This window comes from Podarcis pityusensis, assembly GCF_964106645.2.
Source record: "Podarcis pityusensis genome assembly, chromosome: 2".
NCBI classification, from domain to species: Eukaryota; Metazoa; Chordata; class Lepidosauria; order Squamata; family Lacertidae; genus Podarcis; species Podarcis pityusensis.
Window position 1 is genome coordinate 5,218,132 of NC_138029.1, and position 144,179 is coordinate 5,362,310.

The window sequence follows — 144,179 nt, forward strand, 5'->3', positions numbered from 1 at the left end:
CAGGTTGTTGTGGTTGTTTTGCACCCCCTGGGCTCAGTGCCCTGTGCAGGAGAGCTGCTTGTACTGCCTTAAATTCAGTGTTGCAAGGAAAAGAAAAGGTTTAAGACTGCAGTGCTAGATGGTGTAGGGTGAAGGAAAGTAGCGGCACTTTGTCCATGGGTGAGTGTGGGTCATTTCTCTGTGGTAGCTTATCTTAAAGTTTTTAAGTGCCTATGCGCATTTATAAATTTTTAATTTACTGTTGTACGTTGTTTTAAATGTTTGTTTTCCTTCTGGGATTGTACCCCCAAGTGTGTTTTATAAGCTGGTCTCCGACCGTAATAAATTATCTATTTTGTGGCACTTTGCAAGAGGTTTGAAAAGTGGGGAAGAAGGGGGACCAGCAGAATCCTTGGTGGGCTGCCTGCAACAGGCTGTAACAAAGGGATAGGCTGCATGGCTGCATCCTCTGTTTGCAGACCTAAGCCTGCTGCTCCCAAGAGAGGAGCAAAGGATCATCTTGAGATGTGATTGCTGGAAATCCCTCCACTCTAGACGCAGGTTATACATATGTGTAACTAAACCATACATCATGAAGACACCACGGTCTTTGCTGTGCCTCATTTCCAAAGGAAACACAAACCCTGGATGAGCACCAAGACTGCTGGAATCCTGCACCATTCAGAGATTGGAGTGTCATGTAAAAATACTTTGCCCTTGTGCCAGGATGCATCTGTAGTGCAGTACAATGGCTCAAGATATAAAGATCTTAAAACACAAAGAAGTAACACCTGAATGCTTGCAACTCCATTGTTTTGGGTGTGGAGTGAGATGCTTTAATGTGGTCTGTTTGTTGGGAATCTTCTTACACTGACAGGAGACAACCACAGAGTAGCTGAAATTCAGGGAACGCCTGCATGAGGTTTTGTTGGGGCTCAGATGGGCTGATTCAAGAAAGCTGATAGAGCATCGTGGTTAAGAGCAGGTGCTGTGAAAGGCAACTCTGCCATGAACTCACTGATTATCCTTTGGCGAGGCGCTTGTTCTCATCTTAAGCTACTCGCCGCCCTGTATTATGGGCGTAATAAATACTGCGGCCACTTAAACATTGCCAAAAGGAAAGAGGACAGAGTTTTTCCACAAAACTGGCATATAGAAATGCAATGTATCTATCCATAATGGAGAAAGCTTTGACCAGGTGACCTATGTGTGCTTGCTCAGGTACATCTTTTGAATTTGGCCAACTAACAGGAACCCTTCCAGGGGAGCAGGAAAAGTAAGCCCCCTATAATATGCAGAAACAGTAGGGTTGCACATCTTTTTATCCGTGCCTATAACAGTCACGTGACAGACAGAAATTGAACAGGTGCAGCCTTCCCCTGCATGCCGATGCGAGTGGCAGAACCTGTATCGACTGAATTTCTAACTCTTAAAGCGACGGAAGCTCGGACAGGGACAATATATCTGTGCACGAGCAGCTGTATAATCCTACATGTGGCAAGGCAGACTGTGTACGTATTAAATTCAGTTGCGGTGCTAACAGGCAATATATAGTTCTGAAACTGAGCCCAGCAGCAACCCCCCTTGTTTACAGAACTGCAAATTTCTCTGACACGTTACTGATGCGTATACTTTCCCTTTTTTGCGAGAGGAGAGTGGGATCTTCTGTCCGTTCCGCGGGTTCAAATGCGAGATAAGTACGAGCTGCTACGCGCAGCCTGCAGGGCGATCCGCCAGTTCAGGAACGACGCTCGGCTGACTTCAAACAAAAGCGAGAGAGGGAAAGGGAGAACTACATTTCCCATGATACCTTTTGAACCCGGTAGTAACTGGCAGTGGCGGAGGGAGAACCACGTGTTTCCCTTTCTCCAGCCCCCCGTCCTCCTTTCAGATCTTGGAGACTCACTTAGCGTGAGCAACAACTAGCAAAACACTTTGGGGTTTTTGCACTTTCTGCTCCTTAGGCTGCTATGCTGCCTTTTCCCTTTAGACACTTTGCTAAGGTAAGGCGTGGGATGCGAATGGCAGGAGGTGGGGAGGAGGTTGGATCTGCTGGGATCTCCTAAGTTGAGTGTAGTGAAGAGATGCAAAAGGAGAGTGGGGGGGGGAGGGGTTTCCTTAGTCCCACGCGCAACTTCACCGAAGTGCTCTGCAGGTCAGTGGCTGTGGATGTTTGGAGCACCTGGGCGAGTGCGCGTGGCTTGACTTGTGGAACTGTGGAGCTGACCTGAGCGACACCTCCATCGTGCCCCCTCTCTCCTCCCTCCCCATATGCGGGGCGCCAGGAGGCCTTTCCCTAGACAGTTCAGTTCTGGAGTGTCTGGGGAAGTAGTTTTTTTGCTCCTCGAGTGAGTGAAGATCTGTCCTCACTGATGGCATTCTCTCCCCCCCCCCCAAATGGGACTGTTAAGTCGTGCAAGTTTGGAGAGGCAAGCTTCTTGGGTAAGGAGTTTATATACCCGCCTGAGGGTTCAAAGCCAGGGATCTGATAGCAGCACCGATCTGTGCGCCATTCTGCAGCTCAATTATTATTTAATTCTGGCTTAATGGCTCTTGGATGCGGCACCGAGCGAGGCGAAGAGTTATCTTGACGTTCCCAAGACTGCTGGGAGAGGTTTCAGCTGATAATAGTCTCGGTCACGCTTTGCTGACTTTTATAGGCTAATTTTTGTAGCATCTCTTTCCCTTTCTCACTGTCCTATCTGACATTGCAGCTTCGAGGGAAAGAAAGGGAAATTGGCAGAAAGAGGCCCAGGTTCGGAGTGGGGGAAAGTGGAGTGGGAGGAACAGGTAGAAATGCAACTTGGGCACCTGCTTTATCACCTTACCAAAGTCTCTTTGGCAGAGGCTTCTCTCTGGCACCAGCTGCTATTTGATCTCTTGAACCCGGTCAATAAAATGACATACCCCCTGAAAACGGCTTCCTGATTCGCAGGCTAAAGATATCTGCATTGGGTAACATGATTACAACTCAAAATTAAAAGGAAAGAGTTTCTACAGCCAGTGAACTGTAAATATTTTGTAACCCTTCTATCCAGCAGTCAGAAACAAGTTTGTGCCTGCGCTTTACAAGAAAAAACAAACAACCCCTGCAGTTTGTAGAATCACTTTTTGCTTAGAAAACGATGATGGTTTTAAAATGATGCAGGGAGTGTTTCATTCATAGGCCAAGATGCATTATTGAGTTTTCCCTCCTTGCTGATGCAACCGAGATGAGCCGGTTACATCATCTGCAGAGGTGATTATGAGTTTTAGATGTTTTTTCAAAGTACAGCCTTTTTTTATTAAAAAGAAAAACTGCCTCCTTTTAAATGCTGTTGGCTGGCATTTGTGTTGCCTTTCTTTGAAACATGTGGGAAAGAAGTAGGAAAGAAAAAGCAAACTCTGCGTGTGCACATGCAACTCCCCCCCCCCAAGCTGGACTTGCCAACTCAGCATTCAGCAGCAGCAGAAGTTGTTGTGTCTGCTGTTCTGCACAAATGAAGCTCACTTGACCATCTGCAACGTAACACCAAAACAAAGCCAGCTCTGTTTCAGCAGCCCTTGAAGCAGCTCCTCCTGCCACCTCACCACTCCAGCTTTTTCTTTCAAGAATTCTCACTGTGTTGCTTTTTCAGTGACGGAAGTGGCAAGAAATTACTCCTTTCCCCAAACTCTACATGTTAATGCAAGCAAATGCTATTCTGTAGGTCCATTGGGGCAACGTGGAAAGAGGCTGATAAACTTCAACTATTTGCTGCTTTCTAGACTTCTTTTTTATATATGTTAGTTGGTTGGATGATTTATCTGCCTGCCACCCCCCAAACTTCATAATCTCCCACTGGGCTCAACAGCTGCCTTAGATTACAGAAGGCTGTAATATAAATTCCTCAGCACCCATCTGGTTTGCATGATAATAACCTAGTTCTGAAATGGACATAACTGCTAGTAGGGAAGGGGGACGGTGAGGAAGCCCCAGTTGGCAGCTCCAAGATCTAACATGGCATAGTGGATGGAGTCTTGCAGCTGGGCTGGGATGTGAAATCCCTGCTCAGTCACGAAGCTTGCTTAGTGATTTTCGGCTGGTATCCATAGCCCTATTCAGGCATTATTCTCTGTGTCAGCCTTCCTGAACCTGGTGCCCTCCAGATGTTTTGGAACTACAGTTCCCATTAACCAGAGCCAGTGTGGAAGGCATGTAGCAGGGGCAGAGGGAATGTGTAGCTCTCCAGATATGGTTGGACTACAAGCCCCATCATTCCTGAAAACTGCCCATACTGGCTGGAACTGATGGGAGTTGGAGTCCTAGCAACACCTGGAGGGCCACAGGTTCAGGAAGGCTAACATGGAGGTTCCTGTCTGGATATGGAATATTGTTGCAGTGAGCTTTTTGCAGTCAAGAGACCATCAGATGCTCCAAGACTTGTGGTTCTTTTTGTGAACCTCTATTGGTTTGTTTTTTTGAATGGTAGGGAAGCCGGTGAATGCCAGTAAACTCTCTGTACTACTTATGGTGGGACTTAATCCCAAATCCAAGATGGCTGTCTGCCTCTAGAATGAGGAGGCTTATATTGCACAGGCGTACTTTCTGCATGTGGGATGAGACGCAGCGAGAGAAAGAGAGGCTGGTTGGAACACACATACACGATGGCAGGTCACCTATTTTGCAACATGTCACCTATTGGCTATAGACCTGATTTAATGGCAACCTTTCATAAGAAAAAGGCTCCTACTACTGGTGTCAAGCAGGTCTCATGGGATACGCAGTCAGGGTCTCCAAGAAATCCAACAGGTTTGATGTATTCTCTGCTCCGGTAGAGCAGGTGCCTGGATTGCAACATGTGCAGCTGAACTTCCAAGATGGAGGATTGTGCCCCTTGTTCATTCTAATGTGTGGATAGAATGCTGCTTGAATCCTCAAAATACTTTAGGATGGCCAGGCTAATTTAACCCTTCCTTCCTTCCTTCCTTCCTTCCTTCCTTCCTTCCTTCCCTTTTGCCAGCCCTTGCGGAGATGCTGCCAGGCTGCGGGGAGTTTGCGGGCCCAACACAGCAAAGCAGCTGCTGCATCGGCCAAGGAGACGCCAGGCTGGACCGGGCAGGAGAGCTTGGCCGAGAGTGACCCTGAGATGTGGGCGCTGGTGCAGCAAGAGAAGGATCGCCAGTGCCGGGGTCTGGAGCTCATTGCCTCAGAGGTGGGTGTCTCCTTCCTTAGCCCCGGAGGGCAGCCCAAAAGGGTCTTATCCTTTGGCTGGCCAGTGCTTTCTCCTTCCTGGTAAGAGATCTCTCTTGGTCATACAGGCTTTGGGTCTGATCCAGCAGCTCTCTTACACACTTGAGAGTGCCGTAAGAGTGTATTCAGCCCCAGCCCCCTAGGCCACGTTAGGCCCTTGTGTCTTCAGGCTGAATGCTTGACTACAGCTATGGCCTTTTCCAAGGGATGCGATTGAGCGTTCTTTCTTAGTAAATTACAGGAGGAGAGGCTTCCTTTAACCTCATTTGAAGTATGCAGTTTGAGAAATAAATAGTTCATGAGGACTAGCTGCTGTGTTTTTAAACCGGGTTTTGGTTTTAATTCTTCCCTTATAATTTAGTTGCTATTTAATGAATGATGTTTTATATCCTTCTTTTTATTGTGTTTGATTAAGTTTTGGTGTTGGCTGCTTTTGAGCTCATTAGTTTTAAAGTGCCATAATAATTTGAGAAATAATAAAACATTTGTAATGCACAGTTTAAATGCAAAATGTTTAAAGTCAGGACTGTTAAAAAGTATTTCAGAATCTTAGGTTTCAAGAATGAGGTCTTTTTAACAGGGCTGGAAAAGTGTCCAAAGGAAAAGAAAAAACGCTTTGGGATTTTCTACCCCCCTGCCCCAACCCCTCTGCTTTTATAATCTTTATAATCTTTACCTGGATGTATGGGTGATGAATCCAAAGGAAAGGTAGTTAATCTGGGTTCATGAATGCAGACTGCATAGGGGTTGGATCCAGATTAGGTCATGCTTAAAGCTAGACCCACTGACATCAATGGAGCTTGACTCCCATTCATTTCATTGGTTCTGCTCTAAGCATGACTAAATCTGGATCCAGCTCACAGGTATGGTCTTGCATGGTATATGACATGCATAGCTGGCCCAAGGCATTTTGCTGCCAGAAGCCAAGGGCAAGAGGCTTCCCTCCCCTACTCTACATACAAAAGCTGATTGACTGGCAGCTCAATCTTACTTCAGTGCTGGCAATGGGACAGCCTTCTGCACCACAACTTTAGGCATCAGGCTAATTCCAGGAGCACAGGGCTGGCAGTGTAGTGCACACACAGCTCTGTCCTCAAACAGAGTACCAGGAGAGATCAGAAGGAATGGCCAGAGAGGCTGTTGCTGCCCCCTGCCCAAAGCGCCTCACTCTGGCTAATGCTAGGGCCGGCCCTACTAGCTTTAGAAATGACTGGAGTGATAAAATAGCGTAAGCTAATGAAAGGAAGACACAGAACTAGTCTGAGTTTTTCATTTTTGAATCCAGATCCTGGTGTATGGGCAGGAGGAGATGTCTGACATTTCTCTGCATGTCTTCCTACCCACTGTTCAGATCATCACACCCCCAGCTGCTACTTGGCCCCAAAGTTGCACCTCACCGTGGTCCCAGCCTGGATCAGTCTCTCTCATCTATTTGGCCTTCCCCTTCGGATGCAATTCCTATTTCTCTCTTCAAAATGACAAGCTTGGATAGACTGCTGCAGAGCAAGACTCAGTACCTTGTCTGGGTCTTAGTTATATCTTATTCCAAGGTGCAAAAGTTACTCCATTTTTATTCACCTGGAAAGAGAAGCATGCAGTCTGAGGAACATGGCATAAGAGGGATGGAATGTTTCTAGCTCTCTATCTATTGCTTGTGTGTGATTCCCTTCTCTCTCTTTTCTCTCTTTACCCCTCCATCTTTTCTTTTCAAAATACTGCTTATTAATTTTGCACAAATTTTAGAAAACAATAAAATACAGTAGAAGAGAAATGGCAAATCACATTTTGATAAACAGTAGATATGAGTAATATTGATGACTAGTGTATCTTATACTTCACAGTAGGAATACAGACATAGGAAATGAGCTAAAAAGAAAGAAAAAAGGGGGTGAAAAAATATCAGTACAACTCTACAAAAATCATACTATTTTAGCACATTCCATATATCAAGGAGTATGGGGAGCTCTTACCTTTTGAAACTCTTTCTCCCAAATTCCAGAATTTCTGCAGCCGAGCTGCGCTCGAGGCTCTTGGATCCTGCCTCAACAACAAGTATTCAGAGGGCTACCCTGGCAAGAGGTAATGCCATTGTTTAATAGCGAGACAGTCTGGGTAAAATAAATCAGTAATGGGTTGGGATGGAGGGTCCTGAAAGTGGATGAGCAGAGACCAGTTTTGATGGCCTGCTGGCCTGCAGACTCTTGCAGTGGATAGAAATGATGCAAAGATGTTAAAAACTTCTCACGTAGATATCACTGGGGCTTGAGTTGCAGAGATGTTAGGCCCGGTGCCGTCAGGTTTTTTTGGGCTGCGGATAAAACATGAGGGCAAGAATGCAGGAAAAGCACCCTGAGCGTCAGGGTGGCATCGTGGTTAGTGCTGGGCTAAGACCTGAGAGACCAGGGTTCAAATCCCCACTCAGTCATGAAGCTCACTGAATGACCTTGAGCCAGTCACACTCTCTCAGTGCAACTTACCTCACCAGGCTCTTGTGAGGATAGCAGTGGAGAGTGGGGGAGAACCACAAACATCGCAGAAAAGAAGTGCCATTAAAGAAGAACAGCAAGGGGCAAAATAGTGGTTCCCATTCGATGGGGGAGTGGTGGCCCTCCAGATCTTGTTGGGATTCACAGCCCCAACCAGCATCTCTGTGGGCCTTTAAATGTCAAAGTCGTGTCACAGGATGAACCTAGGGATGAGCAGCTCACACTGTAATGTCTGAGGGCACCAAGGAAGAGGGATGGAAGGAGGTGAAAGGGGGAATAAGCCAAAGGAAGATGTAGCATTAGTGGGAAGAAGCTATGGCTGGGCAGGGGAGAAGGTGTACCAACTGTGTATGAAGAAAAGTCCTCTTTTCTCTTCTTCCTGAGACTGCCATGGATAGCTTGGGGCCTGTTTCTTACAGTGAAGAGACAGAATGCAACCGCCACTGAATTGTCCTGGTGCACCTGGTGTTTGCTTGATGCATGGAATGGTCCTCCCTTGGAAGAGGCCTGAGTGAAAGAGACTTGGGCAGGGTGCATCGTGGGTCTGAGCTGTTGCCTCTTTGAGTGGTTATCACCCACAGAAGCATGTTAGGATGAAATATTAGGCGTGACAAGAGGCGGGGGAAGGGGCATTTTGTCATCTGGGAAAAGAATATGGTAATGAAGAGGCGGGCGCATGAAAAATCAGTTGCAGAGCACTGGGCTGGCAGCAGGAGGCTTTGCTAGGGGATGGTGGTCTTGGCAACTTCCTTTATACATTGTGGCATGAAGAGGAGAGAGAAGGGTCTCTCTTTGTTTCTCAATGTCTTCTTCTCTGGTTCAGAGATAATGGTGCCACCAGGGCAACGGATGTGTGGGCTGTTGATGTTTTAATTGTGCCTTCCCCTTTGCATCCTGGCACAGGTATTATGGTGGCGCTGAGGTGGTCGACCGCATTGAGCTGCTGTGTGAACGCCGGGCCCTGGAGGCCTTTGACCTGGACCCCGAGTGCTGGGGAGTGAATGTCCAACCATACTCTGGATCTCCTGCCAACTTTGCTGCCTACACAGCTTTGCTGCAGCCCCACGAGCGACTCATGGGCCTGGACCTGCCTGATGGAGGCCAGTACGTTCGAAGTGGGGTGTGGAACTGGGAACTGGCATGGCTAATAAAGGCGCAAGTGAGGAAGGTGTAACTGAAGGAACCGGGATGGGGAGGTAGAAGGAGAAGGACTGCAATGCTGACACAGTGGGTCTTTGTGTGGGGTTCAGGGCATTGTGGTTTTTCTTGACACTGGTGATAAAATCCTCCACAGGATAATGGTCCCCTGACAAAGCGAAATTTGCTGGTCCTTAGCCAGTTTAATATAGCAATTGGTTTTTCACCTTTGTGTCTGTAGAAGCTTCTGGTTCCTTTCTCCCTCTGGTTTGTGGAGATTTTGAACTCGTATTTTTGGGGACATACTTTGCCTCGTGTAGTTACTCTGCCACATAGAAAATCCCTCTTGGAAGTGACTGTCCTACTTGAGGATGAATAACTAGTTAATCTGTGGGTCCATTTGGGTGGGAAGGTTCTTACTTGGTCCCATGGTCAGAGTTCTGCTTTGGGGGCTTAGATTATCTCCTGACAATATGTCTTCCCTATTCTTGCAGCCTAACGCATGGGTATATGTCTGACATCAAACGTATCTCGGCCACGTCCATCTTCTTCGAATCCATGCCCTACAAACTGAATGTGAGTGAACAGAAATGTGTCCCATCCTTCCTTATTCCAAAATACCCCCAAAGCAGCTTATATTCATAAATGAAACATAAAACTGAAACTTCTTGTTCCAATAAAATTCAGTCCAATCATTAAAACATCAGTTTAGCAGGATTTCACAGACAATCATGGTGCTCATAAAAACAATTTTAAAGCATTTTAGAAGAAACAGTTTTACAACCAGTCATGGTATGAGTGGTTAAGTAATCAAAATTTAGCTTAACCTTCCAACTGAAAAGTAGCTGCAGGAGGGATTTACACAAATATAGGGCCACCACCAAGTAGACCTTGCTTGTAGTACTTGCCAATCTAATTGATTTCAGCGTGGGGAGGCTGATGATGATGATAATAATGATTTGCCTTCGTGTATACAAAATGTACGCCGTTGTGTGTGAAGTGTTAGCTGTGGTTTTCTTAAAAAATAGTTTTTATTAAGATTTTTCTGTGTTGCAAAACAGATAAACAGGGAATCACCTCCACTTTCAATTCATAGTCTTTTTCACAGTTCATTTACATTTAGTGAGTGTCACTTTTGTCATAGACATCTTGCTGCTGGGGGGAGAAAGGGGGCAAGGGAGATGGGGGGCATTGTACTTTTGTTCTGTTGACTAGTGTTAGTGTGGGGGTTTGTGTCAGCATCATGTTGGTAGGTAGGGGGTTTGGCACCTTTCCCCCTCCCCACCACCCCACCCATTTCCTCTGTGCTGAGAGTCTGTGTAGGATCCTGCCTGCAGTTCTACAGCCCTTCTACATACCATCAGCTGCCTCTACCCTGTAGTCAGCTACCTTGCCTGGAGAGGGAGACACCGTTGTGTGGTGTGTCTCTTCTCCCCTCCCCCCCCCTTTGTATCGGCAGATGAGAACTGGATCTGTCCAGTGGCCCAGATTGTTGTCTCTCCCACCCTCCATGGAGCACGGTTGACAGGTGTGTGGAGACACCCACCTGCCAATCACTTTACATCATAAAGATGTCAGGTGACCCATTTTTGCCCACATGGTTTGAAATCAAACAATGCAGTCAAAGGTACAGCCTGAACGGAGCATTTTGCAACACCCTTGGGTAGCAATCGACAAGCTTGACTATCAGGTGATTGCTGGGCCTTCTAAAGCCCAGTGTAGGGCTGGGCAATGTTAGGTTTTCAACACTGCGATGCATCACCAGCCAAACATTGTGATCTGGTGATACACCGTGAAGTTGAAACAAGCTGCATTGGCCCCAACCCACAAGGCATGGGGTGAAACTGCCACAGTGCTCAGCGCTGGAGCTGAGGCACTTTCACCCAAGGGCTCCGTGGGCTGGGATGATGCAGCTTGTTTGCACTGCTCAGCTGGGGGGCGAGAAGGCTCCCGCCCCCAGCTGAGCAAGCCCAGTCTCTCCATTGAGGGGCAGGCAGCTGTGCGCCCCATAACAGATAATTTTAAAGGAGCCACCACCCCGCCTCTGGCTCCCTCCTCAGGGCTCCCTCCGCCTTTGGGTTTGTGGGGGGCGAGCGAGCTAGCTGCCTCTTCCTCTTAGCAGAAAGAGTCAGCCCACTCGCTCCCCACTTGCTTGAAGATGGTGAGAGCCCTGCCGATGTCGGGGTGAGGGGCAGGTGAGCTCCCTCTTTCTCCTCGGAGAGGGAAGCAGCCTGCTCGCTCTCCACTCACTTGTAAACGGAGGGAGCCCGATGGGCTCCGTTCTCAAGGCTCCCTCCAGTGTAATGGCACCTCCAGCTTGCGCAAGCCAGAGGCGGCTTGAGGGCACCGTTACACTTCCCCACTGAGGGACGGGCAGCCAGGCAACCCCAAAACGGAGAAGTTTAAAGGAGCCACCTGCCCAAGCGGGCAGCCAAGGGAGGAACAAGCTACATCGGCCCCTCAACCGTATGAGGGCCAGAGTGCAATGGCTGCTTCACCCAGCAGTATATTTCACCTGAAACTGCTGCTGCTCCTGAGTCCCTCTGCTGCCAGCGGCCGGCAGCAGCTTATTTCTCCCTTGCGTGCTGAGCACGGGTGGCAGAGGGACTCAGCAGTGGCAGTTTCACCCGCAATATACTTCCGGGTGAAGCAGCCATTGCAGTCCAGTCCTGGGTGATATATCAGTACACCATGGGTCAGCTGATTGTTGGGCATCGTACCCGGGGCTTTGCAGTCCAGCTGATTGACTGTTCCTGCAAAATCTCTTTCTGCTCAGCCATGACCTTACCTGCCCCACATCTGATGGAGTTTATGATGTCAGGTATGGGGCAGGTGGGCATGACTTGGCTGAAATGGCCTGGCAGCCAAAGGGGAGGGGCCTGTTGAGCCTCTTTTAAATGATGCATTTACTATTGCTGTAAGCTGTCCTGGGACCTTCGGGTGAAGGGTGGATGATAGTGATGATGATGATCTAGGTGCCCTCATAGTCTTCTCCCCTAGCTAGTTTTTTTGCAAACAAGGGCCAAGCTCTTTTAACCACATATAGATAATGCTTGGAAGTAATCCTTTCAGGAATCTGAGAAGAGGTCTTCCATAGCCTGTGTAGCTTCTTGTTCCTCTTCATAACTATCCAAATTAGAATACATTTTGCACAGTGCTAAAGAATGCAGATTAAATCATGTAAAGAAAAGAGTTGAAATTTGGCAGATGTGCTCAGTTTGCGACGCATGTATGGATTTGGATTTCTTGGGCACCTGTTGTTTTAATACTGGCAAGATGGCTCTGTGCTATTCCTTCAGCCTCTTTTATCTTTAACCTCTCACTTCTTGAGTGCACTTTGCCCACTGATTATCCCTTGCACAAGATTACGGGTGAAGGAGATAATTTCACAGTTCACTCACATCCACTTTTCCTGAGTGGCTCTGAAGTGTAGTTGCTGTTTTTCCCCAAGGCAATGTAGAGAATCCTCTCCTCTTTTCTACTCCCCAAGAAGCGTCAGTTCTCTGTGTGCTCGACCACTTGGCCTGCCTCTGCCAGCTACACAAAGATGCCTGAGGTTGAGAAAACATTCTCGCAACAATGCTTCCTTGTTCTGGGAAGGAGAGGAGGCGGCAGCAGCAGCAGCAGCGTCTTTATAGTTCTGCATTCTCAGTCAGTATTGGCAGCCAATAAAACTGGTCGTGGAGAGGCTACCTGGTGGCAAAAAAAGAAAAGATCTCTGTTCTGATTTATTTATTTTGAAAATTACCACAAATAAAATGTAACAGCATGCAGAATTCAAAACTAAGAGTCTAAGTCCAGGGTAAGCTTGGGTAAACGTAAGGCTTAAAGAGCCTTAAAAAAAAAAAAAAGCTTTTCTGTTTTATCATATCATCAATGCATACTGTGTTACAGTCAAGCACAAGGTAATAAGAATAAAAATAACTTAAATATTTTAGCTCTGGATCGTAGCATTTTTCAAATTGTGATGGTTTTTATGCAAATCCCAATTTCTTATCTATCTTAAATTTTGAATTGATTTGATGATAATTTAACCGATACAAATTCTTTAATCTCTTCTATTTTTCTCATATTTGGCTCTCCTTCTGAAAAGTCTAACAATTCATTATAGGTACCCAGTTATCACTCATATTAATTTTTTATTTGCTTCATCTTCTGTTGGGGATAACCACCTTGGTGTTTTGTTTTCTAATAAATTTAGACAGGCATTTAAAGGTGGTTGCTATTATTTATTTCATTTCATTTATGAGTCTCTTCCCATGAAGCATCTGAAAGTGATTTCACATTACAGTAGAAAGATCTGTTAGAAATTTCATATTGTATTCTGGTCTCTGCCTCACAAGAGACCCAAGGGAGGTTATTCCAGAGGGTGAGCCCTCTGGTGGAGAAGGGCTTTCATCCATGTTGCCACCAAATGACAATCTGCTTGTCATGGACTCCTCAAAAGATCTCAAATATCAGCTGGTCTGAACCAGAGAAGGCAGCCTGCTAGGCATCCTAGTCTTTTAGCTAAAAGAATCCCAACTTGACTCACTGCAGCCCTTTCTGGGGTTTCATAGCCTGGGTGTTCCTGCAGCCTTCTCTGTCTTAGAAAGGCAGGACATCAGACTGTCTGCAGCTTCAGCCAGCTACAAGCATCTTAACAAGACACTAGGCAAGGGGGCAGTTGAGTCGTAAGATAACTCGTCCTCATATGTGGGCTGGATTTGGTGTGAAGGCAGCCCATTGCCAACCCCTGCTTTATGGGATGTTTCTCTCCTGTGTGTGCATTTATGGGTGAAGGGAGAAATATTGGCTTAATCCCCATGCGTTAACTTCCCTCCCTGCCCCCCTCCCTGCAGCCAACAACAGGATTGATTGATTATGATCAGCTAGAAGTAACGGCCCGACTCTTCCGCCCGCGTCTCGTCATAGCTGGGACCAGTGCCTACGCCCGCCTTATTGACTACGCCCGCATCAAGAAGGTAGCCCCTGGGTGCAGTGGGAGGGCAGGCAGTTGTAGGGCTTTGAAATGCATCCTTGTTTCTTTGTTGTAAGCCACTTGGAGCATGTTTTTGGGGGGTTTGTGGCGAAAGCAGCATACAAATAAAATGACTGAATGAATGATGTGTATTCTCCCTACCCCATAGTAAAATTCAGTGGAAACGTGAGTGTTAGGGCTCAACTGGAACCTGTTTGCTTCTAATAGTTTTGGATCTGCAAGTAGCTGGCTTTGGGCTGGAGTGCAAGGGTGCTTGTTCCTTTTGCTTGCGAGGCGTGTGGCAAGGAGCGTGTGAGCAGGAGACTGACCTGTTCTTCTCCGTCAGGTGTGTGAAGAGGTGAAGGCCTACATGCTGGCTGACATGGCCCATATCAGTGGTCTGGTGGCAGCCAAAGTCATCCCTTCTCCCTTTGATTATGCTGACCTGGTCACTAGCACGACTCACAAGACACTGCGTGGAGCCAGGTGAGCATGACAAGGACGGGGTGGGGAAGCATCAGTCCTCATCATTTGGGGGTGGGAACCTGATGGCCTCCAGGTGGACTCCCATCAGCTCCAGCCAGCACAGCCAATGAGCAGGGATGTTGGGAGTTTCAGCTCAACAACATCCAGAGGGCGTCAGGTTCCCCCACCCCTGCTCTTTGTGAACTCAGCGGAAGAGTGTGGGCTTTGCCCGCAAGGTGTTCCCCACCGCAGGAGGAGAGGGCCAGAGGTTCCTCACTCATTTTTCATCTCTTTGGCGGTTGTGAAGACCCTCTGTGTTGCCTCAATAATGGTACTTAATCTGCTCGGGAACTGTGAACATGGCTAGTATGGTCCAGTTGTGAAATCTCTCTTGCTTCACCTGCAATCTTGTGCCTAGGGTAATTAGAGGGCAAAGTGCTCTCTGAGCGAGAGGTCAAAAATACTGGAGTTAGGACTTTTGGCAAAAGGTGTTGGGGAATAGAAATGGAATTCTTTGCATAATTTTTAGTTTTGCTGGTTATGGGAAAGGCAAGGACTGTCTCCAGCTATTGGAAACTCTGTTCAGATTCCTCTCTGGTTTCTGAAGCTTCAGTGAGCGTTGCCCTAACCCTAACCAAAAAGCCTTGTATGGTTGGAGCCCTAGTGATAGATGTACTTTCGTGTTTACACTTCCACACTCTTGTCACATGCAGGTCTGGACTGATCTTCTACCGCAAAGGTGCCCGTTCCATAGACAAGAAGACTGGCAAGGAGATTCCCTACAATCTGGAAGAGAAGATCAACTTTGCTGTCTTCCCTTCTTTGCAGGGAGGGCCCCATAACCATGCCATTGCAGCTGTCGCTGTGGCACTGAAACAGGTGGGAAAGGGGAATAAGAGCCCTGCGTACCCTTTTGGACAGGATTTTCGACGTTAACTTGTATCACCACTTCGGCTCCCTCCATGGCCTGAAATGAGCAACATTCACTCTTGGTTTCCCAGCAGCCCCTGCAAAAGAAAGCTGTTGATTGGCTAATCAAGTGCATTGCTCAGTGCAAATGATCTGTACCCCATAGTAAGCTCTTCTGTCTCCTTTTGAAACCCGCCATGCCTTCACGTTTTCACGTTTGTTGTGTGCTCAGGTCTTGTCTCTCTTGTCCTGCCTGTTTGCCTTGGTGGTCTGGACCAAGCCCTGTGTTTATCCTGCCCTGGACCTCAATCCTTCTTTCCATGGTCCTGATTCTGAAAATTCAGCTCATGAACCAGTGAGCCTGATATATATATGCTGTTCCATCAAGTTCTCTTATCCCTGAGAGGAGCTACCTTTTAATCAAAAATGTTGCCTCACAGGAGCAGTAAGGGCCCTTTGCTCCCCTGTCCTGCTGGAGTTGGGGCACAAACTCCCCATTTAGGGGTAGGCACCCCCTGTCCCGCTGCTCTCCTAGCAAGCTTCTGTCCTCCATATGGTCCAGTACGTTGGCTCTCTTAATTCTGCTAGAAGAGGCTAGATTCCTGCATCTTTTAGAAGATTAGCTTTGATTTCTTTTTATTTCATGTTTTGGTATACTGCCCTTCCTATCCAAGGGTAGTTCCCTCTAAGCATTTACAATGCTAGACAATGACATAAATATAATGCTACCCAAAAAAAGCAATTGAAAGAGATGTACTTTACAAATTCACCACAACTTCAGAACCAATTTGAAAAGCAGAATGGGCAACTCATTGTTTAAAACATCATTTTCTTTCTTCTTGGTTTCATTTAAAGTGCTTGAGAGAATAAAAATGCCATAGCAGAGGGGATTCCACAGCTGGGTTGCCACTGATGAAAAAGCCCTCTCTCTTGTTTCCAAGAGCGTAGCTATCTCTGTTAAAGTTCTAATAACTAGTATTAGTTTGCCAACATTGTGCCAGCTGACTGACTGCCCTCCTTTTGACCAGTTAAGTGCCAGTGTTGGAGAGTGTTCCCTAGAGCAGGACAGGGGAATATCAGGCTCAGGAGCCAAATGTGGGTGTCTAAACCCTTCTACCTGACCTTTGGGACACTCAAGCCATGCCCCCACCCCCAGTCCAAACACCCCTCTCCCCATTCCACAACCCTCACCAGCCCTGAGCCGTGCCCTCCTTGTTCAGCTTTGCCTGTCTGGAATATGTCTGCATACCTGAAGGAGCATCTCTGCTCCCATCGATCAGCCTGGGCACTGAGGTCCAGCACCGAGGGCCTTCTGGTGGTTCCCTCCCTGCGAGAAGTGAAGTTATAGGGAACCAGGCAGAGGGCCTTCTCGGTAGTGGCACCTGCCCTATGGAACGCCCTCCTGTTAGATATCAAAGTGCTAAACAATTAAACAACCTTCCGCAGAAATTTGAAGGCAGCCCTGTATTGGGAAGCTTTTAATGTCTGATATATTGTGTGTTCTTTTATATTTTTTGGGAAGCTGCTCAGAGTGGCTGGGGCAACCCAGTCAGATGGGCGGGGTACAAGAAATAAATGGTGATGATGCCCTTGAAATGTGATAATGCCTCTTGCTTGTGTGGATGGAGGAAGACGTGTGTAGAAACATGTGGCTTTTTTGCATGGCTGTATAGAGGCCAAAGTAATGTGCGTTGCTCCGCCCACTTTTACTTCTGGTCCCGGCACTCAGTCTTGGCTTGTGGCCCAAGGATGTTTGTCCGTCTGGCCCTTGTACTGAAAAAGGTTCACCCTCCCAGCCCTGGAGTTCTGGGCTGGGAAGAATCTGAGAGAGTGTTGCCCCTGCTTCCCTGTGGAGTGACAAAATGCTGCAAGCCGTGCTGCTTAAAGGAGAAGTGCTGATTCTGGCCCACTTTGCATCCCTTTTTCCGTTGTAGGCCAGCTCACCTATGTTCCGGGAGTATTGCCAGCAGGTACTGAAGAATGCCAAGGCCATGGCAGAGGCATTGCTGCAGCGAGGATACACTCTGGTTTCAGGTATAGTGAGGACCCTCCGTTTGCTTCTGAGCAGAAGCACACAACCAGAGGAGTCACATGGCGGAAGCTTTTACTGGGCTGTACCATTTCAGATTGCAGGTAGATGGCACATTTTAGGCATTATATTATTATATATTTAATATATATATTATATAGTAAAAGCTCCCAGCGTATACAGAAATTGGTATGTAGGGGAGAAGAATTCTAGGCTTAGTTATATCTCTGATATTCTAGTTTAATGGTGGGCACAGGGAATTTTTAATATGGGATGGGATTCAAACATGTGCTTCCCCACCTGTGGTCTGAAATGGCACATCCCAGCCAACACCGTGCCATCTGACTCTTCTGCTTGTGTGATTTAGCTCTGAGTCTTGACTTTATTTTGGTGCAGTGGGAAGGGAAGTGTTGGGGTAGGTTAGCCAGTGAGTAGCACATATGGAGATGTGAAAGCCTGTAGCTGTTTGCAGAAGCATGCTATTTGGAATGGGTGGAATAAGAAGGGCTGTGGGAAAGTTTTAAAGGCATTTTGATCAGTGACTGGAGTGCTGGTTCAAATCCCTCCTCTGCCAAGCACCATATAGTAGTCTCAATCAAGAGGATATTTTCACCTTGGAGATGTGAAAAAGGTGCTTGTATAGGACACTTTTTTGAAATTGCTGGTGTTCAGTTCCATGAATCGACCTCTAAAGCAGGGGTGCCTTGCCTCTAGCCCTCCAGATGTTGCTGGACTCCCTCTCCCATCAGCCCCAGACGACATGGCCAATGGCATCTCACAACATCTGGAGAGGCCACAGGTTAAGCATCCCTGCTCTAAACACAGTACTACTGCTTCTACAACCAAGCAGTATATAAATTTTATGAAATAAATTTAAAAAAATACATAGGATAGTCTATGAATTCAATGTCACAGTTTTTCTGGGAGGTGGGGTGGGTGGGAAAAGGTGGTCACTAGGATGATTAGATAAATTCATGGTGGATGGCTCCATCAACATGTCCGCCATAATGAACAGGCTGTGTCGGCAAGCAACTATGAAGGTCTTTAACCTAGCAGGGTAATTCTAATGATCATCATAATTGTTATGAGCTGGACCTATTATTTGAGTGTTGAGAATGGATGTGAGTTAGGAAGGTTATACTCTGTCTATGTCTATCTCTCTGGTTAGGTGGCACTGATAACCACCTGGTACTTGTGGACCTGAGACCAAAAGGCATTGACGGGGCCCGGGCTGAGCGAGTGCTAGAGCTGGTGTCCATAACAGCTAACAAGAACACCTGTCCTGGGGACAAGAGTGCCTTGACACCTGGTGGCTTGCGGCTTGGTAAGAACAATGACTTAAATAAAAAAGTCAGGAGTGTGGCTGTTTCTAATGTTCAGAGCTGCATATAATTACGCTGAAGTAATCCAGATTCTGCCACAAGAAAAGCTAAATTCTGCTTTGAGACGCCTTCTTTTTAAATAATGTCAATTATTTTTGCTCAGGACTGCTAGGGAGAAAAACAGTGGGAAGGGTATGGAAATTTGGGGATAGGTGCACTACTCACATTCCATGGATGCATCTTGTGAGTGCTGAAATCAGTACTGGGCCCAGAGTTCAGCAAGCTCAGAATCTTACTCATGTAATAAAAAAACAACTTTCTAGCCCTTAAGACTGCAAAAATAGGCTTGAAAGTATCCCAGAAATTAGAGTGAGGAAAGAAAGTTCCAGTATCTTGTAAATTTTTGCCCTTAATTAGTATAATAAATTAAGCAGAGTAAGCAAATCGCTATAAATCACCTCATTTCCAGGTTCTTGTTTTCTTGGTCCAAATTACTTCATTCATTCATTCACTTTTAGTGCAGATTATTTATACTAATGGGGAAGGAAGGCTGAACTGGGATAGGACACTACAATCCATGAGGACTCTTCTCTTCTCACCCCCTCCCCCGCGGTGTCCTCCCCAACACACACCTGGAATACCAATTGCAGAAAACGGTATCAGTAGGTATTGGTGACGTTTTTGTAGGCAATCCGTCAATATGATTAAGAAAGAGAGTAAGGAGCATGGAGGTCTTTGAACTCCTTGTCAGGTCTGTGTGTGTGTCCTTCTCCTGCTTATGAGCTTTCGCACTGTCCAGGGTGTTTATTCTTTCAAAGAGAAGAGCTGTTCTCTTCCAATCCCTCACAGGGGCACCTGCACTTACCTCCCGACAATTCCGAGAAGGCGATTTCCAGAAGGTGGTGGAGTTCATGGATGAAGGAATTCAGATTGGGCTGGATGTCAAAAAGAAAACCTGTAAGTTGTTGGTGTGTTTTTGGAAAAGCTAGCAGGTTGAATTGGGATGGGTTGTTTGCATGTTGCAATTACTAGTACATGTTGACTATCACTAACTCGAGACTTTGACTTCTTTAGTGGGACATCCGGGTGGTCTGTTTGATAGACTCATTATATTCAGGGCTCCTCCCCCCCCCCCAGCACAGGAGCTCAGCTCTGGCACCTCTCAGATGGGTGCCATTGCCATTCTGAGAGAACAAGGGAGAAGTTTACGGTGAGCTCCGGCACCTCTTTTTCTAGAAAAACAGCACTAATTACATTTGCTGTTTCTGAATGATGGATTTCCTTGATTCAGCTGAGACCCAAGAGGTCATAGAACATCCTCTGAAGGTCAGGTCCCCCCCCCAACTGCTTTATTGGCCCTGCTCTGTGCCTTTTAACGCAGAGAAGTTGAGCAAGTCAAGATTTTTCCACCATGTGTCTCTATGTAACCAAAAGTTGGTTAAAGTGGTAAAATGGGGGTTCCTGATTTCTCAGGCTTGGCCCCAGATTTAGGAGTGAGTAAAGAGTACATTCTTAGATAATTGAAACTCCTCCTTCTGTGCCTCAGTCTCCCTGTGTTTTTGCAACTCCTGGTTTACTTATATTCCTGCTCTCCTTCTTTTCCCACAGCCAAGCTCCAGGACTTCAAAACCTTCTTGCTGGCTGACCCAGAGACAAAGCAGCGCCTGTCTGACCTTAGGCAGCGAGTTGAGACCTTCGCCCGTGCCTTCCCCATGCCTGGCTTTGATGAACGTTGATGTTATGCCCAACCAGAGACTGTCTGATTACCCCCAGATGGGCGGGGCTTGCCAGAGGCCAGGTGCTTGGGGTCCCTGTAGTCCTACCTCTGAGAGCCAGCCAGCAGGTGCCCTTTTCTGGAAGGGTGATTGCCTTGGCCACCTTTTCTCCTTCTCCCAATGCCCATTTTATAGTGACTCAAAAACAACTGACCTCCTTTCCGTTTTATAGCAGGACTAGTCTCTGATCCATGGTACCTGTGTAATATTTTCGCCTGCCCACTATGCAAGATGGGTTGTAAGAATTAAACATCTTCATCTCTCTCCCTTGACTAAACCAAAACAGCATTTTTGAAACTACCTTCTAATGTCATGCCCTTTGCCATCCATGTTTGAGAGTGTTTATGTATACATGTGTACATGCTCACAGTACCTTCTCTGCCCAGAAGCACACGGCCAGCCATATTAACATGCACGCTTGTGGGCTTCTAAGTACCATGCAGACAGAATTATGCTTTGTGAGATTGTAAGAAGAGCCTTGCTGGATCAGGCCAAAGCATACTTTGCTCCTAGTGGCCAGCCAAGTGCCTCTGGGAGGCCCAAAGCAGGACCTGAGAGCAGTCACTCTCTCCTGCTGCTCAGAGGCCTGTGCCTTCCATCCTGGGGTCGGCTCAGATGACTTTAAAAGGAGATTGGACAAGTTCATGGAGGACAAGGCTCTCGGTGGCTTCTGGTCATGATGGCTGTATGCCACCTCCCGATTCAGGGTCTGTGTGCTTGACTATGTAAAGAGAGCACTTTTTCTGTTAATTATAGAGCTTTAACGTTAGCTTGTCCAATGAGAGCACAGAGAGGCGTCATTTCCTTTGACATGGTGAAGGCAACATGACTTGCTTGTTCCCTGAAATTCTGCTATGGGGAAATGGTTCTGTCAATGCTCCCTACAGGAGCCAGAGATGCAGCCTCTGCATCCAAGTGGTTCTTGCAAATTTTCCAGTATGTTGTCTCCTTGTTAGGGCATATATAAGGCTGCTTTCACAATGTCAATATTGCACAAAATATCTACTTGCTGTAGGTTTATTGTGTGAAAAATGGATTCATGGACTGGCCTGTTTTATTAAACAGGAGCACATCCAGCCCCACCCCCCTCAATGTGACTGTAGGTAACTTTACTACTTGGTAAGCTGGTCTTCTCCTAAATCACTGTCTGTTCATTTCTGGTTGGGTGAAGAAGTGTGGTTTAGGTATTTGTTCTGACCAAGTGGCTTAATGACAGGATTCTACATGGTAAATGGACCCCACTCTTCCCATCCACTACTTGTTAGCAGTCCACTACAGACAGGAAAGGAATTGAGAACACACTCGTAGAGGAGAACTGCAGAATATTCTCACATGCCAACGCATGCAACCTTTTAAAAGCTGCAAACATAACTCCCAACTCCTGCATATTTTCTGTTTCTCAGAATTAGGCTCGTTGCTTACTTCTGCATGCTGACTCTGCCTTCTGTAGAGGGATGTTTCTTGTGGAGAGCACTCACTACATGAATCTACTAAACTAGATTTTATTTGGATGAAGGATGGTGAACACAAGCTTCTCTAAGTCTGGCAGTGGTGTCTCTGTGAACAACCCAGAAGATGAATGGGGAAGCTTGCAGCAGCCCTTCAGGTGTTATTGAACTGCAGCTCCCAACATCCCTCGCCAGCTTGGGATGATGGGAATTGCAGTCCATCAACATCTGGAGGGCCTGCGCTAGAAGGAAGGGCAGTTGCTGCTGCTTGCCTCCCTGGGGAAGTAGCAATCTCTGGCCATCTATTGTCCTTGGGGCACAGTTTGTGTGCGCATGCAAGTCCACAAATGCAGTAGTAATGACATGTGGTGAGAGGGAGAGATTCTTTTCTATAGTGTTCTAGAAAAGCATGTTTCTGGGCTGAGGCTTGCTGCATTCCTGAACTTGACTCTTTCCTGGTCCTGCGCACTGGGATCTTTGGTGGCATAAGGTTACCAGTAGGGACCATGAATGTGTGTGTGTTTTGCAACCCAAAAGTAAACAGTTTTCAAAAGAATTAATCTCAAGCCACAGCTTCCAGCATCTGTGTCTTGCTCTCTCTCTCTCTCTCTCTCTCTCTCTCTCTCTCTCTCTCTCTGTGTGTGTGTGTGTGTGTGAGAGAGAGAGAGAGAGAGAGAGAGAGAGAAACTTTTGCCCTTTTTGGGGGGGAGGAGGAATCTGCATATAAAATTTGGAATACAACACAAATCGCATGACTGGGAGCATCTCTCGGCAGCATTGTTCTCGTTCCCTGCCCACTCCCCCAATTTTCTCCTCATCTTTTAGATTAATGGTCAAAACGGCAAATAATCCCCTTGAGACAGTCTTCTCTCCCTTTCTTTCTCCTACATGCTTGGGAATTCCTTCTGCTTATTACTAAATCAACCTACTACATTTGTTTCTAGTTTTATGGAGGGAGTCTATAATTCACCAGAAGGCTTCAAGTTAAGGGGAACTATTCTCTCTTCGCTTCCTCCAGCCAATGGCAGCTTGTCTTGATGATTAATTGCTCTCACTGGTGACAATTGGTGCCTTATTTCTCATTTGAATGGATCCTGCTTTAACTTCAATTTGTTCTTGTTCAGTTTCCCTCTGCCACTGCTTGCTTTTGATCACATAGTTTGGTTTTAAGCTTATTTTTGTGTGGTTCTTCCCAACATACAGTGCTGCACACATGTAAACACAGGAGAATAGTGGATGTACTATGGTTAGCTGTAGTGACATTCCTGGTAGGTGGAAGCATGTTACAGTAGATAAACACATTCACTGTCTTTCACGTGGGGAGGAGCACACTGTACCAGCAAAATTAAGCAGACATGCAAATTTTCCCTAAGATAAGAGGCCCTCAAGAATCAGGTCTAGAGGGGTGTGTGTGTGTGTGTGTGTGTGTGTGTTTGTGTTTGAAATCCAACATCCGACAAATGTGTGTATCTTATGCAAAAGAGCAACATGCACCCATTACACTGCCAAATTCATTCTACCTACAGAATTTCCTAATGTTCAATTCCCGTGAGGACCCCAGGACTGCAAAAGGGGCCAGTTGCAGGGCCTCCACCACCCCTGGCTATTCCTAGACTCACGGTGCTACACTTCCCAGATGGGCACAGGATGCAGAACCCTCATCGACTCAGGTTCCTCGGCAGATTTTCTAGATGTAGAGTTTCCTGGGCAGAAATTCAACAGTTTAAGCCTTACATGGAAATATAATTATGGGGAAATGTTCACTGCGATTGGGATTTCTCTAATTTTGCATTTCGCCACACACCCATGAGAGCCATTTTGTGACTGCTGCCCCCACGACACTCTCAAACAGTGCCAGATTACCAAAAAGGCAGATTAGGCACCAGCCTATGAGCCCCCTGCCTTTTAGGGGCTCCATGACAACGGATCAAGTCAAGCTTTCTTCGTTCAATGTCATCCCACTAGAGCGAGAGCATGAGAAACCTCCAGGTACAAAGCTTTCTGTGAGTTAGTGTGTCATGTGTTCCCACTGACTCCAGATCCTAGTAGAATATTCATGAGTATTAGGAGAGAATTTGCAAGGGCTTCTCTCTCCCCATCCCCCCGCCCCCCAGCGATTTCAACTGACTAGGGACCTCCACAGGGTTTAATCTGGCACTGCTCTCAAAATGTGCATCTTGGTCCAAAAAGGTTGGTGGCTTCTGCAATGAAGAGATAAAGGGCAATTGCATGAAGGTGCTTAACACTGCCACATTTTATGTCTTGAGGTGGTATGTTTATGCTGCTGGCACTGTTAATCTTAAGATCAAACATTGATTTTTCATGTAACCTGTTGCAGAGGCTTGTCAAATGCACACCTGATGCTCAAGCACTGCAAGGAGCTGAGGTTATTATGGAGATGCCAAAATATTACAAGGGGCTCTGCTTTGACATAATATCTCATGGCTTCGAAAAGCTTGTTCTTAAATCAGGTTGCAGAGATGGTAAAGTTTTTGCAGTATTGATCCAGGAAATGTAGCCTTTAATGATGTTTATCTTAATTGGCAATATAACATTGTTTAGGAGGCAGACCCCAGCAAACAAATGTACATATTCTGCCCCTTGAGTGAAATCGACTGCATGAAAAATGAACAGGGAGGCAAGATTTCAGATTCAAATGAAGAGGTAGAACAGCATGGACATCTACAGCAATAATGTAGAATTGTGGCTTGTAAGGTTGCTAGGTTGCAACCTGGAGAACAGACTTCTTTTTTTAATGGTCTTGGAGAAAGAGGATTCAGCTGCAGCTTCTTGCTTCGCTGACTGACCTCTTTGCCTTCCTTTCTCACCCATGTGCTTTGGGGAACAGCCTTCTTAAATCAGTCAGGACTAGAGAATCTTGAGACTGAGCCCCATTTTGCTGCTGTTAAAGCATCTTTTCTCAGACTTCTAAGAGGCATGCTGAGGCACACTGTTCTCTTGGAATTAAAACAGAAGGTACACTTAAACCAGGACTGGTGGGACTGGCAGCATACTATTGCAGTGTGAAGTGCTTCTGTTTAGGTTGCCAGCCAGGCATACCATCTTTCAGGATACTCCATTCCATTTCCCTTCCCCAAACACCAGTTCCACGACCACTAATATGCTCAATCCTCATTGGACGGTTTTTCAGGTCCCCACCTTTAGGTATTAACTTGAGAGTTTTTGTACTTCTGCAAGCTTACAAATACCTTCCTCTTATGTGTGTGGATGGGGCTACTTTCACTACGTAAGGATCAGCATTCTGAGGAGTTCTTCCTCCAAAGAATCCCAGGAACTGTGCTTCACCCTTCACTGGCTATAATTCTCAGCACCCTTAACACACTGTAGTTCTTAACGATTATTTGGGGGAAGCCATGTGCCTTAAATGTGCAGTTTCCTCTGAGGGCAGATGCTTTTGCTGCCTCTCTGCATTTAGTGCAATTAGCTCACTCCAGATGTGAAAGCACAGCAGAATGAGTCCTAATAGTAACAGCTGCCTTATACAAATATAAGCCATAAGTTCATCAAGCTCAGTACTGTCTGCACTGACTGGCAGCAGCACCCCAGGATTTCAGTCAGGAGCCTCTCTCAGTCCTACCTGGGGATGCCAGGGATTGACCCTGATACCTTCTGGATGCAAAGCAGATGCTCTGCCACTGAGCTGTGGCCCTTTCCCTGTTAAAGGTGGTCTGTCCATTTGACCTCTGTATGTGAAGTGGGGAGGGGTTCCATCCTGTCTTTGGTCTCAGGCAGCAAAATGTCTAGGATCCTCACTGTCCTTAGGGCTCTCCACACTTGCATGAAATTAGGCCAAGGGGGTTTTTGAGATGCAGGTGCTCCACAAATCCAAATTAATGGTGTAACATTGGAAAATGTTGATCATTTTTCCTACCTAGGCAGTTATCTTTCCACAAGGACCGACATTGATGCCGAAATCCAGCATCGCCTGAGCTCTGTGAGTGCAGCTTTCTCCTGCATGAAGAGCAGAGTGGTTGTGGACCGGGACATTTGCAGGGAAACCAAAATGCTTGTTTACAAAGCTATTATACTACCAAGCTTACTGTATGCTTGTGAAACATGGACCACTTATAAATGCCATCTCCAACTCCTTGAAAGATTCCATCAACTGTTTCTTAAAACAAAAATTACATTATCACTTGGGAAGACAGGCAGACTAATGTCAGTGTACTGGAAGAAGCAAAAATCACCAGTGTCAACGTAATGATTCTTCAACATCAGCTTAATTGGACTGGTCATGTTGTTCAGATACAGTATCTGATTATCGTATTCCAAAGCAACTACTCTATTCCGAATTTAAAAATGGATAGCATAATGCCGGTGGACAACAAAAGAGGTTTAAAAACGCTCTCAAGGCAAATGTACTATAAACACCGGCATCTGGGAAACACTGGCCTGCGAGCGCTCCAATTAGAGAATAGCCTCTACCAAAGGCGTCATGGACTTTGAGGAAGCACAGACTCAGGACAAAGGGGAGAAATGAGCTAAGAGGAAGACACATTTGGCAAACCCTTACAGTGAACAACTCCTGCCCGGAAACCTATGTCCCCACGGTGGAAGGATGTGTGGATCCAGAATTGGCCTCCACAGTCACCTACGGTCGGACACACTGTTAAGACCATATTCATGGGAGATAAACTTACACCGAAGAAGAAAGAAGCAGCAGCCCACTTCTGGGCTACATTGAGTCAGCATAATCTGCTCAGCATCATGGTCCTATCATCTGAGTGGCAGATCTGAAATGGAAACCTGAAGTGCAGACTATGTGACACCCTTGTCTTCCACCACCCAGCCCTCCATCGCTATGGTTGCCTCAGCCATACCTGGAACTGTTAGGGAGGTGCAATCAAACAATTCTCTAGGAAAAAAATTGTGCCCCTTTGGCGGGGAAGGGGAAGGGGAGAGACAAAGCTAGGCTTGGCCAGGCCAGTGTGTGGGGATGGTTAAGTTTCCTACTCGCTCCCTTCTTTCTCTGCTTGGCCTGAAGCCTGGATGCTTTTCAGAGCGTTTCTGACGCTGCCATCGCTTAAACCAGCAACAAACTCTATTAGCTGCTACTGCAAATTGGATTTGTTCAATGCGATTGGATTTTGCCTCAGGCCTATGTGGCTTTGTTTGGGTGCGGGGAGTGGTGGAGAGTGGGGAGGAGAGGAGAGGAGGGTGGAGGGCGGCGGCAGCCACTAATAATAGTGACTGTTGCATTTGTCTCCACAGTTCAAGCAGAACAGTAATCTGCTCCTAGAGGGCTGGATGAAACAATAGATTTGGGGAGCAGGAGGAAACCACAGGTGACTGCAGAGGCATTAGACAGTGATGTTTCCTACTCTCTTCCCGAGCATCCTTTTTAGAGCTTTCACAATGTGGAGCATGGATGAAAGCAACTGGTATGGTTTTTAATAAAAAGAACCTGGTAATGCTTATCAATTCTGCTGAGGACCAAAACAGAAATGATGCAGAAGATCTGTGGTTGCATCGCCTGACATTCTCGCTCCCTGCCCCCACTTTAAAACAGCTGGAGTGGTGGTGGAGCCCTTTCCCCTCTGCAATGTTTTCCTGGTAAAAATTACCCTTTCCCAAAATGTTTTAGGCTCCCTCAAGCTCCTGCTCTGACTAAAAGCAGAGCCCCACTTCCCCCAACTGCTTTAAAGGAAGAGCAAACTGTGGTCACATCCACACCATGCATCTGAAGCATTTTAATCCCACTTTAACATTCATTGTCTCCCCCCCCCCCCAAATTCTGGAAAGTATAGTTTGTGGGATAATCAGCATCATATAACCAATATGCTTAAGTCTAATTAATGCACAAAAGGGTTAAGACCATTGAGTAAGCTGTCGTGCCAGGCTTAGCTCACCTTGGGAGGGATTAGGTAATCAAGCGTTTGATCTCTCCCAATCTACCTGAGGAGCTCAGTGTACGAGGTCTGAGCTGCTTGCTCCAAGCCCAGCCCACATGGCCCTAACAAGCCACTATTCAGTTCCTTTATCAATAATTTAGGAACTATCTCCACTGTATAACTAAGCCAAGTTTTACTGCCTGTGGATGGATTTGATCTTTGTAGAGTTTGTAAGTGAACCATTTTTAACATACCAAACAAGAATGCTTGGGTAAGAGGAAAGTTTTGGAACTCATACCGACATATTTTAAAGGTCTAACAGCCTATATTTCCATTCTTTGCTTTGCTGCATATTTTGTGATCTTAAATCTCTCCTGGGGTTCTCTCACCAAAGAGTACTTGTCTCAAACCTGTATCCTGGCATCCAGGAATTCTCCTTTCTATATAATATTTTTTTTCCTGCACCAACAGTTTGTTAATGGTGCTGAGAGTTGTTAGGGGACCCCTCACATAGATGCAATTCCCCGCACCTTTAAAAAACTACAGTTCTGATTATTCTTTGGGGTAAGCCATGATTGTTAATGGTGGCATAACAGTACTTTAAATGTATGGTGGGTGTGGACCTGTGAGAGAACTCATCATGGCTTTCCTGTGCCATGTCTGTTTTGGCTCCTTAGCTACAGGTGGCATCTGTTACGTGTCTTCAAAAAGCCCCATTAGCATCTGCAGTGCTTCCAGTAGCTGCCTGCACAGTAGCACGTCCTGTTCTCAGATCTGGTCTCTATTTGTTTGTTTTTTTCTTGGAGCCAAACCAAAGAACACAGAAGGGAGGCAGGCAGCACTTTTTGCAGAGAGTTAAACAGCTGCTTGAAAAAAGAGGATTTCTGCTTTTGGTCTGTATGCTCACATTCCACTTTGGTAAGCAGGTTGTGCAGGTTCTTATATTTGTTTCAAAAATCCAGAACCCCAGTTTAACTGGAGGTGTCAGTGGCCCAAAGCAAATATGTATGTGTATGTGATGTGTCTGTGTCTGTGTTTGTGGTGAACATATACCACAGAAAAGTAAGGTAGCTTGCAGATGTCCTGTTTACCAATCATTTGAATTGTTTGCAGGGAAAGTACAGATGGCATCAGCTATTTATTGAGCCTTCATTCCAATTTCTTTGTGGGGAAGTTGTTGATGGTGTTGCCCCAAGTGACATTCCACACCTCCCAGTGCATTTGACTGACACTTTGCTTGTTGCAAAAAGTCCAGTCTTTGGGGGCAATTGGTTTGTTGTGCAAAGACTTCCAACTCAGCCTTAATTTCATAACCTGAATTTTCTGCTATGTGACTGAATCCCATTTTAAAATAGCAACAGTCTGTAAGTGCCCTAAGCTGCTCTCTGGGCTTCTTTGAATGAGGGTGGTCTACAAATAAATAAGCTTTCTTTGACTTTCTGGATTTTGGCTGGAGAGGCAGCATCTGCCAAAAATAATACTCACCCATCATTGCACAAATTATTATCGCTCAAAAGCTTAATTCTTACACATGCATACATAAGCAACCTCCAAAGGCATCTACTTACCATTCAGGTATGTAGTTCTGCATTCATGTATGTGTAATCAAAGACTGCTGTTCTTATGCATATGGGGCAGTATCCAGTGCACTCATTCCACTAGTGCAAGGCTTTATGCTTTTGCAACTGTACATTCTGCCCTCTCCTCTCACTGTGCATGCCCTGCACCTCCCCAAATCTGCTCCAGAGGGTTGGGGAAACCCCAGTTCCACTGGACGAGTGTACATAACAGATTATTTAGCACTGCGTTGGCTAATACCCATAGCATGTATTTGCATTGTGTACACTGTGTTCATATACACACAGAGAAACATGAGAGAGAAGAGAGGAAATGTTGGGGCTTAATTTGGCTGAATACAAAAACTGGGACTTATTTCTGCTTAACCCACATGTGTAGAAATGGGTTGTGGTTACTTGGTAAATGAAATGCACTCTAGAGATGCTCTACAGTCTTTGTGACTACTTTGCATATTCCAGGGCTGTATGTCTTGGCACAGAAAACAGATTTCTGGCCCTGGCGCAAATAAAATAAAAGCCTGGTTATTCACGTGTAATACTATATACCGCTAAGTAGTCTCCATATATGCCTAGTTGCATGGATGCTAGGTGTACGATAGTATGCTTAGTATACTTATATTTATATAACAAATAACTACGTGTGAAAAAAGAAGAATAAATTAACACACGCATGCATATGTTAGTGAAGACCTTACTTGGAAGGTCAATACAGCCCAGGTGGTCAGGAAGGCCCAACAGAGACTTCATTTCCTTAGGGTCTTGCGAAAGAACAATGTTAGATAGCAACTGATGATTTCCTTCTATCGGTCCACGATAGAAAGTGTTCTTTCATACTGTATTATGGTGTGGTTTGCTGGTGTGACAGCCATGGACAGAAAGTCCCTACAGAGGGTGGTGAAGACAGAACACGATATCATGGGCTATCCCCTGAGTCAGCTAGATGTCATCGCAGGAGACTGTTGCCTCAGAAGAGCGAGGAACATTCTCAGGGATGACTCACACCCTGGCCAGCACCTTTTAAATCTCCTGCCCTTGGGCAGGAGATATAGAAGCCTAATAAGCTGCACCAACAGGTTAAAGAACAGTTTCTACCCGTGGGCCGTGAGGCTGCTGAATGAAAGACAGCAACATTGCAGCTGACATTCAGAGTTGGTACGTACGACAGCACACAGAGTGTAACAAGGACTGAGAGATTGTGGGGGGAGGGGGGCTCGTTTAATCTCATTGTAAAGAAGTGGTACAGTGACAATAAAGTATTTCTATATATTCTATATATGCTATGCCAATACCTCTATAATTATCCTTTGATACATAGGTAGAGCAGTCCAGATCACCACAGTACCTAACTCCACCAACTGCTGATGAATCCCATGAAAATGTGCTATAACATTTACAACTTGCATTGCACCATTCCTAATGAGCCTTCTCCCACCAAGCCATTTCCTCCAAACCAGGAGTTGCCTGTCTTATGGAGGGCACCTCCCCAAAGGCCTCGGTAAGCGTGATCGACTCTGGGGTCTATTATTTGGTGCTGACCTTTCTCTGTGGGAATAATACAGTTGAGCGTGGGAGACAGGAAATGCAGCAAATTAGGTTCAGCAGGGGCATTCACAGGAAGGGGCTGGGAAACACTGAACCAAGAAGCCTCTTAGGACCCAAAGGGAACACACTTTGTTCCATTCCTTCTCATTTTCTCCCTCCACCTCTTTTAATAAAAGAGCTGTTTGTTATCCAAGGCATTTCCTAGAAAAAGAATGGGCTAATATTTTGCTTTGCTTCTGCTGAATGGGCTGTAGATATTTTATTGGCCATCTGTAGTGTGGCAACAGCGAATCAATACATAGGCAGGCAGGAAGCAGTAGCATGTGTGCAATTTTAAGGCATGTACACAATTTAAGTGAAAGATGATTAAAGACTCAATGTGAGAGCGGAAGATGTGACTGTGCAGAGCAGCAAGTGGTTCTTCCCTGGACATGGCAGGAGCTGGAAGATGGCCGTGGCACTCTCAGAAGTCTGGGCGATCTTTCTTCAGGGTTTTGTAGTCCGTGGAGACAGCCATGAACTATGGAAGAAGGTGTTGCTGATGATTGATGGTTTGCTCTCTTTGCCCCGTTGGAATTACTATGGCATGACGTGTCATCCCTCAATGCCCACTCCCCAGCCTTTCCAGGGTTCTGACTCTTCCCACTCCACCCTACATTTGACATGGTCCAATTGGACATTTTCTTCATTCTCTTGTTTTTTAGCTGGGGTGATCAAAACATGTAACCTCCCACATACCTTGTACTGTTCATTAGGACTCAGTTTATTCCACGGTTCTGGATTATTCTTCCTATCCCAACTGAAAGGGGGAAAAGGAAAGGAAAGCCACATATAATAAGTTTTACACATCTGGATAGTGCCATTGAGTATAACCCTCCCACCCTGCGGCAGCTTTGATTTCTTCATCTTTTCTCGTCATAGTATTTTATTATGAAGGATTCATCCAGTCACATTCACATCATTTAAAGCACAGGGCTTCCCACTGCAGAATCCTGGGATCCATAATTTGTCCATCACTAAGCTACAACTCCCTTAACAAACGATGATTCCCCAGTGGTTCATTGTGTTCAAATATGTTTTGTCTCTGATCACTGCTCTTCTCAGGCTTCAAAACTCTTATTGGCCAAAGCACTGGTATTCCTAAGCTACGAATAACACAAGAGGACAGAAAACCAGGCAGGGTCCTCTCTTACTTTGATGGGTTTCTTGGCAGTGGTAGCCAATGTAGGATTGCTCTGAGGCATCATGGAAAATTAAAATGGAGCCCAGTAGACTTGGCTGCCTGATGTAAAAGGCCCAGGGCAACTGCAAACACTGATGGGTCCTGCTGTGGGACACGAGCTGAGCAGCTGCCCCAGGATGCCACATGCGGGTGTTGGTCCAGAAATTACATTACAGCCTGGCTCCAACTACCTAAGCTGCACAATGGTGCTTTTCTGTGAAGGGAGTCTCTTCTCTTTTTTGACTTACTGTATTACTTGTGAGATGTATGGAAGTGAAAGCTGGACCATAAAAAAAGCTGATCACCGAAGAATTGATGCTTTTGAATTATGGTGCTGGAGGAGACTCTTGAGAATCCCATGGACTGCAAGAAGATCAAACGTCTCCATTCTTAAGGAAATCAGCCCTGAGTGCTCACTGGAAGGACAGATCGTGAAGCTGAGGCTCCAATACTTGGCCACCTCATGAGAAGAGAAGACTCTGGAAAAGACCCTGATGTTGGGAAAGATTGAGGGCACAAGGAGAAGGGGACGACAGAGGACGAGATGGTTGGATAGTGTTCTCGAAGCTACCAGCATGAGTTTGACCAAACTGCGGGAGGCAGTGGAAGACAGGAGTGCCTGGCGTGCTCTGGTCCATGGGGTCATGAAGAGTCGGAAACGACTAAGCGACTAAACGACTAAACAACAACAACAACATTACTTGTGAATTGGTTGGAAGGTTCCAAGTCCCATGTGTAAAAGAGATGAGATCAGTGGCGGGGAGTGCAAGATCTTCCTTATGAATTCACCTCACATGTGGTGATGGTGGCAGAAGTAGAACATGAGGCCAGAAGCATTTGATCTTGTCTGCTGCTTCTGGCATTGTTGGTGCTGCTCATATACTTCTAAGCTTATCAGCATGCTAATGCCTGACCACTGCTCTTGCTGCTCCTCATCCTGTTTCTGCTGTTTCCCAATACAGTGGTACCTCAGGTTACAAACACTTTGGGTTACAGACTCCACTAACCCGGAAGTAGTACTTTGGGTTAAGAACTTTACCTCAGGATGAGAACAGAAATCGCGCGCTGGCAGCACGGCGGCAGCGGGAGGCCCTATTAGCTAAAGTGGTACCTCAGGTTAAGAACGGTTTCAAGTTAAGAACAGACTTCTGGAACGAATTAAGTTTGTAACCAGAGGTACCACGGTACGAGGTGAGCAAGGAGGCTGAGGTCAATCTGCAGCTGCCATCCTTGGAGGACTGGGGCATGACAGGTCTCTTTTAGTCACCATGAATGAGCTTGTGAATGCTCCTCTTCCAGCATGGCTGCAATGAGGCAATTGGAAGTGTTTGCTCCAATTTTTAACTAATCACAGGATTGTGCCTGAACCTGAACAAACTGTGGTTAGTCTAAAAAATGATTTATAAATTGAAACAAGCCAACTTCAAGCCTATGTTTTCAATAAACCATAGTTTAGCCATAGTTTAAGGTTCAGACATAATGCTAAACTGCGGTTAACTGAAAATAGAAACAAGCACTTTCATTCTCCTCTCCTGTGGTGAATGAAGGGAACTTTGTACATGTTCAGAGGTGCTTCTATATACCCTATGGCATACAACTGAACCCTAACATGAAATCTGGATTCTGGAGCTAACCATGAGTCCTGATTTTCAAATTTAGCCTTACATGTAAGCTTCTCAGGACTTGTCTTTAAATGTTGTCATGTACATTAAGAAAAAGTGTCATGTAAATTAAGAAGAATAAAATGTCTATTGTTGTTCTTGCAAAGGACTAACAAGTATCTCTCAGGAAAATGTGGCCCAGATAAAGTTTGAAACCAGGTCCCCCAAGGCCCACACTGACATCTGGACAACCATTTTCTCTTTCCATTGAGTGATGGAGACCAAGGCTATGGTTCTAGCTCCCTGGATTGGGGGTTGGTTTTCAAACATGTGGTTTGGCTGTGGCTGCTTTTATCGAGATGTCTACCCTCATATAAATAATGTGTACACACATGAGGGTCCCTCCTGTGAACACACATCTTCCTGCTGCCTTCTGTAGGGGGTGAAGCACCCCCCTCCCCCTCCCCCTCCCCCCCTCGCCACAATCACAGACTCTACAGGGTGTTTGGGTGTTTAGCTGCTGACTCTGGTTCCTTAGCAAGCAATGCAACGTGCTAACAAGATGATGGTTGTAAGCCACAAACTGCCAAGTCTTGTTACAATCCTCTTCTGTCGACTGCACTAACCATATAATCAATGTGGAGAGAGAGATTTTTGTTTCGTTTTTTGTTCAGAATTGCCTTTTGAGGCATCAAAGTATTAAAAGTGAACAAGAAACCATTTGAAAATCTTAGTTCAACAACAAGGTGGGGGGTGGGGTGGCTTCTGCAAGGTCGGGCTAAGACATATTGCTGCCTCCCCTCCCCCAGCTAGCTAAAGAAGAAAATCCCACAAGTGCCTCTCCACGGTCCCAATAAATGAGAATGCAGCCATTATTATTCTTTTGCCCTGATAGGGGCTCAAATCAATGATTAACAATTTCCTGCTCTGTCTTTATGCTAGGGCAGCCATGTGAGTGACCTACGTTACAGAGAACCATCCTCTATTTTGAAGGGTTATCAGAAGATGGTCTGCTCTTTGAAGGTGTCCTCTCTTTGAGGACTGCCCAGTCCTGGTCTAGTTTAAATAAAAGGAACTTTTAAGAAGAGAAAAGAGGAGCCTGAAGTTGCCCACCAACAATCAGGAGCTGCTGGTCAGCTGACTGAGCAGTCACACAAGTCACCTGGTGTCATCTCAACCACAGTGATAAATGCATTTGCCTTCTCTTTAAATTACATTTATTATTTCCAAATTTGTGCCCATACATATAAAGGACCACATGCACATCTCATGCACGTTGGTGTCTTCTATTTGTGTCCAAGGGTAATTTGACAGTGGAGCAGCCCAGCAAGGTTATGCATAAAGAAATGCTGGGGCAGAAGTAGTGCTTTAGCAATAGTGGGCTCCATATGTTCTAGAGCTAAAACACAATTCTGCGTAAATGTGAAATCTAATTTATTTTTTGGGGTGAGGGTACAGAACCATTAAGATCTAAACCGGCAATGAACCTTACTGCCTGAACCGTGGGTGTGAAGTGAGTTCATGGCATCAGTGATTGTCTCCACAAAAGGCTTGACATTGCTGCACAGAGTGGAGCACGCAGAGGAGCATGTGGGGCGCCCCGTGAGACTGAAAAGGAACTATACAACCTTTAGAAGACATCTGAAAGCAGCCCTGTATAGGGAAGTTTTTTTTTTAATGTTTAATGTTTGATTATGTTTCTGTGTGTGTTGGAAGCTGTCCAGAGTGTCTGGGGAAACCCAGTCACATGGGTGGGGTATAAAATAATAATAATAATAATAATAATAATAATAATAATAATAATAGATGTCCCAATTTTCATTGGAGAAATGTTGGAGGGTAGGGTTAAATTGACCAAGGGTCTGAATCAGTAAAAGCCAGTTTAACATGTTCACATGGGCTGTATCTCTGTGAAAGGCAGGAATGGGGAACCTCCAGTTGTTGCCAGACTCTAACCTTCATCAGCCCCAGCCAGCCAGGCCAATGACTAGGCATGATGGGAGCTGTAGTGCAATGCCCCCTGGGGCGCCACAGATTTCACCGTCCCTGGTCATAAGGTGCCACACATATCCACTGAGCTTTCTGACATGGTTCGGAAAGTAGAATAATTTAGAGCCAGCACTGACAGATCCTGCAGATTGTGAGGCAGTAAAAAGAAGAAGAAAGTGGGGGCGGGGGGCGGGGAGCAGAATAGGTGGATGCGAAGCATCATATGATGGAGTGATGGGGAGATTTTGTGGGGGTTTTTTTGAAACATTAGACTGAATGAGTCAATAGAGAATACACTGTTGAGAAGAATCACACAATAACTAAAATAGAGAGAGCTAAATGAAGCCCTGGAGAAGATTTCTAGTGTAGTTGTGCGAATTTATCCCATCACAATGAAAAAGTTAATGAAAAAACACGATGCTGAGTATTTCTGAGTTATTCTTTGCCCAGTGCACAAGGATGTAACTTCGCGTCTGTTGGTAGCACCAGATCACACTTCCACTCACCTTTTGATTGTTTTCATGAACTTTGTGAGTGGCTGGGGAGTAGTCTGGGATACCTGAAAGACACCTGCCCAACCTGAGGGCAGAGGCAGCCCTAGACTATCATGGTAGATCAAGTCAACTATTCCCCAATCCCAGTATGTCACCCCTGGAACTGACCAACAGTGTCTTCAGAGAAAAGTATACAAGAATTAGTCGTGTGCATTCATTTCAGTGGTTTTACTCTGAGAATGGCTTAGTTGCACTCAGTTCTATCCACATTCAGCTGCATGTGCATCGGGTCTATAAAGTGGCAGGGATCTAACATGTCTGCATGCCCATAGAATACCTTCAGTCTATGGCGGTTAAGGGTGGAGCCAACAGATACAAAGAGGCTGAAAGGCAAGGTGGGCCACTCAAAGTGATCCTGGCCCCTCGCCATACTCTATGCATGGATCCAAGTGTAAGAACCCTTACCTCATGGAGTAACTTGCAACTGCTTGAATGAATGTTCATATGCTATAGTCTGCTAGCAGGACGTACTGGAATTGTACTGGAATCCTACAGTACTGGAATTGTACTGGAATTGTACTGGAATCCAGGACGTACTGGAATTGTACTGGAATCCTACAGTACTGGACGTACTGGTAGGATGTGAAGAGGGAAATTATATTTGAAAAGCTAGACTGGTGTGCTAGCATGGAGTGTGCCAACTTTGGTTTAAGTTAAGGATGGCACCCTGGGCTGGTCTCAAGGTTGACCAAGGTGGGCAGCACCGTGCATCAATGGGGAGCTAAGACAGATTCTGGAAAACTGAGGGAGCTGGGTACAACTTGGCTAAATGTGGATTTCCTTGCTTTTTGGAGGCCAGGATGGGTTACCTGACAAAATGTGGTTTTACTAGTGGTCATTGTGGTCAGGCCAGTAAAATGCTGGCAGACTGGCATTTTGGTTTTTCATTCATGCAGGGGGACCAGAGAGTAAATATGGTAAAATAAAATATATTAAGGTGCTTAGATATTATGGTAACAGAGGCTGTTGTAAGCTGGGTAAGGTATAGACTTGAAGAATGGCATTTTAATGCATATTTACCTGTCAGGCAATGGCCACAGATCGTGGTGAAGTGCCCAGGGGAAATAACCTGCATCTTTCCATTTAAATGAATATCCAGGACAACGGCTGACATGATATTGAGGCCTGACAGGAGATGGAAAGCTGACTGTCAGCTGCAGGCCTGTCCTCTTATAATGGGGCAGCGTTAACTCTTTTTAGGTCATCACTGAGCCTAACTCACCATTTAAAATATAATACAATCTTAAAGCAGAGGGAAGATTGTGGGGTGGGGTTTACTTCATTTGAAGCTATAGATGGCAAAGTAATCCCTGCTTTGGAAGGAACCTGATAGGATGGGAAGACATTTTAAAGAAAATAAACTTGGCTTCAGAATTTAGACTCTGGGAACATGGAGCTGTTGTTGTTATTGTTGCTATAGTGATGACGATGATGGTGATGATGATTAATCAGCTCCCCCTTCCTCCAAGAAGGTCAGAGGAAAATGCAAAAAGATAAGTGTGCCTGCAGCTCACTGTGCAAAATATGCAAAACAAAAGGAAAAAGGAATGGGCAGGGAGGAAGAAAAGGAAGCTTTATCTCATATTACCCTTGCAACTGCCCAATGAGGTGAGGCTGAACAGAGAAATAGTGGCTTGTCCAGCACTCTGCCCAATACCCAGCACAGGCCCCCTGTATTAATTTTCATTTCTTCTTACTTTGAGGGAGTAACAGCAGTCACCTCTAGGTGATCAGCTGTTGCAGGAATAGAGTTGTACACCCCTACACTCTGTTGACTACAACCAGGGCTCTGTCATTCTCTTTTCTGTCCTTAAAACATAGCTGGCTTTTTAAGGTTACAGAGGAGATAGGAACCATATGCAGATCACAGAACCACAGACTCACATAATTGTAGATTTGGAAGTGATCCAAAGGGCAGGAGCGGAGGAAGGGGGTGCAGTGGGGGTGGGCCGCCCTGGGTGTCCCCACTGAGGGGTGTGACAAAATGCCGGGCGCACTCACTGCGGGGCCTGCAGCGTGCCCGAGCCATGCGTCTCTCCAAACAGTCCGCCCGCTGCCTGCCCCTCAGCTGTAGGGCAGCTGAGTGGGAGGAGGCAGGCAGACTCCTCAGAGGCCCCGTGGAGCGTCCTGCCCCAGCTGGCCCCGCCCCTGGGCGCAGGGCATGCGCACTGCCCCAGGCGCCCGGTCGGCTTGCTCCACCACTGTCTAAGGGTCATCTAGTCCAACCCCTTGAACATGCAGGAATATCTACCAAAACATTCCTGACAGATGGCCATCCAAATTCTGCTCAGAAACTTCCAATGAAGGATAGTCCACCACCTCACACTGGAGTCTGTTCCACTGCTGAACAGCTCTTACTGTCAGAAAGGTCTTCCTAATGTTTAGTCAAAATTTCCTTTCTTGTAACTTGAAGCCATTGGTTTGGGTCCTGCCCTCCACAGAAGGAGAAAACAAGCTTGTCCCATCCTCCATGTGACAATCCATGATATATTTGAAGATGGCTATCATATCTCTTCTCAGTCTCCTCTCTTCCAGTTGAGTCCATCAACTGTTCCTCATAAGACTTGGTTTTCAGACCCTTTATTATCCTGGGGCGGATCTACACTCATGGTTTATAACATTATGAAAGAGTTAAGGCATGGTTTTCAAAACGTAAGGGTCACATTACATTTTGCTAAGAATGCTAAGAATGTGTTATTAAAACGTGACACCAGAGGGCATTGCAAAGCAACCAGGAACCAGGCAGTAAGAGGAACTGTTATGGAGGAAGAACGTTAAGGTAATGAACTTTTTTTTAAAAAACAACAACAACATGCCCTGGGACGTTTTAGAACAATATAGCTAGTATTGTTTTAATAATGTTAAAAAGGTCAGTGTAGATCCAGCCCTGGTCACTCTCCTCTGCACACGTTCCGGAGCTTGTCAATATCCTTCTTAAATTGTGGCGCCTAGATATGGACACATTATTCCAGGTTTGGTCTGACTGAAGGCAGAATTTCTGCTAGAAGATTTAGAGCTACATATAGTCAAAACATGTGGCTATTGGATTTGGGACTGTAGTAGTAAGCCCCTCCCTGACCCACATGCATTCAGTTGTATGCATACAGACTCCATGTAAGATGGCCAGTTATTTAACAGAACACGGTAGGTCGGGGGGCGGGCTGTTACCACAACCCCACTCCCTCCATGTGCTTTCATTGTAATCAATTTGAATGTCTTGTCTACTGCTACAAAGGACTCAGCATGTTGTCTGTGTAAAACAGGGCAGTACTCCTCTGATTTTCCCTTCTGGCCTTAGATTCACTCATTATTGGACTAGAAGGGGAAATAGGGCGCTGTGGGTTAAACCACAGAGCCTAGGGCTTGCCAATCAGAAGGTCGGTGGTTTGAATCCCCACGATGGGGTAAGTTCCCGTTGCTCAGTCCCTGCTCCTGCCAACCTAGCAGTTTGAAAACACGTCAAAGTGCAAGTAGATAAATGGGTACCGCTCCGGTGGGAAGGTAAACGGCGTTTCCGTGCGCTGCTCTGGTTCACCAGAAGCAGCTTAGTCCTGCTGGCCACATGACCCAGAAGCTGTATGCCGGCTCCTTCGGCCAACAAAGCGAGATGAGCGCCGCAACCCCAGAGTCGGCCACGACTGGGCCTAATGGTCAGGGGTCCCTTTACCTTTACCTTTACTCAGGATTTAAGCTTAAGGGCCACAAAGTCTAAGGCTAGAAAGAGACAAGGAGAGCCCAGTCTACAGCTGCTATAGTACTGCCTTGTTTGACACAAGGCTATGCTATAAAGGCTGTGTATTTCAGTCCCTGCTGTTGGTTCTAGACAGGATGAGGGTGGGACAATCAGGAGCATTATGGGTGGACAGCATTGAGGTGGGTGATGGCTACAACCTGAGCAATGATTTGCAGGCAAGTTGTGAGATCCTTGCTCACTAATATCTTGGGATATTGTGGAGTATCCCAACTTGCCTGGGTCTAGCTGGAGTAGGTGATTGCAAATCATGATATACCCAGTGGGTAATTCAAATTCTGAATGTGAAAATTTACCTCAGTATTTTAGAACACTAGACACTTTGGCATTTCCTGACTGCTTTGATTTTGGCAGGTATCAAATATGAAATTTCATCAAGCTGTTAACTGTCAAACACTAATACTACCACATGACATCTGTCAAATACAGGCAAATATCCATATGCCAGCTATAATCAAATACGGTCAAATATTATTTATCACATTTTTATCCCAACCTTCCTCCAAGGAACTCGTGGTGGTGTACATTATTCTCCCCACTGCCTCATCCTTGTGATAACATTATGAGGTAATTCTGAGAGAATACATGGCCCATGGCCCTGCAGAGAGCATCATGGCTGAGCAGGCTTTTGAACCCTCATCTCCCTGATTCTAATTTGACATTCTAACCATTACATGATGTTGGCACCAAATAAAGAAATACTATTTAAATGCTATTGCATGCCAACTGTCAAATATAAAATACCATTGTACAATGGCTCTCAAAAATTGTCCAGTACTAAACACTCAGATCAAATACAACCAGGTGTTGTATGCAGATGTAAAATATTCAGAGGAAGTCCAGTAAATATTTGAATATTCAGAATACTGTGACTATTTTGCATACCAATTCTCTGATGAGATATTTTCAAGCAAATTGGTTTCAGCTCCTACTACTTGTCTTCTAACTTCCAGTCAAACCCCCCCCCCCCCGCCCAGCAGTCCTTACTCTGAAGCAGTCACAGATACCTCACACTGGGTGTTAAGGAGAACAAGGACAAGATCTCCATGTGTGAAGCTGAAGAGATGGAATTAAGCCTTCAAAATTAACACTAAAAAAAACTTGAGAGACTCCTGTGAACTCCTGTAGCTATGACAACTGGCTGCTGGGGAGACTGCCAGGCATGGAGCCATATTAGAACTCCAGCTGCTTGTAGCTGTGGATCCAAAAGGAGGAAATGAACCGAGCACGTGGGTCCCCTGGAGAAGCCACATTTGCCCTCCGCCACACAGGCACACGCGTGCCTCTCTCCAGGATATTCGGTAATCTGTACGGCTGGTCTCACATGTATAGATATTTAGGTATCTGCCTGTCAGTGAACAACAAACGAATATCCTGCCATCCCATCTCAGTCTTTCTCTTTCATTCTGTGCACCCAAACACAACTCCTTTTATGCCAGGGATTTCCAGCCTTTAAAAATAACAAAGCCACCCCATCCTAAAGTTGCACCTTATACTCTGAGCTGCTGATAAATGAATCGGTCAATTTAGGTTTCTCTCAATTTCCCATTTTTTCCAAGCTTCAATTCAGTCTGCCTATTTCCACAGCAGATTTTTTCTCTTTAAGCCCCACAAAAATCAAGCCTTTTTGTACAACTTTCTCCTAATATGCACATTTTTAATGAAATTTTGCCCAATACATACATTTTCCTAAACATTGCTTCATAATTGCTGTATAGTTTACTTATTTTCACACTTGCCCCTGATGCACAAATATTTGTATGCTTTTTTTGGCATTAAAGATCCCAAATTTTGTAGAAGCACAAAGAAGAATTGCAAGGTATAGTTGTGCTTCAGTTCACATATTGGTTCAGGAAGTATGAATTAGGCAGGTGCAAACTGAAATGTGAATCAAATGAATTTCTCCACATACCCCCCGCTGTCCCACCTCTGAGCTCCTCTGTGGAGTCTCCTCAGTTATTAATGGTATGAGTTCACAGGCCACCTTAGGTCATTCTTTGCCTCTGGTTTGTTTTGTCCATCTAGCTAAGATCCATGTGTGGCTCCTTCTTGTTATTTCTTCCATTGCTGGTTGTCTTATCCATGTATTTTCAAATTAAGTTATGCTGTTGTGCTTCAGAAAGAGGCAGGCAATTAGAATTTCATCACTAGAGTGACCTGATGCCAAGCAGAGCAGGGCTCTCTCTTGTATTCCTAATAGATATACAGCAAAGGAAATTTCAACAGGTCCAGCCTGGCTCCCCTGTGCAGCGCTGGCAGATGAAAAGCTGACCCCTACCAAATTCCATCTTCTAAACAACTATTAAAAGTATAAGTAGGAGCTCTCTTCTCTTTTGCATCTGGCTACCCTAAATTTCACTAAACCTGACCACAGAATTTACATCCCTCCAGCTCTCCTGTTCATTCCATTGGGATGGGAGAGAAATTCTATTCGGTTTGCATTTAAAAGTGACCTTTCTGAAACCATATGCGGACCAAAACACAGCCATCTTTTGAAATTCACACTGTTCCATATTCTTCTGTGTGGTTCTCCAACCAAGTCATGTGCACAAAAATGCATATATTCATGAAAATAACATAGAAAAATGCATTATATTATGGGAAATTGGTTTGCAAAAATGTGTATATTAGGCAAGACTGCGTACGAAAATGAATATTTTAAGAGACGTTCACACTAAAATGCTGATGAATTTTCATGATGAGGTTTAAAAAAAACAAAAGTTGATGTGGAAAATTTGAGATCTGAATGTAAGGTTGGAAAAACCTTTTCAATCAAGCTGTATATAAACATTGTGAAATAAATAATATAACATAATAAATAAAAATGAGACACTGAGAGAAACTGAAATAGACAGATTTGGTCACCCCTTCATTCCAGTCTGGCAGTATAGGCTGGTCCATTAAGGAAAATGGGACCTTGGACCACCAACCTTAGCCTGCCCCCATTTGCCTGCCTCCTTGCTTATATCCATTCCAAGGGATGGCACTGCCTGTCAGCCTCCCCCCTTCTCGGTCTCTGTCCTTGTAGAACTCAGCAGGGATGAGGACATTGGTTCTGTCGTTAGTTCTGTCTCCACCTTCTGTTGACCTTCCACCCTACCAGACCCAATGGGCACCAGGTGCCAGTGGGCCATGTTTTTCTGATTAGTTGTGTATATATCTTAATCCCTATGGTCATTGCTTTGTTTATCCACACATTCCCTCTGGACTGCATTAATCCAGCTCTGCTTGCTCAGTGCCCATGAGGAAAAAGATCCCCAGAAATGGGGAGAGTTGCTGATGGGATCTCTGTGGCTGTTTGTGTTGATATCGAAAATGATTACTGATAAAACTCTTGCAAAGTGCAGAAGTGTTTACCACCTTTAGTGAATCTGTGAGTTGTCATTATTAGTCCCTACAAAACAGAGACGGGGGCTGAGAAACAGCAACTTGCCAAAGGCTAACCTTGCAATGTAATGACAGAGCTGGGAATTATACCCGTGGCTCCAGGACCAGCCGCAGATGTGTTCTGCTGGGGCATGTGTGAGCAGGTACATTGGAGAAGAAAACCTGTAGAGAGGAGTAGCCCCATGTGCTGCTGCGCCTATTTTGCCACAGAGGCTGAAGGTGACTGTACTGATGCCCCAGGTATGATTTGCCCCTCACACCTCATTGCGGAATGAGCGTATGGTCCCTGCCACTTGCTTGTTCATCCACCATGCCTGTGGACCTGGCAAGAAGACACTATCTCAGACCCTGTGGTGAGAGCATCAGCAGCTTGGGTTGCCTCCAGGCTCTGCAGCCTCCTGCTTTCCCCCAAAGGTGAGATTCCATTTCTACCTTCTGGGCAAGGTCATGGGAACTAGGTCAGAGGCTAGATAACCATGGATTTACAGGGATATTCAATCTTTCTCAATTATGTGTGTACCAGTGACGAGACCTATGCAGGTCTTAGTCACAGATCTCCCCCTGTCTCTTTCAAATCTATAACAGGGCTGGTCCAACCATTAGGCAGAATAGGACAAGTGCAACAGGTGGCTGTTCCTCCCAAGGCTCACAGCCATTCTCGTTTGTTGCCACCTAGTCTCTCCTGGGTCTCCTAATGTGGCTCTCTATCACAGATGTGGTGCAGAATGCCAGTGCTGAAGTAAGAGTCAACTGCCAACTCAGTCAATGTAGAGGGCACCATTTTGTTTTTTGCCTCAGGCAGCAGCATGCCTTGGGCGAGCCCTGAACCCATCTCTCCCCACCCATATTTCTTCCATTGTGTCCTTCCTCAGCCCTGTCCCAGAAAACACTGCTGTCAATATACAATAATAAGAGCAGCCTACCACCACAGACAAACAAACCAACAAACCCACATCCTTCTCCAGAATGGCCTGGTGCCTTTGGCAGAAATGCAACTTGATCTGCAGCATATGAAACGTTCCATGGCAAGGAGCTAAAGATGGTCACCTACTAATGTCTCTGGTGATGTCCTCCTACCAGTCCCTACCTTGGGATGCGGGTGGCACTGAGCCTCTTGGGCTTGCCAATCAGAAGGTCAGCGGTTCAAATCCTTCTGATCGAATACATAGAAAAGGTTATACCCAGCAAGTGTCAGTCAATTTGGGAGAGGAACATCCTTAGCTAGTCTGCTCTCTTCTGGTACTTTTAAGGATTTAATGTGGGAAAGTATGGTATTGGCTCTAATTCCAGAGTGCCCAACTCTCCTAGCAAGAGGAATACATGCTGGTCATTTCTGCACTACAATCATCATGGAAGTCCTGGAGGTAGAGGTAGAGGTAGAGGTAGAGGTAGAGGTAGCGCCAGGGCCAGGGCTAGGGCTAGGGCTAGGGCTTAGAGCCAGGGCCACGGCCAGGACCAGGACCAGGGCTAGGGTTAGGGCTTAGAACCAGGGCTAGGGCCAGGACTTAGAGCCAGAGGAATATTTAGCATCTTCCTGAATGACAATCCCCAGGATTCTTTGCAGGAAGCCATTTCTTTAAGAAGGTATCAAACTGCCATAGCAATATTTGTTGATTCTGCTGCAACTGACAAACACAGATATCCCTCTGGTGTAAAACTGATGCAAGTTTGTAGTTTAGACATGCCTATGAGCTGCTGAAGACACACTGTGGTTCAAAAGAAAAAAAAGATAACAGACAATGGTTTGACTGTAAGGAGAAAGGGATTGGTGGACCAGGGCTTGAGATCTTTCAAATCCTGGAGACAGGACTATGAGATTTCAAGAGACACCAGCTAAGATAAACTGGTGGGGTGGGGCGAATCTCTCTTTGTCATTTCATCTCCTAAGGGTGATTGTTGTTGAAACATTAAGTATCTCAGAGCTGTTTTTCATTTTAGCTTTGAGGTATTTGTGAACAAGCAGCTCATGATGTGGGTTGGGACGGGGAGAGGTTAAGCCCAAAAAACAGTCCTGGAGATCAAGGCCAGGAAAGTTCCCATGAGAAACTCTTTCCCACACACTCATGAACTCCTTCCTGCTCCTTTAACACTTTGGCCCTAAACAGGAAGCAGGAGACCAAACTTTCCATGTGGGAATCAGGCACTGACGATAAAAGAAGGTGCTTGCATTGACAGGGGCAGAGAAACCAAATCTGGATGCTTCTACCTCATCCCACATCCATGCTTGGGGTTGTTTCCAATGCTAGTCCTACTCAGATTAGATCCATTTAAATTAATGGACATAAGACATTTATGCTTCATTAATTTCAATGGTAGCAACCCTTGGGTTTTATTTTTTCCTTCATTGCTTTGGCCAGAACCAGCAGTTAGTAGTGACAGACCTTTGCTGGGAGGACTCAGAAACTGTTAAGGGGATTAGCCTCAGTTTCCACTACACAGAGAGAACAGGGGGCATGAGAAACAGAAAGAGAACAAGAGAGAGAGAGAGAGAGAGAGAGAGAGAGAGAGAGAGAGAGAGAGAGGTGCTACAATTCCCTGACCACCCTAGCACAGGGGATTTGGGTTCAGATATACACAGATAATAAATAGAAATTGATGACATGAGTGGTGGAAATAACCACCTTTGCCTTGGAAGTCCCTCCCCCTATTCCCTGGCTTTTGAAGCTGACTGTGGTTACACAGTGGAAAGGGAAAGCACACTGTACATTCTCTAGGACATGGTCTTCTCTTGTCTAGGGGCGCAATGGGACCAGGAGGGCCCATGGAGGGCCCTACAGAAATCCAGAGCTGGCTTTGCCAATGCCTGTTAAGAGGCTGGTGAACATCCCCGGACGTCTGTTCAAGTGCTGTGTGCACAGCTCAATCCCAGGCACAGGGGCTCTAGAGCTGATAATTGCTTTGCTAAGTGCCCTGGGCAGATGGTGTCAAATTGAATCAATGATAGTTTTAGCAGAAGCAAACAGATATTATAAAAGCATTAGGCATCTTCAAAGGGTAACTCACGGTGCACTTGCCAGAGGCGCAGTGGCCTGGTGTTTGGCAGGCAGGCATAGGCAACTGAGAGAGAGGGATGAATAGCCATTTGCCCCTTTGCTGTTCCTTCCTCCATTTTTTTTCAGGGCAGTTTTGCACAGGTGCAAACTGCAAATCCAGCCATTAGTTCCACCTTGGCTATTTGCCAGTGTGCTATTGGGGAACTACAGGGTCCCAATAGCAGAATGGAACAACCACTTATTGGGACTGTGCAAGGGCTTGCAATGGTGTCAGTGCAGGTCAGTCACACCCACTGTATAGACTCTGCCCCACTTCAATGTAGAAAGCAGTGCTGGAATGATGGGGTGGGGAGATGTAGGTCTATAGTTCACACATGTATGTTGCTTGATTACTATAGGACATGTACAAAGCCTCTTTCACTTACCGCTGAGCAGCTGAGCAGGGCTTCCTTCCCAAGGCAGACAGTACATCTAGTATACCTGAAGGAGCGTCTCCACCCCCATCATTCAGCCCAGACACTGAGGTCCAGCGCCGAGGGCCTTCCGGCCGTTCCCTCACTGCGAGAAGTAAGGTTACAGGGAACCAGGCAGAGGGCCTTCTCGGTAGTGGTGCCCGCCCTGTGGAACGCCCTCCCATCAGATGTCAAGGAAATAAACAACTACCCGACTTTTAGAAGACATCTGAAGGCAGCCCTTTTTAGGGAAGTTTTTAATGTTTGAAGTTTTATTCTGTTTTTAATGTTCTGTTGAAAGCCTCCCAGAGTGGCTGGGGAAACCCAGCCAGATGGGTGGAGTAGAAATAAATTATTATTATTATTATTATTATTATTATTATTATTATTATTATTCAGAGGCACCTTTTGCTTTCAAAATTAAGCACTGGCTAGACCTTCTTGACATAATTTTGAGAACATGGATCTATTTCTTTAAAAACTATTGAAACATATGCTGATATCCTCAGCTAAACATTATGCTAGAATTACTTGGTCACTTCCATCTATGTCTACTGACATCACCCTTTTACGATCGCCAAAGAGTCTTCCAGGTGATTGTAAGAGGTGCTTTGGCGATAGTTAAAGACTGGTGCCAAAGCACCTCTGGGAGGCTATGCCTGCAGCCACAGGAAGTGGTGGCAGCAGTGTGGGAAGCGGTGAGGGAGAGAGGGGGTGGGTGGGCAGGCAAGTCGTGGCAGGGGAAGGGGGTGGGGGGGCATGGATGTGTAGCAGCACCTATTTTTTGGGGGGGGGGGACCACTGGCTGCACCTTCCATTTCTTCTGAAAAATAAGTCTCCCTGGTCTGGGGAGGGGGGGAAGTGGGAAGAAGCGCAGGGAGAATTCAGGATGACTATGATTGAATGATGGTATTGTGTGGATGCCCTACCAGAAATGGGTGAACAAAGCATTACAAATCCACACAGGTCTATTAATAGCATCAGGCCTATTACTATCTGTGTTTTATTTATGTTTTGCCACTATCAGTGAATGATCTGGAAATGTTATTATATTTTATTCTGAAAACTTTGCGAATGTGAGTTGTTTTGAGCATGGTTTAGCACAGGAGAGTGGCATACGAATAAACTGATGATGATGCCTGCGACTATGCTGCGACTAACTCATTCTCATTGCAACCGAGTAGTGATCTCTCTCCAGAAACGTACCTCACATCGGGGCTGTAGATGGCCAGCCTCAAGAGGTAGAGGGCAGCGCTACCCAGTCCGAGTCCAATGAAGCCAATGAGGGGGATGAGCTGGAGAGAGAGAGATGAAAAATACGTAAATAAAATGAATATTTATCAGGGGGACTGGGGAGTTAAAGGGAGCCCTGACACATGAGGAGATTTACAGGGAAAATATGGCACAGCAATCGTATAGCCAAGCTCTAGTACACAGTGTAGCTGTCAGTTTGAGTGACTGAATTAAAAGAGGGGGAGAAAAATAGACATATCTAGGGGAGGAATTGGATCTGGGGATGAGAAATTGCCTGCCACTCCCCATACCACCCGGGATGGGGGAGAGCAAGGCCTCTTAACACTGGATATTGGAGCATATTGGTGGGTGAGTGGGAAAGTCCAGGGGCGGTAGAAGGAAGCATGTATTTTCTCCCTCTGCCTGCTGAGCCCTTAGGGAGATGGTTATGAGGGGCATTTTGTCAACAGCGATGTAACTGATGGAGCTGTGGTTGCTATTTGTGGGAGATGAGAAGATGAGCACCTTTGTCTGGTAAATGAAAGCCATTATTTATTGTGATACACTTAGTATCTTCACTTTTGCACTTCTCCATCCAACTCAGATTGATTTTTATCAATCCACTTACCCATTCTTGACCTCTCTTGTTCACACTGAGTTTTCTTCCTCACACCCCAATCCAATCTTCCTTCCTCCCTTCCTTCCTTCCTTCCTTCCTTCCTTCCTTCCTTCCTTCCTTCCTCAATGTCATTTTCTACTTAACCACCTCGTAGCCAATCTGCTGTTCTCAAAATTAGTGGAGAGCAGTAAAAAGATGGATTAATGCTTATTTATGGTACAAAATAAAAAATATTCCTTCTAGTAGCACCTTAAAGACCAACTAAGTTAGTTCTTGGTATGAGCTTTCGTGTGCATGCACACTTCTTCAGATACACTGAAACAGAAGTTGCCAGATCCTTCTATATAGTGAGAAGGTGGGGAGGGGTATTTATGGTACAGGCATTCCTATAGGAATGTCTCCTTCCACACAGTCCTGCCATCCATTGAGGACAAGGAAGTGGGCAGCCCTTTAGCATATCCTCCCATTGTCTTAAGTGTCATTGTTGTGAAAGTGTGGTGAAGGGCCTTGCCCACTGTGGCACCCAAGACATGGAGCATGTTGTCTGGTGAGATCCAACTGGCTTCCTCTTTCCAGGAACCAGTTTGTGGAATGAGGTTTAATTAACACAGAATATAGGGATACGACCTTCTGGAGAGGAATAATCATTCTAACAATTTCAGCTTTCTTTCAACTTTTTTAATATATAAAAAGTTCCTAGTCCATATGGTTACAACAGTCTGAAAGTACGTGGTCAATGCATGGTTAAATCTTAAATGCTTAATCTTAAATGCTGATATAGAGGACATGGTAGAGAATGTTTTCTTCTGGTCAGGAGGCATAGCTGCATCCTTGCTTTCCCCCATGTGTTTTGTAAAGAAAAATTTTCTCTTTGCTTGCCTTGAATATCTAGTCAGGGTCACAGTTGGGCCACCAACTGAAGCTGAAGGAAGGTACTTCATGACACCAAAACTACTCGTGCCTTGAATGACCATAGTGGATCCAAGAACCCCCAAACTGAGCACCAGCCTCTTTAAAGGGAATGCAACCCTACCTAAAACAGGTTGACCCCACCAGTACAGTCAAAAGAACCAGGTGGAGCTTCAGTTTAACCAGCATTTATCCAGTCCATCACTGAGTCTAGACCATCCACTGCCTCAGCTGCAGATGCAAAGGATAAATAGAGAGGTGTTTCATCTGCATAGTGATGACAATGCCGTTCAAATTCCCGGACGATCCTCCTCAGTGGTTTCATGTAGATGTTAAACAGCATGAGGTATAAGGCTGACCTTTGCGACCCCCCACATTGGAGGGTCCATAGGGTGGAGCATCACCTTCTGGAGATGTCCATCCCAAATACTCCCAGCTAAAGTATTCTCAACTAATCGAGCTGGGCATTATTGGTTGCTGGTGGTGGTTTGGAATGGGGCATAAGGCTCGACACAGATGACTGCTGCTTTTCAGAGTGTTGAAAGTGATATGATAGAGTATGGTTGCTTTTCATGTTGTGTACCCCATCCCAACTTTTGCCTCTGGTAAGCAGGTTTTACAGGTTTGGGTAGCGTCACAAAAGCCTTCAGAACTGGTTTGATCAGAGACTACTGTGGAACATACAGCAAGGGGAACAATCCTATTTCCACTGTCTGGTGCACTATTGCTTGCTTTCCAGCCAAACTTGATGTCCAGTGCCGAATACTTTGCCTGCCAATAGTTTGATTCTGAGGCTGTTTTCTACAGCAACACGTCTCTCCAAATCCCTACAACACACGTGCACACCCACATACACAAAATGTTTACGTTTGCTTGCCTCTTGGGCTCCAGCTACCATCCCTATTTAACGAAGCTGCCCTGAACGCCAACAGCTTTTGTATCCAATTCCAAGGTAATTTCCTTCCTAGCCTGCTATATGAATCCCCAGGAGGCTGAAGGTGCAAAGCCTCAATCCAAACAGATACAGCAGCCGCTTGACCTTTCCCAAATTGCACTGGCCCCTCATGCCCAGCTAGATGTTTGGAGCATAATGAACCTCTGTGTCTCCCCCCCTGCCCTCTAGGAAACAAATAGCCAGGAGTTTATAATCCTAACTATTGCTATAGAAGCAAATCAAAACATTGCCTACCCCAGAACACAGAGTGGAATCTGGGAAGTAGAGGGGCAAGGCGCTCACATAAATATGAGTTTTCTGATTGATTACGGGCTGTGATCTTTGACAGGGCTAGGAATCCAGGTACTGAAAATTCTATCTGTTGGGATATATATCCCAAAGATATTTTGTTCTAAGATCTCCCCAACGAATGTCACTTCACATAATTTTCTCTGAGGGTTGATGTAACACAAGGGGCAAGAAAGGGTTGGGAATAAGGATTCATAGGTTTTATTCCCATCGTGGAATATTTTATTCCAGTCCAGAAAGGGCCATGGCTCAGCAGTAGAGTACCTGCTTTGCATGCAGAAGGTCCCAGGTTCAATCCCCAGCACCTCCAGGTAGGACTTGGAAAGATCCATTCCTGAGGGAGCATTCCTGAGCAGCCACTGCCATGAGCTCGATGGACCAATGGTCTGACTTGGTAAAAGGCAGGGCAGCTTCCATTCTTAATCTCCCATTAGGAGACTTGTTGGCATCCTTCTGGAATCTAGAATAATTTGGCCACCATGAACCCCACAACTTTGCTTGTGACCAGGCAGTGTCCCATTCATTTCCCCATTTTCTTTTAACATCTCAGCAGGCTCAGTCGGAGGCACGGCTACCCTCCCCACCTCACACCCTTTGGCGCATCCAACTTTCAGCAGACGCCAGGTGCGATTCAGGAGGTTAGAGTTGTCGAGAAATAATGATTTTCCTTTTTTCACATTGTGTGCCGGCCCCATGCCAGGTGGACCTGGCAGTGGCTTCTAGCTGAAACACACCGGATAATAAAGAATGACGCCACAGTCCCAGGGACTTCTGGCACCTCTGCAGAGAGTCAGGGATTACAGACGTATTTCACCATCTGCTGCTGGCGTCTTCTGGGTTATTAATTCTGGGGGAACATCTGAGGATGGGCAACTCACTGGGGATAAACGTATGAATTTGGCTGCCACTGGGAAGAAAGCTGCTGTGGCACTATGGAAGTCGGCATGTGAACCATGCAGAGGATAGAAGAACGTTGTACTGCTGATGCGTTTTCCAAACGGCTTTCCTGTTCTCCAGGATTTCAGAGGATGCAAGTTGTTCCACCTCAACCCACCCCATTCAAAAGCCTTTTGAAATGAGAGTTCCAGAAAGTACCTCAGAAAATGTTGTGTAAACAAAGCATGAGGGCCGCTTAATATTTAAATTTAGCCATGAAGGCTCTCAGATTGTCCTCTTCTGTGTTTTCTAAAGGCTTAGCAAAGGGTGTTAGTTTTTAAGGGATCCAACAAGATAGGAAGCTGGTGGTAGTAGCAGCCACAGTGACACTGCTCCCTATATTAGTTCAGATAAAAGGTGAGGAATAGGCTTGTATAACATTATGCATGGCATGGAGAAAGAGGACAGGGAAAGGTTTTTCTGCCTTTCTCAGGACATCAGAACTAGGGGGCATCTAGTGAAGTGGAATGTTGGGATATTCAGGGCAGGCAAAATGAAAGGAAGTCCTTCCCACAATCACATAGTTAAACTAGTGAATTTGCTCACACCTGAGGTGGTGGGGGGCACCAACTTAGATGCCTTAAAAATAGGGTTAAACAAACTCCTGGAGGAGGAGCCTACTCATGGCTACTAGCCAGTCAGAGGCAGCATGCGTCTCAATCCCGGAGGGGTGAGTACTGTTGCGTTCAGGTCCTGCTTGCAGGCTTCCCATGGGAATCTGGTTGTCCACTGGGAGAACAGGATGCTGGGCCAGATGGGCCACTGGCCAGATCCAGCAACAATCTACAAATGTTATTATGTAATGCACTAGTCAAATTTTAAAAATAAACTTAAACAGATAGATTGATAGATGATAGATAGATATAGATAGATGATAGATAGATAGATAGATAGATAGATAGATAGATAGATGATAGATGTCAAGGCCGTGGATAAGCAGGGCTGCTTTACTTCAATGTGAGATAGGTCTAGGTTTGCCATACATCACATAAATTCCTGACATGTCCTGGTTTCCGGTGAAAAAATGGCATCGTGGGGGAAATGGCATCAGGAGCAAAATGTCAGGGAAAACCCAGATGTATGGCAACGCGATGGAAAACCACTGTATTTGGGGGGACGCGGGTGGTGCTGTGGTCTAAACCACTGAGCTTCTTGGGCTTGCCGATCAGAAGGTTGGTGGTTCGAATCCCCGTGATGGGGTGAGCTCCCATTGTTCGGTCCCTGCTCCTGCCAACCTAGCAGTTCAAAAGCACCTCAAAGTGCAAGTAGATAAATATATAACGCTCCAGCAGGAAGGTAAATGGCATTTCCGTGCGCTGCTCTGGTTTGCCAGAAGCGGCTTAGTCATGCTGGCCGCATGAGCCAGAAAAACTGTCTGTGGACAAACACCAGCTCCCTCGGCCTGTAAAGCAAGATGAGCACCGCAACCCCAGAGTCGTCTGCAACTGGACTTAACTGTCAGGGGTCCTTTACCTTTTTATTTTTACCCCTAAAGCTCAACAACTTTGCGGGTGTCAGGAATATTACCTCTTGAAAAAAAGCAGCCCTAGGTACATAGGTCTCCTTAAGGAGCTATAGGAAATACCTAGGGAAGATCTTGCTTTCTGTGACAGGCCCTTGTTGCACACTAACGCCACAGGGGCAGGAAGGAGGGAGAGAGCTGGTTCCTAGATGGTCATGCTTCCATGCTATGGCTGTCTCAGGCGAGCCCTGCCCACCTCCCAGAGCTCGCCCCTGGCCCTGGCCGGCTGGTGAGAGGCACATCCCAGCGGAGGTGGCCTGGAGTGAAATCCTACTGTGGACAGGCTGGGGTAGGCTGCCCAATGGATAGAACCTTGCCCTATGCTGCACTGAACCAGTGGTGTGCTGTCACCAGTAAAGTTGTGCTTAGCCCACTCTTCTGTCTCTGGCTCGTCATTGCTCCCAGACTCCTGCATTCTTGTGAGGATGTGACCTGAGTACTTGTGCAGGTTTCTTCCTGACTCCTCTTTTTGCATGTTTTCAGATGTATGTGTCCCCCCCCCCCGCCAACTTGATGGAATTACCTAATGCAAATTACGAAAAAGAAAATGAAAGGGAATGAAGAAAGGAAAGGTAGAGAGGTGGGTGGGAAGAGCAAGTACAATTTACTACGGCACTAAGACTTGTGTTTTAGTGACAGAACATCTGCTGTGCGCACAAGAGGCCTCAGGTTCCATCCCTGGGATCTCCAGTTAGGGCTGGAAAAGACTCCTTCTCTGAAGCCCTGGAGAGCCATTGCCAGGCATTGCATACCTGCCAAGTGTCCCATTTTTACACATGAGGTCATGGTGCCATTTTAGGTGCTGTAATCTTGCTTGCTCTCATGCTGCGCTCTTGCCCCCCCCCCCCCAAGCATTGGGGAGAACTGTGACCTTGTGCAGCAGTCAAAAATGTGTGTTTTGGGGCACCGCATGAGATTACGCCCCCAAAAAGTGCTTTGAAGGGGCAAGAACACCGCACACTACTCACCTGGGAGTGTGTCCTGGGACTCAACTATACAGCTGCAAATAAAATGTTTTAAGTGTGTTGTAAAGTGCAATATATGACGCTAGATGGCGACAATGAGCTATGGCAAATTCAATATATTTTTCAAAACGTTTTTTAAAAAAGCATTTTCACAGCATTTTTTATATGCGTGTAGATTCAATCCTGGTATCAATCAGAAAAAGTTGGGTGGTATGTCATTGCAGACAGTGCTGAGCATGGTGGATTTATGATTTGTCTTGTCATAAGGCAACTTCCTGTGTTCTTATTTTGCTGAGAACTCTAGTCTAGAGACATGGTGGTGCCCTCCATTTATTACTGGACTCCCAGCAGCCCCCACATTGTCTGGCCTTGTTCTCTTCCCTTGCCCTAGGAGTAGGGGACAGCAAAATGGTGAAAGAAGAGCAAAGGTTGCCAGTCGTGGAAAGAGAGTGCAGGAGTGTAGCTGCCATCTAGGAATTACTGGATGTGGGACTTTTCTCCTGGCTTTGGGCATACTGGGCGGAGGGGGCACCTGCCCCCACAGATCAAGTACAGTGGTACCTCGGGTTAAGTACTTAATTCATTCTGGATGTCCGTTCTTAACCTGAAACTGTTCTTAACCTGAAGCACCACTTTACCTAATGGGGCCTCCTGCTGCCGCCACGCCGGTGGAGCACAATTTCTGTTCTCATCCTGAAGCAAAGTTCTTAACCTGAGGTACTATTTCTGGGTTAGCGGAGTCTGTAACCTGAAGCGTATGTAGCCCGAGGTACCACTGTAAATCAATGAAGATAACTGAGGTTCTTCCCCCCCTAACATTAAGCCTGCCCCCTATCATAAATCCTGGCTATGCCCATGTTCCTGGTCCAGATTTTTCTTCTTCTACATGTGCAAGACAACTATAGGGCCAAGTCTCTGCTACTCTGAGAGAGAGAACTTCACAAAATCCCATCACCACCAGGCAACACTGCTACTGCTTCTCATCAGCCTTGCTTTGTGACAATGGCATGTTTCTGCTCTGTTTCTGTACCACCAGCAGAGTTCTGGGGTTGCAAGCCTTTTCCTTCCTTCCTTCCTTCCTTCCTTCCTTCCTTCCTTCCTTCCTTCCTTCCTTTCTGCTCAGTTGGCGGTAGATGTGGAGTTGGCATTAATCATAGGCTGAGGCAGTTGGGCGCCCTGGGAGGTGCAGCCACACAGCAGCAGGAGAAGCTGTTGCAAGGTGAAAATGCTGATCCACATGGATGGTGCAAAGAACAGCTGGTGGTGGATAATGGATGGTGTGTCAGGGCTGCACCAATCCCCCTACTTCTTTCAACCTATCAGAGGCAGGCAGAGCTTGGCGCTCACAGTTAACCCTTTGCACCCTCTCCAACTGCTGCTATTTCCCAGGGACAGTCCCGGTTACCTAGCATCTGTCTCTGGTAAATCATTGTCTCCTTTTCTCTCCTTTTAGCCTCTGTGGGAAGAATTTGGGAATGCCCTTTTTAAAACGTTGATAGTGGGTGCACATGTGCACTAGAGTTTGCTTGCTTCCCCACTCCCCCATAACTGCTCACTCAAATAGGAAATCTTGGTGAATACAGTGGTACCTCGGGTTACAGACGCTTCAGGTTACAGACTCCGCTAACCCAGAAATAGTACCTCAGGTTAAGAACTTTGCTTCAGGATGAGAACAGAAATTGTGCAGCGGCGGTGCGGCGGCAGCAGGAGGCCCCATTAGCTAAAGTGGTGCTTCAGGTGAAGAACAGTTTCAGAACGGATCTCCAGAACGAATTAAGTTATTAACCTGAGGTACCACTGTATCTAGGGACGCGGGTGGCGCTGTGGGTAAAACCTCAGTGCCTAGGGCTTGCCGATCGCATGGTCGGCGGTTCGAATCCCCGCGGCGGGGTGAGCTCCCGTCTTTCGGTCCCAGCTCCTGCCCACCTAGCAGTTCGAAAGCACAATTAAGTACAAGTAGATAAATAGGTACCGCTTTATAGCGGGAAGGTAAACGGCGTTTCCGTGTGCTGCTCTGGTGCCGGCTTGCCGGAGCAGCTTCGTCACGCTGGCCACGTGACCCGGAAGTGTCTGCGGACAGTGCTGGCCCCCGGCCTCTAGAGTGAGATGAGCACCCAACCCTAGAGTCTGTCAAGACTGGCCCGTACGGGCAGGGGTACCTTTACCTTTACCTTTACCACTGTATCTGAGTTGCAACAAGGTGACTTCAGGGTGTGTGGGTGTGTGTGTGTGTAAATACTGAGGGGACAATTTCAGAAGCAAAATTCTTCCAAAGGCTCCTCTGGACGACCTGTTTGTTCAGCAGCCATCCTGATTTGCTGGCACAAAGCTTTTAAAAACATATGCAGAGGTTAGACTATGCGTTAGCACCCAGTGCTTGTTCCACACAGAGCAGACCATTGAAATGAATAGGTAAGATAACTTAAGGTTATTTTTTTTTCATTTTCAGTGGGTCTTCTCTGAGTAGGATATGACTGTATGTTCAGTCTGTATTGAGCATTTGTTCTGATATGTTTGCAGGGAGCTTTGACGACAACGAGCATTTGCCCTGCATTCATCCTGATTCCCTTGCAGGGTGTTCATTAGGGTTATAACCAGCAGCAGAGGAAGCTTTGGGGTAGTGCAGAGCCTGCGGGTGCTCAAGCCACCGCGTCACTAGGAGAGATGCGTGGCTCGGCTACAGGCCTGCGGTGAGTGCCGCCCAGCATTTTGTCACAGCCCTCAGTGGTGACACCTGGGGCGGTCGGCACCCACTGCACCCCCTTCCTCTGCCCCTGGTTATAACTTTTTGACTTAAAAAATAATAATTCCTGTATCATAAAGGAATGATCTTTTGCTTAAAAACACCAAGAAAGGAACTAATTCTTCTCAGTTGTGAAAAAAGTCACCCTGAAATGAAAAGTTGGAATCACCATATATCTAATGTTACTACTCAATGAAAATGACTTCAAGAACTTGTCAGGAATATTGAAACCTTACAAAAAAAGCATTATGGGTATTGGAGAATCATTGGTAGCAGGAGCCATCCGTACTCCAGATACCAAGAACTAATCAGTGCTCAGAAAACACGATCAAAGTGATGTGGAAACTTTATGGTGCTTGCAGCAGAAACAGAGACAAACTGCACCCTCGACTTATTCTAAGCAATAAGAAGTGATGTACAATGTACAAAACATTGTACAAGTATTAGAAAAATTGCAAGCTTTATTTTTCCTGTATTTTAATACATAATTATCATTATTATGTATAATTAGATAATATATTATACTGTTATATACGGTATGCAAAAATCAATTTATTGATTTTGGGGTGACCTTTTTTCAAAAGATTTGGAAATTACAGTTCATTCCTTTGTTTTTAGGCAAAAATTCATCTGACTAAGCTACAGGAACATGAGGTTGTAAAAAAAAGTTATAACCCTAGTGTTCATACACATCTTCCTATTAATCATTCATTCATCTCACACTGTTCAATGCATTTTGTTGTCATTTCCCTAACTGCAAAAAGTCTATTATTATTATTATTATTATTATTATTATTATATATATTTTAATAATATTATTTTTCCAAAAACTTAAACACTAAAAAGACAATACAATACAACACATCAAATTAACAAAGCAAAACAAAAACAATAAAATAAATCAAACAATTTCATTATCCCATCTTTCATTCACTTATTTCCACGACCTCCTCACACCTCCCTCTTTGTATTCCACTTCTATTAATTATTTCAGCAATTCCTTTCCATCTTCCTCTGTTTTCTATCCTATATTTATCTTAACTCATTCTAACCTTATTTTTCCTTTAATGCTCTGTTAACCTACCTGTACTTAATTCCTTATAACATTTCTACTAAAGCTATATAACTTCATTCCAACATTTTTCTAACATTCATTAATTTTACAGTATTTCTGTAAATAGTCTTTAAATTTTTTCCAATCTTCTTCCACCGACTCTTCTCCCTGGTCTCGGATTCTGCCAGTCATTTCCACCAGTTCCATATAGTCCATCAACTTCATCTGCCATTCTTCCCGGGTGGGTAAATCTTGTGTCTTCGCGATGAGTATTCTTGCTGCTGTTGTTGCATACATAAAAAAAGTTCTATCCTTCTTTGGCACCACTTGGCCGACCATGCCCAGGAGAAAGGCCTCTGGTTTCTTCAGGAAGGTATATTTGAATACCTTCTTCATTTCATTATAAATCATCTCCCAGAATGTCTTAATCCTTGGGCATGTCCACCAAAGGTGAAAGAATGTACCTTCAGTCTCATTACATTTCCAACATTTATTTTCGGGCAAATGGTAAATTTTTGCAAGCTTGACTGGTGTCATGTACCACCTATAAATCATTTTCATTAAGTTTTCTCTTAAGGCATTACATGCCGTAAATTTTATACCTATTATTATTAGATTTGTTGCACCAGGGTGAAAGAGCCCCTTAATCTGCTTCAATTGCACAAGCCTAAATTTCCCAGTATGGACCTGAAGCTCTCCTGCAAAATAGTGACAGTTTGGAGGTACCCCAAATACTGGTGGTTTGGGTGGGTGGGTGTTATAGTGACAGCATTTCTTTTTTCTTCTATCTCCCCCCATCTTTTATTTTCTTTTAGCACTTCTCAGCAGATGTCAACTGCTACCTGCCATTAGCACTGTTTTGGGACATCCATGTTGAGGAACTGGTGGATTCTGATGGGCACAAGATGTTGGACATAACATAATGATGGCTGACTGGGAATAGTTATGGACCACAGGTATAAAATTCACAGCATGTAATGCCCTAAGAGAAAATTGGTACATGACACCAGTCAAGCTTGCAAAAATTTACCATTTGCCCGACAATAAATGTTGGAAATGTAATGAGACTGAAGGTACATTCTTTCACCTTTGGTGGACATGCCCAAGGATTAAGACATTCTGGGAGATGATTTATAATGAAATGAAAAAGGTATTCAAATATACCTTCCTGAAGAAACCAGAGGCCTTTCTCCTGGGCATGGTCGGCCAAGTGGTGCCAAAGAAGGATAGAACTTTTTTTATGTATGCAACAACAGCAGCAAGAATACTCATCGCGAAGTATTGGAAGACACAAGATTTACCCACCCCGGAAGAATGGCAGATGAAGTTGATGGACTATATGGAACTGGCGGAAATGACTGGCAGAATCCGAGACCAGGGAGAAGAGTTGGTGGAAGAAGATTGGAAAAAGTTTAAAGACTATTTACAGAAATACTGTAAAATTAATGAATGTTAGAAAAATGTTGGAATGAAGTTATATGGCTTTAGTAGAAATGTTATAAGGAATTAAGTATAAATAGATTAACAGAGTATTAAAGGTAAAAAAAAGGTTAGATTGTGTTAAGATAATTACAGGATAGAAAACAGAGGAAGATGGAAAGGAATTGCTGAAACAATTAACAGAAGTGGAATACAAAAAGGGAGGTGTGAGGAGGTCGTGGAAATAAGTGAATGAAAGATAAGATATTGAAATTGTTTGATGTTTTCTAAACTGTTTTTGTTTTGTTTTGTTAGTTTAAAGTGTTATGTAGTGTTTTTGTATTGTACTGTATTGTTCTTTTTTTCTTTTTTTTTTAATCTATTTTGTGTGTGTGTGCTTAATTGTTGGAAAAGTAATACATATTATTATAAAAAAAAAGAGGAACTGGTGGATTTAGAGATAAACGGACCTTCCAGGATGCTGCTTGCTGAGAGTGGTTGTGGTCTAGAGCTGTGGGGTGGGGATGTTCCGAGAGTTAGATTGTCTCTAGGAGGTTGGTTAGATTGTCCATTTGCCAATGCTTGAATAAAATTCCTCAGATGAGACCAAGTACAGATCTATAGCAAGTGAAAACCAGTAACCTTTAAGAGAAAATCTGGTTTTAAGTGTTTATGCATCCTTCCCTGTATGGAATGGAAAAGCTGTGCTCCTTTATTCTCCCCTCCTGTGTGTGTGTGTGTGTGTGTGTGTGTGTGTGTGTGTGTGTAGCCAGCTCAGGCAAGTCCATTTCCCCCCTCCCCCATTTTTAGCCTGTGAGAGGGGAAATTGTATTTATATCAAGGCCTCATGGGCATATATAATTTATCAGGGTTTATTCATATTTGTAAACAAAATCCCTGTCATGAATTTTTGATGGAAAGCGAGACAATGGCTTTGGGAGACGGGATAAAGGGAGGGGCTTGGGGTGGGTTGTAGGTTTTCCATTCTGTCACTGAAATTTCTGAAGTGGGGGGAACAGTTAGATCACAACGTATGAGGGGAAAGATGGGGGGGGGACCACCTTAAGCTGGCTTTCAAATTTGATGGGGGGGGGCGAGTTGGAACCTGCTGTGTGTTGATTTATTCCTAGAGTGTTGAAAAACCCCTTAGAGACATCCGATATAACAAGGTAAATAACAACACATCAAATCTCCCCTCTTGCCAATTGCGCGCCAGCCGTCCACGGACATCTAGGGTTAGGGAACAAACTACCAAGAATTAAATATGCATAAGCTTGCCTCTATGGGTGGAGGGAGAGAAAAGCTCAAAAGCCTGGGCTAGCAAGTAAATAAATAAATATTTTGGGGAGAAAGAGAGAAAGAAAGATGCCTTTGAATCCCATGAAACTATTCACCTGCCCTATACAGTCAAAGCACAATTATGTCACTTTAAACAGTCATGCTCCCCCCCCTCAAAAGAATCAGGGGATTGTTATATGGTGGGTAGGGCTGCCATATGTCTGGATTTACCTGGGGGGCAGATTTGTCCTGGATCTCAGGTAAGTCAATTGAAAAAATTGAGGTTTTCAAGCCCAACAACTTTCAGGGGGTCCTGGAATGGTGGGGGGGGGGGGGGTGGCATAAAGTCCAGAGTCTAAAATAGGGATAGGGAATCTAAGGGCCCTTCTGACAGGGCCGGCCCACCCATGAGGCAAGGTGATCCAGATAGGGCAGCAGACAGCGGCATAGCTAGCCACTCAGGTGCCCGGGGCGGTGCGCATGTCCTGCAGCTGGGGGGCGGAGCGAGTCGCCCCTGGTGGCGGGGCAAGCTGCCCATGGGGGTGGGGTGAGCCAAGGCAGGGCACGCTGCGCAGAGCCTCTCCACAGCCACCCCCTCAATTGCAGGGCGGCTGAGGCGGTGGGCAGACGCAAGCCCTGCGCTGCTCGAAAAAGCAGCGTGGAGGTTGCAGGCAGCCCACCCGCCGCCTCCCCCTCAGGAGAGAAGTGTGGCTCAGGCATGTTGCATGCCCCACAGTGTGGCGCCCAGTGCCCCCCACCTCACCTAGCTATGCCTCTGGATTAGGCAGATTCATGGAGGCAAGGGCTGTCGAAGGCTACTAGCCATAAAGTTGGAGGCATTAATGCTTCTGGTTTCTGGAAATCACTCAAGGGGAGAGGGCTCCTGTAGCGGCGTAGGAAGGGGCCTGTGGTGGGTGCAGAAGTTATTTATTCAAAAACACATGTTTCTGCCATTTTGTCGCCCCCCTCAGTGATGACACCCGAGGCAGCCTGCACCCACCGCACCCTCCTTCCTACACCACTGGCAGCAGATCCTGATGTAGATCTTCATTTCCCCCTTGTTCCTGATGTAGATCTTCACTCAACCCTTATTCCCAGGTGGGGAGGTGGGGGTGCCATTTTGTGGTCCTCCTCAGGCGCCAAAATGTCCTGTACTAGCCCTGCCTTCAGATATTTTGAGGCTACGGTTCTCATCATCCCTGACCGCTGGATATTCAGGCTTGGGGCTGTTGGGAATTCAGCCCCACTCTGACTATATAGCAGAGGCACCAGCTTCTCAGGATGATTGAACAAAATAAAATCTGAACAAAAAAAGGCCCCCTCAAAAAAAAACCCATGTTGGGTCTGCAAGTGCTTCAGCCCCTAGGAGCCAGCGCCTATGGTCTACAACTACCTAACTGCGTCACTGAGGGTAGGGGCTTGACAGGAATCTGGCTAGCAGAGGAAGCAGGTATATTTTCTCCTGAGTGGGCTTAGAAGGAAGCAGCTATGGATGATATGCTCCTCTTGAATGCAAAGAGTTAGGGTTAGAGTCTTTATAATGTCTTTATAGGGTTAGAGGTTATAGGATAAGGCTCAAACGTGGCTGGGGGTAGAGGGACGCAGGAAGCTGCCATCCATCTACCAAGTCAGACCCTTGTGTCCATCCAGCACATCACTGTTAACACCGAGGGCTCATCCACAGTTACCTTTGCTCTGTGTTTCTAGTTATAACTCAAGGCTTTCGAGGTCCAGGTCCAAGGGTTCGTTGGTTGGTTGGTTTTTGTTCTGATGCTTTCCCCATGAAAACCTGCTCTTCACCATTGCGGAAAACCCGAATTGCCTTTGGCTCTGATTCAGCGGTGAAGAGCGGGTTTTCCAGGGGAAAGCTGCGGGGCAAAAGAAAAAGAAAAGTGCTCCAACACGGGTGGGAAAGTGCAGATCTTTGCCTAGGAAGCCCAGGCAAAAGGCAAGTGTGGAAGAGCCCTGAAGAGCAGGGATTCTGCAGGTTTCAGGCAAGGCGTCTTCCCTGCCCTGCCTGGAGATGTTGGGGATCGAACCCGAGACCTTGCGCGCAGTCAGTGCTCTCCTGCTGAGCTGCTGCCATTCCCCATAGGAAGGCAGGAGTGGGAGCCTGACAGAGAAGGGGAGCGTGGAAGAAAGAAACCTGGAACCCCTCGCTCCTTGGGACAGGGGAAATGGAGGTGGCTGGTTCTCACGTTTCATTTTCATTTAAAAGCAAACAAAAGCAGGTTCCTGTGCCTCCCGGGTGTGGGGAAGGCAAATAAGCAAGCAAGCAAGCAAGCGGGCTGGTGCAGCTTCTCTCTCCCCCAACCGTACAGACAAAGTGATAAGAGGAAAGCTGCATCTCTTTATTAGGGGGAAGCTGCACCTGGCGACTTTCTGCCTGCAGCGGAGGGGAAGGCGGCGATGCTCAGCAGTACTTTCTGTGCAGGGGGCGGCGAGAGAAGGAAATAAAGGTTTAGGGTTGTGGGTGCTGAGGGTTTGGGGCTACTGTGCAAGTGGGCGGGGGAGTGGGGTTGGGGGTCACTACTCTTAGGCTAAGGGGTCAAGCGGGAAAGAGGTGACTCACTCCTGGATGTCTCTTGAGCTGCCGGGAGAATCTGCCCCTCAGAGGGGCGCCCTTCGCTCCGGGGCTGCGCTGGGCAGTTGCGCTGGCTCCCTCGCCTTCCATCTCCGCGGCTCCGGTGGCTCCACAGCAGCCCAGCGCGTCCCAGCAGCGTCTGCGCCCGCCTCCGGGACCCGCGGGGAGGGCGGCTGGGAGCGAGGGAGGGAGGCGCCGGGACCACTGGAGGGAAGTTGGGGGACCTCAGGCAAAACAAGAGCGGGAGGGAGAGGAAAGTTTCTTGTATTCAGCTGGTGGAGGCGGGGGTCTACTTGTGAGGCCAGAATGTCTGCACGAGACCCTTAATATCAGGTCCTGGGTTCGAGTCCCCTGTTGGGCAAAAGACTCCTGCATTGCAGCGGCATGCAGTCCTATGATTCATTGGGCTGATCAGTTCCCCAAGGAGAAACTCCCGTGGCGTGGAACTTGGTGAGGGGAGGAAGTGGGGTCACCTGCTGCTTTTCTGCGGGCCAAGAAGCAGTTGAGAGGCGCAAGAGGCGCCCTGAGTGGGCGGCGCGAAAGATGCTCTTCGCGGGAGCTGGAGGCAAGTCCCCGTCCTGTGGGGCAGGTAGCTTAGAAGGCAGAACATGAGACTCTCAATCTCAGGGTTGTGGGCCAAAAAGTCCTCCTTGCAGGGGGTTGGACTAGATTACCCTTGTGGTGCCTTCCAATTATATGGTACTTCTAGGGAAACTTGCTTAGACTAGCGAAACCTGGGTAGACTCTTTTGTGGATGGTTTTGCAAAGAAAGAGGAGACAAAAGTTATTGCTTCTTGATGTGAGCTGGTGGTGTTTCTCCCCTTCCGTTCACCTTTTTCTCATTCTCATTCTCGTTTTTCTTTTCTTTTCTTCCCCCTCCCTTCATTAAATCGGGGTGGTGGTGGAGAGGCTGGGGAAAGTGTGTGCAGAGTAGGGACCCACTGTGAGAGAAGTTAAACAAAAACCCCTCACCCTTTTTTGCAATATACTTGGGAGCCCCCAGCTTCTTTGGGCCCCTGCCAGTGTTCCACTTTGCTGGCTGTTAGCACCAAGACTGCCAAATGGCCCGGGGTTTGGGGGAGAATAGCTTGCCATGTATCTATGCTAAGCACTCCAGGAGCTGAGTACTCCTGAGATACTGGGCCAAGCAACCTTTGGGAACCTCAAATGGCCTTCCTCTGTCAATATTCTGGTTTCACCTCAGATCGTAGAAATCTTTCACCTTTTACTAAAAATGGCCTTCCTCTGTCTTGCTAGGCTCTGGGTTCTCCAAGTGCCCAAGGACGCCTCCAGCTGCAAGCCTAGAAAGAGGCTGGAGGCTTGGCGCTCACATGAATCACCCACAAGGTTCATCCTGGGCCTAAAAGACTTAACATGTGAATTGATCCTAAAGAGGCACAGAGCTGTTTCTGTGCATCTGGAAGATGCTATCACTGTGTGTAGGGCGGCGGCGGGGGGGGGGGGGACGGGACGGACGGACCACAGCCTGTCAAAACCTATCCAAGCTGCCTACATGGTTCTCAAAATGTCATTGTCTTGCAATTAATTTGCAATTAATTAAGACAAAGCACTTTCCTGGGAGATGTACATACATCTCTCCACCATAGAGCTGAGCTACATGTTACACTGATCACACAGTTTGCATGTAGCTTGGCTCACTGCCTTGTTTGTGCTATGCACAGCCTTCAAGAAATGTACAATTTTTGTGACTGCGTCTTTTCCGCACCCCTTGCAGGGCTGAGTCGGGAATATTTGCCAAGGCCGACAAAATGCACGTCTCTCCACCATATGCCAGCCTGCAATCAATTTATTTTTCATACAAACAAAACGCAGGTATGTTTGCTGCTGGGTCCCTACACTTCACACCAGGCGAGGGTGACATTTATAACTGATGGGGCCATCAACCTGCATTGCTTTTACACACACACACACACACACACACACACACACACAGTGTTTCCCCTCGCTTTCCACCTGGCTTCTTGAATGGAAACAAAACTTTCCTTCATTAGCAGCAGGCTTGCTGTTGCTAGTAGAGACTGCAGAATCCAGTAGTTGGAGCAGGCAGGGGGCAACTAGGGCAGTTTGCTTTCCAACCTTTGGCAAGGGATGGGATGTGGGCTATAAAATGTAATGAGATGGGATGGAAAAGCAGGATGCTCAGCCTTATTTCCTGCTCTTGTAAAAACTAGTGCAGCCTTCTAGTGCATGTTTTACTAGTGCAGTAAAAACTAGTGCAGCTGGTGCCCTTGAGATGATGTTGGACTCCCAACACCCATCAACTCTAGCCAGCAAGTCCAAGTCCAATGGTCAGGGATGATGGGCATTGCAGTCAAAAACATATTGCTAGAGTGATAGTGTGTTTTATGTTGGGTTTTAGGGGGAGCAAAGAAATGGACAATGTGATACCTGGTAATTTCTCCCTAGTAGGCTCAGTCAGAGTGGAAATGTGATTGTTAGAACATAGGGATCCATATTTTCTGCTCCCAGATCTGGATATGTAATGAAATATTTTGGCCAGAGTAAGGTGGGGCAGACTGAGTCAGTTCCAGGTTTGAGGGCCCCTGGGCAAAGTGTCAGTGGGGCCCAGTATCAGTGGGCCCTGGTGGACTTAGCAGGCTGTGGAGGCACCTTCCAAGCAGGGCTGGACAACTGGGTCTAGCCACCCTTTAAATTTCCCACAAAGCCCCGGGGTGATGCCAAGACAGGAGCATTGTGGGAAATTTAAAGGGTGGCTTGTAGGGCTGGGCCTGATGCTAGTCTTGGGGCAGGATCATGATTTGCTAGCTTCTGCTTCAAGCTGTCAGAAAACATGGTGAGCAACAACTCCTATGGGGCTGGCTTTGACTTTAGGCAGAGTGAGGTGACCCACCTCAGGAAGAAGATTTTGGGGCATCCAATTGTCAGTTCTTCTGTTTATTTTTATGACCACATGGAACACTGTTTAGATAGGCAGTCCCCAAGATATCACGGGCCATCTCTGAACTCCTGGATTCTGTTGTTAGCTCTAGGATGGGAGCAAAGGACAAAGTCAGAAATGATCACAGCTAGACAGGTGAAGTGGCCAGACTGTTCAATTTAGACATGAAAGATGCCTCAAATCACATCCCCTTTTCATTCAAGAAGCGCACCAGATGTCCTTGAGCAACGCATTGCCACTCAGCCTAACTTAGCTTGTGGATGTGTTGGAAAGCTAAATCATGAAGCACTTTCTAATGTGTAGTGAAAGTGCCATGATCTTTCTATATTGTATTGAGCTTGTGGTGGTGAAGCCTCTGACACTGATTGACTGAGCTAGTGTGATGGCACAGGATGTTCAGGGAATAGCTTGCAATTCAGCTTCTGTGAGGAAAGGAAAAGCTGTCAGTTTGGCTGAGTTGCTGTTGTTGTTTTAAATTACACAAGGGATAACAGGACAGGAAAGAAATCTAGGATATAGCAGAATAAAGGTGCATGGAGCTTAGAGTCAGGGAAGATGAAGGAAGGCTATGGAACAAGCAATGGACAGAAAAGTGGAACCTATAGAATGAGCAGAGAGAATGAGGCTTGAGGAGAAGGGCAGAGGACACACGGAAGTGAGGGCAAGATAGAGATGGGAGGGTTGTTGTTGTTGTTGTTGTTTAGTCGTTTAGTCGTGTCCGACTCTTCGTGACCCCATGGACCAGAGCACGCCAGGCACTATATGCCTGTTGTCTTTGTCCATGGAGTTTTCTTGGCAGGGATACTGGAGTGGCTTGCCGGTTCCTGCTCCAGGTGGATCACATTTGGTCAAAACTCTCCACTATGACCTGTCCATCTTGGGTGGCCCTGCACAGCATAGTTCATAGCTTCTCTGAGTTATTCAAGCCCCTTCACCACGGCAAGGCAGTGATCCATGAAGGGGCATGGGAGGGTAGAAGAGAGAAAGAGAAAGTGCTTTGAAGAAACTCCACAGTACTTAATATTTGATGCCATATCTATAAAAGCCATTTACCAACACCAACATTCTGTTCCACCCTATTCGCCCAATGTTTGTCATACTTCAAAGTGACCAGGAAACTGGACCAGGACTCTGCAGAGAAGAATAGGCTTAATGTTCAGTGAATTTTATACAGGGCAAAGTAGATGGGATCTTACCAAGAGGGTGTAGTTAAATAGGGGGCAGAGCCAGCTTCTTCCCCCAAACACTGAGATACTGGATACAGAGACAGCAGGTTTAGCCCTGAGACTTCCCTGTGTTCCTGAGGGCACCCTGTTACATTCTTACTGCATAAATGAATGGTTGTTTTTTTACCCCTGTTGACAAAAATCAAAGGACACAATGGGTAGCCCAGCCCCACTGCAGCAAACCTGGTTCTTGTACTATATGAGCCTTTATTCTGTGAGCATTTGCACACACTAACCATTATGCTGCCATTTTGCTGCTACTGAAGATGATGATGATTAGTATCAAACAAAATAGGCTATATCTGGCAATAATGGAATGTTCTGATAAAAAGGTGGAGAAAATTGAGTTATGTGCATTTCCAGGTTCTCGTATCAGCCATATGTAATTGTGTATTCAGGGCTGGTTCACATATGCACATGTACCACTTTTGAGGTCCAATGAAATGTGGTTGGATTCCCATTAGCCCCAGCCATAATTTTCAATGGTCAGGGAGGGAGGATGGAATCCATAATCCAGCAACACCCACAGGGCCAAAGAATATTCCCTCCTCAACCTAAATCCTCTTCTCTTGCACCCACAGCTGCATCAGAGTTACCTCCCTGTGCCACAATGAAGTTCCCTGCACTGGCAGAGGAAGAGGAGTGTGGGGGGAGCGCCACGCCCCCAGGATGTGCGCCTGCCCCGCCCCGCCTGCTCTCCACCCCCCTGTGCCAGAGCATGAAGCTCCGCCACTGGTTCCCTGTATGTTTGGACTAGGCTGATCACCTGGCTTTTTCCCAGCCAATTGCCCCCCCTCCAAAAGGATGGTCAGATGGTAATGAGTCATGTAATGAGCCCAACCCATATTGTTGTGCATTGTCACATATATCATAGCCGTATGGGACTACAGCAGGAGAAAGCTGTTCCTAAGTCTCTGTGGGTCAGTTAGAAACGGTCCTTGATTAGTGTCATGGCAAAAGTCACCTCATCACTAAGGCTGAGCTCACAATCCTGTTTACTGTGCACGCATTGTGTTTCCAGTGCTGGGCTTTTAATCCATGTTCACAACACATTTTCCAAAAATGCATATGTATCCTGTATATGTATTATAACAATAAGATCCTGCTGTTTTTGCATTGTTTCTCCAACCAGTTTTACAATGATTGAAGTCCTTAAGCCATTCCTAATTCTTCTAATTCTTCTCTATACAAGGTATGAACACCTCTGCATAGGGCAAAGACATCCTTTCTCCATCAACACCCCCTGATGTGTACACAAAAAGAAATTAATTGCAGCCCTGCTGATGGGAACAGCTGGGGGGGGGGCGCTGTGAAACACTTCCCCCTCCAAAACCCAAGTTCACCGTGGTCTAAGGTGGTAATGTGAACACCCGCTAGTAGTTACAGGGACATCATCTTAAATTACTATTTAGACAACAGTGATCTGTTTTCATCTTCTGGATAAAAGCCGAATGAATATGTGAACAACTTCCACCAAAAAAGTATTGGCTGTGCGGTGTGTTGCTAGTTGGAAGATAAGAGACTTCTGCCTAGGTGCTTGATCTAGGACGAGTGATTCTCACCTGCAAGCCACTGCTTGACTGCTACAGTCAGATTGCGCTGAATATGCATGTGTGAATCCACCCCAAATCTTTCCCGTTGCTTCTTTGGTCTTTGCATCTGTGGCCCACGGTCACTATTGTCATCCATCCATCCAGATGAATAGAAGGCAGCAGAGGTAAGGAAAGTTACTTCCTTCTTAGGTCATCATCCTCTTCTCCTTCTGTTTGTCTCATCAGCATTTGATCTCCTTTCTTCTCCCCTCCCCATCCCCTTCTTTTTTGATAAATGACATAATACGCAAATTACATTTAGCCATGCAAATTTTCCTGGCAGTAACAGATGTTGCTGTGCATATGGAAAACAGCTATTTGTATCCATTTACTCTTAACAAAAGATTTGTAGATTGACAGAATGTGTGCCTGAAAGGAGGGCTGTTAAACTATTATATGAGCAAGGAACAGAGGCCTGGTTTGGCTTGAAACGGAGCTTTAATTAGTTTTTTTAATATTCCGTGTAGCGGTTGGATAATATCTCCTAATGGGTATTTAGAATGAGATGAGAGAGATCGGGGGGGGGGGGCAGGTAGAAGGCACAGATAACAGAGCAGGAGCATGTGCTGTGCCTGTTCCCATCGTGGGGGCACATCACAGATCATCTGTTAGATGCACATCACTAGTGGACATGTGCTAGCCAAGGACACTGTGCTAGGCAAGGTCATATTTGGTTCATGCCTAAATTTTGAGTGACGACTTTGTTTCCCTGTTAAAAACCCTAGACCCTTCTTTTCCGTTTCTCCTTGTGTCCCTCAAAAACACCCCTCCCCAAAAAACCTCCCTCTGATTTCTCTGTAGCTCTCATGATAGAGTTGGGAGGGGGAAGTTGGTTTACTTGAGGCTGGGAAGGGCTTGCTCAGGTCTAGCTGGGGTGGTAAACCTTTCTGTGGGCTATACTACCCTCAGACTGCCAGGGTGATATATATTCTATATACATAGAAATGTAGCATGTCCAGGAGAAGGCTAGGCTAGATCCTGCCTCTCAGATATCTATTTTTCTATTTGGAGAGGGCAGGGAGGGTTGTATGGAGGAGCATTTAATCATGTGACCCCCATTTATAGCCTGAAGTGGTACACCCCAGATACAGGTTTACCATCTCATTGAAGGCTTACACAGCAGTTACATGTAATATCTCCCTCCCCCATTTTTTTTTAAAAAAAGATTATGGAGATGCTTCTGTGGTAGGCTGCAAATGTGATTGGAACAGCCATGGAGAGGATTTCCCCTTATGAAAACTGCCCTCCCAAAGCTGCTACTTATCTTCTCTCCCCCGGTGGTGAAGAGATGCCAAAGAAGGACTGGGGGGAGGGAAGAGTCATGTTGGGTGAAATACCAGTCCCACCCTCTGCTTTGCCATCGCCATAGTCTCCAACAGCCCTGAAAATGCCGGGACTGTCAAAAAACCCTTAAAAAAACCATGGCTTCTCACTATGTCATGCAGAGTCCCTAATTCTGCAAGTGGGGAAAGGGAGCGGGGCAGGGTGGGGGCAGGGGGAGGAGGAGGAGGCCTGGCCCCTCATGGTGGTGCAGTGGGACTCACAGGGAGGGGAGGGGCAGGGGCACCAGGTGCTCCCGCTGTGCTCTTCAGGGGGCACGAGGCAGCAGCACTGATATATTTTCACCTGAGGAATGTTGGGTGGTATGCATCTCCTACATGCAGGAAGCCTCCATCTCCCTGAGGTACTCACATCTGCTTGGTCCTGGATAAGCAGGCCTCCAAGGAGCAGAGGGGAGAGATGTTTAACTCTGGAGATAAGAGATGCTCTGACAGTGAGTGATTTCATGTATATTGCATGTGGAACCAATATGAGGGCCTCCAAGATGTTTGTGGACTCCAAGTCCCATCATCCCTGAGCATGAGCCATGCCTTCTGGGGAGTCTAGGAGTTCAAACCAACAGCATCTGTAGGGCATCATGTTGGCTAACCATTGGGTATGTTTGAGATGTTTCACAGCAAGGTTCAAATGCCTGCTCTCAGGTATTTTCAAGATTAAGTTGCAAGAAAGCAATGCATTTTGAGACCATTTTTTGTGGGGTTTTTTGTATACCTCATAATAGCCCAGGGTGCTTTGGGTGGGATTCATACACATACTGGCAAATTCAGGTTGTGCATTTATCATTGATTGGAAGGTTTTGTGCAATAAACCTGCTTCTCCCAAAAGCTTGGACTTCTTGCAATAAGGAAAGTAATGTGTAATTGCACTGAAAGGCATAGGATAATGTTTGTGTGACACATCATCATCTAACCTCTCTGCAAACATCTGAATGTTCATTACATAGCTGGTGGTGTGCAATCTTTCTGCAAACCGATCGAGTTGGATGCTCTGCAAACAGGTTGTCTGATGGTGCCCCCAGACATATAGATACTCCTGAGGAATTAATGGTGTGGGGAGTCAGTAGCACTGAAGACCCACCCCCTCTCAGTGACGCTTCCTCTAGCTAGTATGCTACTTTCTCTGCTGTGAACTGTCCTGAGATATTTGGATGGTGAAGGGTGGTATACAAATTTAAGAATTAAGAAAAATACAAAATCTCTGAGCTGCATGTTGGGAGGTGTGTGAGTGTATGTGGGGTGGGAAAATTGCAGGAGAAAGGCAGGCAAGTTTTTAGCCTTTTCCACTTGCAGTTGTGACCTCCCTAATGACCACATTGAAAAGGGCATCTCTCAGAAGAAAAGCCTGTTTCCTGGGACAGAGGTGGGGAGGCAACTGGGAAAACTGAAAGTCTAGCTGGAAAGGATTGGTGGTCACCTGCCAGTGCCTTGAATTTCTACGCCACAGCTGTGCTAATGATAAGAATAATAACCATAAAGCCTTTGCATGGTCCCTCTACGGAGGCAGGTGGCATTCTGTGGCAGGGTCTTCTCTGTTGTGGCTCCAGCTTTGGAATCCTTTCTGAGGGAAGCTCCCCTGGTACCAGCTCTGCTTTTTTTGTAGCGCCAGGTTACAAAACCTTTCTATTGGCCAAGGCTTTTGGTGTGCTTCATCCCCAGATGAAAGTTGAGATTCCCAAGAAACCAAATTCAGCCATTATGCTTTGTTCATACATACAGGATTGTGGATGACCGATCACTCTACCACTATCATGTTTTCTATGCATAGCAGTTCTCTGGTGCACATGGAATGCCAGATGCAATCGTTGAAAGAAGAGAGAATGTGGTTGAGGTTAGAATGTGTCCACCCCCCATACCGCTTTTCATGCTTTTCCCCATGCTTCACTATGGTTCCTCCCCTGCCATTTAAATCATGGACTCCCTCATCTGTCTTTCCATTTTGATTCAAATCTCTTTATTAAATCTGACCCCAGTGTTGGCTCACTTTTGCCAATGGTGTCCATTTCAACCCACTGTCCCTTCTTAACTAAAAATGAGAGCCGCTGCAAGTCACACCCTCTAGACAGGGTGCCTGAGAACTGGTTGGTCATCTATTGCTATGGGAAAGGCACTCTGTACATGCTCAAATGCAGTCTCTTCCTTGTTGAATCACATATCCCAAAGATGAATGATGATACAAACAGATCCTGAAGCAAAGCCCTGGATGACCCTGGGTTCAAAATGAACCATGTCCACGTGTCTCCCATGTCCAGTTATTCAATTCCTCTGCTTCCCGAATTCTGGACTGATTCATACCTGCATGTAACACCATTCAATTTCTCTGTACCTTTAGTGTCCACTGTGCAGCTGAATGTGTGGACTGACTCCATTTTTTAAAAAGCATTAGGCAAGGAAGTTGACTCTTACTCAGTCCATTGGTCCATTTAGCTCAGGACTGTCTACACTAAGGGGAAGCAGCTCTTGAACCCTACCTGGCTGGAGATACTGAGCCAGGGACCTTCTGCATGTAGAGCAGGTGCTTGGTCACTGAGCTATGGTCCTTCCCTACTGTCTATGGTGTTAGATCTGTGATGGGCTATTCACACATGCAAGTAATTTCCGGATGTTGCAGCTGTCGTCTGGCAGCCAGTATGCATGTGGGAAAGAAACAGCTCTGACATTTCACTACGGTCCCTGCCTCTCCTTTCCTTTCCCTTCCCTGCAGACCCTGAATATCTCAGCCTGCAACTCCCCCCTTCCACCATTATTCCAGCTCTGCCCACATTTCATCCCCATCTGTATTTATAGCCCCCAGCAACCCGCCCCCCATCCTTCCGTCTTCCCGCAGCCTTCCCCCTGCATGCGCTGTTATGCTGATGCGCCTCCAACCTGACCTCATTTCTTCCAGCAAGTCTAAAAAGGACAAAGGGGAGAACTTCTTGGATGTGCATGGAAATAAATAAACAAAAACTTGAATCCCAGCCAGCAGCGCCGTGTAGAGCCCTTTGTTGATATAATTAGAGTTTTGAAATAGAATTGATCAAGTGCCACTCCCAAAGACAAATTGCATCCTTTCTTCCCCCGACGCAGCTCCCGCGCTGCAGAGACTGGGCTTTAGCAATCATCGGAGAGCAGAGCAATCTTTCCTTTTACTTGAAAAAACATGATGGGCAATATATCGGGGGTGGGGATGAGGTGCATATATCTTTGCTCTGGCGGGTGTACTTGCCAACTGCGGGGGCTTGTATAACTTCCCCAGGTGCTGTGGAGCTCTTCCTAATTGATTGGCTGAAAATATATACACCTTTGGGGGATAGAGTGGAGTCCTGGGGAAGGGGAGCATTAATTTCCCCTTGTTTTGTGTATGTGCATGTGTAAAAAGCAAAGCTTGTGCAAAACAGGGCGTGGGGCTCCCCCCACCTCCAGTGCATTTATTCGGTTCTGGAATGAGTTTTGATTTCTTGTTCTTGCTTAGTTGGTTTTATTTATTATAACATGTATAGCTTTTCATCCAAGGGGCTCAGTCGGCATGCTTTGTTCCCCTCCCTTCCCATTTTCTTCTCACAACAACCCTGTGAGGTAGGTTAGGCTGAGAGAAAGAGAGCAGCCCAAGGTCACCCTGTGAGCATGGTGGCCGAGTGGGGACCCACAGGTTGGTCTCACAGGCCCTGGTTTGATGCACTATCCACTGTACCACACTGGTTATATGATATAGGGGCTTTCCTTCCTAGGAGTAAAGGTTAGTTAACCAGTCTGCTTCCCAGTAGTGTCCCATTCATAGCAGTTCACCCATAAATCTGTTCTGTCAATCAATCTATGGTTTTTAAATTTTGTGTTTAAATATACATTTCTACATTTCTCAAAATATTTAAATAACAAAACCCAAAACTTATTCTGATGCAGTTTTTGAGCAGATAGCTGCATTGGAATATGCATTTTTAAGAATGTGTTTTTCGGCAGAGAAGTGCATCAGAACTGTAAAAATGTTGCCAAAGAACTAAATTCTGGGTCAATTAGTATCAGATTTTTTTTGGGGGGGGGAACCCTCCCAAATTCCTCCTTTGGGGACATTTGCACAGAGGCTAACACTACTATTTCTTGTGAATGGGAGACTCTCTAAGAAAAGTCCTCAACACTTCCCTCCAGGGGCCATTGTAGGATCAGCAAGGGGCTGCACCCTCTGCATGGCTTTTTAGCCAGAGGGCATCCCTGAGCTGAATGCATCTGTCTTGGCAGAGAGGCACCCTACCTGCCAGGGCTGCAACTGTGCTCTTGTACAGCTTCCATTCATTTCAACAGGGCTTATGCAAAAGAACTATACAGATAACAGTGCGCATTACTTCCCTTTCTTCCAAGGTGCACCAAACCTGCCATATGACAGAATTCCTGCATCTTGCCTCTTGGTAGGGATGGTTCTGCTGTTTAAATCATCATCATCATCATCATCAACAACAACAACAACACACATACACAAAAGCCAGTAGACTTGTATATGTTTATTACAATGATTCCAGAATTTGTGATAACTCTGGTATGCACCCCCTCCCCAAATTAAAACTGGAGAAACACTTTATTTGTCCCTTGTAGGGAGTGGGATATTTTGCAGCCTCTATGAGTAACATTTTAACGATTCTCAGGTGCTATAAGAATCACCATTCTGGGCACAGTAATAAACACCAACTTCAACTCCTTGAAAGATTCCATCAATGGTGTCTCCGAAAAATTTTACACATCACTTGGGAAGACAGGTGAACGAATGTCAGTGTACTGGAAGAAGCAAAGATCACAAGTGTCAAAGCAATGATTCTTCAACATCAACTTCGTTGGACTGGTCATGTGGTTTGGGTGCCTGATTATTGTTTTCCAAAGCAACTACTTGATTCCCAACTCCAGAATGGAAAGCAAAATACTGGTGAACATCAAAAGAGGTTTAAAGAGTCTCTCAAGGCAAATGTGTGTGTGTGTGTGTTTAACAGGGGTGCTCGCAGGGGAACACCAGCCTGCGAGCACTCCAACTGGAGAACAGCCATTACCAGGAGTGTAAAGGACTTTGAAGAAGCCTGAGCTCCAGCCAAGGAGGAGAAACGAGCTAGGAGGAAGGCATGTTTGACAAACCCTCACCCAGAAACCTATGTTCCCACTGTGGAAGGATGTGTGGATCCAGAGTTCGCCTCCATAGTCACTTACAGAATCACTGTTAAGACTGTGTTCATGGAAGACAAACTTACTCGGCTATGAGTGATCGCCAAAGAAGAAAGAGACATAGGGAACTGCCTTATGCAGAGTTGGACCACTGGTCCATTTAGCCTATCTGTCCTAACTGGCAAGGACTCTCCAGTGCTTCTGACAGCAGCCTTTCTCAGCCCTGTGTGAACATGCTGCAGATCAGACCTGGGGCTTTCCACATGCAAAGCATGAGCCAAGAAATGAATTATCCAGCCTCAGTGGAGGCTGATGGGAAGAAAGCAAGACAAGAACAATGAATCACACAGAGACACAGCAGGCAGCATCCAGAGTGGATTAGTGCACTGAGATCACAAGAGCCTATAACGACTTAATGAGTTCATTTCTCATGGCACACAGTTCTCCCAGATCTGGAAACAACTCTTCCATGATAACAAACTTGATTCATAAACTATTGGGGAACCATAAGCAAGAGTACTGCACAGATGTTTCTTTTGATTTTCATCCATCTAATCAATTCGTTTATGAGACCCATTTGTGCTCGGCCTGCCTCCTATCAGCCATCTGTATGTTTATTTTGCTCAGGACCCTCCCAAAATGGCAGTCGCACACTGTACAATCTGCTTGCTCCAAGTGGAACCTTTGATAAGCTTTGCTATTTCCCCGCCACAATAGTTTGCAATAATTCCCATGCCGTTGTGCAGGAGAATTATTTTCTTGGGGGTGGAGGGGAGAGGTAACCTTTTTATACAAGCATCTCTTTTTTTTAAAATGATATTTATTGAAAATTTTTAGGATTACAAAAGAGAACAAAGCAGAAAAAGAGAATGAAAAAACAAAAAAACCCAAATCACATCAAACAATACAAATTCAAAAAACAAAAATACACCACAAACACTCAAAAACAAATCCATCATTCTCAAATCCTCAACTGTCATTACCTTCTTTCTTTGACCTCCTCCTCCTCCCTTTTTTTGTATCCTAGTTGTTAATTGTCGCAGCAAATCCTTTCCATATTTCATAATATTCTGTCATTACATTACTTTAATCTATTTTAATCTTATCTTACTATAAAGAACCTTAAAGCTTAAAACTTAAATCTTATTTTTACCAACTTCTCATAACCATAATATTCTTACATAATTCTTTAAACATTTTTGCTAAAGCCAAGTAATTTCATTCCAACATTTTTCTAACATTCATCAATTTTATAAAGCAATCCTAGTAGTAAAAAAAAGAAATAAAAACAATCCAATCTTCATCCAGCGCCCCTTCCTCCTGGTCCCGGGTTTTGTCAGTTCTTATTATCCCATCAATCTAGCGCATTAACCTGGTAACCTTGTATCCGAGGCCCTTAAGTCTCTTCCATGTCCCTTCTGCAGCTCTTCTTCATATTTATAACTGTATTTTCCTTTGTCTCCTGCTCCTTTCACTCGTGGGAACTCCAGCTTAACAATGTTTTTGACCCTTCTCGACAAATCAGCCCCTTTTCCATAGTCCACACTAAACTCCATGTGGTATTTAAGAACATGTTTCAAAATCCCTCCAAAATTAAGAGCCCCCACAACCCCAAACATCTCACGGCCCATTGCCAGACTTGAAAAGTCCAAACATCCCTGCATAGGGGGGTCTATCCAACCCCCATTTCCAAACCAAACCAAACTTTATTTTTCCAAATCTGGCTTTTTCCAAGTTCATTTGTCAAGTCCAAAAGCTCATGTTCCTGCTGGGCCACAGCTCCCTTCATCTCTGGCGCCCAAGATTCAGCAACATCCTCTTCCCTCATCTGTTCTGTCAGGGCACACTCCTGATTTTATTCCTGGGTGGGCTCCATATAATTTCCCACTGCCTGTTCAAAATTTCTGATCGCATCAGTCATCAAGTCCGTCTTCTCATGTAGCTGTTCCAGTAGGGCATTTGTTTTACAGAAAGCATGCAACAGAGCTTCTGAATACATTGTCCTGCAAGGTCAGAAGTCTATTCCCACGATTGTAATCTGTAACAGCTGCAAGCTCCCTGGAGTTGGTTACAGTTTCACAGTCTCCCTCTAGGGGGAAAACTTCTATTTGTTCTTTCTTTTAAAGACAAGTCTAACAACAAAATTTCCTTTTTCAGATATTTTGTCAATATTTGTTCCTTTAAAATACGAAGGGGAACAATGGAATCAATGTTTCTCTTCTTATAGCTATCTGTCAAAAACGTTTGTCTCTGGTCAATGAGCTTCAAAAAACGTCAGTCCTGACACCCCGCTCCAGGATCAGGACGGTGGAAAGTTACTTTACTTTACACTCACTTCTGCAGGTTTAAACAGTCCGAAAAAATCCCCCCTCTTCTCCTGCTTCCGAAGGGGGGTTCAACAATTTTAAATGATGAAAGTTAATCTTTTACAAGCGATTTTCTGAGCTCTAGTTTGCCATGTCTTTGCTTTAATCTATCTACAAGAAACGGAAGGCTGACTTCCTGTTTAGACCTTCCCGTTTCAGTGCCAAATTGAGGTAAACTTTTAAGTCCAATTTTCCTTTTCTTCTTCTTCTTTTTTTTAAATAAATATTTATTAAGATTTTCACAATATTACAAAATGAGAAAAGAAAAAGAAGAAAAAATACAAAATAAAAATAATTAAAAACAATTCAATATTTCTATCATTTATCTTTCATTTCCTTGTTTCCCGGACCTCCTCTTACCTCCCTTTTTTGTATTCCAGTTCAATTTGTTAGCTCAGCAGTTCCTTTCCCTCCTTAATTCATCCTGATCTTTAATCTTAGATATATTATAACATTAAATTTTTTCCTGTTAAAAATCCATTTTTTCATATTCTTTTATACCATTACAGCTAGAAACCACTTAACTTCAACCCAACATCATTCTAACATTCATTGATTTTGCAGTATTTCTGTAAATAGTCTTTAAATTTCTTCCAATCTTCTTCCACCGACTCTTTTCCCTGGTCTCGGATTCTGCCAGTCATTTCTGCCAATTCCATGTAGTCCATCACCTTCATCTGCCATTCTTCCAGAGTGGGTAAGTCTTGTGTCTTCCAATACTTTGCAATAAGTATTCTTGCTGCTGTTGTGGTATACATAAAGAAAGTTCTATCCTTCTTTGGCACCAATTGGCCGACTATGCCCAGGAGAAAGGCCTCTGGTTTCTTCAAGAAGGTATATTTAAATACCTTTTTCAATTCATTATATATCATTTCCCAGAAAGCCTTAATCTTTGGGCACGTCCACCAAAGGTGAAAAAAAGTACCTTCATTTTCCTTACATTTCCAACATTTATTATCGGGCACATGGTAGATTTTTGCAAGCTTGACTGGTGTCATGTACCACCTATATATCATTTTCATAATATTCTCTCTTAAGGCATTACGTGCCGTAAATTTCATACCTGTGGTCCACAACTGTTCCCAGTCAGCAAACATGATATTATGTCCTAAATTTTGTGCCCATTTAATCATAGCAGATTTCACAGTTTCATCCTGAGTATTCCATTTCAACAACAAGTTATACATTCTTGACAAAGTCTTAGTATTGGGTTCTAACAATTCTGTTTCCAGTTTTGATTTTTCCACCTGGAAGCCAATTTTCTTATCCAAATTATATGCCTCCATTATCTGATAGTAATGAAGCCAGTCTCGCACTTTGTTTTTTAGTTTCTCGAAAGTCTGCAATTTCAATTTGTCTCCTTCCTGTTCCAAAATTTCCCAATATTTCGGCCATTTGGCCTCCATATTGAGCCTTTTCTGAGCCTTTGCTTCCATCGGTGACAACCACCTAGGGGTTTTGTTTTCCAATAAGTCCTTGTATCTTATCCAGACATTTAGCAATGCTTTTCTGACAATATGGTTTTTAAATGCTTTATGTGCTTTAACCTTGTCATACCACAAATATGCATGCCACCCAAAAACATTGTTGAAACCTTCTAAGTCCAAAATGTCTGTGTTTTCAAGAAGCAGCCATTCTTTCAACCAGCAGAATGCTGCTGATTCATAATAGAGTCTAAGGTCTGGCAGGGCAAATCCACCTCTATCCTTTGCGTCAGTTAGTATTTTAAATTTTATTCTAGGCTTTTTGCCCTGCCAGACAAATTTTGAAATATCTCTCTGCCACCTCTTGAAACAGTCCATTTTGTCCACAATTTGCAATGATTGAAAGAAAAATAACATTCTTGGCAATACATTCATCTTTATAACAGCAATTCGGCCTAACAAGGAAAGCTTCAAGTTTGACCATATCTCTAAATCCTTTTTCACTTCTAACCAACATTTCTCATAATTGTCTTTAAATAGGTTTAAATTCTTAGCAGTCATATTAACCCCCAAGTATTTTACCCCGCTCCAGGATCAGGACGGTGGAAAGTTACTTTACTTTACACTCACTTCTGCAGGTTTAAACAGTCTGAAAAAATCCCCCCTCTTCTCCTGCTTCCGAAGGGGGGTTCAACAATTTTAAATGATGAAAGTTACCGGTAATCTTTCACAAGCGATTTTCTGAGCTCTAGTTTGCCATGTCTTTGCTTTAATCTATCTACAAGAAACGGAAGGCTGACTTCCTGTTTAGACCTTCCTGTTTCAGTGCCAAATTGAGGTAAACTTTTAAGTCCAATTTTCCTTTCTGCTCGCAAGTCCATATTTAAAGTCCAATTGTCCGAAATTTAAGTACTCACGGGTGATTATTTTAGAAGCCAAATTGTCCCAGGAAAAAGGCAGCGCTCTCTGGCAACGGCTGTGCGGCTTCGCTCCACGGAAGAAGCAGTTGACTCTCAGCACCGCGCCACTTCCCCCTCTTCGCTCCGGAGCCCATTAGTGGGTTCTTTTGCGGGTTGGGGGGGCTTTTTATACAAGCATCTCTGCCCTTAAACATTTTACTTAGACACAAGCCACACACCCTTAATCATATACGGTACCAGACCCCCCCCCCCCATTTGTTCACCCTTCCAAACTACTTGGCTGGGAATCAATCCCTATACACAAGTGCCTGGCAAAATCCACGCATTCGCCATATCAGATAAGTTTCCCCTGTCATTCCAGGTGAGCTTCAATATGAAAGGTGATGTCAGTGATTGAGGCAAGTCTTTGGTTAGAGCTGGGCTTCATCCTGGTGATAAGTGTGGGGCAGTAGCATTGATGGAGATATTGAAACTGTCCCTGTAAATTGTGAGAAGCTCAGACAATTTACTGCAGAGAGGGGATCAAGGGAAGAAAGAGGACTGTGTAGTTTAAGGATAAAAGGAGTGGCTGAATATCAGCATACTTTCATCTAGGTGCTTCAACGGGTGATTTATAATGGAAAGCGGTACCTGTGTGGGATATAATTGCTGTATCATTAAACTAGGACAGGGGTTGAGAACCAATGGCCCCCCACAAGCTCCCATGAGCCCCAGCCAGCATAGCCAGTGTAGGATTTAGGGTGGTGTGGGTGGTTCCCTTGCGCAGGGCACTGAGCCAAGGGGGTGCAGCAATAGTAGTAGTAGTAAAACCTAGATTTATATGGGTACCTACTCAGAGTTAGGCCCATTGAGAACATCCATAAAAAGCAATGGTACCAAAAGGAATTATTGTGAGAATAAAAAATATTTGTGGGGGTGGGCAAATATTGTCCTCGCTCAAGGCTTCATAGTACCAAAGTCCACCATCTGATGGCTGACAATGAAGGGTGATGGGAGTTGTAGCCTAGCAACCTCCACTGGGCTATAGGTTCTTGAACTAGGGGTAGGATTGTATCGGGAGTAGACAGGGATCTTATAAATGCAAGGAGGGAGTACAACTTGTGCAAGCTTTCCCGCCTTTTTGAATGGGAAGGGTTGGAATTACCGTGTTTACTCGAGTCTAATGCGCCATCGATCTAATGTGCACCTCAATTTTCAGAACCTTGAAACCTGGCGAATGTAAATGTGCCATCAAATCTAATGCACACCTTAATTTTTGCAACAAAAAAGGTAAGCATTAGATTTGAGTAAGTACGGTATATACACACAGTTCATAGGATTGCCAGATCCCTTGAGGATGCAGTTTGCAGGATGGAGAGCCACTCCTTTGAGGGCTTCAAAGCACATAATGGTTTCTTCCCTGTTCATTGATTTTTCTAGCATGAGCTCTGCTTGAGTAAACTTTTTTGCTTAAGGTCACATTCACAGGAGCACATGGTGCAGATTATCTACCCCTTTTAATCTTTAACTGCCCTGTTGAAATTAGAGTTGGGTTGTTAGAAGAGTATATCCTACATACTCCCTCTCAAAGCACAGGTGAAACAGAGATTCTAATATCCATTTGTGTGTTTGTGAATAAGAGTTTGGAGGTTATCAGAATGATTGAGTGCAACTTTATTGCATTAGCCACAGGTTAAAGCAATTTGCCAGGTTTTTTAAAAAAACACTGAAGATAAACATAAAAAGTAAAATAGAACATCCATATGAAATCCACAGATCTTATGCCCAAATAGTAAGTAATCATATATAACTAAATAGTCCACTAAAATAAACTTAATGAACCCTAGACAGGAAAACACATAAGGGGCACAATCCAAGCAAACTTTAATAGCACATTCCATTTCATGTTTACTCAGGGGTAAACCCTAGTATTCATAAACCTGCAGTCTTTTTGCTATGTTGTGCTTTGATAATTTTAGGCAGCCCAGGACCTCCAAACATTCTGCTCAGGCTTGTGTTTCAGAGAGGTCACTTCGGTGATGTGGTCCAAAGGAAAGCAGAGCAATATGTTTGGCACCAGGTTGGCTGCAGGAGTTGCCGGAAGGAGGCACACAAGACTACTATTTCTATAGAATGGAAAGCCATCTCATCATAGTGGGGAAGATTGTGATCAGGTGACCTGTGTGCTTGCTCAGTCTGCTGTCCAGGTGCTAACTAACCATTTGAGGCAACTTCAAGGCTCCTGTTCTCCCTTCTTAGGGTTCTTTTATCTTTAAACCAGATTTGGACCAGGCACCCCTTCAGACAGAAGACTGCCAATAGCTATAGTGCTCTGCATTCTATGCAAGGCAAGTGGGAGCAAAAGCCACAAACTTGCCACTAAGGAGCTCTGAAACATGTGAAGAGGGGTTCAACCTGTGCAAGGGAGCTACTTTAGTAGAAAGAACCCCTAGACCAGGTATAAGGGGTTGTTATATGGAATTCTTCTCTCTCCTCTGCCAAATGGCATGCACAGAAGAACAGGTGTGCCACACAGTGGTAGCAGAGAAGCACAGGTGCAGCAACTTGGGATAGCTTCTGGTACACCCAGGGGCAGCAGGAGAAGACAGATTTTCCAAGCTGCTGCATCTCGGTCTGGACCATCGTGACCATTTATTAATTTGCAGCTCAATACAAATCCCATGTTGACTTGAATGAACTCAATATTTCTTTCTGCCACATACCAGGCAGCTGGGAGCCATTCATGCAAATGTCTTTTTTTCTGGGTGTGTGGTGATGGACTTTGATTCACATTTGATGCAAGGTCACCTATTGACTCCAGTAATTTTGATTTCATTTAAAAAAACAAACTAATCAAAAGTGAGTTTGATGCTAGTAACGTACCCTTTTTGAAAACACACACACGAGAACAACGTGAAATTGAGTGGAATCCAGCAAAGTTTTCAAAAGGGCATGAATGCCAATGGAAGAAGGACTTGCATGTCTGTTGGCTAACTGAATGAAGGCCAGGGCGCTATGCTGAAATTTATTTTACAGACACCTGACTTCGTACGTTGTTATTGGAAGGCATGCTAATAGGAAATCTGCACGCTGACAAAGGAATAAGCCTGGGGTACAGCATAGTTTCTAAAGCTGGGAGAACTTAAATCAGGGGGAACCAACATGATGCCCACGAGATGTGCATGGAATCATAGAATCTTAGAGTTGGAAGGAACCAACTCCCTGCAATGCAAGAATCTCAACTAACGCATCCTTGACAGACAGCCATCCAACCTCTGCTTAAAAACCTTCAAGGAAGGAGAGTCCACAACCTCCCAAGGGAGTCCGTTACACTGTCACACAGCTCTTAACATCAGAATTTTTTCCCTGATGTTGCTGGACTACAGCTCCTTGACCATTGATCATGTTGGCTGGGACTGATGGGAATAGGAGTCCAATATATCTGCAGAGCCACCACGTTGGCTACCAGCTCTTCCCATAATACATTCCCAATACATAATACATTCACATTCCCAAATACTCAGATCAACGTCTGAGGCTCTGTTGTGCAGTACTGGTGGGGGGTGGGCGGTACTTGGAGCAGGGCCTTTTTTAGTTGTGGCACCTGTGCCGTGGAGTGCCTTCCAAGGTGGGCTCAACTCCTGGCTCTTTGGCGCCTTGCTATTTGACAGCCAATGAAATCATGGTTGTTTCTGAAGGCCTTTGGGGATGATGCTGGCTCATAATGCTGGTTTTATTGCTACCTTAGCTTCTAATCTGTTTGTTGTTTTTTAAATACTGGCTGGTTCCCTCTATGTCCACAGCTGTACCCACCCTCAGTCCAAAGCTGCTCTTTCCACTTCTACTGTTCACCACTTATTTGCTGCCACCTGCTGCGAGAAGGAAATACATTGCTGCCCTTCACCTCTGCTTCATGGCGCAACTATCAGCAACAGGTACCCACCTTGCTGGTCCTTGGTTGTGCTACTTCTTCTTCCCAAAGAGCTGATATTCTCTCTCTCTCTCTCTCTCTCTCTCTCGCTGTTCCAGTCCTAGGCATGGAGACAGGAGCAGGGGAAGGAAGGCGCTTTATGGTGGATGAGCTTGTGCAGAATAAATTATTCAAATCAATACCATATATGCAAAATTGCTTATTTTGCATAAATGCCTTCAATTTGTATGCTGCATTCTGAGCTCAATATTTGATGTTCAGAAAGTGGATTTTCTTTTTCTTTTGCTGTTTCTTTTTTCTTTTTAATTCTGCTTTTGCACTGAGAGCAGTGAGGCACAAGGTGGAAAAGTGTCTGTAAGTGGTGGGCAGTCAAGGCAAGATGGTTAAAAGAAAGTGATTGGAGGTCAGGGAAGAGGGGCTCCCTAATCACACAGCGCACAGGATCTGCCTCCTTAAAACACCAAAGAAGCTGCTTACAGGCCCTGCTTGACCAGTCTGATACAGCCCTCTGCACCAGTGAGAGTTATTTTTGTGCCAAACACTGTATTTCCTACATGCAAAGTAACAGGCATCAGCATACCCTCCAACATTTCTCTGATTAAAATAGGAATGTCCTATTCCATAACAATATTATTAATAATAATTTTGCTATTTATGCCCCGCCCACCTGACTGCGTTGCCCCAGCCACACTGGGTGGCTTCCAACCTATATAAAAGCATAATAAAACATTAAACATTAAAAAAAACAACTTCCCTTCACAGGGCTGCCTTCAGATGGATCAGGGGTCAGATAGCTCCATACCCTTCAACAATTCTCTGGTGAAAATAGGAATATCCTAAGGAAAAGCGGGACATTCCAGGATCAAATCAGAAACCAGGAAAGCTTCTATAAATCTGGGACTGTCCCAGGAAATTAGGGACACTTGGAGGATCTGCATTAGAAACCTGCAGTTGCAGACAGCAATGCCTCTTGAATACCAGTTGCTGGAAGTCGCACGAGGGAAAAGTGCTGTTGTGCTCAAATCCTGCTTGGTTATTATGAGAACAGGATGCTATAGTAGATGGGCCATTGGCCTGATCCTTCGGGCTCTTCTTATGTTCTTGAACCCCTTAATCCAGGCATGGCCAAACTTAGCCCTCCAGATGTTTTGGGACTACAATTCCCATCATCCCTGACCACTGGTCCTGTTAGCTAGGGATGGTGGGAGTTGTAGTTCCAAAACATCTGGAGGGCCAAGTCTGGCCATGCCTGCAATCAGTAAGGAGTAGAGAGGACCATACTTGCTGTGCGGGATGAGAAGGTGGTGCAGTTGCTCACTATCAATCAAGGTACATTTGCACAAAAACGATGGCACAATACTGATAATAAAAGACTGGAGGCTTTAGCTGGGAATAGGATAGAAACCAAGAGGCCTCTGCATATTCCACTGCCCCCTCCTGCAGAGCTATAGCCTAAAAGAAACGAGTAATTATTCTGCAGTGCAAGTCATGGCCTTAAGTGCTCTCCAGCACGAGTAAATATTTGAATTTGATTTGTGCACCTGGAAGGGCTATGCATTCCCCTACTAAATACAACGCTAACCATAAGCTTGTGCAGTCAGATCAATATCTCCTGGTAACAATAAAGCAGCAGCTCTGTCTCACAGTCGGACCAATTATATAGAGTAGCCAGCTCAAGTTTTGCCCTGGTTTCACAGCAATCAGGATCCGTCCCATCACACTAATCTTCCCCAGGAACTCACTGGGTTATCTCTAGTCATCCAATGCCCCCAGGGTCTTTCTATCTTGGCAGGGACTGCCACACGGCAGAGATTTACTGCCTCTGCAGTCGGGAGGCCAGAGGCATCAGGTCCTGGGGCTTTCGTGATTTTCTTTACCTACTGCGGTTCCTGTATTTAACTCTGGCTGCTTTCCCGTTCTGAGAACCACTGGCAGAAACCCACAAGGTTCACGTAAACACAAGAATTTGCATGTGCAGACAGGAATGTCAACAAGATTTTCTGGGCCGCTGTATATGGATTCCCTCCCCAGCAATCTATTGACAAGAACTGCTGCTCATTCCAAATATAAAATGGAGAGGGGACAAAAATATACACAACCTTGAGCTCCTGAGTGGGAAAGCAAGTTACAAATCTACGCCACCCAGCGCATAGTTAAACTAGGGCATATAGTCCAACAAATGGCTTTAAAAGAATATTAGACAAATTCATGGCTCCTAGCCAGAGGGGCTATGCTCTGTCACCATGGTCAGAGGCGATAATGCTTCTTCTTCTTCTTCTTCTTCTTCTTCTTCTTCTTCTTCTTCTTCTTTTTCTTATTATTATTATTATTATTACCATCATTTAATTATTTATTTAAATTTCTATACAGTGGTACCTCTGGTTATGTACTTAATTCGTTCCGGAGGTCCATTCTTAACCTGTAACTGTTCTTAACCTGAAGCACCACTTTAGCTAATGGGGCCTCCCGCTGCTGCTGCTGCTGCTGCTGCGCCACCGCTGCACGATTTCTGTTCTCATCCTGAATCAAAGTTCTTAACCCGAGGTACTATTTCTGGGTTAGCGGAGTCTGTAACCTGAAGCGTATGTAACCTGAGGTACCAGTGTACTGCCCCTCATCTGCAGATTTTAGGGCAGTTTACAACATAAAAATGCAATACAAAACACCAAATACATAATAAAAACAAGAACAAAAAACAGATCAATAACCCCCTCCCCCTTCTAGCAGTACAAGTTGCTAGAAACTGTAACAGGCTTCTCATAGGTATCTGGTTGGCTACTGTGGGTGGAATTCAAAATGGTGCTATGTCAATGCAAACACTGCAGCTTTCCAGGTGGAACAGTCCCTCCTCTTCTGCCCATGTGCTATTTCAGGGGTTCTCCTGACACCCCCTTGCCAGGGGCATCAGGTATATGGGGCGCAAGGGGCTTTAGCCCCCCCATATTTGGGGGCAGGTGGCTTTACCCCCCCCAATATTGAGGGGAGTGCCCCACCACTGCCAAGTGCCCTCCATGCATCCCAGCCCCTAGCCCGGGAGCCCAGGAGCCAGGCGGGGGCTGGGACAAGCAAGCGTGAAGATTGCCCTCCGCCTATCCCGCCCCCACCCGGTGTCACATGAGACGTCATGTGGCTGTGTCCCTTCAAAGGGGCAAGTCGGTGCCCCTGCCCCTCGCAGCCAATTTTGGATGTGCCAAGAAGGCGCAGAAGCTCTCACTCAGGGCATTGGTTCTTCACACACATCTCTCTTTCCTCCATCCAGGTAACTAAGAGGCATCATCAGAGTGCAAGGACACATTCCAGCGAGGCAAAACCATTCACACAAGGTGCAAAGTAGGGATGGTGAGGAATGTGGCCTGGAAAGAGGCAGGTTTTTCCCCTCCCCAGTTGGAACTCATAGGAACTCAGTTCTGGCACCCTCAGGTGGACACCATTGCCATTCTAAGAGAACAAAGGAGGCGTTCATGGTGAGTTCTGGCACCTCTTTTTCTAGAAAAATAGCACTGGGAAGAGGAAAGTGGATGGTCAGGCTGTGTGACCTGGGGAAGTCCTCATATGTGAGTGAGCCCTGGTGGTAGTAAGCATGGCAAACATGCTTGGCACTGCCATTATTTCTCACAATGCCCTGAGGCAACAGTATGTTGGCTCCCAGACCAAACCAAGTGGCACTGATTGGAACACTGGATTTATTATTATTATTATTTTTTAAATGATGTTTATTGAGAATTTTAAAGTTACAAAGAAAGAAGAAAGAAAAGACAAGAAAAGGAGAAAAAAAGAGAAAAAAGTAGATAGACATAACAATTAAACAATACAGATCAATAAAAACCAATGTCAAAAAAAACAAAAAAACAAAAACAAAACACACAATACATCTAAATCAAAAAACAAAAATAAACAAACATTTTAAAAAACAAGTCTAATATTCCCAAATCCTTAACTTTCATTAACTTATTTCAGCGACCTCCTCACACCTCCCTTTTTTGTATTCTAGTTGTTAATTATCTCAGCAAATCCTTTCCATCTTTCACAATATTCTGTCATTTAATCTACCTTAATCTATTTTAACCTTATCTTACCTAAAAAACCCTAAAACTTAAAACTTAAAACTTATATATACCAAATTCTTTTAACCATAACATATTCTTTCATAATTCTTTTTGACATTTCTGCTAAGGCCAAATAGTTTCATTCCAACATTTTTCTAATACTCATTAATTTTACAATACTTTTCTAAATAAATTTTGAAACTTTCTTCCAATCTTCATCCATCGTCTCTTCTTCCTGGTCTCGGGTTTTGTCAGTCCTTTCTCGTTTATCTAATCCATCAACCTGGTGCTCTTATGTCCGAGGCTCTTAAATCTTTTCCATGTCCCTTCTGCAGGTCTTCTTCTTGTTTATACCTGCCCTTTACTTTATCTTTTGTTGATCTTTTTCTTATTTTCTTTCCTTTCTCATTGGGGGGTAGGTCTTGGGAGGACTCCAATCCAAAAGTATCTCCATCTCTCCTCAGCAGATCAGCCCATTCCCCACAGTCCCATTCCCCACAGTCAACACTGTAATCCAGAAAGTATTTAAAAGCATATTTCAAAGTCTTTCCAAAATTAAGAGCCCTCACAACTCCAGACCCCCCCTGGTCCACTCCAGAGTTGAACTTCGAGAACAGCGGCTTATACTCCTGCAAGGCCTCGGGTCTCTCCATTTGTGTTATTTGAGGTTCAACAACAACCTCCTCCATTTTCTTCTGCCCTTACGCTTGCCCTCTCAAAACAGATTCCTGGGCTGGTTCCTGAATGGTTTCTATATGGGTATTCGCCGTTTGACCAAAGTTTTTAACTGCAACAGTCGTCAAATCCATCTTCTCATGCATCTGCTCCAGCAAAGCACTTGTCTTGCACAAAGCAAGCACCAAGACTTCTTGTAAACACATTTCCCCCCCCAAGGTTAGAGTCTGGTCTCACGATCCTAATCATACAGCTGTGAGGTCCCCAGATCAGCTCCAGCAACAAATTAACAAGCTCCCTCTAGTTGAGACAATTTCTATTTGTATCCCTCTTTTAAAAGCAGGACCAACAAGGAAAAATTACTTTCACTTTTCAAATACTTTGTTTCTTTTGATTGCAAGAAGCAACATTGGAATCAATATATTTCTCTTTTTTTTTTTTTTTTACTATCTGTCAAAAGACGTTCCGTTCACAGTCGATGAACTTTCCCCATAAATTTCTGTCTCTGACACCCCGTTCCCAGGTTTGAGACGGTGGAAAATTTATCTTTCTTTACTCTCTCTCCTGCAGGCTTAAACAGTCAAAAATCCCCCTCTTTTCTCCTGCTTCCAAGAGGGGTTTTGGTGGTGATGAATGAAGGAAATTTAGAACTTTATTTACGACTTTCCAGACTTTAGCTTACAAAGTTTTTGCTTCAATCTAATTACAAAAAACGGGAGGCGGACTTCCTGTTTAGAACCTTCCCGTTTCGGTGCCAAATTAAAATATTTCTTAATACTTGATCCAATTTTCCGTTCTACTCACGGGTACTTGTTTAGAATCCAATTGTCCACAGGAAAAAGTCAGCGCTCTCCGGCAACGGCTGTGCGGCTTCACTCCGTAAAAGTAGTGGTTGATTCAAAACACCGCGCCACTCACCCCACATCGCTTCGGACCCCCGAAAAAGGGTTTCCCTGCGAGTAGGGGAGGCGCTCCTGGTGTCAGCCGAATCCCACGTTCCCAGGCTTCCTCCGCCTGGGATTTTTAAAGGGTCTCCGCCTTCGCCGCGGTGGCAAGACCCGATTTTCACGGAGCGGGTTCCTCTCTGTCAGAGGAACTCTGCCATTGCCGATGGCGCTGTCCCGGAAGTCCTCGGAACACTGGATTTATTTTTTTTAAGGGGGGGCCTAGGTACAGCTGTGTGATCCAAACAGCTCCCTCAGAAGTTTTTATTCTGATGTTGAACCTACCCTGTGGGCTCATCCAGACTTCCATTTGTAGGCACAGGTCCGTGCTTTCCAGGCATGGATCCAAGCAGTTGCTACCTCCGGGAAAACCAGCTGTTTACCACTGAATTGGAGCAAGTCTCCATCTGTGGAAAACCCAATCAATGTTTGCTCCAATTTTGAGTAGAAAGTGGGTTTTCCTGGCAGGACTGAAAACAGCCAACAGCAACTGCTTGGACCCGTGCTTGGAAATCATGGACTTATGAAGTCTGGCTAGTATTAGAGCTGTGAACCAATTGAACAGGGGTATTTTGGTTGCCAATTCTCTTGCCTTTTGACCCATTAATTCAGTTAAGTTTGAATAATCTTGCATGTTACTTCAGCCTCGGTGTGTTTAAGTTACCTCACATCCCCTTCAATATCTCCACATGACATCTGTATTCAGTATAAGCACCTTTCTGAGATTCTGAGGGAAGTATGAGATAACTTAATAAGCAAAAGCTACTGCTCAATATTAAAAAGAAAGGGCATCTTTCATATTTGCTTCTTTCCCCCATATTTCCCGACAACAGTAACAAAGCAGCAAAAAATATTGAAAACAGCTTTAAAATAAATAAAATAAACTAACAGGTATGCTCTTAACTTGCACTTCTTCTAATTAAAATTGCCTATCCCCACTCCTTAAATCTTTAGTTGACTAATCTACTGATCAGACCTGTACAATGAGCCTAACGCTGTATTGGACTTTGGGGTTGACAGATCAAAACTGAAGGTTGTTCTCTTGTACCTTTAAGTCTCCCAAGACAGCAGGAAACAAGGTAACTTCTCCTACCTGATTCCTCCCTAGTCATGATGGTCACATTACTCTGTGACAAGGCTTGGGGCCCTCATCAGTTGCAGCAGGGATGGGGAAACTGGATCCACACAGCTGGTCCAATCCCCCCATCCCACACCACTCCAGTGGCCAGCTTTGACAGGAAGTATGAATTAGGTAAACTCACTTTGAAGTGCAAATTAAATTAAATTTATTCCCCATTCCCCATGACAATGCTTACATGGCCAAAATGGCATCACTCACCCAGAAGAGGGAAGTATCAACAGACCTGGGTGGAAACCCAGGCTGGCATAAATTTTTAGAAAAACAAAACAAAACTTAGATAGGACGTTAAGCGGGTCTCCCCCCCCCAAAAAAGAGCCCAGTTAGGATTGAGTATGCTCAGTGGGCATGGAATGCTGATTGGCTACTGGGGGTGGAACAGACAACCAGGAGAGCAGAACAAAATGGCGTATCCTGGGAAAAAAGCATGGCTGGCTATGCAGATGTCCTGGCATGATTTACTGGAGGGGGAAAAGGACTGGGATGACAACACTGTGTCTGATGTCGGGGCAGGACCCAATAGTGCACTGGGAGACATCTCCACCCCACTACTGCTGTGTCATGGACTGGTTGGACGCAGAGGAATGGTGGGAAGAACCCACTGTGGAACAACCAAGGGAAGAAGTCTCAGAGCTCAGGGAGTGGTGGTGGGACAACTGTGAGTGGTCACAAGGAGAAGAGGAGGTGTTGGAAGCTGGAGAGGTGACAGGGCTTAGTGAGCTGAGAGAGCCTGTGGCAGAGAGAAGCTTAGAATCAGAAGCTGAAAGAGGAGAGTGGGATGAGGGAGGTTTACAGGCAGAGATGAGTCTGACTGGTGAAAAGTCACAGGTGTTTCCCACTCCTGCTGCGACAAGCTTCCCTCCCGCTGATCTCCCAGAACCAGGAGAGGCATGAAACGGGAGGAGCAAAGACAGGTATGCAGGTGCAGTCTTTGATTGCTTGGGGAAAGCCCTAGGAAGGAGGATACATAGACATCTGTGGGGAGGCATGGACCTTCAGTCTTGGCAACTGCTTCATGGGGGGCAAGACCTGCCAGGAATGAGTTGCTGTGCTCATTAGGCCTGATATTCTGCCAGGTCCGGGTGGATTGTGTTTTTGCTAATGAAGAGTTAATTCCAACCTGTGATTTACTGCCAACTTGTTCTGACATGATGGATCTCTCAGCAATAGCCAGTCCTACGTATGCCCCTGGACACACTGTTGGATGTGCTGGTGTAAGCAGATCCAGCCCATGTGCAGGAGTGCCCGCTTGCTTGCCCAGTCCCGACACCTAGGATGTGAACCATGTGAATGACTCTAGTTCTTGGCAGCCCAAGGGGTGTGTCTTCGCTTGGGCCTAGCCCTGTATCTTAGAGCTCTGCTTTTAAACTTCTGAAATGTGTAGCCTGTGACCTGATCTAGGTATAAACAGCACAAAGACTTGTGGAATAAAGCCTCCAGAAGTCATGGGGTGGAAAGTCCAAGGACTGTGTTTGAGACTGGGAGCCAGGACAGGCTGCAATCCTGAACAGGTGCACTCCACACTGCAACATTTCTTAACAGCTCCTACTTGTAATCAATAATAGGAAGAAAGGGTGGCAGATGAATAAAAGCATTCCTTGCTTAGCAGATGACAACACTGATCAGACTTGGATGACATGTCTACCTCCCATGAGAATGTGGGGGGGGGGGGGTTGAAAAGCAGGATAACATTCCTTCCAACCTGGCAGTGGCCTTGTTCTCCTACAACAGTAAGCTCATACAGGGGTGGGGCAGACAGGCAGAGAAGAGGAGATGAATAGAGGAGATGGACACTGTTCAGACACAAAGAGAGCATCCACCGGAAAAGGCTGCCTCAAGGCCCTCCCTGCTCCTGTTTCACACGTGAGCACCTGGAATTGCAGAGATGAAGAAGCAGATCAGCAGATGCCAGATGCTGGCCAGTTCAGAAAAGGCAAAGGCTGACACCAGGCAAAAACCAGAAGTGCCTTTGAAAACTTCTCCACTGTCCTTGGAAATCTAGCTCAAGGTCACACGCACACAGGTTTGCAGTACTTGGAGCCGAGCCCAGATCTTCTTGTCTTGTGGCCCAGTGCCCAAACGGCTGGCCCTCTCCAGTAACAAGGCAGCAGATCACACACGGCAGATGTTGGCTGTGATGCTTAATGTGCTCTCAGAAGATGCTCGGACAGCGGAGGGGGAAAGAGGGAAAGAGTTGGTGTTGGCGGTGGGCAATAGTGAGAGGAGACCACAGGAGGAACCAGAGTAGTTAACTCTGCAGCTCTGAAGTCCCTCTGCGCCCACAGAAGCTTTTATTTCCTGCGCGCTAACCCACAACCTCAGGCAGCTGTGCCCTCCATTGTTAATTATTATAATTAAGATCTGCTTTAATTTAGACCAGTCATTTCCCCCTCTTTGTTAATTACAGGCAGAGAGCCGAGCGCTGTTTTGGTTCCTCAGGAGGGAAATGCTTTCAAGAGCAACTTTTACAGTTCAACTTTGAAACGGCTGAGTAGAAAATACACACACACACACACACACACACACACACACACACACAAATGCCCTCCCCCTTCTCCCTAAATATGGAATGCAATAAATAACAGGCAAAATGGAATCTGCTTGAATTTCCTATTCTTTTATGGATTCCCTTCCTGGCTTCAAGTTATCTTTGAGATGTGATGGCTCAGCAGTTGTGGAGGGGGGAGGTGAGAGACAACTTGAGAATTTTTCCCCAGAGATGAAAGAATTACTGTGCCTGACCTCAGCAACACACACACACACACACACACACACAGTTGCAGCTGGAGGAAAATAGATTTGGGGTGGGTGTCATTTTGATATTGAACTAGTGAGGTGAAAAACAAAACTCCCCCTCAATAATAACCCCTGATCAATGGGATTTCAAATGTATGCAGTTTGGCAAGGGTCATTTGATTTTATTCTCATCATCAATAGTCTTCATTGCTTTGGGAGGGAGGCGCCCCCTCTCTAGTGATAGTGTCTCTTCGACCAAAAAAAAAAGACAATGATAAAATGCCAGTGAGCCAACTGTAGGTTAACTGGATGTAAAAGGGGGCACAGATCCGTTCTTGGACTCAGTTTTAGTGCAGATCCTGGGAGCTCGTGACCAGACCTCACAAACAGGGGCATTTAGCGGGGGAGTTTAAGGAGGAAGTCCAGAGTTCTGTCTCTTGGTGTGCTTAGGACCAGAGACATGGAGGGCGAGGGAGCTGCTGCAGTGACCTGTAACACCTGTGCCATGTTTGTCATTCTGCCGGAGAGCAAGCAACAGCACACCTGTAGCAGGTGCAACCTGGTTGTCTTGCTGGAAGAGAAGGTGCAGCAACCTGAGGCCTGCCTAGCCACACCTTAAGCAACAGGACAACATGCAGAGTTGCTTGATAGAGCTGAGTTGACTGAGATTGAGCACCAAGATAGATGGGATGCCCCCAGGGTGGAGAAAGATTGCCCATTGCAAGAGTCTTACCCCTGGAGAGATGTGGTGCACAGAAGTAGGACAGTCACAAACCACACTTTGCTATTAGAGTTGCAAAATTCCTTCCGTACTCTCACCTTGGACACAGATTCTGGGCCAGAGGAGCTAGGACAGCAGTTGCCAACCTCAGAAGACACAAAGGTGGGTGTGAAAGATACAGTGCACAGCATGATTATTGCGACCCGCCCCCCAGGAGAAAAAGACAGGAGATAGATTTGGAGGAGTCTTTTTCCATTCTTGACCTAACTCCTTCAGATGCAGGGCTACTGACCATGGATGAGTATACTGATAATGTACTTGCTACCTTCCATGGAGATGACATTAGAGAAAGGGAATTGCAGCCTAGACATGACAATCTGGGAGGAAGGAGTAGGAAGTACTCAAACCATAAGTTCCCGGCCTTTGTAACTTATTCCAACAATATCAAAATAAGCTCCAATAAAGAAGAGGGGAAGACTCGAGAACAACAGAAGGAGACCTCAGAATACTCCAAGCAGCCTTTGGAAGGCACAGCCCATAGAATGATTCCAGCTACTCCACAGAGGAGGAGGAGATGAGACGGGGTGATAGGGGACTCCCTACTGAGGAGAACAGAGGAAACAGGATGTCACAGGAAGCGTGCTGTCTTCCGGGTGCAAAGATTCACAATGTGACGGAGAAGTTGCCAAGTCTTCTAAAGCCCACTGACCACTACCCCCGGGACCTCAAGGTGCATCTTGGGAAGTTGTCCCAGGTTGGAGGCTTTGTGGTGTGTCCAGCCAATGGTGCCATCAGGGTGGGACTCTGGGGCACAGATCCAGGACCACGCTCACTGGAATGAGCAGGGAGGACCCCCCCAAAAAATGCAGCAGGGGTGGCTTACCCCCATTTCAAAGTCCATGAAGGTGATGCATCTTCTCACCTGGCTCTTCCCATAAGACTGTTCCAACCACAGAGTCTAAAATGATGTAACTGCAGTGCTTTGCCCAGAGCCTGTTGTCTGTTCCAAAATGGCGCTGGAATGGGAAAGTGGGATTTAAAAAAACAAAACGAGAAGCATGACCACTCAAAAAACATTTCATTATTCCCTTTCCTCCCACCTCCCTGACACCACTTCTTATCTCCCATTACCAAATACCATTATATGGCTGTGAATGGAAAGAGCATTGCTCTTTCTCCACATGCCTGATCTGTACACAGCCGGGGGATGTTATTACTGCCACCAGCCGCAGGCTAATAAATAAAAAAGAGGTGTCAAGGTAAAATATACCCTTCCCAGGGAAATGCTTTGTGGGGGAGGGGTGGGGTAGAGTTGGGAGTGGTGGAGAAAAATGACAGAGAAAATAATGGCATGAAACAAGCGCATGGTCCCTCCTCTCCGCCATACACACGGGGGGGGGGGGGAGGGAGAGACACACGCAAGTGATGGAGAGGTGTTGGGGCTGAGGCGATGTGAGCTGACTCCATGATGTTTCTGTCTCTCAGTCTGTGCAGAAAGGTTTTTCAGTTTGTGTTCCTAGTCTGGTGTCTCTGGTCCCTGGTATACTCCCTTTACATTGCTGTTTTGCAAGCCAAGAGGAGGATACCATCCAGGTTAAAATAAAAGCCTGGGCTTGAGAACAACCAGATTTGCTTAGCTTCTATTCCATGCGGAGAGGGGAATACTTTGCCTATAAAAAGTGATTATCTATATATATTAATCTAATCCTGAAACACACACTTTATGATAATAGTCAGGGCTGGGAAACCACAAGCAATTCCTTGGCACTGGTGTCAATTTTAAAGGAGCTCACCTCAACGTTTTATGTGCCCTGCAAGGCTGATGGCTAAATAAATATTTCAAATCCCAAGGCACCTGAGATATTTCCAACAGTGGTAATAGTGGAGTTTTAACCCTTACGCCCTGCATCCCTGTGGTACCAAAAACATATAGGAGATACCAGTGCTTGGAAAGTTCACTTTAAAAAGGAATTAGTTCCTGTTCACACCCTCCAAAAATGATCTAATTCTGTTCAAATTCAATTCACAATTCGTTCACATGTTGCTCAGCATCCCCCCCCCCCCCAGCCTTCAGAATTTTACAAACTGCTCTGCTATTGTAAAAAATATACTTGAGAGGACTTTGAAAACTGAAACACACACATACAGTGTAATATGAACACTGGCGGAGGAAGAGGGGGCGGGGGGAGTGCACCGCCCCCGGCACCACGATCCCGGTGGGGTGCCATCGCAGTTGCCTCCCCCCCCCGTGCTGGGTGCCACGCCCCCAGGACACGCGCCACATCCCAGCGGGCAGCGCATCACGCCAGCCTGCTCTCCACCCCCAGTGCTGGAGCATGAAGCTCCGCCACTGAATATGAACAGTTGTTTTATTTATTTCCGCCAACAATTATGATTGTATAAGCTTAAATAGCTGCATCACTTTTCAGACAAGTAAAAATGGTAAGTGAAGTGAAAAATGGGAAGTGAGAGCTGGACCACAAAGAAGGCTGATCGCCGAAGAATTGATGCTTTTGAATTATGGTGCTGGAGGAGACTCTTGAGAGTCCCATGGACTGCAAGAAGATCAAACGTATCCATTCTTAAGGAAATCAGCCCTGAGTGCTCACTGGAAGGACAGATCCTGAAGCTGAGGCTCCAATACTTTGGCCACCTCATGAGAAAAGAAGACTCCTTGGAAAAGACCCTGATGTTGGGAAAGATGAGGGCACAAGGAGAAGAGAATGACAGAGGACGAGATGGTTGGACAGCGTTCTTGAAGCTACCAGCATGAGTTTGACCAAACTGCGGGAGGCAGTGGAAGACAGAAGTGCCTGGCGTGCTCTGGTCCAGGGGGTCACGAAGAGGCGGACACGACTAAACAACAACAAAAATGGTAAATGCAATGGCCACAATCAAACACAGAGTTAAGAGTGATGAAACCTCCATGCAGTGCTTTTTTAAAAAAGAATAATTTTTTTAAAAAGGTGCCAGTACTCACCATGAAGTTGTTACAGTAAGTGTCACACTTTTAGCATTTGGAACAAAAGGTGCCAGTACTGCGTATGCCCGGGGGGGGGGAGCACTGCCCCTACATATATAAATTATTGAATTCAATTAAAATTCACCCAGAGCTCCAACACAAAAGGAACTCAATTCACGTTCAGTTATAGGAACCACTTTTAGATGCAATTCAAGGATTTTTGAATTAATTCTGTCAATTAGTTAATCTAAATTAGTTTATTCCGAGTCCTGGGAGATGCAACCGGGGGGGGGGTGGCTGTCCAGCTGCAGGTGTGCCTGAGGGAACAGATTATCTAGACCCATTTCAGATCTGGACTCAGGCCTGGTTTTAGCACTGAGACAGCCTTGGTTGCCCTGATTGATGGCCTTTATCATCAAGAGAGAGGGGAAATGCAAGTCTGCTGCTTCTCTTTGATCTCTCAGCAGCTTTCGACCCCTTTGACCATGGTGTCCTTCTGGAATTATTCAAGGGATTTGGAGTTGGAGGCACTGTATTACAGTAGTTTTTAGCAGAAAGTAGCACTAAGGGACTGAGCGAGTTTGGAGCTCTGTGGTTCCGCAGGGGCCCATTCCATCTCACATGGTATTTAACATCCATATGAACCAGCTGGGAGTGGTCATTCAGGGATTTGGAAGAGGGCATCTTCAGGATGTGAGTGACACACTATCTCTCCATTCCATCTGAATCAGGAGAGGCCTGGAAGCAGTGATGGGCTGGATGGGGTCCAATTAACTGAGACTCAACCCTGATGAGGTGGGAGTGTTGTGGGTGACAGATCCCATGACTGGATATTAGGTAGACCATGTATAATGATGGGGTCTATCAGTTTTATGAGGCATGGACAATAAATACCGTATTTTTCCATGTATAAGAAGAGCTTTTTTGACCCCAAAATGAGGTTCAAAATTTAGGCTCGTCTTATACATGGTTAGTGCTGAGGGGGGACAATCAAATGGTTTTTTGGTGTGAGCCCGAGATTGTAAGTGGCGATTGGCCGCTTGATTGTTGGGGGTGGGGATGCCGAAAATCGCTCACCCGTTGGAACGAAGTGCGAGCCCGAGATTGTAAGCGGCAATTGTATGCGACGTGAGTGGTTGTGTGCTGAGTTCTGGTGGGTGAGCGATTTTTGGCATTCCCCCCAAATAATCCTCCCCAAAAGCTCAATCCCCCCTATTTTCTAAATTTTGCGGCCCCGTCTTATAGGCGGAAAAATACGGTAATCAGCGACCACGATGTGCTCCTGCACAGCCTTCATTCATGTTGCCAGCTTTCGCCTGTGGGTTGTGCTTAGAGATGGAAGGATATACGATACTGACAATCATGCCTGGAATCCCAGAGAACCACTGCCAGTCAGTGTAGACAATACTGAACCAGATGGACCAATCGGTCTGACTCAGTCTAAGGCAGATTCCTATGGTCCTATATTGGGGAGAGGAATGAGCAATGTCTGCTTTGGATCTCTAGCCCTCCCACTGCTCTAAACCTGCATTGCCAAGGTAGAACAAGGACAAGGGGTACAGGTCTGGATAAAAGGTGCCTGTACTCATTTCCATCTGTCAGGCCCGCCCCCCAGCGTGTGCCCTGCCCTCCAAGCCAACCTGCCATTGGCCAATTTGGCAGAGCTGATCTCTAGCATCCAGCTCTCGAGTGTCAGCAGGGGGAAGTGCTGGCCGTCCCGCAACACTCCCACACCCCAAGAAGGGGACAAGCAGACTTAGAAGCAATTTCTACCATTTAAATAGAAAGGGTTCTTGCTACAGAGGGGAAGACTCTGTACCGGATGACCTGTGGCTCTCTGCTAGGGTTCGGGGACAAATTTAATTCAGTCCGTATTTAAAGTCAAACCTACCCAATTCTCACTTTTGGAAAGAATGTGTGAACTGAACAGCAGCCATCCTTTGAAATTTACACTTCTCTGGATTTTCCAATGCAGTTCTCTAGTCAAGTGATGGGTATATATTAAAAAAATGTACTGGGGCAAAGTGTGCCTAAAAATGCATATATTGGTGAAAATAGCCACCCAGATAATACATTATATTATGCAAAATTACATTAAAGCGTATCTATCTTACTAGAAATTCACACTAAAATGCTGGTGAATTTTCATGAGGGCTCTGTGGGAAAAAAGTGGGGAGAATAGAACTTAAGACTGTGAAAATGAAAACAGTGAGAAACCTAAACTGACTGATTTCCCCACCCCCGGTGTCTTCTCCAAGTGCTCTCTTAGTGCTGATGAGCATCTTCAAAGCCCTGTTCCCTCCACTCCCTTATTAGGGTTCTTTAAACTGGGCTTAGACTCGACTTCTTCAAATAGAGAACTGCTCTCTGTCAGCTCTTCCAGCAGAGAACTGTCCTCTGCAAAGCTGCACTTCCCCAAGGACCAAACCAGACATGGTGTGGGAGACCCAGAATCAGGATTTCCTGTGAGTTTCTCCCCACCCCCTTTTCTTCTCTTTAATAATTAGCACTGCCACGCAACTGCTTTGAAGATTGCAGAAGAGGCTCGTGGGGAAGGAGAACTCACTCTTTCCCTCTGAAGCTGTTCTTGGCTCCGTGTGGGAAAACAAACAGGCACCCTGGGGTTGTGTACATGCTTCTGCCTAATAGCACCTCAGGGAAAGTGGGAAATTAAACATCCCCACAGTGGCTTCTCCCTTAACAGGAACACAGGAAGCTGCCTTCTGACAGGTCAGACTATTTGTCCTTCTAGTCCAGCATAGCCTTTGTGCTCCTTTGGGAAGAAGGGTGGGGCATAAATTGATTTAATCATCAACATCATTTTACAGAGTCTCAGCTTAGCTCGGCTGACCTCATCCTGGGCTCAGACATTTTGTTCCCCAAGGTGCAGAAGAACCCAAGAATTCAAGGCATATTGTACCCAAGGTCACTGAAGGCTTTTTTTGACAGTTGAAGCGGACAGTTCCACAACCACCTCTCCTCCCCCTCCCAGGGATAAAATACACCCGTAACAAATTGCTGCATGTTTCTCTATTTGTTTATTTTTCTACAAAAATGGGACACTACACACTGTGCCTGCTCCTAACACTGAAAACCTCATTAAGGATGGGGAAAGAATTCGATTCAATTCATGTTTAAATGTGAATCTACCTACTTCACACTTTCCAAAACCATACGAGAATCGAAACGCAGCCATCCTTCAAGATCCACACTGCTCTGAATTTTGCAGGGTAGTTGTGCAGCCAAGTGATGCACACAAAAACAGAATTGTTCATGAAATAACAAACAAAATTTCATTAAATGAGGGGACATGCTTTCAAAAAAATGTGTCTGCTGGGCAAAATTGCACAGCAAAACATGTATTAGGACAAATTTGCACTAAACTGCTGATGAATTTTCATGTGGACTTTTATAACTAACTAACTAGCTAAATGTAGAGAACCGAACCTAAGGTTGGAAAAATGAGAAACAGAAATTGATAGAATTGCCCATCCCTATGCCTCATTCTGCCTAATGATAGGGCTGGCCTCCGCTCCCCACCACTCCCTTGCCCCAGACACCTTTTGCCAACTAACCCCACTGCCCTGGCTGGCTGCTGAGTCTAGGAGTGCTGGCATTCTCTCCACGGAACCACTTCCAAGTGGCATGTTTTACAGCCTCTCCAAAAATATTATTCAAGATGAAGGAGAATCATAGCTCGTGCAGGCGCCAGACTGTCGCTGGGAATATATCATTCCGAATTGGGACTCCTCTCTCCGCACCGTGATGAAGTGCTTCATTAATGGGAGATGCGGCAGCTCAGATGCTGGCTGATTCAACAGCTTCCCCGACACCTGACATCCCCGTACATCCATTTATTCAAAACCCTTCCCCCACCCTGACAGGAGCCCCCACCTGCCTCTCATCCCTGAGAGGTTATTAAACTAGATTCTTATAGCACCATGGTTTCCTATTAGCTGAGAGTTATCCAGCAAGGTGCAGCACTAGGGTCCACTCCTCAGACCTCCACTATGAGCCATGCTGTCCTCTCCATGCAAAACGGCTTTGTTATGGCCCAGATGCTGATGGGTGACAATGGGTCTCATGGGCAGCAGGCTGCAATGTGTGGGTGCAGGGAGAAGGGAACCTTTGTTCTAAGCATCTGGAATATACCTTGAATCTTATCAAGTTGGCAGTTGGGAGAGTGGCGGGTATTTGGTCTGGGGTGGGATTTGATCCCAGGATACTGCTTAGTAGCTAGGATGATGTGCTGTGCGCTTGCTTCTGGGCTTCTCCCTAATGCCTGTTCAGCCTCTACATTTGTAAATGCATTATGAGAACACCAAAATATCTCCACCGCCCTAACCAAGAGTCAGAGAGAGAGAGAGAGAGAGAGAGAGAGAGAGAGAGAGAGAGAGAGGCTGCAGCTTGGTATCCACTAGAACAAACACACAAAGCTGAAGATGGCATCAGGGTCATCATGTGTCCTACTTTGCACAGGGCAATCCTCTCTTTGAAGGACTGGCCAGCAGTTATTTCTCAGTTTGTATTTATCATATGCAAATAGGTGTCTTCTTCTGTTCCATTTTGGGTGATGCAAATTCTCTCTTTCTTTTAGCAATGTCCAACTGGCCACCCTATATAGGCATTTGCCATCCCAAGGCTTCCCTGGAGTTAGGAAGGTCTTCAGCTTCTGCTGTCAGAGAGGATCAGGAAGAGACAAGCACACACCACTGATTGCAAAGCAATTTAGTAATTAAGATGTTGTCATCCAAAAGCTTTGGAGGAAGTGGCAGTGAAGTGATTAGCCTGAAAAAAGAAGAACTTGTAAAAGCACAATAGAGATATCTGCCCCCACTTCTTTTCCATCTGACGAAACCAAGGAAGGAGGAGATGGGGTGGTGCAGGCAGTAGTGTGGCGGGGGCCCTGCTTGAGAGGAAGTTTCTCAGCAGGCTGAAGAGAAGGGACCATCTGCTGCCCTTGTTTCTTCTGTAACAAAATGAGGCTGTGGAAGAGAAAGGCAGGCTTCAGAAGCAGCTCTTTGGGTCAAAATACACATAGGATCAAAGTCAATGTTCTGTTATTTGAGGGCCCCGCTTTCCACCTTGCCCATGAGATAGAGAATTCTCATGAACACGGAAATGGAAGCGGATATTGCCAGTTGTCACTTTTTAATCTAGAATGGAAATCCTTCCAGCAAATACTAGATTGCTATATGCTTTCATTATTTTATATATATATATATATATATATATATATATTAAATTTTCTGTTTTACAATTTAGAATACTCATTTAAACACCCTTAAAATATCAATGACTTCCCTTCTTCTCTTTCCATGGTTCATTTTGCATATCATAAATCCCTGCATATTTTACCTAAACTAAACCATTCAATATTCCATTATTACATCCATCAAAACTTATTTACACTGTTGAATTTATCTTAGTGCTGCCAGTGTTTTCAAATGTACACAATCCTGCCCCCATATATTCTATAAACATTTCCCAATCTTCTCTAAACATATATTGCTTTCCATCTGCAGATGAGGTGTAAGAGATGACGTTCTCCCCTGCCCACAATTTGCATTACGTTTCCTTTGCATTGAAATGAATGGGATGCAAGAATGTAATGGCAAGATAATTTATGTGGTCAACATAATTACACAGGGTATGTAATTTTACCACAGTGGATAGTGAGACGAATAATGTGATTTTTGGTGGAATATGAACTGCAGCGAAACAGCAGCAGTGCTGCAGGTGATGAATACAGGGCAGAACAGGAAATGATGCCTATTCACATTCCTAGTCCAGACTGGGGAGGGAGGGCAGGGTTTAAAGCAAGGGTGGTTAGAGGCTTTTCCCAGCCATGTAATCTGAGATCTCTTAACATTAGGAATGGGAAACCTGGGGTCCTCTGGATGTTGTTGCACTACAGCTCCTCTCTGTTGGAATTCTGCCTGGGTCAGAGGAATGTGCCACAGCGTAGGCACCGGCAGATATTCCTGTCGACCTCCCCGCGTTTCCACTCTGCTGATAAGCAGGCGAGGTCCGGCGATTCTTCTCAGATGTATGAGAGGAACACACCGTTCTTCCTCTCTCCCCTTTGGTGTCCCCAGGGAGGGGAAAGAAGCAGACAGAAAACTATTTACATCATTTATTTCTGCCTCTTACATCAGTACAGAGAATCATGTCTGCACTCAACAACAGCAAGAAGAAACTCCTCCCAAGTACATCCAGTACGGGTCATATGACACACATACACTGAGCTAACATCCGGTGCTCAATACAGAATGGACTGCCCCTTTGTTCCCATGGCAACAGTCACAAACATCCTGTCTGGCTTTCCAGCCACAAGCAGCTGGCTGAGCTGCTAGAGCCTTTGCTTGCTGCAGCATTGGTGCTTTATGGTAACATACTCCCCCTAAAGTATCAATGTGTGCCGCGAGCAAAGCGTCATCCAGAGAAGAAAACAAACAGTTGTTATATTTATAACATTCCCCTGTTGTTTCAGTTCCACCCTTGGAACTACCCGCCACTGGTTTAACCAATGTACCTCTCTGGTTGTGTGACTTCGCATTACCTTGGTTAACAACTCTCTGTTGTGCCTTTGTCTCTGACTCAGACACAGCTTCAATCTGTCCTTGGTCGTTTACAATAGCAACATATGCAAGGTTAGCAAACTCCTTTGAATACCTCTTGGGTGGTACACCCTTCGTTGCTCTCTCAGACCTACGTAAGAGGTTCTGATCCTCTGTGCTCACTGGTTCAACCTTTGGACTCTGTCGAGAACCAGTAGCAATCAGTGGTTCTTCCTTCACCTGTGAAGGTCTATCCATTGTGTGAGATTTCCTCTCAATGACTGTGACAACTGAGCTGTCTGAGCTATCGCTGTCATCATCAGTACTACTGAACTCAATAAGATCAAACTCATCATCATCATTATCATCAGAATCCTCTGTGGGAAATGTTTGTACTACAACCCGCTCTTGCTCTGGAGCACTCTCTAGGAACTTTGTGAGAATCACCTGACCAGATTCAGACAAAATTACTCTGTAGAGACCTTTTTCATAACCCACAAAAATGCCTCTGGCATTCTTTACTCCACCTGGAGCTTCTGTTCTCACATGAGACCCGAAAACCTTAAAATAGGCAACAGAAGGTTTTCTATTGAACAGCTTCTCAAAAGGAGAACATCCCAACTCTGTTGAGACCTTTCTCAACCACACATGAAGATAGGACGCTAGCGATTCGGCCCAATATTCATGTGGCAAATGTGAACTCAGCAATTGCGCATTCATCCCCTTTTGCAATTCTTTGTTCACTTTTACACAGACCCCTCTGTTCCACGCTTCTTGCGAAACTGCCACTTTGTGGTCTATCCCTTTTCCATCCAGGAACTTCTGAAACTTCTGCAACAGAAAAATTTGCTTCTCATCTGTGAAAAGACAATCAATGTTAGCATCATGCATACTTTTAACCTTGTCACAAAATTCCTGAAACTTTTCTAAAGTTTCTTGCGGTTTCTCCATCATATAAACCCAAGAATAATTAGTGAAACAATCCACACACACAAGGTAATATCGTGCACCGCCTCTAGATGGTTCTAGAGGACCAATCACATCAGCATACACCCGCTGAAATGCTCTGTCGACCTTCTTGGTCTTAGTGACCTTCCTGGTGCTCACACTGGTCACACCTGCAAGAGAGATTTCGTTAGAAACAGAGGAATTACATTTCATGTAATCACTTTGATCAAAAGTCAACAAATACAGTCCATCTTTCTCTTTGGCAGTAAGAAACAGTTCTCCATCTTTGTAGATCTTGCAGCTTTTAGCATCATAGGACAGTTTCAGTCCTTTCTTTGCAATCTGCGACACGCTCAGCAGATTAAATCTCAGTTCTGGAACCAGGTAAACATCACTTATAGTCAAGTTCAGACTCTCAAGATACACAGTCCCAATTCCAGTTGCTTCCAGCTCTTGACCGTTGGCCTGTTTCACAGTGAAGCTTTGCTTCTTCAACGTCGAAAACAGTCCTCTGTGCGGGCACAAATGTTTTGTACAGCCCGTGTCGATTATGAATGCGTTCCCAACATCTGGCGTGGTTCCTTTCGCCATCATAGCCTTTGCAGGTTTCACCTGGCACTTGGTACGGCTTTTGCCTGACGCCTCAGGCTTCGTAGAGCTGCTCTTTGCTCCTCTTGACTGGCGCGGCTTCTTACAGTTTCGCTGTAGATGCCCAGTCTGTCCACAATTGTAGCATCGGACAGCACTCAATGCTACTCCATGCTCTCCAGTAGCATCAGCAGTGGGGGAATTAGAACTCTGTTCTTCCCTCCCCCTGTCTTTTTCTTCCAGTGCAGCAAGTCTGTCGTGTTCATTCAGGACCACAGCACAAACTCTCTCCGCGGTCAGCTGCGCGGCCGGTAGGGAACCAAGCTGACTGGCAACAACCTTGTAGGTGCGGCTAAGGCTGTTTATCATCATGAAGCAAAACACTTCCTCCTGAAGACGGAAATTGCGTTCCACCATCTGTTGACGCAGAAACTTCATTTCTGTCAGGTGCGCTTGAACATCTCCATCAGGCGCAAGTCTCAGATTGGTCAATTTCTCAAAATACAGCAACGCTGAAGAACCAGCATCTCTCTGATGCGTTGTACGCAGCGTGTCCCAATACCTCTTTCGCATTTTCTAAATGCTGAACATGCACCAACTGATCATCTGAGACACACAGAATTATAGCAGTCCTGGCCCTTACATTCTGTGACTCCCAACCTCTGGTTGGTGCTGCAGGGATGGGGTTTTCAATTACATCAAAAAGCCTCTGATTCTGCAGCAGGGCCTTCATCTTTACAGACCAAGATGAATAATTGTCATCGGTTAAGGGAGGTGGGCAAGGCAAACCTCCCCCTTTCTTGGCATCCATCTTGAAGCCAAGCCTCCAGCTCACAATGTCAAACAAACTGTAAAATCCAACAGTTGTTTTTTTCTTTCTCACGCAGCAAAACTGCAAGTTGTTTGTGCTTTTTGCACCTGGCAGCTAAACTCAGGCTGCTATTGAAAAGTCCCTTCGAAGAGCTCGTAAACCTTGTAGCCAAAACATTCTCTGGTTTTGTTTCGCTTTCCCAGGCTTACACTCAGAGTCCAGCCCCTTTGCCAGTAACTTTCCAGGACCGTTACCTAGCAACAATGCATTTCAATAGGACATCTTATCTACCACAAAAATTTGTGGAATGCAGGCTTCAGCCTTCAAGCTGCAGGCCTCTTCCTCCGGAGCTTTTGTTTTCTTTGAAACGCAGCTCCGTGAACCAGGGAATTAATCTTCCTGCGTTCACACTTTTAGCCCGAAATGCAGCATACCTTGAACTTTGTTGCTCTGGAAAACACCTCTTCTTTCCACCAGCTGTCTGTGGAGCCTCTGGCATTTCTCAGACGCTTTTCTCTTCCTCCTTGGAGCAGAGGAGGACAATCCACCAGCCTCTCATGCAGATGTCCGATGAATCGCAACCATCTGAAGGCTGCCACTGTTGGAATTCTGCCTGGGTCAGAGGAATGTGCCACAGCGTAGGCACCGGCAGATATTCCTGTCGACCTCCCCGCGTTTCCACTCTGCTGATAAGCAGGCGAGGTCCGGCGATTCTTCTCAGATGTATGAGAGGAACACACCGTTCTTCCTCTCTCCCCTTTGGTGTCCCCAGGGAGGGGAAAGAAGCAGACAGAAAACTATTTACATCATTTATTTCTGCCTCTTACATCAGTACAGAGAATCATGTCTGCACTCAACAACAGCAAGAAGAAACTCCTCCCAAGTACATCCAGTACGGGTCATATGACACACATACACTGAGCTAACATCCGGTGCTCAATACAGAATGGACTGCCCCTTTGTTCCCATGGCAACAGTCACAAACATCCTGTCTGGCTTTCCAGCCACAAGCAGCTGGCTGAGCTGCTAGAGCCTTTGCTTGCTGCAGCATTGGTGCTTTATGGTAACACTCTCATCCCTGACCATGCTGGCTGGGGCTGATGGGAACTGGAGTCCAACAACATCAGGAGGCCACCGCTTCTCCATGCCTGATTTAGAGGAAAAATTAGGGTGAGTGAGGGATCAATGGAAGAAAAAGCAGGGGCTGTTGCCTGGCAAAACTTTTTGACTTGCCTCTGGTCTTGTGCCTTTAACAGCAGCTTGATTGGCAGACATTATTAGCAAGCGATCGTGCTTATCTCCATGCCTGTAATGGGAATTTTGAGGAGAGTCCAGACAGAGGCATCAGGGCTGTGAGGCCGGTATCTGTATGTATGCATATGTGTGGGGAAAATCAATGACTGTTATTTGAAAGGGAGACAGCCTAATGGCAGCCACATTGCATTAGCAGCTGTTGGCTTTATGAAGATTTTTGTTTTGATGCCCTTTCTTACAGTATTTTCTTTCTAAACAGATCAGTGCTAAGTCTACCTAAAAGCCTTACCATCTGACTGGACTGGAAGCCCTGCCCCCAAGCCCAGATGTGGTGTGTGAGTTGTGGACCCTTGGCCATGATGGGAACACTCTGCACATGCTGAGTGGTGGTCCTGTGTTATGATCACACACATCCCTGGGCTGAGATCAGACTCTAACTTAACTCTTGGGCTTAGGGGTCCTGGCCATCCCTGTACCATGTCATCTCAAGGTGGGGAGACTGTGGCCCTCCAAAAGTTGCTGGACTGCCACTATCATAATATTTTACCATTGGCCATGCTGGCCGGGGCTGATGGGAGCTGGGAGTCCAACAATGGTTCTCCACTCCTGCTGAAATAGTTACGGTGGCAAAGAGTTCCACCGATCGTTCCTGCACTTTATAAGAAAACATATTTGCAATGAGGAAGAAATATCCATAGCTGCCTACAGCTACCCTGGGCTCATGTGGAAGGAGGAGCAGGATAGAATAATTAGAAATACGACTATTAATAAATAATAATAGTAAATAGCAGTAGTAGTATTACCTCTCTGCTTCAGGTTGCTGCCACGGGCTTTGTTCAGAGAAGGGGAAATGATCATGGAGAATATTGCAAGATCAGCTGCACATACGATTTGGGTTCCAGGCTGGTGGTGTGTGTGTGTGTGTGTGTGTGTGTCGGGAGGGTTGAGTGAGTGAAAGAGGCGGGGCGAGGTGTGCTTTCAAGCCACTGCTAGGATGCTAGGGAGGTCTGGGGCCCAGTGCACCCCCTAAGTCACCTCCTCAAAAGGAGCAGTCTCCATTGACCTTCTGGCTGCACTTCCAGTGGGATTTGAAGGGAAACCGTAAGACCAGCGTACAAGAAGGACCTCTCCATGTGGCACTGAGGGGGCTGCTTAAAGGTGTGGTTGTTCCTCCCCTAGGCAACGCATGTCCACTTTTTGAGCACCAGACCTCTCATGCCATGAGCGAGCATCAGGTCCCTAGCCAGGGGTCAATGGCAAACAAGCTAGGGGTTCAATGGCAAATATGCCCAGGTTTCTTGGTAGGCATGTCAATGTGCAAAGGGTTCCTGATGGGAGAAAACTTGAAAAGTGCTGCCAGCGCCTGTAGTAATCACACCTGGGGCAGTCTGACCTAGATGCATCAAAACAGAAAAACCAACTGAGCTTGCTTCAACTCCATAAACAACTTCCTGGCATTTCAGCTGATATATTTCAAACGGTGAGCCATCAGGTTCTGTTTCATGACTATTTATTTCCTCCTTCCTCCGTGTAACGAATCTCCAATTGTCTCCTCCGTTATTTAGTTCGGCTCACTCCAGAATGGGATCCTCACGCTGTAAATCTTGGGAGGCTTGTTTTCTGTCTCACAATAATAAAAAATTCATACGGACTAATGCAAACAAACAATAAAGCAGCAGGCAATAATTAAACAGTGAATTAACAGGATTTATTTCCATTGACGACTTGGGCTGAGGGATGGAGCTACAGCAAAGAGATGTTTCTTTCTGTGCATTGATTGCAACACCTGATGCTGAAGGCCACAACACGTGGCCCATCCTGCCTCTGAGGGCACCTTTTTTTGTTTGGGACCTGTGGCAGACTCAGGGCCAGCCCTGTCCTTAGGCAGATGACATGCCTGCCTCAGGCGGCAGATATGGATAGGTGAGGGTAGTGGCTGCCCCTTGGGCTATTCCTCCTCTAGAAGAATATTCTGTCCTCTGGAGCAGCTCCCATCTTCCTGAAATGCTGCTTTAAGGTGTGTCCATACTATCCACACTTACTTGTTATTCCCCACCCACTTTTGGTTCCAGAATTTTTTAACCACTCTTCTACTCAGAGAATAGCCATGTGCTGTACCTAAGTGGTATTGGTCTGGTCACCTCACAGACTGTGCTTTTGAGAAAGGCACCTGAGTGAGTGAGCAGGCAGAGAGGGAGCCGCATGGACACCAGCAGACACCATGCACCTGCATGTATTGCTCTGCTTCCCGCTGATGCACACGAATGCCACCATAGTTGTGCTGCACCATTTATTTTGGTGGGGCAGAGAGCAGGTTATTGTGAGGTGTTCAGGGGGAGGACAGAGCTGTGCATGTTAGCTGGTCAGCTAACCCACTAAGCTGGCCTGCTGCTCTCGGTGGCAGCCTCCCAGCTTCTACGTGTGGAATGGGAGGGGCTCCATCTAGCATTTCACTTCTGGCAGCAAAACATCCTGGGGTGTCTCTGCAGTTGCTTGTGGCAAATGAACCTTGCTGGCCAGCCAGTGTCCCTACAAGGCATTGGTTTTCCTATCCAGTGGCAGGGAACCTTGTTCAGCCTGAGGAACCACATTCCCTAATGGGGAACCACTGATGAAAGAGGGTGGAGCAATGGATGCAACTCTTACCTTTGTGCAATAGGCTACATTTCAGTCATGCAAAAAGCCAGAGCTTTCTGCATGCAACCGTCTCCATCCTCCATCCAGGACAGAAAGTGGAAGAAGAAGAAGAGTTTGGATTTGATATCCCACTTTATCACTACCAGAAGGAGTCTCAAAGCGGCTAACATTCTCCTTTCCCTTCCTCCCCCACAACAAACACTCTGTGAGGAGAGTGGGGCTGAGAGACTTCAGAGAAGTGTGACTGGCCCAAGGTCACCCAGCAGCTGCATGTGGAGGAGCAGAGACGGGAACCCAGATTACGAGTCTACCGCTCTTAACCACTACCCCACACTGGCTCTCAAAGGTCACTGGAAGGACCTATTTCCACCCAGGCACAACAAAAAACAACAGTGCAGACCTGGGCCCGTGAGGGAGGGGCATGGCCCAGGGAGGCCTGAGGACCAACCAGAGGGGCCTGGATCAGGACCATGTTTGTGGGGGTGGATTTAGATACTAGGAGAGAATACATTGTTTAGATATTGTCCTTTCTTCCTCACGTTTGTGAGTACCATCCTTTGCAGCTTAAAGTTGGAAGCTAAGACAGGGTTGGTTTAACACTCTTCAAACAATAATCCAGGATGCTGGATTTTCCTGGTATTGCCTCTTTTCTCCCCATTAAAAACAACAATCATACACACATTGTTTTGCTAAGAAATAAAACATATTTACAAACATAATCTTATGTCTTGAAGTAGCAGTTTACAGTAGCAAAATGAAGGGAGGCTTAAAACTACAAAAGTACAAAATTGAAGTTAAAAATGGTGTCTGCAGCTCAGATCTACATACATGGCCAGCTTGGCGCCATGATGAAGGGAGGCTGCCCAGGCAGAAAGGAAATAGATAGACAAAGGAAGTGATCTCGTAGTTCTTTCTAGCCAATTTTCAGGAAAGCTCTGTGAGCCTCAGCCCTTTCATGTGCCTATGTGGCAAAACATGAATTGTTGGTTTGACAGTAATAATGTCACACAATGTTTGCCCTCCTCCCCCTGGACCTGAGGTTCCCCACCTCTGTTCTAGTCCATGTGTGGATTCAAACTGTACAAGAAATCACCCCCAAAACATGCACCTCTCCAAATGTCAGTGTGAAGAAGGGATGGACAAACCAGTCTGTTGCTAGTCACTTTAAAACATGTCAACCCTTAAATGCATTTTGCCCCATTCTGCCATAGACTGGCTGGAGGCACCAGTAGGAGAACCCACTGGGGAACCCCCTAGGGAGCAAGGCTCCCTCTTCTCAGAGGGAGAAGAAGGAGCAGAACGAGGGGAGGCTGGGGAGGGGGGTCAAGAGGCTGAGTGTAGGCAGACTGGAAGAGTCTCCTTTTCCTGCTGCAACCAGCTCCTCTCCTCCCTGGTCTCCCAGAACATGCAGAGAAATGAAGAGGGCAGAGCAATGAGAAGCAAGAAAGCGAAGTCTTAAGCTATTGGGGAAGGACCCGGGAAGGAGTCCTAGAGAGCAGAGGGAAGATGGGAACATTGTCCACATAGCTGCGTCACTGGGGAAAGAATTGCTGAGACTACCATGCCTGAGCTGTGGTTTGTTTCCTTGAATAAAGAGTTAACTTCACCGGACTTTATTGTCATATTGCTGATCTATGCCTGACTCCCAACCTTGACACATTCCAGCAATAATCTGTGATGGTGATGATTGCAAGTTATTACATGTCCTTCACCCTGAGCTCCCATATCAGCATTAATCTTTGCCTGGCATTGACTTGGCCATCTCTCCCGTGCCAGGCAAATAGTTCTCCAGACCATGTTGGCATCCTGCATCCCTCCACGCATGCATGTTCAATGCACACAGACATTTGTGGACAGGGCTAGCAGGGCATGTAGCTTGGGGGTGGGGAGGGTGTGTGTGTGATCTGACGAGACCCCGCTCCCTGTGAGCCAAATGTCCCAAAGGCCCCTCTCATGTCTCCCCTGTTCCCTTCACAAAAGAAGGAAACTTGGGTAGCCTGTCATTCCTCCTCCGCTCGTCTTGGCTTGTATTCAGAGTGCTAACTGCCCTGACTCGAGCAATAAGTACAAGAGTGTCTCTGATGATTCCGAGTAATGAGGGACTCGGGTCTCTGTCTCATCCAGAAGATGGAGATGTTGCATTCCTTTGGCGCACCTGCCTCTAGTTGTTTTTTCCACCGCAGCCAGGAGCTCATAAAGCCGCGCTCCCGAGCTCCTATTTCACATTGAGTATTGGCTATTATATAGCGCTAATATTTCTTTGATTTTCCTCCCCTCTTCCCCCCTTCCTTTCTCGCTTCCCCCGTCCGTATTATGGTCGTTTTGATGAGTCCGTCCTTGCTAGGCGATTGCGCTTCATTCCTGAGCTGCCACCGGCTCTCGGAGAGAGAAATGAGCTTGTGTTGGAGGCATATTCATTCAGCAGAGCTTCCCAAAGGACTCTGCAGGAGAGGGGGAGAGAGGGAGGGAGGGTTGTATGACACGGTGGAGATAACAGGCCTTGCTGGCTGGCTGGTGACCCCACATGGAATTGATTTTCCACTCCGCAAGGAATTAAGCGTGGATTCCGACATTATGATGAAGCGCCCCAGAGAGAATGCATGTCTCTTAATGTCAAGGCAGAGTGTCAACCAAATACAAGGTTGTGATAGAAGGAAAACAGAGGCATATGTGTTATCTCTTCCATTAAGGCCAACTAAAAGAGCCTTTGACAACCTGGTGTGCTCCAGATGTTTTGGAACAACAACTCTCATTGTTCTCCACCAGCTGTCATCCGAAACATTGTGGGTGGATGACACGGGTTGGGGAAGGCTGAACTAAAATATTACAAAGTTATGAGCAAGCTTTCAGTTTTCCCAAACTCTTTTTGAGGCTAGATGTTTCCCATCCTTGGAGTAAAACTCATGTTTGAGCAGGTGGACAGGGATGAGTGCACCAAGCTCTGCCTCCTGCCATCATCCCAACCCGCGGATCGTGTGCATGTGCAGGCCTGGACGAGGGCGCCTCCTCCACTTGTTATCCACTTGGGAGTTCCCCAAACGATTCAGAACCCTAACCAGGTTTCTAAATCATGTGGGGAGCCTCAGCAAGTACAGCAGGGGATGAAACAGGTAACGGTATGTGAAATGTTATGATCAGGCTAGATGAGAAATAACTAAATGACAAATGTTTCTCAAAGACACTTACGAAATTTGGCACTCAAGTTAAATTAAGGCAGCAGATGTAAGTGTCACTTTGGAATGTGTATTTTCAAGTGTGAACCTGGAACAGTCAGCAAATATCTAAATAATTCCAAATATTTGTTTCAGTGCTGGGGCTGCTGGGAATGATTGACTGGGATTAATTTTTTCCAATAGCAAAATGGTGAATTTTCAGACTGATGAATGATCCACAGGTTAGAATGTGCTGCTGCTGAGTTGGCCCTGCCTTGGGAGGCCTACAGGATTCACATCTGGCTGGTTTGGACATTCTGGAAGGGCAGGTCCCCCCCTCTTTCCCCCCTTTTCTCTTATTTAAGACAGGAGTAACACAAAGGTCACACTAAAAACAGCCCTGATGGCTACATCATATATTACATTTTGCAGTGCACCTGTAAAATCAGTATTACAAGTATATCTAGGAATAATATGATGAATGACAACAACAAGCATATGCCTGCAAATGTATATATTATATATTTAGGGTCACTTCCTAGAAAGGTGGGGTTGGGTGCAGCTGCACAGCTGGCCAACGTGTCATGTGTAAGAGATCCCTTAGGCTTTAATTTTGGTGCAGCGTGGCTATGAGAAGCCTTTTCTGGTCTGTGGGCCAAGCAAGGCTGTTGGAATTTATTCAGCTGCCATTTTTATGTGAAGCTTCCTAATTTGTCCTTCCGTGCAAACTGAAAAACAACTATCCTTCAAAACTTACACTTCTCTGAATGTTGCAGTGCAATTCTCCAAACAAAAAAGGGGTGCACAAAAAGGCACATAATAGGGGAGCAAGGTGAAAATTGACAAACACAAATGTAGATTGTTGGGAGACAATTGTTTGCAAAAATTTGTATGTTGCAGGCAAGAATGCATACTAAATCCATAAATCCATAGGGGAAATGTGAATGGAAATAGGTACAAATTTTTATGAGGGCTTTTATTTTAAAATGCCGGTTGATGTGGAAGTGGGGTAGTGGGGTGAATGCAACTTAATTTTGGAAAAATTAGAAACCAGAATTATAGATCGGTCCATTCCAAAAGCTAACCAAGGAACTTCCACATGGATGGGATTTGTGTCTCCAAAAATGAAGCAAGATGGGCATGTCCCTCAGCTGTGTGGTGAGCCCAACTACCTCCTGCCTTCGCAAATGGGAATAAGTTTTCTTGGTGCCATCAGGGAATTGTCAGCCAATCAGCCTGGCCCACAGCTGTTTTTTCATGGAAAACTGAATAACTGCCCCCCCAACACAGATTGACCCTGGGAAGTGCTAGCCTAAAACATTGTGCTGCCTGAGGTATTACAGCAGCAAATGGTACCCGAAGCTGATCCAGCTATTTTGCAGCTGAGGCAGAAAAGCCTACAAGTGCCTCAGTAACAAGAAATAAAATAAAATGATGATTTGCCACTATTTTCATAGCACTTGTAATCAATCAGCAGTCTGAGAAAACTGACTCACTCAACCTAATGGTAGAGCCGGCCTACACCTTCTGTTTGGGCTGAATGCAGGAAAGTGTTTCCAAATGAGACCCACTGCTCTGAAAACACTGCTTCTGTCTTCAGCCTGAACCAGACAGATCACCCACAATCCATGTATTCAGCATAAGACTCTGATTCTGATCATTATTAACTTAGACATAAAAATCAAGGTCATTAATATGTCTTGCCAAAACAGTACAGTGGTACCTCTGTTACGTACTTAATTCATAGAATCATAGAATCATAGAATCATAGAGTTGGAAGAGACCACAAGGGCCATCGAGTCCAACCCCCTGCCAAGCAAGAAACACCATCAGAGCACTCCTGACATATGGTTGGCAAGCCTCTGCTTAAAGACCTCCAAAGAAGGAGACTCCACCACACTCCTTGGCAGCAAATTCCACTGTCGAACAGCTCTTACTGTCAGGAAGTTCTTCCTAATGTTTAGGTGGAATCTTCTTTCTTGTAGTTTGGATCCATTGCTCCGTGTCCGCTTCTCTGGAGCAGCAGAAAACAACCTTTCTCCCTCCTCTATGTGACATCCTTTTATATATTTGAACATGGCTATCATATCATCCCTTAATCTCCTCTTCTCCAGGCTAAACATGCCCAGCTCCCTTAGCCGTTCCTCATAAGGCATCGTTTCCAGGCCTTTGACCATTTTGGTTGCCCTCCTCTGGACACGTTCCAGTTTGTCAGTGTCCTTCTTGAACTGTGGTGCCCAGAACTGGACACAGTACTCCAGGTGAGGTCTGACCAGAGCAGAATACAGTGGCACTATTACTTCCCTTGATCTAGATGCTATACTCCTATTGATGCAGCCCAGAATTGCATTGGCTTTTTTAGCTGCCGCGTCACACTGTTGGCTCATGTCAAGTTTGTGGTCAACCAAGACTCCTAGATCCTTTTCACATGTACTGCTCTCAAGCCAGGTGTCCCCCATCTTGTATTTGTGCCTCTCATTTTTTTTGCCCAAGTGCAATACTTTACATTTCTCCCTGTTAAAATTCATCTTGTTTGTTTTGGCCCAGTTCTCTAATCTGTCAAGGTCGTTTTGAAGTGTGATCCTGTCCTCTGGGGTGTTAGCCACCCCTCCCAGTTTGGTGTCATCTGCAAATTTGATCAGGATGCCCTTGAGTCCATCATCCAAGTCGTTGATAAAGATGTTGAATAAGACCGGGCCCAAGACAGAACCCTGGGGCACCCCACTAGTCACTCTTCTCCAGGATGAAGAGGATGTTGTTGGACTACAACTCCCATCATCCCTGACCACTGGATGATGGGAGTTGTAGTCCCACAACAAACGGGGACCCAAGCTTGAGAAACACTCCAGCTTAGCTCATCAATGCTATGGAAATATTTCTGTTAAACCAGAAACATGAAAATGTTTCGCACCCCCTGGCGCGAACTGTACCGACCATAACGCGGACTCGAAAAGGGATTCGTTCCGGAGGTCCGTTCTTAGCCTGAAACTGTTCTTAACCTGAAGCACCACTTTAGCTAATGGGGCCTCCCACCGCTGCCGTGCCGCCGCAGCGCGATTTCTGTTTTCATCCTGACGCAAAGTTCTTAACCTGAGGTACTATTTCTGGGTTAGCGGAGTCTGTAACCTGAAGCGTCTGTAACCCGAGGTACCACTGTAATGGTAACTCTATACCTGTGCAATAAAAACCATTTTAATGTGGTACTTCCTACTTCCATTTCTGTTTGCTGGCGACTGTTGAAAGAGGGAGGCGGGGCACATTTATTTGACCTGCACCAGAACAAGGGGCAACCCCCAAACCAGCTAGGGAAACAGCTTGCCATAGTTCTTAGCACTTCTGTGGGTGGTGCTCATGGCTCTTCACAAACCAGCATCTGTTCAGGGCTGCTCCAAGTCACCAGGATGTACCAACCCTACTGCTGGCTAACATTCATGAGGACTTTAAAAATAATTCGCAAACTGACATAGAAATGTGACAAATTGAATTTAAAACGAAAAATGAGATGCTGAAATTGACAGATTTGCCCATTCCCAGATGCACCCTAAGGGCACCCTCCCCCCATTGTGTTTTCTTTTTTGCGCATTGCAGAGATGCAGAGTGACACCCTTGTTGTCCACAACGCAAGTATAGAACTCCAGTCCATCCAAGAATCTTTCCCTTTTAGCTGCCTTTTGGCATTTAGCTCTCTTTGGGGAGTCTCAGGTGTGGGGAACCTTTGGCCCTGCAGATGTTGCTGAACTGCAACCTGCACCATCCCTGGCCATTGGCCATGCTAGCTGGGGCTGATGGAAGCTGTTGTTCATCTTCAGGGCAAAGGGTCCCCCATACCTGAGCTAGAGTAAAGAACTGGGGGGTTTAGCGCCGTGTTACGTATTTAGTTGTTGCTGCTTTCTAATTGACATTTATGTTTGCTTTTTATTCTGCTCCCTGTTTCATGTGTTTGGTTGGGACAGCCTTTTTTAATAAAAGGTATGCAAGAGGAAGAATTAAACATAAAACTGGGATCCTATTCCCCCTCCCCAAGGTTCAGGGTAAGTAACACAATTAGACACACAAATATAATTATAGATCAAAGAGACAGTTCCCTATCCCTGAAGGTCTTCACAGCCTGTTATCTCCATATCCGTAGCCTGGCCTGATGGCCACCTTAGCCAGGGAGCAGCTTTGCTTCTTCAAGCTTGTCTCTCCCATCTGCATTCTCTCCCCGCGCCCCCGCTGCACCCCGAGCCCTCCTGCCTGTGCGCCTGTTGCTATCTCAAATCCAATTTGACTATTGTTTGTGCTGTGCGTACGTCTGTTTCTCTCTCGCGCACCCCCGCTTTCGCTTTGCGCTTTGTTATTTTAATGGATTCTTTATTCCAATCCCGGCGACGCGGCGGGCGAAGGCTGAGATACTGCATCAAATTGCATTCCTCTTCTGTAGATTTCTCTCTCTCTCTCTTTTTTCCTGCCCTCCATCTTTGGGGGAGGAGGGAGGGGGAAACAATGGGAAGGAGAAAATTAAAAAACAAAAACAATATAAAGGTACACAGCCTGCAGCTGCGCTGAGGTTTAATAGAAACTCAGAGTCCCCCTGTCACTCGAGGGCTTGTGCCTAGGTTCCTGAGAGGCTCCGAGAAGCAAACTGATCACCTGGGCCTCTGAAGGGAAGTAGCATGGGATGGTTGCCTGGTTAACCCTTCCCCACAGTCCCCCTATGAAAATTTCAGGGTTGGTTTCCCAGCCTGGCACTCGAAGCTCACTGGCCTGCTTTCATGGGCCACTGTCCTTCTCCTTTTGCAACATCTCATTCCCCTTCCTCACTCCAGTTTCCATACCTGGCTGTCACATGGAAAGGATAAGGGATATCCGTAAGCACCAATAAGTCAGGCTGTATATATTACGAATGTAAGCAGGCTCCAAGATTCATCTATATCAGTCGAATGTTTTTCCCCGTTTTCCATTTTAATTCCAATCTGTTTCTGAGTCATTCTGTGTTCTCTCTACTTCAACCTGTGCTTCAGGTTCCCAGCCAAAACTCTGTTTCCCTATTCACTGTAGTGGGAAATCTGAAAAATCTATAACAATTTCCAGTTGGGGCCAAAATGAATGAAATTTACCGGTGCAGGACCCTGCCAGAGTTGATTAAGCCTGTCAAACTGCAGACAAATACGTCCAGGGGCTTTTTATGGAGAAATTCACTTTCCTCTACAATCTCTTATGAGGGAGGAGGAAGAGGGCTTTTGTCTCTTTCTTACCGTAAAACAATTTATAGGAGAATTTTCTGAAGTTTCTGAATTTTGCAATGGAGTTCTGAAAACAGAAAATGTGTACAGGAATATTAGTGAAAGCAACATATAAAAATGCATCATATATGGGAATATTGTTTGCAAAAACATGTATATTAGTCAAAACTACATACAGAAATATGTTTATCAAGAGAAATTTACACTAGAAAGCTCACAAATTTTAACGAGAGAGAGAGAGAGAGAGAGAGAGAGAGAGAGAGAACTAACCACACATTGCTGCAGAAATGCAAACTGCAATTTAATATTGGGAAAATGAGCAAATGAGAAACCAATTCCTATTAGCAACCATGACAAGGTATGTCAGTTTCACCAGATGACAGAGAATGCAAACCAGAGAAGGGAGTCTGTACAAGTGAAACTGACAAGGGTTTTCTCAATTTCCCATTGCCTATAAAACTATAGATTAGATAGCTATAGCTATAGATATGGGTGGAGCACCAAAATGGTTGAAACACAAGTGGAAGGCCACCCTTCAATAGGGAGAGAGACTCAAAAAGCACTGTCAATGGAAAGATCCTCATCAGTCACCAGCACCATAATCACTGCAAGTGGGCAGAGTGGGGGACTGCGTTCTTTCTAGCCTTACGACAGAAAACTCTAGGCAAGCCCTCCTAGCTGCAAAGTCAGGTGATCAAGAGCAGCCTACCACTTCCCACTCTCTCCTATATTAAACCCCAGAGCCTGCACCCTTGTGCTTGTTGAATTGGCGTCTACTTCTGAGTATAGTTATGTAGCTGCTTGCGTGTTTTCACCTGATTATTCTTCATTGCCCTAACCTGGCTCTGCACTGCGAAGACTGTGTGAAGACCGTGGCAATGAGCACCAGAGGTACTGGTGGTGTAATGAATTGGGCACAGTGAAGCCCATCATCACATGTGCCGCTTGGATAGCATTGTGCCAACAGATGCTGCTGATAATAATGCTCTGTTCAACATACGCTGTAGTACCTGTTTTGTATGTCTATACTGTCATATAATGACATCATCTGTGCAAAAGGTAAGTTCAAGCAGGGAATCCCAGGGGAATCCCAGGGTCTTGAATCCCATCCAGCTCCCCCTCATTGCTGTTTCCCCTCTCCCTGGCCCACTGCTAACTTGTTTCCTAGCGCACACAGCCTCTGGCAATGAGGAGTAGAATGTACCCGCATCCATCATCTGTGCACAGAAATACATCATCTCCAAGTGGCACCTTCATTTAAAGGGCTATTATCAGAGTAATTCCACCCATTCATCATTGGGGCTCAACCTGGCACCGTGCTGTTTCTTTGGCCAGCCCTCTGAAAGCTCCAGGACAATAACAGGAATCAGAGTACAAGCCAGCATGTCAGGGATCCAACCCAAGAGCCTCAGGACAACCCACTTCCCCGGGGGTTGGGATCCAGAGTAAATGGGACCCTTGAGAAGAGGTGCCAAGCCTAACTCATATGTTCATCTCCTTCAGCATGGCTGCTGTTCTGAATCGTCTGGGTTTCATCTACACATCACCTTTTACAATCTGTCTTTAGGCAAGGGTAGCCAAGCTGCAGGTCAGCTGCATCCTCTAGGCAATTCAAGAAAAAAACTAAGAACAAGGCTGGGGCTGAGCACACACACCAGACTTTTAAAGCACATTTAAAGCATGTGCCCCACTGAAATACTCCTGGGAACTGTAGTTTGTTATGGGTGCTAGGAATTGGATATTATTCCCAAGCATTATAGGTTGCTGACTTGAAATTGATAGATGCTGAAACAAAAACACAATGAGGTTTATAATGTGCAATTAACTTTTATTGTGAGCCCGTAAAATGATTTCCAACCATTTTTGCTTTCATTGTAATGCTAGAGTTTGTGTGTATGTTCTGTTTTTGTTAATGTACTATGTTTACTCCTGGTTGTTTTGTATTTTAGTTGTTTGTATATGTTGCAAAACAATTCAATGAAGATTTTTTTTAAAGGGTGCTGGGAATTTTAGCCTTTGAGGAGTAAACTACAGTTCCCATGATTCTTTGGAGGAAGCTGTGTGCTTTAAATGCATGGTGTGTCCGCAGGCAGAGAATTCCCTTCCTCTCAAGTGCTTGGTGGGACTAAGGGATTTGGGGAGGAGAGGGAGAGAGATGGCAGTAGCAGAGCCTGCAAGGTGTTACATGATATCGTCACTAGGGATGATGAATTGGTGTTGTTGCCAAGGGAGGAAAACAGAACAGCAGGAGTCTGGGTGGACAGGAGAAGGTGGAGACCAGATTAGGAGAAGCAGTGGGAAGCAGGAAGCAATAACAATTGGCCAACGATACATGGATCCACCAATTTTCCTTTGCTAGGCCAATGCCTACTATATCACCCAGGCCCGGTATGAGGGGCAGGCCGTGATGATGACTTCACTCAGCATTATATCGCGGGGGAAACTGCCTCCTCCTGGGTCCCTCTGCTACCAGTGCCCAGCGGCCAAGGGAGAAGCAAGCTGCAGCAGGCGCTGGGGGCACAGGGACTCAGGAGGAGGAGGCTCAGCTTGGCTGAGGAGTGCCAGGCTGCCCTCGCCTCAGCCAAGCAGTTTTACGGAGCCCCCTACCTGCCACCGGCTCGCACGAGCCAGCGGTGGGGTGGGGACTCCGTTAAAGCGCTCCCACTCCCCAGCTGAGGGAGTCCTGATCCTTCTCCTGCTCATGTGCAAGCAGGAGAAGGATTGGGGCTGCTCAGCTGGGGAAGGGGAGGCTTCTCACACACCCCAGCTGAGGAGCACAAACAGCTCGTGTGTACTTGCTCAGCCAGGCGGCAAGAAGGCTGAAAGAAGCCCAGCTCAGCCTCCCAGTCCCCGCCCCTCGCCCATGTCAAGGCAGTGGCAGATGCTGCCTTAACCACTACAGCTGCCTTGGCATAGGTGGGGGGGGAGGCATGAGCAGGCCGTTTCTTCATCTCGGGAGGGAGAGGCAGCCCGCTCGCCGCCCCCCCTTGCCCATGCCAAGGCAGCGGCTGAGGCAGAGATGCAAACGGGCATTTGTGCTCCTGCCTCATCTGCTGCTGCCTTCACACGGGTGGGGGGCTGGAGGAGGAGGTGCTTTGGAAAAGGCAGAAGCTTCACACGGTGGCCAACAACTGCCTTCTTCCTTCCTGCCTCCTCTCCGACACTGTGATATTGCGATGTTTAGCTGGCGGTATATTACGATGTTGGGAAGCAGTTATTGCCCATCCCTACTAGGCATATGGGGAAAGAGTGGGCTACTAGATTTTTCTTCAGTGTTCGGCTAACAAAATGATGCCCTTCCTTCAGTCCCAGCCAATGTGGAGATTGGCCAAGGGGGGTGCGAGTTGTAGTTAAAAACATCTGGAAGGCATGTTGATGGCTACCCCTGCTTTAGTGGTTGGCGGCAGGGTTGAGGGTGCCATTTCCTGTTATTTGCCATGTATTAAAAACAAGTTTGTGGCATGGGTTCTTCCTTCTTACATTATATTCATGCCATATGTAATATTCTGCCAGCTCTGCATTCAGAGATATCTGGTCTGAATTATTAGAGCCCCTTTGGTCTTGAGTCTCCCCCCTTATTTCTGGGCCTGTCTTGGAGCTCACCTCCCCTTTTCTATTCCTCTCTCTTCTTCCTCTCTTTTGGCTGTCCCTGTTCTTTCTTTTCTTCTGCACTTCTATCGTGTTCGTGTCATTGGACAGTTTAGGTGATCCAGGTTCCGTAAGTACCATTGTGTTTGCTTGTTTCAGATATGCATATTAACAAAAATGTGGCAATAAAAATACATGCTGATGGTAGCATCAGAGATTTCACTATTTGCTGTACTCTGTGTTTTATAATTTTCAAAAGGTATATGTGCTGTTTTACTTTGAAATGGCCAATTGCAGTGAATTAGATCTACTCCTGGTTATGTTCTTGCCCCTCCACCCACCAATATACAGTACTGCAAATGACATGTCACCTGCAGCTGTTTATACACAAGGACACACAAATGCAACCTCTCCAACCTCTCCAATGTGTCTCCCGGCATTCTCAAAGAGTCTTCTACTCCCCCAGCAGCATTGCTTCCTTTTTTGCCACCCAGGGCACGCATGCCCAGGCGTGGGGGCATGCCGCAAAGAGTCAACAGAACCCACCATGACAGGCCAGCCCATGCCGCCAAAGCCATGGAGCGCATGCACATGGGGTGCATAAGGTTCATGGAGCCCACACAGCAGCTCAGCCCTGTAGGGAGGAGCCTAGCTGGCCAACGCAACCCTTGGCAGACAAATCCTCCCCTGGCCAGATGACCATTCAGTGAGGGGGTCAAGGACGCCATGGCGAGGCCAGGCTGGGCTCCAGGGCCCACAGACCGCTGGTGCCAAGCAGGGTGGGACGGGACAGGGCTCCCTGCATGGGGGCCCCTAGCTGATGCCACCTAAACATCCTGTGCCCAGGGCTACGCTCCCTGCCCCACACCCACGCTAAGCCCCTGGTTCCCCCTGGTGAGCAGACTATCCTCAGTATTGAAAATCTGGTGAGATGGGGACTAGACATTGCTCATCTTCCAGACAGATGGCATCAGTATGTTGGGAGCAGCAGGTGTTTGTTTGTTTTGTTAACTGGAACGTAGGAAACTGCCTTATACTGAGTCAGAACATTGGTTTATCTAGCTCAGAATTGTCAACACTGACAGCAGGAGCTCTCCAGGATTCAGGCAGGGAGCCTCTCCCAGCTCCACCTGGAGACCCCAGGGATTGAACCGGAGAACTTCCGCATGTAAAACAGAAGCTCTACCACTGAGCTACGGCCCAGTATGAGGGATATGACTAGAAATAAAGCAGCTTCTCTAATGGTCCTCGAAGTTCCAATTTAGCTGGTGCCCCCTTCGCAGGAAGTGCTTAGCATTATGGCTATCCCAGCAGAGGGAGCTACTCCCAGAGGCCAAGCTATACAAACCAGGATGTCTCTGGATCAGACCTCACCCTTTCCAGTGAGTTTACTTAATTTGCTATCTCTCAATCTAGGGTAGCCAACTGACCCAAAGAAACAGTTTAGTTTGCTCCTTCACCTTTAATGGCAGCTCAGTCTGCAGAAATCAGCAGGTGAAGCTTTTCAGAGAATGGAAAGAAATATGATCCCAAGCTGATTTTTGTATGGGCTGATTAAGCACCTGCTCTCCCAACTGAAATATGGGAATAAGAATGCTGATCTACCCCCGAGTGGTGTCATAAAGATTACTGAAAGAATGTCAGCTAGGTGCTTTGAGGACTTTCCTGGTGCAATATGATGCATACCTGATCAGAAGTTAGCCCCACTGGGTTCAGTGGGGTTTTCTCTCATAAAAGTGTGGAAAGGATTGCAGCCGCAAGTGCTTTGCAAATGTTAATAAAGAGGGCTTATTTTTGCCCATATGACTCCCCCCCCCCCCCACAAAATCTTGGTCTCTGCTCATTCTGCATTTTCTCTGAACCTTTGTTTGGAAATAGGGAGAGAATGTTGGACCAGCTGCAGGACCCCCGGTTCCTTTCCTCCTCTGCCCTGGCGCTCCTATTCTAACCCTGCCATAGCAGCTCACTCCAGCTGGGACTGTCAATTCACCAGGTATTCTGCTCCTCTCTGCTCTCAATGCCTCCCAGGAACAGGGATGATGTGCACATCATCCCTGGGGTTTTCCCATTAGGCAAGGCTCAAGGTCCAATCTCCCAGAAAATCCAAGCAAATTGCCTTTGTTTGGTGGAGCAGCTCTTCATTCGTGGCACCAATGACAATGTTTACTAATAAAGTGTTTTATGATTACAATATTAGTATGCATTTAACACAAAGCGCGCCTTTGTTTTCTGATGGTAGTCTGATTTCCCCCCTTTTATAATTGCTGGCAAATATGAGCCCGGAAGGTAGTATGGGCTAGGAGCATTTTCATACACCAGGTTTTAAATTGCCTTTGAGCTTTTCTGCACCTACTTATATTACACTTGACTGTGGTGCTGATAGAAAAGAGAAAACAGAGGGGAGGCGTATTTGATGCAAATGAGCATCCTGGTGAATGTAGGTCTTATATCCATGCTACTACAAGTCCCATTAAAGCAGTTTGTTTGTTCCACATGTTTTTACCCCACCTTTTGGCCAATGGTTCCCAAAGCACAACACAACAACAATATATTAAAATTTTGTAAACCTACAATTAAATCAGTTGATAAAACCAGGCTTTGCAATCACAAAGAACAATTCAGCTATATTTAAGGGAGGGAGCAGCGATCCTTCAAAAACCTGGTGAAATAAAACCATATTAACACACTTCCTGAAAATAATCAGGAGCCTTGTAGTGGAGAAAGTTGGTTCCAGAGGGATGGTGCCACTTTCAAAAAGGCCCTGCCTATGTGACTGATCACGTGCTAGAAAGGGTGCCCAGAGCAGGGTCATATTCAAGTATCTTAATATGTGAGAAGCTTTATATGGAAGGAGGCACTCTTTGTCATCCCTGGGCCACTGAAGGCTTTACAACAATGCTGTAGACCCTCAGGCCAATGAGCCAAACACAACACCACAAGTCTTTCTAACCAACCCATTAGCAATACTGGAACAATAGACTGAGCACATGGTCACAAAATTCTCCACTATGGTGTGATGTGTAGCCATTCTACTTACATTACGATGATGGTTTCTGAATGTGCATGTAGACGTGCATATAGATCTGCATCTCCTTTTGCCCCTTTATTGTGGCAATGCATTTCCTCTCCTTTGGCGATGTGAGATTGGCCACCTTAGCCCCAGGCTCATGTGCTGAGCCCACAAAGATTAAAGTGTTCTTGTCTGAGAATAACCACTGAAAATAAATTTGTCACCCCTTCTTGGTTCTTCTCCATCTTCTTTGAATCAGTAGAAGAGCAGTGTTATTCTTTGGGATTTAATGAAGGGCTGCTGATATCGTGGCTATATGCTGGGATGGCAGAGTACGGAGGGCATTTAAGAATGGCACACAGAGGCAGGGGGTGGCTCTAAGGAGGAGTGCCAACAGAGCTAATAAGTGGGTGTTCAGTGGATGGGAGGGTGTTGTGTTGGGCTGGACAGGGAGGGTTAATTCATGTAGCTGCTGTTTTTGTATCAAGAGAAATCAGCAGGCGGTGTTCTCTGTAAGTGAATATCAAATTAAAACCAGATTGGCTTGTGCCTGGCAATATTGATCCCTTCCCCCCCTCCCAACGTATTCTCAGCAGCTAAAATCCAGCCCTGGGAGAGCTATGTTTCCTGATGCCCATTTCATAAATAACCAGGGTTCCCAGCTGCCAATTGCTTTAATGTAGCCTCAATACAATTTAATAAACATAATAGCCTCTTCCCTCATTGTGTCAGAAGCGCTGGCTGGGAGAGATCTGTGCCGAGCAGAAAACGCTATTGCAACTTGCAAGTGCAAAAACACCTGCAAAATGTAAGCGCATGGTACATATGCAACACCTGCTCATGTGCATACTTGTACACTACATATACAAGCATACAGACATACAAACACTTGCTAATGTTTTAAGGGATGTGTTCAAAGTCACATCCACACCATGCATTTAAGCCATTATTTCCAGAGTTGTTTAAGAACCAACCCATCTTCAAAGGGAACTCTGGGAAATGTAGCTATGTGAGGGGGGAAAGGTATCTCCTAACAACTCTCAGTATCTATAACAAACTACAGTTCCCAGGATTCTTTGGGGGGAAGCCATTTTTGCTTCAAGTGGTATGGTACTGCTTTAAATGTACGGTGCAGATGTGGAATGCTACTGTATGTAAACATGAACATGCCTACATGTGCAAATGATAATATACGGAAAAGTGTGCACATTTTCCCCATTGGAAAGGGGGACAGCTAAATTGGGACAATGAGATGGTAAGGGGAGGGTTAAGTTCCTCCCCTGTTTTAAGTCAAAATCAGTCACAGATCTCACATAACATACCCCATATTTTAGGTGCTGTCTGTGAATAACACCTGCTATCAGGTACACTTTTTTAAAAAAAAGTGCATGGTGCTGGCTACCTTCTTGAGAAGCTGACTACCCTTTTGAGAAGCATCTGCAGGAGCCCTGGTCCACCCTGTGACCATGATGTGTAAGGTTAATATTTCCATCCCACGCCCCTTCCTACCAAAAATTGCCCTGCCCCTACCCATTTCTGATATTTCCCCTGAAGGTGTTGTCTGCAGTAACAACAGTAAAGAACTGTGGGTTTCTGTTCCATAGTGCAGTTCTTTTCAAAATTTTAATCTGATTATTTCTTTCTTCCTCTTACAAAGGCAAAAGCATAATTGCACAGACCCGAAGTACACATAGGGGTATGTCCAAAAATGGAGAACTCACAACCCGTGCAAAAGCACACGCACTGTGAATGCATGCCCAGACAACCGCAGCGTGCACACAGATCTACAGAAATGCTTATGCAAATGTGAAGACTATAAATAACCAGGGCTAACCCTTTGCTTCCCTTTGTGCTCTCCAGAGGACGCCAAAGTGCTTCACAGACTTCATTAGCAAAACTACACAACCCACTGGGAGAAGCAGTTCTTATTATCCCCGTCTTGCAGAGTCTGCAGAGGTCAGTCAGCAGTTCAGAGTGGAGGCAGAGAGAAAGCCCAGCAGGCCTGGCTCCCAGACCCCACTCTAACCCACTGGAGCTGCCTGCCCTCCCAGAACTGGGAACGGAACAAATAATGCAGCTTGTGCAGGATGTCACGAAGACCCTGGTCCCTGGAGACACGGGCTAGTCTACGCAGCACATGTGCTTCGTTTTAGACACATGAAGCTAAGGCAGGCAGATGTTGCTGAACAGGGAAGGCTACAGGGCAGAGCAGCCTACACCCCAACACGGACAAGCGTCCCCAGATAAAAGTTGCGGCACAAAATATTTTCCTTACTTCTTCTTCTTTTCCAATCTCGGTTTTATTTTAACTTTCAGAGCACAAAATATTTTCTGCCTTCATCCTGAAAGCCAACCCCTGCACGTTCCAAGTGGCATGAAGTATTGTTCTGAATGGTGTGGGGTAGTATAATTTGGTACTGTGCCACTTCGGGGATTCCAGGTGAAGGGGGTCATCTTTTAATGCTCTCCTAAGTATTTAAAAAACAAAACAAGAAGAACCACGTAATCCGCTCCCCCCCCCCCATAACCTGCAGATAGTAAACTACTACACCAGGCAAGGTTGTTTTTTTTTAAAAAGCAGATTTTCCAGCTGCACAAATTCCCCACCAGACACTGCACACTAAAAAGGAAAATGCCATGTGAACACAAAGTGTTCATTGTTGCTTGCCTGCATCCTGTATTGGTGGTCGTTTCTCCACGGGAGTCAGTAGCTTTTACCTACTACACAGCAGTGGCAGCGGGGAGGAGGCAAGGCAACGGACATCAGATGGACCTGCTATGGTAGCTTAGGTGAAATCCCTGGGATCCTAAAATATTGTTATAATTGCTCATAACACATGCTGTCCATATTCACCATAGACAGTCACCTGTCCCTTCTGCAGGTATACTCAGGAGGAAGTCCGACTGTGAGCAAGGAAGCCTTCGTCCTTTGAGCATAGGATTGCAGCCTTCACCAGATTATTGTTTTACATGCAACGTAAACATACTGATAAACTCACAGAAGAGACAGGTGTTGTTGTTGTTGTTTTTAAAAAAAGCTGCCATCTTGTAGTCTAGAAAGATACCACAGGTTGTAGATTGCAGGTGACACAATCAGTTTGGCACTTTTTCTTTTAATGGCTTCCGTAGTGGAGTAGGAGAACTGAAAAGAATGCCAATATTTTTCACATCTGGCAACCATTGAGCCCCTTTGGTTTCATGGGTATATGGGTAGACGAGTCTTAAAAGCCCAGAACACAAATTGGTACAGCCCTCTAGTGGCTATGGTGACTCATTTACCAGAAGTACAATCGTACCTTGGAAGTCAAACAGAATCCATTCCGGATGTCTGTTCGACTTCCAAAACGTTCAAAAACCAAAGCGCGGCTTCCGATTGTCTGCATCAGAAGCCACGGAAGCCCTGTTGAATGTTCGGCTTCCAAAAATAGTTTGCAAACCGGAACAGTCACTTCTGGCTTTACAACGTTCAGGAGCCAAAACGTTTGGGAACTAAGTTGTTCGACTTCCAAGGTATGACTGTAATGTATTTAGCATTAACTCTGGAAGTGTATAATCAATTCTGACCAAACTAAGCCTCCTAAAGCACAGTATACATCAGGAGAGCCATGAAAGTTTGTGTCGCAGGCTTTTTAGACTTGTCTACCCGTGCACTATCTGAATGACCTAGTGGTGCATTGGCTGCCAGATGTGATTCCGCCCCCCCCCCAACTCTCCTGTTCCACTACTGTGCCTTCGAGGGCTTCAGGAGAAGCAGAATCTCAGCAAGTATGGTTTCCCCAAGAACAGGAAATCCACAAAGTTTGAATGAAGCACTGGCTGTTACATTTGTTTTCTATGCAACCCTTAAAGCCATATAAAGCTGTTAGAAAAACAGAAAACTTGCCTACATGCAGAACACAGCATTTCTTGCTGTAGCAGCAGCAAATGGAAGGTGTATCTATTATATATTTATTCTGCCTTTCTTCTAAGGAGCTTAAGGCAGTATCTGTTGGCCGTCTTGATAGAGAGTGACTGGCTCAAGATCACCCAGTGTGCTTCAAGTAAGCCCCATTGAATTCAATAGGGCTTCCTTCTGATTAGCCATAAAATGGGACGCGGGTGGCGCTGTGGGTTAAACCACAGAGCCTAGGACTTGCCAATCAGAAGGTCGGCAGTTCGAATCCCCGCAACGGGGTGAGCTCCCGTTGCTCGGTCCCAGCTCCTGCCAACCTAGCAGTTCAAAAGCACGTCAAAGTGCAAGTAGATAAATAGGTACTGCTCCAGTGGGAAGGTCAACGGCGTTTCCGTGCACTGCTCTGGTTCGCCAGAAGCGGCTTAGTCATGCTGGCCACATGACCCGGAAGCTGTATGCCAGCTCCTTCTGCCAATAAAGCGAGATGAGCGCCGCAACACCAGAGTTGGTCACGACTGGACCTAATGGTCAGGGGTCCCTTTACCTTTACCTAGCCATAAAATGGGTTGACTGGATCAGCCCAATAGCCCATCAGGGCAAGTATCCTGTTCTCGCAGTAGCCACCCAGGTGCCCATGGGAAGCCCAAAAGCAGGACATGAGCGCAACAGTACTCTCCCCACTGGTAGCAGAGGTAGAACATCCCCCATGAATTTGTGCTGTAACATTTAACACTGGCATGTCACCTCTTAAATACAGTGGTACCTCAGTTTTAGAACGTCTCAGAAACCGAACGTTTCGATTTTTGAATGCCAAAAACCCAGAAGGAATTGCTTCCATTTTCAAACACGCCTTGGAAGTCGAACGGCTTCCACTGCATGTTTTTTCAATTTTTCTTAATTGAACTTGCAGCCAGCCCTTTGTGCCTTGGTTTTCAAACGTCTCGGAAGTCGAAGGGTCTTCCAGAACGGATTACGTTCAAGAACCGAGGTACCACTGTATAACAACTCTTATTGAAAAGGCGACAGATAAGGATGAAGGGATATCCAAAGGCGATGTGCTCATTCCTTCCTGCATTTGTTCTGCATGCTGCAGCAAACAGAAGCAGCAATCTGAGTCCCCTGTTGCTCCATAAGCAACCGTGTCAGCTTTTGGAGGGGAAATGCCAGGAAACAGTCATTGCAATGCGGAGGAAGCCTCCCAGATCCTGATCACCCAAGTCTTACTTGAAGAGCACATAGCCCCAGCTTTGTGCCTTGAGGTTTAGCCCAATGGGGCTGAGGGCTACCATGGCCTTGCCTTGCTGCTGTCCTCTGCAACAAAGGATGGAGGAAGAAATTCAATTAAGTTCACATTTGAAACCAAATGTATCAAATTTGCACTTTCCAAAACAATATGAAACCTGAAACACAGCCATCCTTTGAAATGTGCACTTCTCCGATTTTGGGGATGCAGTTCTCCAAACAAAGAGTGTTTACAGAAATGTATATAGTAGGAGAAAGTGAGTATATTAGTAAAAATAACATGCTGTTTTAAAAGTGGGGTGCCAACCCCACTCTCTGCCGAGCTGCAACAAGAGCCCATGAGGTTCCAGGGACTCACCCAGGGTTTGTGTCCCTTTGTAGAATTGAGACACAGTGGAGACTGCCACAGCTTTAAGAAATATGGCTAATTCACCTATTTACACCTTCAGTGTGCATGGGGGGATTCCAGCTCTTAAAGCATGGCCATGTCAAGAGGGGCTTGTGTCCTACAGCAGTGCTGCACTCGGGTCCAAAGCATCTCTCCCAACCAGCCTTCAGCCAGGCTGCCCAAGATGGATCCCTGTCTCTCTTCTTCCTGCTTCTTCCTTCCAGCAACCCTTGCTCAGGACTCTCTTCCTATCACCTCACACCCATTAACCCTGACAAACCCCTCAGTCTCTGTTCACACCTCAGGGCAAGGGGGGCAGACAGTTATCTTACATTGCCAGTGGTTCTCAATGCCCCTGTATTGCTTTTTTAATGGCCCTAACTCTTGGCCTTGTCATTTTTGCACAGGCTAACCCAGGAATTCATCTGCAGCTTGTATTTCTCCCTTCATATCCAACATAATCAAAATCCTACCATTTATTAATTTCTAAGGTTTGGGGTTTTTGGGGGGGTCCTCCCCAAATCTATAACCATACAAAAATAACATAATATTTGGAGAAAACGGCTTGCAAATATGTGTACATTATTACATACCCCAAAAACCCCCGCATACAGAAATGTGTCAATTAGGAAAAAATTGTTGATGAATTTTCATGAGGATTAAAACAAAAACAAATAAATGTGCAAATTGCTGCACTAATGTGGAGAACTGAATTTTAGATTGGAAAAATGAGTACCGTAAGTGAGAGGACCTAAATTGACGCATCCTTCTATCCATCCATCCCTGGAACATGTGTGTGTGTGTGTGTGTGTGTGTGTGTGTGTGATTTATGGTCCATCCTGGCCCTGCCAATTGCATGGCTCGGCATCATCATCCCTCAGCGCTGAAGCACCATTTTGTGCTTATTGTGCATCCTTCCCTGCTTGTGATCGCATGTGAGAGACACGGCTAATGAGCTGTCGACTTGACGCCCAGGAAACAAGGCTGTTGAGTTGCAAAGCCCGGGGGCAGTGCAGGAGGGGAGAGAGAAAAAGGATGGGAGGCAGGTTGTGGGCCTGGTATAGACGCCTGGATTGTTGAGGCGATTAACTCTGTGAGTCTTGCGCCGTTGAAGGGGTCTCATGCCCCACTTCAGGCTCAGAGTTTCTCAATGGCTAAACTACACATGACAGCTGCAAGCCTATGTGTTAGAAGAACACTGATTGCTACTAAATTTTATGATACAAGATTCAAAGCAGAGAATCAGTGGCAGGGATGTGTGAAAGTGTCTCAATTCGTTCTGACATTCATTCGCATTTTCATCCACCATGTTTTGTTCCACTGCAATTAGCTTATTTTGCAGAAGCCTTTATTCTGTTTCATCATCCACTGATGTGGAAATATCCTTATTTTTAAAAAAACTTATATTATACCACACAATAACCATGTACTGTACCTCCTTAGCCATCAACAGATATTTACAAATGAATGATCTTCCTGTGCGTTCCTTTTCAAACTTAGTGAATTTCCAGAGTGGTAGTCCTGTAAGTTTTCTTCAGCAAAAACAACAATGAATCTTCAGGCACCTTAAATATAAATTTGATGACCCACCACAAAGCCATTTATGGCTGCAATTTTCACGATTTCTATTTAGAAGTCCCACTGAATTCAGTGGGGTTTACTCTCAGGTAAGTGGAGTTAGGGTTGAAGCCTATCTCTCTAGCTTGAGTTCAGTGTTTATATAATAATAGAATAATAGAATTAGAGAGTTGGGAGGGACCCCCAGGGGTTAGCTAGTTCAACCCTCTGCAATGCAGGAATCTCAACTAGATTATATAAACTTCTCTGCCTGTTTCATTTTTCTCATTCAGGGATCAGAGAAGGGACAGTTTAGCACCCAATTGATATTTTATTCTTTGTGCCCTGGATTACATCAACTACTCCTTCACTTGGCGTAATGCTGATTAGGCACATATAAGTCCTTCTTTTATTGCAACATTTTATTTTATAAATGCATTTTTAATTTAAAAAATGGTTGTGTGCTTGTATCTGCTAAAGTAGCACTCAAACTAAATTGTGTTTTAAATGTTTGCAGTAAATGTGATTTTGTGTTAATAGCAATGCTCTTGTGCAACCTAACAATTTATTTTCTATATTTATCATTTGATTCTCTGTTTGTTTGTTTTTTAAAAAAAGTAGATAGTAACCTTTCAAGCTGTACATTTTGTGTGAAACCCACCAGCTCCACTTCAATTCCTGTGTCTTACACTGCTTCACTATACAAATCTAAGGGAAGGACACTTTTAAAGCAAAGCAAAGCAAAGCAAAGCAAGCAGTCAATTCCAGAAGGTTCTCCCCACTTTGAGAAAGCGGCTTGGACAGGTAAAATTTACAAGTAACAAAAGAGAACAGTTCTTTCCAGGTGAAGAGGACAACAATGAATAGTGCAAAACTCTGGTTTTTAAAATATACAGTAGGATCCAGAGGAAGGCTGCACTCCTAACCCACCATGCTTGGGAGTAAGACCCATGGAATGGCTGGGCAAAGAACAACCAAGTCATCAAACAGCACTTCAGAAAAAGCTGCTGCGACACTAAAGAGCCAACTCCTCGCAAATGCAGAATGCAGTTTATAAATGCAAAGCACATTTAAAACATTCCCCCAAAGAATCCTGGGAACTGTAACCATGTGAAGGGTAAACTACAGTTCCCATGATTCTTTTTTGGGGGGGGGGTGAGCTTTAAATGTTATGGTGTTTACACAGCCATCAAACACATTTCTCTTTAATATGAACTGTGTTAGCCTTTAAAGTGCCATTCAGCTTTTTGTTGGTTTTACCTGAAGAGTGAGGCCTGTATCCCTTGAACCCATACAGATCATCATTTTACCACACATTTTAGTTCACATCTGTACCTGACAGGTGGCCGTCTCCTCCGTGCCACTTGGCAGGGTCATACAGGCCACCATGGTACCCCAGGTTGAAAGAACATGCCCCCAAGTAGTTTGGTTTAACATGGAGTTGGCTCTGAGGTCCATTGGGGAATGGACTTATCTGAAAAGTGAGGAACTGTTTCTGCCAGGTTTGATGAAAACTATCAAATGCAAATACACAAACACATATATGTATCTCATCAGGTATTTTTACAAAGCGAGTTTACACCTAATGATGTCCTAAAGTTTAGAGCCTAAATAAGAGATGGGTGGCCTGCAGCCCTCCAGAGGTTTGCTGGACCTCAACTCCCATCAGCCCCAGGCACCACGGCCAAGTGCCAGCAGTGATGGAAACTGGAGTCCAGCAGCATCTCGAAAGAACCACGTTTCCCATTCCAGGCCTAAAGCATCCTATGTAACACCAGAAATTATATACACAACCAGAGAAATGAAGCCTTTTAAAACACAAGTTTGTTTAGCTGCACTGTGATATTTTTCAGGTAATCTGGATTCACTTTTTTAAACAACAGCAACCTTTCCCCCTTAAAAATGCAGAATGACCTTGTTGTGGTATCCACTAGAAAGAAATAACGGGTAAAATGCATACCCTCCAATATTTATCCCATAAAAATAGGGACGTCCTATTCAACAACAATAAAAAATTTATTATTTATACCCCACCCATCTGGCTGGGTTTTCCCAGCCACTTTGAGCAGCTTCCAACATATATAAAAACATAATAAAACATTTAAAAATTTTTTTTAAAAAAACTTCCCTACACAGGGCTGCCTTCAGATGTCTTCTAAAAGGTGGTTGGTTTCCTCCTTGGCTCAGGAGCCCCATGACTTTATACCCTCCAACATTTCTCCAGTGAAAATAGGGACATCCTAAGGAAAAGCAGGACATTCAGGGATCAAATTAGAAACCAGGACAGCTTCTGTAAATCCAGGACTTTCCCTGGAAAATGGGGACACTAGGAGGGTCTGAAAATGGTGAACTTCAGTATCTGCAAGTGTGCGTATGTGTGTGTATGACCAGGGAGGGGGGTGGTGGAAAACACATGGAAACATTTGTTAGAGTTCACCCACTTTGGGGGAGGGGGAAGACAATTTCATTTCTCAAACTCCCACCAGCCCTCTGATGTACCAATCAACCTTCACTGAGGCAACTGCAATTTCACATAAATTGGCAGAACACTACCAGTGAGAGGCAATGCTTTTCACATGATGTCAAGCAAGAGCAATTGTGAATGCAAGTTTACTAGAACAGACATCCATATTTTCCACATTGTCCAAGCTTAAAAAACCTACTTTCTCATGCACACACACCTACACCCCTTTCCCCCTCAAACAACATACTGAAACCCAACATTTTGTCAGACACAAGTGCAACATCATCACTTCAGCAAAATGGCAGAAGGGTTGCAGCATTTAAATCAGGAAGGAGGAGCCTGTCTCTCTCTAGGTGTTTATTGTTGAACTCCAACTCCCATCAGCCGCAGCCAGCATAGCCAATGATCAAGGGGCAGTCCAACATCGTCTGGAGGGCCACAGGTTCCCCATTTCCTGTTTAAAAGAACAAAAGTATAGGAAGAACTAAAACAGGAGGGCTGGAAAGACATGAGACAGCCACGGCCTCATAAGCAGTGACCATAAATACGGAAAATTCAGGACTGGTGATGGGAACTGAGGAAGTGGACAGAAAGGAAATGACAGACAAGGCAGCCCTTTCGAGAATGGAGAATGGTTGTTTGATTGCACTGCTTTATTTGCAGAAATAAATGCAGCGGAGGCTGGTTCAGTAGGGCAAATGGCACACTACTCCACAAACCCTCCTCCTGGGTTTATTCTAAGCTCCACCACCACCCCACCCAATTTCACAGGCGCAATGCCCACCCCTGATTTTTTTTGTAAGTCAAAGAATGTGAAAGAAGGAAGAGACAATAAGAATTACGAAAGAGACTGGAAGGAAGGAAAAATAACAGGCAAAGGTGGCAAGAGAGGAAATCTGGGGAAATGAAAGATAGTGATGGAGCAAAGTTGGACGAGTGCACATTTTGAAGGATGGCTGTGTTTTGGTTCTCATATTATTTCAGAAAGTGCAAAGTAGAATTTAGTTATCTACTGACTTTTGCACTTCATGTTCTTGAAGTCATTCCTGGCTCAAAAAAGTTCCAAAATATGTTTAGAACTTATAATTGTTAATGTTGTTGTAGTTGTTAATTACCCATCCTTCACCTTAACAATTAAAACACAATGTTAAAAACAGTTTAAAACAACTTACAATAATGCATATTTTTTTGAGGGGGAATTATATATTTACACCATATTTAAATGCACATCTTTTTAAAAAAGAAAATCTCTGATTAATGTAGAAACGGGACTGGGTGAACTTAGGGGGAGCATCAACCATTCATTCACCTCTTGAAGAATCCCTGCTATTTTTCTGAGGCTCCCAGGGTCCCTGAGAACATGGACTAAAACCACAGCCCTAAGGTCAAATGTGCACCACCAGCATCTTCTAGAATGAATGTGTCGCCTTGGGCATAAAAAACAGCAGGACCAAGTGCAGGAGGGCCACGTGGATATCAGCGCAATATACCAGACCCACCAGGGAAGCAGACGATGTGGCCGGCCTTCTTCTATCCGGATGCATCTACTATGCGGTCGACCCACAGCTGAATGTGAATGTCCCATAATTAGATTGCGGCCGTGCTGTAAAACTGATTGATTTGTTCTGAGGCAATGACTGTATTAAAATTCTTCTTGCTCACTAACAATATTATTGTGGCATTGTACCATTGTTTGCTGTCCTCACTGTAAATATATTCTTGAAAATTAACATCCCAGAATCCATTATAAGGCTCAAATCAATTACATCGCTTTGATGGCACATTACAGGCTAATGTTATGAAATTAAGTGCTGTTTTAATTAGCCACATTAATAGCATGGTGCTTGTAAGCCTCTATTGTTAGACATGAGCGAGGAATAAGAATGGATTGTTTTGATATTGGAATATTGTAGCAGCAACAGCATAAGAAAGCAACACGTCTCAATCCTTCCATTCCATTTGTGAGTGCCTTTACTTGCAGGATTGCTTCCTTCCATCTCTATTTAACCCAGAGCTTGCCATGGCGGTTCTTCCGTCTCTTAGCAAACTTGCACACACGCACATACCCGGCACTTTAGTTCTATAATGGGAGGTGTATGGGCTCAAGCCTGACAGAGACGGCTGTCCTCTACTCTTAGCTGACTAGGAACTGCCTAGGATTACCCAGTAACAACAACAAAACATTTTGCACCCAGGGGAGCACCTGAAGTTTCAGTAGAGGGGCAGCAAAGAGATTTCAGCAACGGGAGGCATGATTCTCAACAAGATTTAAGGGTCCACTCCTGGATAAACTCAAGATGAAATTGCTAAGCAAATTAATAAATCACTTCATAGAATCATAGGGTGGAATTCCATGGTGTGCTCTGTTGAACGTTTCATCTGTGCAAGCATATCAACTTGCCAGACAGAATGAGCCTGCTCCCCTCCCCCCCCCCCCCGCCGGGAGCTGTTCTGGACCTTCTCCCGATCCCTCTGTGAGAACTTCGGGGCAACGGGGACGGAAGAAAGCCCACCGTGCAAGAGTTGTCAGGGTTCATTGGGTGAATTCTGCCCATAAAAGGCTACTGAGGTCATCTAGTCCAAGTCCTGTCAATGCAGGAATTTCCACTGGCCATTATGAATATGTTCTTACCTCTCCTGTTGCAGCCAACATGCCTTTGAATGCCAGCTCCTGCGACTCTCCAGTGGGGAGGGGGCTGTTGCACTCAGGACCTGCTTGCTTGTGGCCTCCCCATAGATATCTAGTGGACCACGGGATTCTGAATTCTTCCTTTGTTTCACTGCTACATCATCCCTAAAACGTGTCCTATCAGGGACTTAGCAACCCTGACCCAACTAATAAGGATGTAACGGCTCCCTGGTGCAAACTCAAAACCAAGATTCTTTATAATTACTTAATAGATGTAAAAATAAATAAATGATCTGACATATGGTAAATCTGGATGAACCCATGCTAGCCGTATTAAGTCCTGCATATATCTATCTATCTGTATAATGGGTAGCCATTGTGTTGTCCTCTGGAACTTTCTTTTTGAACTACGACTCCCATCATCTCTCACCCTTAGTCATGCTGACAGTGATTGACAGGAGTTATAGCCCAACAACATTTGGAGGGTGCCACGTTGGTGCCACCTGATTGCTATATGAGACGTTATTGTAATTAGGCACCCTAGGCGTCTTTTCATAAAAGACAGAAAGGTGAGATATTTTTGAATGAACAATGCATATATACATGGATAGATGCAAGATGTTCAATGCTGTAATAGATCTGTTAGCATTTTAAGGTGCTGCAAAACTCTTCAGTACCCGACTTCTAGTTCAAATCAGCATTTCTCAACTGGGGGCCATATGGATATTCCAAGGGGGCCACAACAGAAAATCGCAAAAATGGGGGGCCACAGCATGAGACTATGGGGCCAGAGAGGAAAGTGAGAAGTGAAGAAAATGAAGAAGTGACCAATAAAAGAAAAGACAAAAGCAGAAAACAGAGAAGTGAAGTAAATAGAAACAGAGGAGTAGAGTGAACAGAGAAGTGGCTGTGCTTCCCAATGGATGGAGCGCCATGCGCACTCTGCAGCAACGCCCCTTCCTCTTCCTTCTCCCTCCCATTTTCGCACTCCTGCTGCCCGCAGGCTTAGCGTGTGGGGTGCTATTTCTTTGTGCGGGTATTACTGCGAAAGGAAGTGATCTGTGGGTATCCCTCACAGCAATAGAGTCGGATATAAAGAAGCTTGTTTCTGGTCATCAAGCACAAGGGGCATATTGATCGAGAAATACTTAAAGTATACATTTTTGTGTAATTGTATTTTGTACAAATGATAAAAATTATAAATAAAACATGTTCCATTTACAAAGAAAGCAATTGCACGGGTAGGATGGGCAGCCACAGGAAGGAAACAAGGTCGGAAGGGGGCAGGGTCAGGAAAAGGCTGAGAAGGACTGGTCTAAATTACTTTGTTTTAAAAGTGTGTTTTTGTAGCAGTGGCAGTTAAGAGACAAGGGGCAGGGCAGGCTGTGATCTATTTGCGAGGAAGTGTTCTCCCTGCTCTAATTTTGGAGGTGTGGATATGTCCGTTCCCCTTCCTTCTTCATTGAAGCCCACATATTTAATATTCACACATTACGGTTTTCTTCCTCACATTTACTTTTTGATTAATGTTCCCTTCATGCTGCTTTTCTTCATGGGTGGGGGAAGGTACCTGGAAGGAATATTAATCAAAGACGGGTAGAAAATAAGAGGAGAAAAGGGGGACTTGTACCAGGTAGCTGAGCAAACTAATAATAGGATAGGCAAGGCCACTGAGGGCAACTCTCTTTGGAGAGTATTGAAACTAGGTCTGAGCCAAAATTGATCAGAGAATACTTTACTGACATTTGGGGGGGGGGGTATATGTGCGTTCTTTTCGAAGCTGCTCCTGAACTCTGGAGACTTTCAGGTTTCCCCAATTTTTACACCTGTGGCTTTTTGTGTGGAATTTCAGGTCCAGTTTTAATATGTTACATGTAACAAAAAGGTAAGGTTGTAATCACACAGTGGTTTATTTACACATATATACAACCTGAGCCTATAATGGAGGGGTTCACAGCATTAACACTCCAAGAGGGTCTTGCTTCTCCCATAGATGCAGTCTTTGATCCAAGAAGACACCAGAACATCATGCTGTACCTGCTGCTTTGTTTCTCAATCACATAAATCCTAATTCTGCTACTCAGAGCACTGGCTTTATTTGTTGAAGGAAAGGCTCCACTCAACTACTGTGTCACACGGAGTCCTTTGTTGTCTTAAGGACCCATCAACCAAGCTATCACCTCAATGCAGAAGACTAGCCTGGCTTACTAGCTATGGTTTTCCCAGTAGTGATGTACGGAAGTGAGAGCTGGACCATAAAGAAGGCTGATCGCCGAAGAATTGATGCTTTTGAATTCTGGTGCTGGAGGAGACTCTTAAGAGTCCCATGGACTGCAAGAAGATCAAACCTCTCCATTCTTAAGGAAATCAGCCCTGAGTGCTCACTGGAAGGACAGATCGTGAAGCTGAGGCTCCAATACTTTGGCCACCTCATGAGAAGAGAAGACTCCCTGGAAAAGGCCCTAATGTTGGGAAAGATGGAGGGCACAAGGAGAAGGGGATGACAGAGGACGAGATGGTTGGATAGTGTTCGCGAAGCTACCAGCATGAGCTTGACCAAACTGCAGGAGGCAGTGGGAGACAGAAGTGCCTAGCGTGCTCTGATCCATGGGGTCACGAAGATTCGGACATGACTAAATGACTAAACAACAACAACAAAGCCTGGCTTAATTAGCTTTTGACATGTGCTAATTCCAGGGGATTCCAGTGTCTAGTACATGACTCAATACACACAGGTTTGGCACCTAGTTTTAACACCATAAGCATTAATTAAATTCTAACACCTACTGAACCTAGGAATTTAGGGAGGTCTACCACCCACAAACTCATAACACTATGATTGTGTTTATACCTTTTACTCAGTTTAGTTTTATATTGGTTTCTATATATGTGCTATTTTTTGTTTCCTTGAGTTACATTTTGTTTTAAAAAAGTGACTGACAAGTTCATTTGCTTGATGGCCCTGAATGCCTGGTGGTTACATAGCCTTTGAAAAATTTTGGAGACAGGTGAGGTCCCTACAGTCTGGAGGTGGGTAAATGTTGTACCCATCTTCAAAATTGGGGGGGGGGGGAGACCCAGGTAACTGCTGACTGGTGAGCTTAACATCAATACCAGGAAAGGTCCTGGAACAGATAATGCAACAATCGGTCTGTGAGCATTTAGAAAAGGATGCAATAATTACTAAGACTCAGCATGGGTGTCTCAGAAATAAGGCATGCCAGACCAATCTGATTTCTTTTTTTGATGGAATTACAAACTTGGTGGATCAAGGAAATGCTGTGGACATAGTGTATCTTGATTTCAGTAAGGCTTTTGACAAAGTCCCCCATGATATTCTCCCAAGGAAGCTGGTAAAATGTGGGTTGAACAAGGTAACTGTTAGGTGGATTTGTAACTGCTTGACTGACCAAACCCAAAGAGTACTCATTAATGGTTCCTCGTCATACTGGAAAATAGTGACAAGTGGGGTGCCACAGGGTTCTGTCCTGGGCCCGTTGTTGTTCAATGTCTTTATAAGTGACTTGGATGAAGGAATTGAGGGGATGCTCATCAAATCTGTAGTTGACATGAAACCAAACTGGGAGGGGCAGCTAATGCCCCAGAAGACAGAATCTGAATTAAAAATGACCTTAACAGATTGGAGAACTGCAAGCTAACAAAATGAATTTCAATAGTGATAAATGTAAGGTTCTGCACTTAGGCAGGAAGAACCAGATGCACAAATAGACCACAAGCTTAAGGCGAGTCAACAGTGTGATGCAACAGCAAAAAAATGTGTATGCTGTTCTAGGCTGCATCAACAAAAGTATAGTGTCCAGATCAAGGGAACTCATAGTACCACTTTATTCTGCCTTGGTCAGACCACACCTGGAATACTGTGTCCAGTTATGGGCACCACAATTTAAGAAGGATGGTGACAAGCTGGAAGGTATGCAGATGAGCAAGGGTCTAGAAGCCAAGCCTTATGAGGAGCCCTTGAAGGAGCTGGGTATGTTTAGCCTGGAAAAGAGGAGACTGAGAGGAGATATGATAGCCATCTTCAAATATCTCAAGGGCTGTCACACGGAGGATGGAGCAAGTTTGTTTTCTCCTCTTCTGGAGGGTAGAACTAATGGCTTCAAGTTAGAAGGAAGGAGATTCTGACTAAACACCAGGGGAAACTTTCTGACAGTAAGAGCTGTTCAACAGTGTAACGGTCTCCCTCGGGAGATTGTGGACTCTCCTTCCTTGGAGGTTTTTAGCAGAGGTTGGATGGCCATCTGTCATGGATGCTTCAGCTGAATTTCCCGCATTGCAGGGGTTTGGGCTAGATGACCCTTGGATCCCTTCCAACTCTAAGATTCTATGATACTGCGCACACACCACACATGTGCATGTGACTGCACATTAAACAATTTTGACAGTTTGGATCCAGACAGAGAAGAAGACATAAGCCTTAAGTCTATGCAGCTGGGTGGCAAAAGGGAGCCTTCGGAAGTTGTTTGCAATGTTGCTGCCGGGGGAGGGCAGCTGCTGTAAGGATGAGAGCTGCCTGCATGTCTGCTTGATCCCCCATTCTCAACTTGTATGTCTGTAAAATAAATCAATATTGGAAAATACACCATAGCGCTCCACAGTGTTCTCTGCTATAAGGAGAATGACCCCATGTAAGTGGCTGCCCTGGATCTTCAAGCTGCTCAGGCAAGTGGGGAGAACAAAATGGCTGTAAACATTCAGCGCCTGTGCTTGTAGTTCTTGACATCAAAGCACTTTGTTTTACATCACCTGGGGAGGTAGCCTAAAGTAAAGTACTTTAAATGTGTTTGGGTTTTTTTGTATAATGCTTTGAAACAGACAATGTGCATGAAAATGCTTACCGGTGTTAAACCGCTTTGAGCCATTTAAAATATTTGAACCATCTAAGTGCTGGATGCACCATTAGGGAATTTCAAAGCACAAGACTGTCTTTTATCTCCCCAGCTCCCCACTCCCAAATTGTTGCCTTTAGCAGCAACCCAAACCCCTTTTGTCCTTGCCTGTGCTATGGATTCTGCTTTGCAAAACCGCTCTCTTGTTTCAGCCCAGCATGCTCTTTTATTTTTTGTGTGTAGCAATGATGCCTGCCAGCTGCCCACAGAAGGAGGAACACTGACCTTTGTAAGCCAGTGAACTTTTTTCTCTTTCACCCCCCCCCCCCAATTAGCTACCTGTAGAGTGGGGGGAAGAGGGTGGGGGGGATCAAGCCACCAATTTATTAGAAGACTGCAAGGTGAGAAGCTGAATAACTGAAGGGTTACTCCAAGGCAGCCTTAGATAAGGAGAGTAGGTTTGGGGCATTGAATTAAGCTAGGATCAACAATTCCATGGGGTAACATAAACTTCATGAAGCCAGTCTCAATGGCTAGCTGCCTGGCTTACATACATGCAGCAGAAGGCAGGAATAGAATCCTGAGGTGGGAGAATGAACTCCACTACTTCAGGATGCAGGTGGGGGAGAACACATTGTTGAATGCTCCTCTCAGGGTTAGCTCTGTTAGGATAGTCCTACTCGCATGTAGGACCCTGGCAGAGACACATGCCCGACTGGCAAGTTCTCTCCCTCCTTCAAACGTTTTCTGCAGCCCGAACATCACAGCGACTGATACCAAGAAGCATCAGCACACTTAGGATCCTGAAGAGTATTGGCGGTTCACGTAACAGACTCAATAGCTCCGCATCTTGGCTAATCTACTTTATTTACATATAATACACTCGGGGCATTCTGATTTAGCTCCTTCCTCTTTCTCATCAGACGGCAAAGAGAGAAAGAACCAAAGGACAATAGTCCTACATTCCGGAACACAGAAGTATCAAAACACCCTGTCTCCGTCACTTCCCACACTGTGGAATGAAAACATACATGTGATAGACAACAATCTCATGACTGCAAACACGGAGCAAGAATCCAAACAAGCTACCAATGAGACAAAGTGAGGGGACTGCCTTGGACTGCTGGATCCAGTGGGGCAGCAGATCCCAATGTAGATCTTTACCCACCCCCCTGTTCCTGATGTACTGATGTAGCTCTTCACTCACCCCTTCTTCTCTGGCAGGCAGCAGGAGGGGGCCATTTTGTGGTTCATCCCAGATGGGTGGGGTACAAATAAATTATTATTATTATTATTATTATTATTATTATTATTATTATTAGGCTGGCCCTGGCTCCTCTAAATTCACTGCAAATTAAAAAAGAAAAGAACAACACAGCACAGCACTTTCTTTCCCCAGTGTGCTGTGTTTCTTTGCTTTCATTTTTACATTGAATACTATTCAGAAGTAGCATTCCTCACCTGAAGTCTGAATGGTACAGTACCACATTAGCCCTCTGCCACCTCCATCTGCAGCACATGCAGACTCAGCCTATGCTGATGACTGGCACTTGAACAAGGAGCCTTAAAAGTGGGTCCCAGTGGTGTAGCACGGGTTGCTGGCACTCAGGGCAGGGTAAGGGCTGCACCCCTCTGGTGGACTGGGCAGCTGGAGGGGGGGGGGTTGCAAAGAGCCCACTTGGAGGGTGAACAGAGCCCGCATCTAACGGGCTCCTCGCCCACTGCCTCTGTCCACCTGCCCACTACACCAACCTGCCCACCACTGTGTCCCAGCTGCCTGTCATAGGGGCACCTGGTTGTGCCCCCTCAAAAAAGGCACAGCCCCCTGCCCCCCCACTATAGTCTAGTGGGACCTGAATGTAACAAAATGTTGAAGTGTGGAGTGTTGCAGCCATCCCTTCTTCCAGGTCACTCTATTCCAGCACCTTGCCCTGGTTTTCTGTTCTCTCCCCCTGCCTGCCCCCCATCTGTCTCAACAGTCAGCCACCATTTTGTGCAAATTCTTGTGGTCGGGATATCTGCTATCCTAATGGAGTGATTACAAGAGGTATCTGCACAGTGAGCCCAGCACTCAGACTCATGTTGGGGCGGGAGAATCTGGGAATACAGAGCAGGAGGAAATGAGAGAAACATAATGTGCACGAGGGTGCCCTATAAATAATCTCGCCGCTTATCCATGAGCACTTTTCATGGGGCTGA

At 45.6% G+C, this 144,179-nt stretch overlaps 2 protein-coding genes and 1 long non-coding RNA gene across 3 annotated transcripts; 2 read left to right on the top strand and 1 right to left on the bottom strand.

Moving 5' to 3' along the window:
* Positions 1-1,823: 1,823 nt before the first annotated feature.
* On the top strand, positions 1,824-20,538 carry SHMT2 (serine hydroxymethyltransferase 2). Its single transcript, XM_080990130.1, has 12 exons — positions 1,824-1,982; positions 4,962-5,153; positions 7,191-7,270; positions 8,581-8,781; positions 9,309-9,390; positions 13,656-13,778; positions 14,121-14,260; positions 14,953-15,118; positions 17,083-17,182; positions 18,346-18,501; positions 19,349-19,456; positions 20,108-20,538. The coding sequence occupies exons 1-12, from the start codon at positions 1,950-1,952 to the stop codon at positions 20,233-20,235; spliced, it is 1,509 nt and encodes a 502-aa protein (XP_080846256.1). The 5' UTR covers positions 1,824-1,949; the 3' UTR covers positions 20,236-20,538.
* Positions 20,539-22,320: 1,782 nt separating this feature from the next.
* On the top strand, positions 22,321-35,111 carry LOC308468693. Its single transcript, XR_013981822.1, has 3 exons — positions 22,321-23,392; positions 25,619-30,646; positions 34,459-35,111. It is a non-coding gene; the product is annotated as an uncharacterized lncRNA (long non-coding RNA).
* Positions 30,917-63,366, bottom strand: NDUFA4L2 (NDUFA4 mitochondrial complex associated like 2). Its single transcript, XM_080990813.1, has 4 exons — positions 63,136-63,366; positions 47,849-47,937; positions 31,432-31,492; positions 30,917-31,213 (listed from the first exon to the last, which is right to left on the bottom strand). The coding sequence occupies exons 1-4, from the start codon at positions 63,235-63,237 to the stop codon at positions 31,157-31,159; spliced, it is 309 nt and encodes a 102-aa protein (XP_080846939.1). The 5' UTR covers positions 63,238-63,366; the 3' UTR covers positions 30,917-31,156.
* Between the last annotated feature and the right edge of the window lie 80,813 nt (positions 63,367-144,179).

Bases quoted from the DNA above. Each gene is read 5' to 3' on its own strand.
- SHMT2 (XM_080990130.1), top strand. From the start codon at position 1,950: ATGCTGCCTTTTCCCTTTAGACACTTTGCTAAG. The intron at 9,391-13,655 runs GTGAGTGAACAG...CCCTCCCTGCAG, and splicing joins CCATGCCCTACAAACTGAAT to CCAACAACAGGATTGATTGA. The intron at 14,261-14,952 runs GTGAGCATGACA...TGTCACATGCAG, and splicing joins AAGACACTGCGTGGAGCCAG to GTCTGGACTGATCTTCTACC.
- NDUFA4L2 (XM_080990813.1), bottom strand. From the start codon at position 63,237: ATGGAAGGCGAGGGAGCCAGCGCAACTGCCCAGCGCAGCCCCGGAGCG. The intron at 31,493-47,848 runs GTACGTTTCTGG...TCCCCCTTTCAG, and splicing joins ATCTACAGCCCCGATGTGAG to TTGGGATAGGAAGAATAATC. The intron at 31,214-31,431 runs GTATGTGGGAGG...CTTCTTCCATAG, and splicing joins GTCCTAATGAACAGTACAAG to TTCATGGCTGTCTCCACGGA.